Source organism: Oncorhynchus mykiss, chromosome 20 (assembly GCF_013265735.2).
Source record: "Oncorhynchus mykiss isolate Arlee chromosome 20, USDA_OmykA_1.1, whole genome shotgun sequence".
NCBI lineage: Eukaryota > Metazoa > Chordata > Actinopteri > Salmoniformes > Salmonidae > Oncorhynchus > Oncorhynchus mykiss.
In genome coordinates, this window is record NC_048584.1 from 31,685,539 (window position 1) to 31,807,434 (window position 121,896).

The following is a 121,896-nucleotide window of genomic DNA, read 5'->3' on the forward strand; positions in this document are numbered from 1 at the left end:
TCTCTGTCTCTCTGGTATTGTTCTATGGTCATTTAATTAAGCATATTCTTTGGACTGAGAAATCTTTGAGGTTCTTATCAACACTTCTCTTGCAAAACATCTCCAAAATGTAAATGAAAAATGTGTCACCTCAACAACAACAAAAAACACACCTTGAAAAAACAGTTTTCATTGACGTAGTAGAAAACTGAAATCAACAAGCCACAATGACGTACCACAGGGGTAATTTGTAATGTCCCAATCAATCCAGTCTAGTGTAGACACACAGGGACATAACAACTGTCAATCAATCACGCTAGCGACGGTAATAAACCACACAGTTGTCTTTCTCCTCTCTGTCTGTCACACACACATACAATCACGCACACACACACACCAGTCAGTCTGTCACCTGTCTATTCCTCTGGATCGGATCTGAGTAGAGTATGGATGATCTGTCAGCCTCCGTTGATTGAAAATCTATCTCATTTGCTGTTTTCCTAAACAAACCAGCCACGTCAATCAAGGGTTTTGTGCTGAAATGGGTCCTATAGTGTACTAACACAAGTTAGCTAATAGAAAACTCTGGCACTTAAGTTTGTTTTTCCTTTCACCCTTCCATAGCTATTACAAATTGAAACCCTAAAAATACATGGTACCACAAGAAGTCTTACGCTGTGGACATGAGAAACACAATTTCACAGAATAACTGGTCTATGAACTTATTCATATTTCCTCCAAACACCTCCAGGCTTCAACCACATAGCTGCTCTAACAGAATATATTTGAGGGGTGGATCGAAGAGAATAATGCCACATCACATTTTACAGCTTCAAGGAAATCTCTCTGTACAATATCATCACTTGAAGAGGGAATTTCTTTGGTTGTGCGGCCCTTATGATGTTGTCCCCCTCCTCCTCCTCCGTCTTCTTGTTCTCCTCCTCCGTCTTCTTGTTCTCCCCCTCCTTAAACTCAGATGCAGAACCTCTACACACAGTGTGTTCGTCCCAAATGGCACCCTATTCATTACTTTTGACCAGCCCCCATAGGGCTCTGGTCGAAAGTATTGCACAATAGGGGACACAGTGCCATTTGGGACTTAGACAGTTGTACATGTTAATCATTTAGAAGACGCTCTTACCCAGAGCGACTTACAAGAGCAATTAGGGTTAAGTGCCTTGCTCAAAGGGACATCAACAGATTTGTCCCCTAGTCAGCTTGGGGATTGAAACCAGTGACATTTCGGTTATTGTCCCAATGCTCTTAACCAGCTAGAGTATCTGCCGACAATGTTTAATCAACATTTTTCTGGTCCCTTAATTCAGTCACTGACTGCCAGTTATAACTGTGGTGTTATCTCTTAACCTGCATCCATACACTTTCTAAACCAACTTAATTCATGTTTGCTTACAGCTAAGGAGCACGTCCCAAATGGTACACTATTCCCTATATAGTGCACTACTTTTGGCCAGGGCCCATAGAGCACTATGAAGGAAATAGGGTGCCATTTGGGATAAAACATGGGCCTTTCAGACGGCATTCTGCACACACTCCCTTTAATGCAACTGAGTGGTCTAATTTTGGCTGCACTTTAAGTTGACAGGTACTCTGCAAACGCCTGACACCATGTTTTGGATGGGGATGGCACTTGACTAAGGAGGGGTTTGAACCAGGAGACTGCATAACTGTGTACCAAATGGTACCCAATTTCCTATATAGTGATAGTATATAGAGAAGAGGGTGCCATTTGGGACAAAGACCATGACTGCAGCCGCCTTTGGAAAATAAAATATAGGTTCTGCTTTCAAAGAAGATGGAGGGCAAGTAGTGTTATTATTGGCACTCTCTCCCACCATCTACAGTGCCTTCAGAAAGTATTCATACCCTTTGTCTTACAGCCCAAATTCAAAATTGATTAAAAAAAAAATGTAGCACCCATCTACACACAACACCCCATAATGACAAAGCGAAAACCGTTTCTTCAAAAAAAAAGCACATTAATAGAAAATTAAATACATGAATATCTAATTTGCAGAATTGAGCTAAAGTGCCTCCAATTTCCTCTGATCATCCTGGAGAATCCTGGACAACACTGCAATGGCGCCGGAGAGGATGGCTGACATTTTATTGGCTCTTAATTAAGCATTTAATTAAGCATTTCACTGTAAGCATTTCTTAAACCCTCCAGGTTTGGCCGAGGTAGGCCGTCATTGAAAATAAGAATTTGTTCTTAACTGACTTGCCTAGTTAAATAAAGATTCAATAAATACAAATAAAACAAAAGTAAGGTACAACACCTGTTGTTTTCAGCGCATGTGACAAATAAAATGTTATTTTATTTGAACTTGATTTGAGTCCGCCTGTGGCTAGGGCTGTTATGGTGACCTTGTGACCGCCGGTGGGGCGGGAATAAGTCATGATGCCAGTCGAATTCCACATGACTGTTTAGTCACAGTTCTCCAAGCTCTGATGCTCATTAGTAGCCTACCAAACTTGCTAACTGTGTCACGGCATCGTAAGAATTAGACCAAAGTGCAGCGTGGAGCGCGTACATTTTCCTTTTATTTTAGCAAATGTCGCCAACATAAACAACAAACGAAAAACAACCGGGAAGCTTACAGGGCTATAGTGCCACGAACAAAGGTAACTACCCACACTGAAGGAGGGAAAAAGGGCTACCTAAATATGATTCCCAATCATAGACAACGATAGACAGCTGTCCCTGATTGAGAACCATATCCGGCCAAAACATAGAAATAAAGAAACATAGAAAACAAAACATAGAATGCCCACCCCACATCACACCCTGACCTAACCAAATAGAGAAATAAGATGGCTCTCTAAGGTCAGGGCGTGACAAACTGCCTGGTACTCAGCACTCTATTGTCCCTCTAATAACTCTAAAATCAATGCAAATGTATTCAAATCTAATCAAACACTTCATGAGTGCCCATGGGATCATGTTGCACAGCATTTCTACAGGCTTTGCAATTTCGTGAGAAAACATAGTGATGGCCTCTATTAAAAAGAGGAGGATCCCATCAGCTTTCTATAGGCTAGGCCTACTACAGTATATTTATTTCTCAACTTCCCTAATATTAAGCACATTGCTTATCTTTACAACAGGAGTATAGCCTACCTGCCTGACATGAAAATAAACCACAGGGAAAAAGCATCCTCTATTTGCTATAAGTGCATAGATTACATTGTTTTCCCCTTTCCCTGTTTCGAGACAGGTGCATGATAATGGTCCATTCTAAATCCAAACAAATTTCACACATATATTATTTAGTATATGTAAAGACAAGATTAAATCAAGAATAGTGTGATGGTGACAATATTAGCCTATCACTTGAATGATGTGAATGAAAGCTTTTATTGATGTGAAAGCTTTTATTTTGTGCAACTTTTTCAAATTATAGTGCACACCTCATGTAGACTAACCCATAGGCCTATACTGTAGGTTTGTATCACAACTAAAGTGTACAAATAACTTAAAATTAAGCACATTAAATCAATGACAGCAGGTGTAGAGCCTAACTGGCATACATATGCATATGCAGAGTTTGAGGATGACAGTTTTCACCATAAAAATGCACCTTTATAATAAAAGCATTGCATGCATATTCACATTTGTGGTCACTTTTGAGAATGGTGTTTCCTGCTAATGGAACATAGCGCTTATAGCCTACTGCCATGTGTGCTTATAATGTGAAGAAATAGCCTAATAGTTTATTAACATTTGGACTAAACATTCTCATCTGTTGAGTCAGCTCATTGCTTAAAACAGGTTTTTTGATGCTAGTGGTTGTGTTAATTTGGGATCTATCGCATCCCACAACTGTCCCAGACTATGTTTGGACCATTCATTTCTTGCACAGAATAAAATAGATAAACTTTTGTACTATGGGGGATACTAGATTGACATAGGCTAGTGGTTTTGCTGTTCATTAGGCCTACTCATCTTGTTGGCTAATGAAATGTAAACGTGGACAGTTCTTCCAATATCGTCAATATGCGCCTCTGAATTGGATAAGGACTTCCAATTGGATAAGGACTTCGCAATTGCTTCCCTGATGTATCCATCTTCACTTGTAGTCTGTGAGAAAGACCTGATCACGTGACTGAGCGTCATGTGAGTGAGAGGTGCTTTGGCATGCAGCCGGGAGAAGGGAATTATAATTATTATATTCAGCCCAAGGGTTCAACGGCCATTGACATGAATTTTCTTAAGGGGGCATTACGGCCACACAAAAGGGATGTAGCCAGGAAATGTTATGCATTATCCTTGTGCTTGTGAAATTGTGAATGAGAGACTGATAAAGTGTGTGCAGCCTGCACAAAAAAACAAAGCAGAGCTCATGCTTTTCAAACTTTTTCAAATCATCATTAGAGTCGCATCATACAGCCTTATAATGTATTAAAATCAAAACATATAGCCCAACATTTGTATCACAACTAAAGTGACATAAAAAAACTCTAAATTAAGCATGTAGGAGTAGCTGTTTCTTTGTTAACCGCTCAACACTGAATAGCTGCATGTGCGCATGTCACGCCCTGACCTTAGAGAGCCGTTTTATGTCTCTATTTGGTTTGGTCAGGGTGTGATGTGGGGTGGGCATTCTATGTTCTCTTTTCTATGTTTTTGATTGGGAATCATACTTAGGCAGACTTTTTCCCTTCTGTCATTGTGGGAAGTTGTCTTTGTTAGGGGCACTAGAGCCCTTGTAAGCTTCACGGTCGTTTTGTTGGTGACATTTTAACTAATAAAAGAAAATGTACGCTCACCACGCTGCACCTTGGTCTCATTCCGACGACGGCCGTGACAGCGCACTCCCTCAAATCTTTTGGATAAAACATCCTTTCTATTTTATTCAGCTATGTTCAATTGTATTCTTCATACTATAAAATAATGTAAAATAATGCCATGGAATTCTAAGCACATCTTGTCTGCTAAATGAACTAGTGTAGCCCACAGCCATATGGCATATTCAGATCAGGGCCTAACATAAGGACAACTCAGAGTATGCTATTATTTTCTTCTGAAATAGACTACATTTTCTTCATATGCTTACAGTATTTAGACCTGTCTAAAATAATTCATGTATTTATTGTGATGGTGTAGGCTATATTATACTTTTTTTACATGTAGATGTTCCAAAGGTCTGCATCAGTGGCTTGTAGGCTATGCATGTAAGCCAGGAGATGATAAATGTGTTTATGTTAATTAACAGTCAATGAATTACCGTGAGACTGAGAGTTATTTACAGCCCTACCTGTGGGCAATTCAATTGTTTGGACATGATTTAGAAGGAAACACACCTGTCCATAAAAGTTCCCACAGTTGACAGTTTATGTCAGAGCAGAAACTATACCATGAAGTCCAAAGAACTGTCCGTAGATCTCCTAGATAGATTTGTGATGCGGCATATTTCTGGGGAAGGTTATAAAACATATATCTGGGGAAGAGAGTGTTGAAAGTTTCCATGACACCAGTGGTCCCCATCATTGGGAAATGAAAAAAATATGGAACTACTCAGACTCTGCCTAGAGCTGGCCGTCCGACCAAACTGAGAAACCAGACAAAAAGGACCTTGGTCTGAGAGATGACCAAAAACCCGATGACCACTCTCACAGAACTACAGCCAGGCGGAGATACAATATATATGCAAAATCATTCGCAAGGAGATTCCTTCAAAAATATTATTTGAAGATTAACCTGCTAGTAGGAACGGTCTCTATAGTACTTCACCAATCTGGGCTTTATGGGATAGTGGCCAGACCAAAGCCACTTCTGAGAAAAAGGGTGTGAATATTGTGTAAATTAGATAATTATCTATATCATTTTCAATACATTTGATGAAGGCACTGTATGGGATCTTTTTTCTAGATATTATCAATGTACCTTCTCTCCAACTCACCGGAGCCCTACAGGAGCTGGCAGACACAGCAACACTATCTGGAAGACAGGCATCAATGTTGTGATTCCACATATCAATCACAAATGAAGGAGTTTTGGCAACCATTGCCTCACCTCTCACGATAGTGCAGTGTGTTGCCAGATATCATGACAGTTGTAAATTGGCATACACAAAGCATTGTATAAAGTTATTCTCCACTACAATAAAAAGGTCATCTAAAGTTGATCATTTATGAGGGCGGCCAAAACGTTCAATATAATTTCAAGTGAAAATGTTCATTTTAAAAGAAAAGGGTAAGGATAGCAATTTACTTTAGAGTTTGGTAAGTAGGTTCTGTAGTCTTGCCAACTCCTATGGTCATTGTAACATCAAACACAAGGCTGTACAGCAAAAACAGATCTGGGACTAGGCTGGGGTAATAGATGGCAGGGGGTGGGGTTAAAGGTCCGTTCTAAAAGTATCCCGTCAGCAGGTCTTCTGTCAGGAGACAGCCAATCAGAACGGAGCCAGCTGGCGTGGTTTGGGATGCCAGAGGAAACGACAGGCAGGTTACAGGATGGTCCTCCCTCCCCTAGTGTCCGTGAGTGTGTGCATGCTTATATCAGCATATCCCACGTGTGTGTGTGTGTATGTGTTTGTGTGGATTCCCATATAGGACAATCTGGTTTATTTTGCAGTCATATCTTAAAGGAATGTTCTCCTTCTTACTAGAGAAATTAGAATTAGAACTAGAAGTCACTGTAAAACACCACACCTTCAAGGAACCAATGATTAAACTCTCAAAGTTAGCCTTTCTTTACATTTTCCAACTGTAGACCCACCATGCATCCATCCCCTGAATCATAACACTCTTATTCAGACTAAACATTATTGTATTGTACCCTAACTTCAAAAAATTGTCACAGCATTCTAAATCTGATTGATGCTGGCAGGAGGATCCGGAGGACGTAATGAGTTTGTGTGTTTTGTTGAACTTTTTGTTTGGCCACGTTGGCCATATGGCTAATAAGGCTGAACCAAGCCAAAGGGATGGTCTCTGTGTGCATTTCGGTTGAATATGAGTTTTATAAAAATGATTAACTGTGTTGAGACGTTTCAGGAGGAATGGGGGCTCAGCGGGGCTGTCTGTACGTCTGGAGAGGATGAACGGTTGTAATGTGGGGCTGGAGGGTGCAGGTAGCCTAGTGGTTAGAGCAGGTAGCCTAGTGGTTAGAGCGTTGGGCCAGTAACTGAAAGGTTGATGGTTCACATCCCTAATTGCTCCTGGAAGTTGCTCTGGATAAGAGTGTCTGCTAAATGTATCGTAATGTGATGTTGTAGTGGCTTGCTATGGGGGTGGTGGTGGTTTTAGTGTAATGAAGATGTCTGATTAAAGTAAGACAAGAAGTCAAGTCTCTCTCTCCCTTTCTCTCTGCTGTGGAGGTGAGAGTTCAGGTTGGCAACAAGCCTCCTTCTATCCCAGCTGCACTGAAATGAGGAGCCAAACGGCCCATCAGTTCAGCCACTGTGGGAGACAGAGTTAAAAACCGCGAATGCATCGTTAATTACTTGGGTTTGGTTTGTGGGTTAAGGACTTCAGAGCTCCCCTTTGTGTACCTTGTGTGTGACCTCCCTCTTCTCTCCTCCATCCTCTTTCCTCCCTGCTCCCTCCTCCATCCATCCCAACCCCATCATGAAGAGTTCTGCAGCCAGGTGGAGGTGTGTGGGTATGGGGGAAGGAGAGCAGCATGGCTTCTGTCACTCAGACCAGACCGTGTGTGTGGGTCTGGCAGGCCCCGCTAGGACTAAGTGGCAGATGGCTGCTCCAGGATAATGAACCTGTGACATCTGAAGCGCCTTAGGGCCAACCCGCCAATGGCCCGACAGGCTAACAAACTCACCTGGATCCTCCGGGGAACCAGTCCATTCTTCTCCTCTCTTCTTCCCCCTCTCCTCTCCACCTCCTCTCCTCTCCCTCCTCCCACTCCACCAGCTAAAATAACTTAAGAACTAGAAGCAGAAGTGAATTGATTCTCCTCCACACGCAGGATAAGAAGTTAAAGGTCTGGAGGATAAAAGCATAGACAGAATTTAGGTGGGTGTTTTAGTGGAAGAATAGTGCTGTCTTGGATTGAATTTTCTGTCATTCACTGGAAGAGAGACAAATCAATTCTGGCGATGTCTTTATTTGTTAAGTGCTGCTGAATTGGATTAGGTTAGGTTTTTGTTTTGCGTTGGTTCGTGCTATATTCGAAGTTCAGCTGCCTGCCGTAACCAACAGGCAGCATATAAACAAATTCAGGTTCATGTTTACAGCAAGTTATAAAACATGTTAACTGCAGGCTTTAAAGGGACATCCAGCAGTGGGCTACATTAATAATATGTACCCATTTGATTCTTGAAGAATAGAACTTGCCTCATGAGCTTAGTTTAAATGTCGCACCCCATCAGAACCCAATATATAAGCTTATTTTACTCCAATGTTGTAAACAAAGTAAATGTAAACAAACTCAAAATATGGTCTTGCTTTAATGGCCATGTACTATCTTAATTTCCACCCAGCACAGCCAGAAGAGGCCTGGCCACCCTTCGGAGCCTAGTTCCTCTCGGCTTTTCCTAGGTTCCTACCGTTCTAGAGTTTTTTCTAGCCACTCTGCTTCTACATCTACATTGCTTGCTCTTTGGGGGGGTTAGGCTGGATATCTGTAGAAGCACTTTGTGACAACTGCTGATGTAAAAAGGGCTTTATAAAATAAATGTGATTGATGGATTAAAGCCCCCATGCAGTCTTTGTAATGCTATTTTTAAATCATCACTGTATGACTGATAGGATGGTTTAGAACCCACCCCCTTACCCAGATGAACAGTCATTGGTCTATTATAATCAGATCACATTGTGACAATAATGATAATGCTCTTTTTGTGTAAGAGCTGTTTGAAAAAATGGCATTATTATTTTCACAATGTGATCTGATTATAATAGATATCATTATTTTCACAATTTCAGAGTGTAATTTCGACCTCATAGTGTGGAAATATCCTAAAAGAAATAACCTTTTTTAACCCTTTTTCTCCCCAATATTTGTGGTATCCAATTGGTAGTTACAGTCTTGTCTCATCGTTGCAACTCCCGTACTGACTCGCGAGAGGTGAAGGTCGAGAGCCGTGCGTCCTCCAAAACATAATCCAAACCAGCCACACTGCTTCTTGACACAATGCCCGCTTAACCCGAAAGCCAGCCACACCAATGTGTCGGGGGAAACACTGTACACCTGGCAACCATGTCAGCGTGTATGCGCCCGGCCCACCACAGGAGTCGCTAGAGTGCGATGGAACAAAGACATCCCTGCCGGCCAAACACTCCCCTAACCCGGACGACGCTGGGCCAATTGTGCGCTGCCCCATGGGTCTCCCGGTCGCAGCCGGCTGCGACACAGCCTGGACTCAAACCAGGATCTCTAGTGACACTTAGACCACTGCGCAACTCAGGAGGCCAGAAATCACATTTTTAACTGCACTGCCCCTTTATCAAATCAAATGTTATTGGTCACATACACACGATTAGCAGATGTTATTGCGAGTGTAGCGAAAACAGTATATCCATATGAGATGATGAGATGAAGAAATGCAAGATATGTAAGCATAATTATGTGAATGAGATACTGTACAATAGTATAGAAAACAGTATATACACATGAGATTAGTAATGAAAGATATGTAAACATTATTAGGTAACTAAGATACCATAGAATAGTATAGAATACAGTATATACATATGAGATGAGTAGTGCCAGATATGTAAACATTATTAAAAGTGACTAGTGTTCCATTCCTTAAAGTGGCCAGTGATTCCTATAAGCCCCATCCCTCAGCTTTTGACCAAAACAGTGGCAGGGACAGAACTTTGGTATTGTTTCAACTGCTGTTTGGCCCTTTAAGTAAAGCTTATCAAACTTATTTTAAAGTTTATTTCATGATTTATTAACCTTTATCATTGTTGTAGCAACTCTGAATAATCCGAGCCATAAACTGACCCATTTTAACCTTTTTTTAATGATTTTGCTCACAGCTTGGCTTTCAATGCTGAGTTGTTTGAGAAGTGAGTGAGTTTTTAGAGGTTTTAACCTAGACTGCACTACATGGGATCTATTCCAAAAAGGGCATTCTCTGACAGCATCGGGATCATTGAAAGGGCAAACTCCCTGTCTGTGCCATTTGGAAGAGAGGCAGACCGATGCCAAACTGTCAATACCCAATCAGCTTTCCTCTTTTCAAGTTGAAACTCAATAACTGCACAAATTATGTATGAATCTCATTTCATTTATTGAGAATTAAATTACAAAACATTACTAGACTAGAAGAAAACAACCGTTTACTTTTCTCTCCTATCATACATTTAACATGGTGTTAAAACATGTACACGTCAACTAACAGAGACCATAAAGACACAATCAAGGGTGCATGGTGGGATGTTTGTAGCCTAACAGACTGGAAGGGTGAGGGGAGAAGGTTCAATCATTCAATTTCCGTCAAGATGGCTTTCATTAATGTTCAATTTAAATTTGCTATGACAGGACTCCAAATTGACTGGCAAAGGTTAATTTCTATGCTCACCAGTATGAAAAGATAATGAGGCAAGCCAGCTGTAAAGGAGCATCACTGTCATTTGTTTCAATGTATTTATATTGTATTTATATATCTAGGATCCTAAAATGTCAATCTATTGTCACATCGGGTTAATTGATATTTTCCAATCAGCTCAGTCTTTACCTGTTTGTTTCAATGTTAGATTGAGTGGAATGTCCCTTTAATTGTTAGAGGGTCACTTTCAAGCATTGCTAAATTGAGCACAACTGTGGCCTACTGCCTCAAGAGCTTCAGTTTGTTTAAATGGGGGATGGTATTCAGTGTGTGAAGGTGACTGCTGGTATGTCATGCAAGTTTTAATAAGAATATTACCTATTTATTATGATATCACCGTCTCATCAATGTGAGATGGCATCGGCCAGCTACCTCACACCCGGCTAGCATTCCGTCAGCACTGATTCTGTGGGAAGTCAGTGGAAGAGAAGACAGTCCAGAGACATAAGTTAAATGGACATTTTAATCTAGAGAGGTGGAAATCTGTTGTATTAAAACAGTGAATTAGATAAGGAGGCACTGCATCTTTTACCTAACTACTCATGCCTACAGTGCATGTGGAAAGTACTCAGACCACTTGACTTTATTAGCGTTTTGTTGTTACAGCCTCATTCTAAAATGGATTAAATAGTTTTCGTCCCTCATCAATCTACACACAATACCCAATAATGACAAAGCAAAAACAGGTTTTTAGAAATTAGCAAATGTATCAAATAAAAAAACTGAAATATCACATTTAAATACTTATTCAGACCCTTTACTCAGCACTTTGATGAAGCACCTAGGGCAGCAATTACAGCCTTGAGTCTTCTTGAGTATGACGCTACAAGCTTGGCACACCTGTATTTGGATAGTTTCACCCATTCTTCTCTGTAGATCCCCTCAAGCTCTGTCAGGTTAGATTGGGAGCGTTGCTGCACAGCTATTTTCAGGTCTCTCCAGAGATGTTAGATTGGGTTCAAGTCCAGGCTCTGGATGGGCCACATTCAGAGACTTGTCCCGAAGCCACTCTTGCGTTGTCTTGGATGTGTGCTTAGGGTCATTGTCCTGTTGAAGGTGAACCTTCACCCCAATGATCTCTCTGTACATTGCTCCGTTCATCTTTCCCGTGATCCTGACGAGTCTCCCTGTCCCTGCCACTGAAAAACATCCCCACAGCATGATGCTGCCACCACCATGCTTCACCATAGGGATGGTGCCAGGTTTCCTCCAGAAGTGACGCTTGGCATTCAGGCCAAAGAGATAAATCTTGGTTTCATCAGATCAGAGAATCTTGTTTCTCATGGTCTGAGAGTCTTTAGGTGCCTTTTGGCAAACTCCAAGTAGGCAGTCATGTGCCTTTTACTGAGGAGTGTCTTCCGTCTGGCCGCTCAACCATAAAGGCCTGATTGGTGGAGTGCTGCAGAGATGGGAGAACCTTCCAGAAGGACAACCATCTCCACAGAGCAACTCTGGAGCTCTGTCAGAGTGACCATCGGGTTCATGATCACCTCCCTGACCAAGGCCCTTCTTCACCGATTGCTCAGTTTGGCCGGGCTGCCAGCTCTAGGAAGAGTCTTAGTGGTTCCAAACTTCATCCATTTAAGAATAATGGAGGTCACTGTGTTCTTGGGGATCTTCAATGCAGAATAAAAAAATGTATCCTGCCTCTGAGCTCAGCGGATATTTCCTTCGACCTCATGGCTTGGTTTTTGCTCTGACATGCACTGTCAACTGTGGGACCTTATATAGACAGGTGTGTGCCTTTCCAAATCATGTCCAATCAATTGAATTTACCACAGGTGGACTCCAATCAAGTTGAGATGTTTCTACAATAATTATCAATGGAAATGGGGGTGGCAGGTAGCCTAGTGGTTAGTGCATTGGGCCAGTAACCGAAAGTTTGCGAAAGGGTTGTCATTGTAAATAAGAATTTGTTCTTAACTGACTTGCCTAGTTAAATAAATGTTAAATAAATCAAATAAAAAAACAGGATACACCTGAGCTCAATGTTGAGTCTAATAGCAAAAGCGTCTGTATACTTATGTAAGTAAGGTATTTCTGTTTTTGTTATATATATAAATGAGCAAAAATGTCTAAAAAAAACTTTTCGCTTTGTCATTATGGGGTTTAGTGTGTAGATTCATGAGGGGAAAATAATATTCATCCATTTTGGAATAAGGCCGTAATGTAACAAAATGTGGAAAAAGTGAAGGGGTCTGATTACTTTCCAAATGCACTGTAATTGAATATAGTCTCTACAGTCTCATAATACTGTACGCTTTTAAATCATTTCCAAGATTACTGAGTGGCGTGAGGGATACTGTTAAATGTAAATAGACAAAGTGACAACAAATCGAACCATATTGATAAGGCATTGCTGCTGGTCAGTAGATAACCAGGGGCGGGCGGAGAAGAGGGAGACAATGTGAGATTACCTGGAGATGAACTGCACCTACCTGTGTAATATATGTATTGTACATATACTTCAATAAAGTTTCTTCTCTGCATTATACAGGCCTCTTCTTTGACCACTGGAGACTTGGCTGGAGGAAAGGATCTTGGGTTGTGCCCTAGGGTGGGGGTCAAATGTGAGCATTGACCACAGGGAGAGGACAAGCCTGGGAAAAGTAGAAACATAAGCCTAGACTTAATCAGCTCAAGCGTTAACCCGGAATAGCCGACACCGGCATAGCTGGTGTTTTGGTGGTGTCAGAGTTGTAACTACATTCGAGCTGTCAAATCGGTGAGAGGTTTCTTGTGAAGCCACACCGATCCCACTCACATTAGAAGTTCAGAATGAGAACATATAGGCTATACAGAAATAACGACACTTGAATTGAAATCATTAAACAAAATAATAAGGATTTATAATCAGCCTAATTGAGGTGTAAATTACAACACACATTCCAACTTGTAACAATGCAGGGATTATTACTAATGTGAGTGGGCGCATCCAATGGCCAGGTTCTTGATGGGTATAATGCTAGGAGACATTCACTGATTTCAAGGCACTAACACCTCCGACGCTGTCTAAATGAAAACAATGGAACTGCTCTGCAGTTGTCGGTTATCCCCAAAGCCGTTTGCTGATTTGACAGCTCTAACGCAGTTCAAATCAAACCAAATAAAATGTTATTTGTCACATGCGACGAATACAAGAGGTGTAGACTTTATGGTGAAATGCTTTCTTAGGAGCGCTTTCCCAACGATGCAGAGTTAAAAAAGTAATAAAAGATTAGCAAAAAAAAAAACAAATAGTAACAAGATAAAAACAATAACAAGGCTATATACAAGGAGTACCGGAACCGAGTCAATGTGCAGTAGTTGAGGTGATATGTACATGTAGATAGGGGTAAAAGTCACTAGGCAATCAGGATTAACAGAGTGTGAAAGTGTGTGTGTGTGTGTTGGAATGTCATTGTAGTATGTGTGAGAGTTTGGGTGAGTCCAATGAAAGAACGTCAGTGCAGAGAAAAGGGGGGTCAATGCAAATAGCCATTTTAATGAGCTTCTGGTTATCATATATCGTGTGTGTGTGTGTGTCAGGACCCACTGAGATAGATACTCCCAGTCATACCAGTCATACCAACTAGGGCTATATGCTAATACATTTGGTCATGACTACCATGCTCTTTGTGGGTGTATGCATAAGAGGTTTTTAGAAATATCTAATCGTTTGGGTGTTGAGTCAATTATTCTCTAATTGTACAGCGATACCAAACAGTTTTCTTCCGCTATAATATCAAACTGTTCCATTAATGGTACAATCATACTGTGATTCCATAGACACGTGGCTTAATTATAAAATAATTAGAATAAATATATATATATATACACACACAAAGGCAAATAAAATAAATCTGAGATGTCATAAATGTATTGAATCTCCTTGATGCATGTATGGTTGGAGCATGTTCACATTTTCCAGATAGCATGCGTAACCCTATGGCCCCTGGTCAAATGAAGTACACTATAGGGAACAGGGTGCCATTTGAGACACAGTCGATAAGTCCACACACACACACACACACACACACACACACACACACACACACACACACACACACACACACCAGTAGTTTTAATTAGGTGCAGCTTCTCAGTGAAGAAGTCATAAAGCTGTCTCGGCCTCAGTGGTGCAGAACAGACAGAACAGGAAAAAGATTCAGACTCCATTTCGACTCCCTTTTGTCCTCTGAAATCCCTTTTTGTAGTGTTGTTACCTCGTCCACAGGTTAATTACTACCACATATAAAGAGAGATGGTTGGTGGACAAGACTACAGCTATATTCCCTAGTTAACTTAGTTTCTCAGGGCCACTGTTTTACTATACTGAACAAAAATATAGAAAGCAACACGCTGTACAAGACTGTGTGTGTGTGTGTGAAGGCCCTCAGATGGATACTCCCAGCCACGCCAACTAGGCCTTTATCTGAACACATTTGACTATGACCATCATGCTCTGTGTGGGTGTATGCATACAGTAAGAAGTGTTTAAAAATATCTTATTGTGTGGGTGTTGAGTCAATTACTCTCTATTTGTACATCAATAAACCACTCTTTCCCCTAGAATATCAAACTGTTGCATTAATGATAAAATCATATTGTGATTCAGGTAAAACCATACACGTGGCTTAGTTAGAAAATAATTAAATAATTATACAAAAGTACAACTATACACAGGAGGCATTCTTAGGAAATCTGAGATGCAATCAAATGAATTGAATCACAGTGATGTAGCCCATGTATGGATGATTCATATGTACCAAATCACACGTTTCACCCTAGGCACGCACACACTTTTGTCTATATTTTTCTTGTCTAATTAAAAGGTATTAGTTATGCATGGTCAAAGGCAAGGAGCTCAAATCCACACGCACACACAGCAGACTCCAGTAGTTTTAATTAGGTGCAGCTTCTCAGTGAAGAAGTCATAAAGCTGTCTCGGCCTCAGTGGTGCAGAACAGACAGAACAGGAAAAAGATTCAGACTCCATTTCGACTCCCTTTTGTTCTCTGAAAACCCCTTTTTTTGTAGTGTTGCTACCTCGTCCACAGGTTAATTACTACCACATATAAAGAGAGATGGTTGGTGGACAAGAATACAGCTTTATTCCCTAGTTAACTTAGTTTCTCAGGGCCACTGTTTTACTATATCGATGTATCCATTTACTCTTTGTCTAGAGGTGTATTAGGTTTTTATCTTTCTCACTTTTGTATTTATGTACACTTTATGGAACAAATTCACTCTACTAATGAATTGCATCCATATAATTAATGAGTTAACCCCACATACTTATGAACGGCCGAGCCTGATGTCCTTTGCCTCACAAGTTCTCAACTGGCAGCTTCATTAAATAGTATCCGCAAAACACCAGTCTCAACGTCAACAGTGAAGAGGCGACTCCGGGATGTTGGCCTTCTAGGCTTTTGTTATGGGAGAACTTGCACAATTGGTGGCTGACTAAATACTTTTTTCAATGGAGGGTGGATTAGGGGGAGCGCAGAAAGTTTACATTCTGTCAGAACATGTTATTGTTAAATTTCATGGCTCCTAATGAGAGAGGCAAAGGGCAACAGTCTGGTTTCAGTCACTGATAAGGTTGGAGAGCCGTGGATTAGGCAGGAGTGAGGAATTCGGCCCGCGATCAGGTCAGATGGAGTGAGAAGGAACAGTCCTATGACATACACACACTGGTGTTGTCATGGCCCTGCCTCCTATGAGAGGAACAAATTAAGTTCCTGCCTAGCAACAGAGATGTATTGGCTGTCTGGATGTGCAAGGAGGAAACTCCGCCTAGAAGGAGGGTATAGTATATGTGCTTGTGCAAACATGACTTGACTTCTCAGCTGTTTGACCCAGTGGGTGAATAAAGTTGTTTTGAGCTTTGACTAGTTGTCCGTTAGGTTCTGACAAACAGAGTGAAAAACTAACATAATGTACCAAATAATCATCCTCCCTCATCACACAAGGCACCGACCGCCACTGTTTTAGAAATAAGTCAAATCCCAAAGGCACTTGATGTGTCTGAGTTGAATTGAGGAGAAAACTCTCTTTAGAGAGAGTGACATTTCATTTTCTAGCATATTGGATGGTCATGGCTCTGAGTTCATAACAGCATTTAAAACTTTTTGTTCTGCAATGACTTCCGTTCGCTGACATCACCACACCAATCCACACAGCACTTCTAACAATTCACTTTCTGCTCTGGAAACACTGAACGACTTTCACTCTCTCTGAAAATTCTCTCCATCCTCCCTAAGCTCTTCCAGCTTATGCACACTGCTTAGGCTGCATTTTCAAGGCGGTTAACCCACTTTCCATTCTAGTTTAAAGACAAAATGTACTTCTGGGGGTTTCAGCAATTTTTCACTCAAGTGCAGCTATTCAAGGAGTTTGTTCATAGTACCCTGAAACAGCCTATATAGCCTCAGTGGAATGCAATATATAACCTTATGTACCTAAATGGGGAACACATTCCAAGAGTGTGTTCTGTTCTTTATTTGAGTTCTAATTCTAACTAAATTTGTAAAACATAAATCCTCTAGAAATGACCTGAAATGTTAAGCGTGTGAGAGCAAGATATTTATTGATGAGTGTTTTCTGCCTAGTTCCAATTGTATTAAGTATCAAGGGAGGCAAGCCTGGAACCTCAGTAGTGCAGTCTGCCTAGAAAAAAAAATGCCTATAGGCCTAAAATGACTATAAGCTACTCAATTTAACATGAAATTGCAGACATAGCAACACTATAGCCAAAGTGTGTGTGTGTCTTGATTTTCATCAAGGGTGGCCCAAATAGACTGGATGACAAAGGCAGGTTTCTGTAGAAACACACACACGCACACACTACTCCTCCCACTCATGTAATTATAAAGACCGTAGAGGTTTACATGGTGGGGTTGACAAGACTCAATGTCCTCACGTTGCATCATCTCCTCTGTGGGTGGTGTCTGAGTCAGTCTCAGCAGTAATGGTGTTCCTACTCGGCTGACCCCCCCCCCCCCTCTACTTTTTCTGGTAGGTTACTTAGGCTCTCTGTACAGAAGCAACCACTTATCCCCTAGCCCCGACTCCCCTTCCCCTCTAGCCCCTAGTCCTTCCCCCCTAGGCCATAGTCCTTCCCCCCTAGCCCCTAGTCATTCCGCCCTAGCCCCTAGTCCTTCCCTCCTAGCCCCTTCCCCCCTAGCCCCTAATCCTTCCCCCCTAGCCACTTCCCCTCCTAGACCCTAGTCCTTCTTCCCTAGCGCCTATCCCTTCCCCCTGGTACCCTAGCACATAGCCCCCTAGCCCTTCCCCCCTGGTGCCCTAGCACATGGTGCCCTAGCACATAGCCCCCTAGCCCTTCCCCCCTGGTACCCTAGTACATAGCCCCCTAGCACATAGCCCCCTAGCCCTTCCCCCCTGGTACCCTAGTACATAGCCCCCTAGCCCTTCCCCCCTGGTGCCCTAGCACATAGCCCCCTAACCCTTCCCCCCTGGTGCCCTAGCACATAGCCCCGACACTTAGATCAGTATATCTGAAAGGATAAGCGATATGCAAAATGTCCACCTTGCCTATCAGGTGACAATATCAAACTACTAGATTGCTTATACCTAGGGGGAAGGGGCTAGAGATTGTTTCTGAATCCGTTTCAGAAACAAAAGCTTCTCTCATTACTCTCAGTAGAGGTGTGTAGAATCACTACAGTACAGTATTACACACACGCATGCACACGCGCACACACACACACACAGTAGCCTAGCTCTATCTCTGATCAGGCTGGCAAAGTTTCTCTCTGTTAAACCCTCCAGCTCTTATCGCTTTCATGTCCCACAGTTCCACTGATTGGTTTTGTTGCTTGACGTCTGATGTTGTTTGAGAATTAACTGGTTCCTTGACTTTATGTGGTTACAGACAGACTCATTTGCAATATGGTGGAGTGTGGTTAAGCTAACAGGTGCTCGAGTTACGGTAACAAATGTCTAGTTTCATAGCTGTTGTTCAAGGTGCAGTTGGAAATTACATGGTGAAGAAAGATTCAATTGCAATGCTGGAGATTCTCTTTCAGAATGTGGTGGTTAAGTGGAACAACAGGTGGTTGAGATAAAGGTGTGGTTTCATAGCATGATGAAGAAAGGGTTTGTGAAAATAGGATTTTGAGATACATGAATCGTGTAACATGACATTGTTTCTGCATCTCAGTATTCTAAGCTTGATGAAGCTATGTAAGTGTATGCAACTGATTGCTTTGAATTAAGTGCATCTTTGTTGGCATGATGCAATTTTATATTAATTGGAAGCTAGTGGAGTGCCAGACAGCCATACAATTGATCTCAATGTTTAACTTCTAATTTATTTCCGTCTTGTGCAGGAGGGATTCAATCAGCCTATCTCTCTGAGGAACAGAAAAACATTATCCCTTTCCACCCACTTTATCTGCACACGCCTACACACACACAGAGAGAGAGAGACACAGACACACACACACACACACACACACACAAATAGATACAGAGACAGACACAGAAACACACAGAGAGACTTTATCTACTCAAGAGAAAATGTGGGAACTGCCTGAGATTTCTAAACAAAATCTAATAAATGTCTGTGTTCTGAGCAGTGTGCTGGTTTCTCTTGTCTTTGAAGTAATCACATTCCCACGCACCGGAAACATGATTACTCAGATGTGCGTGTGCTTTAAAAAATTATAATTATAAACAAAATCAAGAAAATTAATTATGTGACATCTCATCACTCTGCGTGGTGGAATATGGGCACAGTTACTATGGAAACATGGAATAAGAAACATAATATAATTGCTTACTGTAAGTTCCAAAATAAAGGAAGGTACTTGAGTATAAATAGAAGACACTAAAGCAATAAAGGTACGAAAAATAAATTATCCGGTTTCTGTTGATTGGAGTTGACGTGCTTGTGTGTGAGTGTGTTTGTGTGTGTGTGTGTGTGTGTGTGAGTGTTTGCTATACGGTTCACGACTTCAAGAAATGAGGAAAAAGAACAGTGAACAATGTGAGTGAGACAGAAATAGAGAGGGAGCATCCAGGATGGGAGGAGGAGTGTGTGGGTGAGTAGCATGGAGACATGATACGTGTATGTGAGTATGTATGCAAGGGAGGAGGTGTGAGAGAGTAGGGAGGGCGGGAGGGACGGTGGGAGAAGACTCTCTCCTGTGTTCCTCTCTCTATATGTATCCTACCCTGTTCCTCCGTATCCCTTTCTCATCCTAAGCCTCACTCTTTGTCTCTAAATCTCTGCTGTAATCTCTCCTCTCCTGCCTCCTGTTCTCTCTCATTCCCTCTTCCTCCCTTTCTCCTTCAGTCCCTTTCTCAGCCATGTCAACAGCTCCACCAAGAGGTAGAGAAAGCTTCCTCACATGCATCTCTCTCTCCATCATAACCCTCAATCTACCCACTGACATCTCCCAACATAAAACACTGTTTCACTAATATACCTAATTGGGCTTTTCCCCCCATATAAATACATACACAGAATAAATCTTAAAGGCATGCAAATACTATCCAATAAGTACTTTCTTCAGGTTAAATATATAAAATTGGTTAGTAATAGACAAACAATTAAGACATACTGATGATCATGTAAGCTGTGGAAAAGTTTGTTAGACTTCCTCATCTTGTCAAATCAAATCAAATTGTATGTCACATACACATGGTTAGCAGATGTTAATGCGAGTGTAGCGAAATGCTTGTGCTTCGAGTTCCGACAATGCAGTAATAACAAGTAATCTAACTAACAATTCCAAAACTACTGTCTTGTACACAGTGTAAGGGGATAAAGAATATGTACATAAGGATATATGAATGAGTGATGGTACAGAGCAGCATAGGCAAGATACAGTAGAGTACAGTATATACATATGAGATGAGTATGTAAACAAAGTGGCATAGTTAAAGTGGCTAGTGATACATGTATTACATAAGGATACAGTCGATGATATAGAGTACAGTATATACGTATGCATATGAGATGAATGATGTAGGGTAAGTAACATTATATAAGGTAGCATTGTTTAAAGTGGCTAGTGATATATTTACATCATTTCCCATCCATTCCCATTATTAAAGTGGCTGGAGTTGAGTCAGTGTCAGTGTGTTGGCAGCAGCCACTCAATGTTAGTGGTGGCTGTTTAACAGTCTGATGGCCTTGAGATAGAAGCTGTTTTTCAGTCTCTCGGTCCCAGCTTTGATGCACCTGTATTGACCTCACCTTCTGGATGATAGCGGGGTGAACAGGCAGTGGCTCGGGTGGTTGATGATCTCTATGGCCTTCCTGTGACATCGGGTGGTGTAGGTGTCCTGGAGGGCAGGTCCCCGGTGATGCGTTGTGCAGACCTCACTACCCTCTGGAGAGCCTTACGGTTGAGGGCGGAGCAGTTGCCGTACCAGGCGGTGATACAGCCCGCCAGGATGCTCTCGATTGTGCATCTGTAGAAGTTTGTGAGTGCTTTTGGTGACAAGCCGAATTTCTTCAGCCTCCTGAGGTTGAAGAGGCGCTGCTGTATTTACAGTATGTGTTCTGTCTTCCAGTCAATGCGTCCATTTATAGTAAATACTCCCTTTCCTGTGGGGTCGTCCCAAATGGCATCACATTCCCTACATAGTGCCCTCGTTTTGACCAGAGCACTACGGCCCGGGTCAAAAGTAGTGCACTATGTAGGGAATAGGGTGCCATTTGGGACACACAGTCTGCCTCCTCCTTGGCTCATCTCTGACATTTATCTCTTGCTCTGGAAGGGCCGAGCCAGAAGATGCTGACCAAGCAGAATATGAACGACATGAATAGCTGCACAATTGAGAAAACAAGGACGGTAATAAATGCCTATAGAGACATGAAATATGATATGATCTTACAGCAGCCATGCAGATAGTCTCTCTGTCGGTGCAGTTTTTGTGTGGCTGAGATGAGATCTTCTGTTTATAAATATGTGTCTCAAATGGCACCCTATTCTCTATATAGTAGACTAATTTTGACCAGATCCCATACAGCTCTGGTCAAAAGTAGTGCACTAAATAGGAAATAAGGTGCCATTTGGGAAGTACTCTAAGTCACTGCTCTGTCTGCACAATTGATATTGTCTGCAGTGCCACTCAACGTCTCAATCTGCTGTTCTAAAAAATGTCCACTGGGGGCAGAGTTGAGGCATAGTCTGGCAAGGTATCGTGCCTGAAGGTGAGTCCAATCTCCACCAGACATAAATGATGCAGGACACGGTCAAAAAACCACCTCAAGCAGAAAGTGGACTGCACAGAATGTTTAATAAAAAAGGCAGAAGAGAAAGTATATATTTGTCTGATAAACATTCTTTCAGGGTTTTAGTAAGAAAGGTTGAATGATATATACAAAATATAATCTTGTCTGTAACACTGGTTTGCTGTATCTATTTTTAATAAGTTAAGTTCACTAAAAGTATTTATACTATAACTTAACTTGAATATGATCTTATTCTTTGAGGCCTACATTTTTTTGATAAAGCAATAGCCTAAGAGGATGGATGGCAAATCACTAAAATAGGCCTATGTCCCACATATAAATTATGCCTTTCCAACATCATTAAATACATACAATGTCAAAGCAGACCAGACCAGAAAAAGTAGTTGAACAACAGCACGATTGAGGAAGTTCAGCCATTGAGAACAGCCATTTAAATGAGCCCTCACTTACCTCTGCTCAGTCATTATTCCAGCAGGATTTTCCAATTTACAGTAAGAGCTTGTGGAGGAGACCGACCCATTCCTCTGTGGCTGTCGTAACATGAATGTGTCCCGTCCCCTAGAGACACATACACACTCAGAGAGCGAAACACACACACTGTCCCCACCCCCCAGAGACAGGACCATCAGAGTACATCGTCTGTGTGTCTGGGGAACTGAGAACCTGCCTGCCTGCCTGCTGGGGGAAGAGGAATCCTAATGAGCACAGTGCACCTGCCTGGCTGGATTTTCTCTCTCTCTCAGCATGAATGACAAAGCCACTGTTGCTAAAGGGAAGTGAGATAATGACTCTCTCTCTCTGTCTATCACTCTCTCTGTGTTTTAGAATGAAACTGACATTGCACAGATGGTTCCACCACCTTCAATTAAAATGTTGTTAATATAATGGCAGATTGTGGATGTGTGAAAAACACACACATATACAGTATACGTTCATGCTACACACACATCACAACTGCTGCTACCAGACTTGCAAAGTACTGCACAATTTAAACTCTTGCTCCCCAATCGCCCCTTCCACAACACGTGTAAATATTGGACAATAAATTGTACCTTTCTGTATTATACGTATGCTAAAAAATGTATTATATTCTACTGAGCCATTTACTTTACATTTGTATTTGTCTATTGTATTATTTCTTATTGCTGTTGCATTTTTGAGAAGGAACCTGCAAGTAAGCATTTCATTGGACGGTGTACTATGTGTATCCTGTGTATATGACTAAACAGTTTTCTGCACACCAAGTTCAAGTCAAATGCAGGTACAAAGGCATGTTATTTTTCATAAATTATTTTGGAGAAATTGTACAATTCATTACTTTTCTTCAAAGTATGCAGCTACCAAATATCAATATTTGTATTAACATTTTCCATTTTGTGAACATTAGAAAGGTTGCTAGAAAAAAAGCCAGTTTAGAGAAAACCCTGAGTTTCCAAATGTTGTCACCAGGGGGCACTCTTCTGCTTGACCTAAACTGACCAGGTGAATCCAGGTGAAACCTATGATCCCTTATTGATGTCACTTATTAAATCCTCTTCAATCAGTGTAGATGAAGGACAGGAGGCAGGTTAAGTATTGATTTTTAAGCCTTGAGACATGTGGTACATGGATTGTGTGTGTGTGCCATTCAGAGGTGAATTGGCAAGACAAAAGATTTAAGTGCCTTTGAACGGGGTATGATAGTGGGTGCCAGGCGCACCGATGTGTGTCAAGAACGGCACCGCTGCTCAACAGTTTCCCGTGTGTATTAAGAATGGTCCACCACCCAAAGGACATCCAGACAGTTTGACGAAACTGTGGGACAATACACAACTATACATTTCTGTGTCACCAGAGGATTTTAGCTCCACAAATAAATTATTACTGTATTAGTGATTTAAATACCTGGATGGCTCACAACGTCCTCCAGCTAAATCAAGTCAAGACTGAGGTACTTATTGTTGGAGCCAAAGCACAGAGAGAATCTGTCCACACATTTCAATTCACAGGCAAAGATAAAACACCGGGTAAAAAACCTAGGTATTATTTTACATTCTGAACTCTATTTCGAATCACATTAGGAATGTGACCAAAATAGCTTTTTACCACCTGAGGAACATCCCACGGTGTGTCAATTTCTCACTCAAGCTGATACAGAGAGGCTCATCCATGCTTTTAATACAAGCAGGCTTGACTTCTGTAATGCTTTCCTGTCTGGTCTACCCAAGAAAGCCATTTGCCAACTGCAAAACATACAGAATGCTGCAGCATGCGTACTGACCAAGACCAGATGGAGCGCACACATTACACCGGTTTTAAAGGTCTCTGCACAGTCTTCCTGTACGTTTAAGAATTGATTTTAAGGTTATTCTATTGGTTTTTAAATCAATCCACGATTGTGCACCCCAATACATGTCAGACATGCTTTTTAGTTATGTACCCAGTAGGTTCCTTTAGGTCCTCTGGCACTGGCCTTTTAACTATCCCAAAGCCTCGGACCAAGAGGCATGGAGAGGCAGCTTTTAGTTATTATGCCCCCAGCCTCTGGAACAGCCTGTCAGAGAACCTGAGGGAGGCTGAAACTGTGGACATATTAAAAATACTTTAAAACCAATCCTTTTAGCTTCGCTTTTCCATAGCGTGTTTTTTAGCAGTGGTGTAAAGTACTTAAGTAGAAATAGTACTACTTAAGTAGTTTTTTGTGGTATCTGTACTTTGCTTTATTATTTATATTTTGACAAATTTTACTTCACTACATCCCTAAAGAAAATAGTGTACTTTTTACTCCACACATTTTCCCTGACACCCAAAAGTACTTGTTACATTTTGAATGCTTAGCAGGACAGGAAAATTGTCCAATTCAAGCACTTATCAAGAGAACAACCCTGGTCATCCCTAATGCCTCTGATCTGGCATACTCACTAAACAGAAATTATTGTTTTGGAGTGTCCCCTGGCTATCGGTAAATAAATAAAAAACGAAATTGTGCAGTCTAGTTTGCTTACATTGAAATAGTAATTAGAAATAGTTTACTTTTGATAGTTAAGTATATTTTAGCAATTACATTTACTTTTAATACTTTTAGACAAGTATTATTTTACTGGGTGACTTTCAATAGTAATTTTCTATTAAGAGCTACTTTTACTCAAGTGTGACAATTAGGTACTTTTTCCGACAGTTTTTTAGTCGTTCAGCTGGCAGACAGAGTGAGGTTAGGCTGTGCATGAAGAGTCTATTTTTTTACATTTGATTTAACTAGGCAAGTTAGTCAAGAAAAAAATCTTATTTTCAATGACGGCCTAGGAACAGTGGGTTAACTGCCTTGTTCAGGGGCAGAACAACAGATTTGTACCTTGTCAGCTCAGGGATTCAACACTCTAGTCCACATATGTCAGAGTCAAGGCCCGCGGGCCACATCCGGCCCGCAAGAAGGTTTTTTACGGCCCCTGGGATGATCTTGATTTATTATTAGAACCGGCCCGCAGCAAGCCGGCAGCCCGCAGATCTTTTACACGCACCAATACTACATTTCCCACAATGCAAAGGTGACGCACCGAGCAGTAGGCTGCTTCATTTCAATATTTATTGGCACAGCAGTCGTCAGCATCACAGTAAAATTAACTTTCAGATACCCATCAAAAATGGCAAAACGGAAGGTGGATACTGAGAACCGGGGGTTTCAAACAAGGTGGGAGTCGGAGTATATGTTCACGAAGGTAGCTGGAAAACCTGTGTGTCTTCTGTGTGGCGAAAGTGTGGCGGTACTGAAAGAGTATAATCTGAGACGACATTATGAAACGAAACACGCGGACAAAAACAAGAATATGGACATGGAACAAAGGCTACAAAAGGCAGAGGAATTAAAACGAGGCCTCAAATCTCGACAGGCTCTGTTCAAAAAAGCCAAATCACAAGGCCAGGCTGCTGTCAAGGCCAGTTTTATTTTGGCAGAAGAGATCGCTAAATCAGCCCGGCCATTTACGGAGGGGGATTTCATCAAAAACTGCATGATTAAAGTTTGTGACGAAGTTTGCCCAGAAAAAAGGCAACTCTTTTTAAATGTGAGTCTGAGCAGAAACACCATTGCCGAGAGAGTAGACCAGTTGTCCATCAATCTAAAAGAGCAGCTTGTGAAAAAGGGAAAAGATTTTATTGCATATTCCTTGGCTGTGGATGAGAGCACCGACATTTCTGACATTGCCCAGTTGTCAATTTTCATCCGCGGAGTGGACTCCAACCTAAGCGTGACAGAGGAGTTTTTGGCTTTACGTCCTATGCATGGCACAACTACGGGGCATGATTTGTATGAAGAGGTGTCAAGATGTGTAAATGAGATGGAGCTGCCTTGGGAAAAACTCGTGGGTTTGACAACCGACGGAGCACCTGCGATGTGTGGACACAGGAGCGGACTGGTGGCGAAGATACGGGAAAAGATGCAAGAGGAAAACGCGACAGGTGAGCTGACAGCTTATCATTGTATCATACACCAGGAAGCGTTGTGCGGTAAAGCCTTGAAAATGGAGCATGTAATGAGCATCATCACGCGCACAGTTAACTTTATCAGAGCCAAAGGTTTGAATCACCGCCAGTTCAAGGCATTTCTGACGGAGTTAGAAACGGAGCATGGTGATTTGCCTTATCACACAGAGGTGCGATGGCTAAGCCAGGGAAAGGTGCTTCAAAGATGTTTCGAGCTTCGTGAGGAGATTTGTCTGTTCTTGGACAGCAAAGGGAAAGACACAACACAACTCCGAGACGAAATGTTTCTGTGTGAAATGGCTTTTCTGTGTGACATTACGAGTCATCTGAATGCAATAAACTTGCAGCTGCAGGGTCGGGATCGTGTCATCTCTGATATGTACAGTACAGTGAAGGCATTTAAAACCAAACTGACTCTGTGGGAGACGCAGATGCGGAAAGAAAATTTGAGCCACTTTCCCAGCTGCCAGACCATGAAAGAGAAGCTCTCTACCAGTGCGTTCCCGAGCACACAGTTGGCTGATAAAATAGGTATGCTTGCCGCTGACTTTCGACGCCGATTTGCTGACTTTGAAGCACAAAAAAGCAGGTTGGAACTGCTCGGTAACCCATTTGCTGTTGACGTGGAAAGCTCACCACCAAACCTCCAAATGGAGTTGATTGACCTCCAATGCAATGATGCACTGAGGGCAAAATATGCGGCAGTGGGTGCTGCGGAGTTCGCCCGTTTCCTCCCCGGCACAATGCCCCAGCTGCGCATCCAGGCTGCTCAAACGTTGTCTATGTTTGGCAGCACATACCTGTGTGAACAACTGTTTTCTTTGATGAACCTGAACAAAACATCACACAGAAGTCGACTTACTGCTGAACACCTCCACTCAATTCTGAGGATTTCTTCAGCTCAGAGCCTTACCCCGAACATTGATGAACTTGTGGAAAAGATGGGACACCACCAAGTATCACCCTCAACCTCAAACAAGTGAACATTACTGTGCAATCACATATTTAGAGTTTTTACTCAGTTCAAGTTTAAAAGTTAAAATTTAATATTTGTTTTCACTGCATGTTACTTCTCCTTAAACAAAGTGTTGTTTTTGATTAATAGATTTTTGCACTTTATTTTTTTGTATTTCAATCCAATTATATTTTAAAAATATTTCAGTTGAGTGGATGATAGAAAATTGCTATTATTGTTTTTTCTTTGAAGTAAATTTAGCCCACTTTTGCTAAAATAGAAAATATAGTCTACTGATGGTGCCTTGAATACCGGTTTCTTTCATTTAATGTTCATGTTATGGGGATATTTATATAAAGGAAATTTGTCTTTTGTGTCTGTTGAAAATTAAAGATTACTGACAGAGCCATAAGAAAATATTGCTTTATTTATCTGATCATATTGTAATATATTTGTTAGGTTTTCAGTAGGTTCAATTAGGTTCACTAGACTATATGCGTCATTTAAAAAATGTTCAATGAACATTCGAACAGTCCGGCCCTCGTCTTGTAGCTGATTTTTTTATTTGGCCCTCCGTCCATTTGACTTTGACACCCCTGCTCTAGTCCAACACTAACCACTTGGCTACCTGCCGCCCCAAAAATGAGATCATGGATAAAAACCAGAATATTTGTCAAACAGCAATCACCAGAATATGACCCTCGATGGTTATTGGAAAGGAGCATCAAATTTATAGCGTTCACTTTCAACACACTGTGAAGTCAATTCATCATAATTTACTTAATATGTATCCTAAAGAACGGCATGGTTTCCCGAGTCATCGTGGGAGGAACACATACCATATTATCGCGTGACTCCAAGTTTGCTTCGATATGATGGTTATTATATCAGTATTTGCTCATAAAGTCGTTTCCACCGCCATTTCTCGCATAATACATTTTACCCACACAATGTCGAATGAACAAATTACATGTAACATGTTTTACAATTTACCGAAACTTCCTGTTTCCGTCACAACGGTCGTGACATGTTTGTATACGGTATACACGCATGGAAACGTGGTTAGTGAAGCCGATATGTCAGATGTGCTTTAAACTGAACTATAACCAGACAACTGGGTAATACATTTGGACTTACTTTTCAGTTTCAGTAAACGCTAACACGGCTGTACCGGAAATACACGTGGCAAGCGACGAGCTATTTCCTGGTTGCTGTGTTGACAAACGAAAGAGACAGCCAGATGGATTCATAATTGTACAATTACCCGGAAACTAAACCAGTTTTATCGGTGGTTAGCTATCTTACGCATTGACAGGCACCATAGAAGGTAGTTAGCGAACCAGCCTTGCAGAGGCAATGGACCGGACTAGGCTGCTGTTCGTGTTGTTTGGGGGTTTGTCGGAGTTGTGTTGTAATGTGTCGGCTAACAGAGGGGGATCTCCTTCGTTTACTGATGAAATCCCATTCAAAATCAACTGGCCCGGAGACGAATTCACCTTGGTGAGTGTTGTGTGTGTGTGTGTGTGTGTTAAATCATGGCTTTTAAAAATAAAATGATTTATTGACAAACGTGTGTGGTTTTAAATGGTGATAAAGCATGTTAAGCCTACCTAGCTAGGTATTCCTTGTTATGGCTGTTGACATATGATTGTCAATGAAAAGCTGATAATACATAGTCTCTGTCATTGCCTGTTATGACTCCTGTAAAGGGTTGCATCTCCTCAACATTTACAATCTGAGATGGTGTAGCCAGTAAACATGCATGCTTTCAGTACAGTATTATTAACTGACCCGAAATATGTCCTTCCATAGCCAACCTCCGGTGCCCTCTACAAAGATGATGACTTTGTCATCATGACAACAACAGAGAAGGAGAAATACAAATGTCTCCTGCCTTCCTTGTCAAATGGAGACGACGTGAGTATAAAGATTAGACTAGCTAGATAAAGAATTATGTCTGGCTCCTTTTTCAATTATTGCTTCTCACTTATCCTCCTCTCCTGGTCTCCGTCTCTCTCTCTCTCTCTTGCTGTCTCGCCTCTCCATCTCTCTCTTGCTGTCTCTCCTTTCTCTCTATCTCCCCTATGTCTCTCTTCTCCCTCTATTTCTATCTCTCAGGATGATGTCAAGGAGTACGCTGGTCCCACTCCAGGTGATCTACTGGACCCACTGTTCAAACAGAGCAGCTGCTCCTACAGAGTGAGAACCGCCCAGTTTCACTTTTACTTCTGTCTAAATATAAGCTATCTTGAGTACCACTGCAATACTAGCAACACCAATGTCATGGGTTTAACCCCTTTAGGTAGTGTTGCACGGTACACCGGTACAATGGTAATATCACGGTACCAAAAGGTCATGATACTTATGATACCAACATTTTAGCGTACCGTTTCATATGATACTACCAAGTTTTTCGTCTGACTCCTGTTATAAAATGTTTATGAAATCAGTATTGTTCATACATTCAGTTGAATTTAAGCAACAGCCATTAGTATGCACTGGTCCAATGATATCCACACCATTTCATGTGCATATCACACGTGGCAGCAGTAATCAACCAGCCTCATCCTCTACCAGCCCTCACTCACCTGCTTCTCTCAGCATCTCCTACCAGCCCTCACTCACCTGCTTCTCTCAGCAGCCCCTACCAGCCCTCACTCACCTGCTTCTCTCAGCATCCCCTACCAGCCCTCACTCACCTGCTCCTCTCAGCATCCCCTACCAGCCCTCACTCACCTGCTCCTCTCAGCATCCCCTACCAGCCCTCACTCACCTGCTCCTCTCAGCATCCCCTACCAGCCCTCATTCACCTGCTTCTCTCAGCATCCCCTACCAGCCCTCACTCACCTGCTTCTCTCAGCATCCCCTACCAGCCCTCACCCACCTGCTTCTCTCAGCATCCCCTACCAGCCCTCACTCACCTGCTCCTCTCAGCATCCCCTACCAGCCCTCAATCACCTGCTCCTCTCAGCATCCCCTACCAGCCCTCATTCACCTGATTCTCTCAGCATCCCCTACCAGCCCTCACTCACCTGCTTCTCTCAGCATCCCCTACCAGCCCTCACTCACCTGCTTCTCTCAGCATCCCCTACCAGCCCTCACTCACCTGCTTCTCTCAGCATCTCCGACCAGCCCTCACTCACCTGCTTCTCTCAGCATCCCCTACCAGCCCTCACTCACCTGCTTCTCTCAGCATCCCCTACCAGCCCTCACTCACCTGCTTCTCTCAGCATCCCCTACCAGCCCTCACTCACCTGCTTCTCTCAGCATCCCCTACCAGCCCTCACTCACCTGCTTCTCTCAGCATCCCCTACCAGCCCTCACTCACCTGCTTCTCTCAGCATCCCCTACCAGCCCTCACTCACCTGCTTCTCTCAGCATCCCCTACCAGCCCTCACTCACCTGCTTCTCTCAGCATCCCCTACCAGCCCTCACTCACCTGCTTCTCTCAGCATCCCCTACCAGCCCTCACTCACCTGCTTCTCTCAGCATCCCCTACCAGCCCTCACTCACCTGCTCCTCTCAGCATCCCCTACCAGCCCTTACTCACCTGCTCCTCTCAGCATCCCCTACCAGCCCTCATTCACCTGCTTCTCTCAGCATCCCCTACCAGCCCTCACTCACCTGCTTCTCTCAGCATCCCCTACCAGCCCTCACTCACCTGCTTCTCTCAGCATCCCCTACCAGCCCTTACTCACCTGCTCCTCTCAGCATCCCCTACCAGCCCTCATTCACCTGCTTCTCTCAGCATCCCCTACCAGCCCTCACTCACCTGCTCCTCTCAGCATCCCCTACCAGCCCTCATTCACCTGCTTCTCTCAGCATCCCCTACCAGCCCTCACTCACATGCTTCTCTCTGTGTGCATCTATTCCTCCATCAGTTTTTAAAATATAATTTAGCAGTGATGGCGAGCGTGATTGCAGACCCTGATGAGTCTTCTGCAGAGCGAGCAAAGTTGATACATTGTATAATTTCATCGCCTGTTATAAACATGGGCACAGGCCAGTCTGAGGAGACTGCAAGTTCGCTGTCACACAGCCTCTGAGTGCCAGAAAGAGAAAATTGAGCAGAGCTTCACGACAGCCATGCTTGCAGCTTTACAGCAGAGAAAACGGCTTGTCTCTAGCCTAAACATTTGAAAATACAGTATATGACCCATATTACCAATATACCCTTTTACTTTCTATCGGGATTTGTGCTCATTTAATATAATTTCACAATCCATGTCGCAGGCTGTTTTGAACTAATCCCTGGTCGCTTATTGTTGGTTTGATAACAAACAACGTTCAGTCATGTTACCTTGCTAGCTAACAACCCGGTAAATTGACAGTAGGTTTAGGCAAATTCAATTGGCACAGGAACAAAGAAAACAAGTCTGCTACTCATGAGATGTGCTTCAGAGGTAGGATTCATGTAGGACTAATTGAAACCTAAACTATATCATAAATTCAATCTCTTTCTGGTGATCCTTGAAATCTTTTTGGTGCCTAACATTTTAAAAGTTGGTAGCAGTGTGTGTTTGTGGGACTGAGTGAGAGAGAGAGAGAGGTGTGTGTGTGTTATAAGAGGGAGGGAGATGGTGTGTGTGAGGAAGGGAGGGAGGTATGTGTCTGTGTTAACTGAAGTGTAAAGGTTTCATGCAGTGTTTTCCCTTACTGACACAATGACATGCAGATCATTATGCATGTATACTCCTCCCTCCCATTCCTCCAGCCAAATCACAGCTAGGCATTTGAAAATATGAGCAAATCGGCCATTCTATTATACGCTGAACCGTGTGAAGTCAGTGTGTTGTATTGAGTAGAAGTGTGAATTTCAGTGATAGGTTTTTTGCGTAGCAAATGCGCAGAACATTTAGAAAATGGGGGAAAACGTCCGGTGGACGGGGCAAAAAGGACACTAGGCCTCTGAATGGTTTCCCCCTTGGTATCGGTGATACTAGGCCTCTGAATGGTTTCCCCCTTGGTATCGGTGATACTAGGCCTCTGAATGGTTTCCCCCTTGGTATCGGTGATACTAGGCCTCTGAATGGTTTCCCCCTTGGTATCGGTGATACTAGGCCTCTGAATGGTTTCCCCCTTGGTATCGGTGATACTAGGCCTCTGAATGGTTTCCCCCTTGGTATCGGTGATACTAGGCCTCTGAATGGTTTCCCCCTTGGTATCGGTGATACTAGGCCTCTGAATGGTTTCCCCCTTGTTATCGTTGATACTAGGCCTCTGAATGGTTTCCCCCTTGGTATCGGTGATACTAGGCCACTCTGAATGGTTTCCCCCTTGGTATCGGTGATACTAGGCCTCTGAATGGTTTCCCCCTTGGTATCGGTGATACTAGGCCTCTGAATGGTTTCCCCCTTGGTATCGGTGATACTAGGCCTCTGAATGGTTTCCCCCTTGGTATCGGTGATACTAGGCCTCTGAATGGTTTCCCCATTGGTATCGGTGATACTAGGCCTCTGAATGGTTTCCCCCTAGGTATCGGTGATACTAGGCCTCTGAATGGTTTCCCCCTTGGTATCGGTGATACTAGGCCACTCTGAATGGTTTCCCCCTTGGTATTGGTGATACTAGGCCACTCTGAATGGTTTCCCCCTTGGTATCGGTGATACTAGGCCACTCTGAATGGTTTCCCCCTTGGTATCGGGACACTAGGCCACTCTGAATGGTTTCCCCCTTGGTATCGGGACACTAGGCCACTCTGAATGGTTTCCCCCTTGGTATCGGGATACTAGGCCACTCTGAATCGTTTCCCCCTTGGTATCGGTGATACTAGGCATCATATCGGTAGTAACGTTTTGGCATCGTGACAACACTACCCTTAATGTACTCACTGTGCTGTCAGTCACTTTGGATAGGCTAACCACTCTCTTCTGGCATGTGTTGTGGTGTTAATTGTAGATCGAGTCATACTGGACGTATGAGGTGTGTCATGGGAAGCATGTGAGACAATACCATGAAGAGAAGGAGACGGGACAGGTCCGTGGGAAATTATTACTTTCACCATAATTAAATTGTCTAGCATTTAAGTATGTTGCAACACATAGAAAAAAAGCAATCAATGTGAAATGTTTTTTCTCTGTTTTATCTAGCAGATCAAACTTCAGGAGTACGTCTTGGGAAGCATGACCAAGAAGACTGAATCTTCAACCACTTCAGGAACAGAGACTGCAGAGAAAGTTGAGGAGACGAAACCAGAGGAGTCAGAACCGGAGAAAGAGGTTTGTTGTTTGACAGAGACCCAGCAGTGAGGCTCATATACATTTGAAAAAACACCAGATAAGACTTCTTTGAATCTTTTGTCTTATGTTTGTTTAATTTCTCTTTCTAATCATTGGTCTTTACCTTACTTGCTGTGATCTGGTTAGTTTATCTACCTAAGTTGAATACACAGATTATCTCTGTTGAAAGACACAAATATAAATGTCTTTAGGTTCCCACTAAGAACGTGGAGGGCCAGCTCGCTCCATACTACCCGGTGTTGATGGGCCACGGGACGGCCTGCGTCCTGAAACAGAACACGCCTCGCTCCACCAACGTGCTGTATGTCTGCCACCCCGAAGCAAAGCATGAGATCCTCTCTATTGCTGAGGTCACTACCTGCGAGTACGAAGTAGTGGTGCTGACCCATCTGATCTGTGCACACCCCAAATACAGGTGTGTGTGTGTGTGTGTGTGTGTGTGTGTGTGTGTGTGTGTGTGTGTGTGTGTGTGTGTGTGTGTGTGTGTGTGTGTGTGTGTGTGTGTGTGCACACCCCAAATACAGGTAGCAGCAGATCTACCCAATCAGTTTCCCTTGTTTGATCTATTTCAGAACTAGCATAGCTGATTTAACTCATTTACAGAATGACATAGTGAATAGTCCCGTAGTTAGTGTAAGTTAAGGCAGTGGTATTCAAACTTTTGGGACCCCATGTTTTCCACCAGAATTTCTGGTGAACACATTAATGTTTGCAATAATTTCTCGAGATCCCAATATGACAACCTTAAAATCTGTATATTTATTTGCATCAACGAATAACCTCAAATGTAATGAATTTTCTCATCAAAAATTAAAATAAACCAATAAATAATTGTGCTCAATTTTTTTATTTATAATTATTTCTCAAAACGTTAGTATATTGTCCCATGTTTGAGATGTAATGGAGTCATATCTTTATCCCATGGTGTGTTAGGTTCAAGTCGTCCCCAGTGAATGCCATCTTCTGCCAGGCCCTGTCTGGTTCTCCCCTGCAGCCTCACAGTCTCTCTCAGATGAACCGAGAGCAGGAACAGCTACTGAAACCTCCCTTCAGTGCTCCTACTGCCCCAGAGATGGAGAGAGAGGTGAGGGGGGGGGGGGGGGTGAAACTGGTGGAAGATAGGAAGGGGCAGGGGTAGTGGAAGACTAGTAGGCCGCACCATGGTAAAGCGTTTTGCATTCTTCCCAACTCTACTGAACAAGACTCGGGTTTAGAAGCCAACCACCTCCCCTCCTTTTTTTCTCCAGGAAGAGAGTATGTCCCCGGTGAGAGAGGAGGCCTTCTCCTCTACCCATAAGCCCCTGGTGGTGGGCGGGCAGACTCATATTACAGTGGGAACCACCCACATCTCCCGCCTGACGGACGAGCAGCTGATCAAAGAGTTCCTGAGTGGCTCCTACTGTCTCCATGGGGTTAGTATGAGGCATGCTGATTGGCTGGCTGTTGAAGAAGACACCTACTCATTGGCTACAGTTCCATATTGGCTACTGCTCATTGGCTGCTGTTGTTTATTCAATTCAATTGAATATAACATTATTGTTCCCTGATGTATTACATGTATACATACCAAAATACTTTTATCTCCCTCACCAACTTTAAACATCTGCTATCTGAGCAGCTAACCGATCGCTGCAGCTGTACATAGTCCATCGGTAAATAGCCCACCCAATTTACCTACCTCATCCCCATACTGTTTTTATTTATTTACTTTTCTGCTCTTTTGCACACGACCATCTGATCATTTATCACTACAGTGTTATTGACTTGTTTATTGTTTACTCCATGTGTAACTCTGTGTTGTTGTCTGTTCACATTGCTTTGCTTTATCTTGGACAGGTCGCAGTTGTAAATGAGAACTTGTTCTCAACTAGCCTACCTGGTTAAATAAAGGTGAAATAAAAAAAAGGGGAACTGACAGAGGAGGTTAGAAGAGGTGCTCAAGTAACACACACCTCTTCTGTAGCTCATACTGTAGCATACTGTAGCATCTGTCTGATGTCTGGAATCTGTGTGTTCCAGGGAGTGGGATGGTGGAAGTATGAGTTCTGCTATGGGAAGCATGTGCATCAGTACCATGAGGTAAGGGTTCTTTCTCTATTGTGTATCAAACTTATGGAAACAACGTGTTTGACTCCATCCCAGCCCTTACAATGAGCCTGTACTCCTTCACATGGAGTTGATTGTGGCCTGTGGAATGTTGTCCCGCTCCTCTTTAATGGCTGTGCGAAGTTGCTGGATATTGACGGGAGCTGGAACACTGTCATACACGGTGATCCAGAGCATCCCAAACATGCTCAATGGGGGACATGTCTGGTGAGTATGCAGGCAATGGAAGAACTGGGACATTTTCAGCTTCCAGGAATTGTGTACAGATCCTTGCGACATGGGGGCCGTGCATTATCATGCTGAAACATGAGGTGATGACGGCAGATTAATGGTACGACAATGGGCCTCAGGATCTCGTCACGATATCTCTGTGCATTCAAATTGCCATCAATAAAATTCAACTGTGTTCGATGTCTGTAGCTCATAACATAACCCCACAACCACCATGGGGCACTCTGTTCACAATGTTGACATCCGCAATTTGGTCACCCACACGACGCCATCTGCCCGGTACAGTTGAAACCAGGATTCATCCATGAAGAGCACACTTCTCCAGCATGCCAGTGGCCATCAAAGGTAAACATTTCCCCACTGAAGTCAGTTATGACACTGAACTGCAGTCAGGTCAAGCCCCTGGTGAGGATGGCGAGCACGCAGATGAGCTTCCCTGAGATCGTTTCTGACAGGTTGTGCAAACCGGGTGTCTGGTCTCAGCTGATCCTGCAGGTGAAGAAGCTGGATGTTGAGGTCCTGGACTGGCGTGGTTACACGTGGTCTGTGAGGCTGGTTGGACGCACTGCCAAATTCTTTAAAAAAGTGATGTTGGGGGTGGCTTATGGTAGAGAAATTAATGTTCAATTCTCTGGCAACAGGTCTGGTGGACATTCCTGCAATCAGCATGCCAACTGCACACTTCCTCAAAACTTGACACATCTGTGGCATTTTGTTGTGTGTGACAACTGTACATTTTAGTGTGGCTTTTTACTGTCCCCAACACAAGGTGCACCTGTGTATTGATCATGCTATTTAATCAGCTTCTTGATATGCCACACCTGTCAGGTGGATGGATTATCTTGGCGAAGGAGGAATAATCACTAATAGAGATGTAAACAAATTTGTGCACATTTGAGAGAAATAAGCTTTTTGGGTTTATGGAACATTTCTGGGATCTTTTATTTCAGTTCATGAAACATGGGATTAACACTTGCGTTTTATATTTTTGTTCAGTATAATATAGGATGGTTGATTGATGTATGTGTTCTCTCCCAGGATAAGGAGCAAGGGAAGAACATGGTGGTAGTGGGCAGTTGGAACACTGAGGAACACCTGGAGTGGGCCCAGAAGAACGTGGCCCGGTCCTACCAGCTCAAAAACGATGGGGTGCAGAAAGTAAAGTATGTCAGCCAGCTCTACAATCAGTTTATTAAAAGATCACACTGATCTGCAGGATGTTGATAATGAATGTACCACTATTTTAGAAATGGGGCATTAGAGGCTGGTGTCTGGGACAAAGGTTAAGCCTACCTCTGGACTAAAAGCGTGCTCGATGGAGAATACTGATTGAAAGGGCCTTTTAATTCAGCAATAGAATTCACCTGTTTCCAGGAAACCTAAACATGTTTAATGAGGAGAACACATTTGTGATTGATAATGAGGATTTCATGGTTGTACTTTCTTCTCCCAGACTGGTGTCTCACTTCTACGGCCACGGGGATGTGTGTGACATGACGGGGAAACCCAGACAGGTCATCGTCAAGCTCAAGTAGGTCATCATTAGTGTTTCCACTCTCTTCCTGAGAGAGACCTGGTCAAGTATTGACACACTTAAAGCCGCAACGTCATTTTTGGGGGCGACCTGACCAAATTCACATAGAAATCTAAGTTCTAGATCTGTCATTCTCATTGAAAGCGGGATATTTATTCTATGTGCATATTTCTATGCTTTCCCATCAAAGTTTTTATTGCGTCTTTTTACTTTCAGCTTTGTACACCAGATTCAAACAGCTGAAAATAAAAGATGTTTGGTTATGTAAAATATATTTCACAGCGGTTTAGAATGTACAATGATTCTCTACACTATACTTGCTTGTTTAGTCACAACCTGAAATTAGAACTATTAGAATTTTAGCAAACAGGAAATGGCGAAGTGATTGCTGCATAGTGCATCTTCAATATACACTACATGTATATTGTGGACACCTGCTCATCGAACATCTCATTCAAAAGTCATGGGGATTAATATGGAGTTGGAACATTACTGCGGGGACTTGCTTCCATTCAGCCACGAGCATTAGTGAGGTCGGGCACTGATGTTGGGCAATTAGGCATGGCTCGAAGTCGACGTTCCAATTAATCCCAAAGGTGTTCGATTGGTTTGAGGTCAGGGCTCTGTGCAGGTCAGTCAAGTTCTTCCACACTGATCTCGGCAAACCATTTCTGTATAGACCTCGCTTTGTGCACGGGGGCATTGTCATACTGAAACAGGAAAGGGCCTTCCCCAAACTGTTGCCACAATGTTGGAAGCACCGAATCGTTGTATGCTGTAGTGTTAAGATTTCCTTTCACTGGAAATAAGGGGCCTAGCCCAAACCATGAAAAACAGGCCCAGACCATTATTCCCCCTCCACCAAACGTTAGTTGGCACTATGCTTTGGGCAGGTAGCGTTCTCCTGGCATCCGCCAAACCCAGATTCGTTCGTCAGACTGCCAGATGGTGAAGCGTCATTTATCACTCCAGAGAGTTTCCACTGCTCCAGAGTCCAATGGCTGCAAGCTTTACACCACTCCAGCCGACGCTTGTCATTGCGATCTTAGGCTTGTCCATGACTGCTCAGTCATGGAAACCCATTTCATGAAGCTTCCAACGAACAGTGCTTGTGCTGACGTTGCTCGGTAGTGAGTGTTTTTACCGAGGACAGACAATTTTTTTGCGTTTCAGCTGTCCTGTTCTATGAGCTAGTGTGTCCTACCACTTCTTGGATGAGCTGTTGTTGCTCCTAGACGTTTCCATTTCATAATAACAGCACTTACAGTTGACCGGGGCAGCTCTAGCAGGGTAGAAATTTGACGAACTGACTTGTTGGAAAGGTGGCAACCTATGACGGTGCCACAGTGACTCACTGAGCTCTTCAGTAAGGCCATTCTACTGCCAATGTGTGTCTATGGAGATTGCATGGCTGCTTGCTCAATTTAATATCCCGGTTAGCAACGGGTGCGGCTGAAATAGCCAAATACACTAATTTGAAGGGGTGTCCACATACTTTTATATATGACATTTAGCAGACATTTATCCAAAGCAACTTAGTCATGCATTTTACGTACGGGTGGTCGCGGGAATGAAACCCACTATCCTGGCATTGCAAGCACCATGCTCTACCAACTGAGTTACAGAGGACCACTTCCCCATTGGAGTGACATGCGGAGCTTAAAAGCTCATCAGATAGAAATGTATGGTGTAGAACAGGGAATCTTGTCAGCTCTACTGATTATATTTCTATCTGCAACGTTCAGAATGTTTCACATCACTGAATACACCGCAAGTCTCTGATTCAAGTATTTTTCCTCTCCTCTGCCTCAGGTGTAAGGAGTCTGAGTCTCCCCATGCCGTCACTGTGTACATGCTGGAGCCTCAGACCTGTCAGTACGTCCTTGGGGTAAGACTGCATACACACATCACTGTCGCATCGTCTTATGGTTCAACACTTGAACACATTGTTGCAGATTTCCGATGTATTCACTACACATGGCAAATAAACTCAACCCTGTTATTTTTTCTCAATCAGGTTGAGTCTCCAGTCATATGCCAGATCCTGGACACAGCTGATGAGAAAGGCCTTCTATCTGTCACCAGCTAACAGAACAGGAGGCCTGAGAGATGAAGAAGAGGGATGAGCAGAGGGGAATAAGAAGCGCAATAGAAAAGGACATGGATTTAGGCGGCATAAAACGGACAACTGAAGAATGGATGCACCAAGGCCCATGGCACTGCTCAGGAGGTTCAGACAGACATGGAGAAAGTGTTGATCCTGGAACGGCCCCTGGAAGCCAGGACCACAGTCCCTCGCTAATGCCCTGGCTTAGACCTCCTCTATGGACTGTACCAGACCCATTCTGCTTAAAAAGCCTTATATAAAAGCATGGAAATCCTATTCTAAATGGGACAGAGACTCACAGAATGTGACCCTGCTCACTCCACAAGGCAGTGGATCTATGGCCTGGACTTCATATCTTCCTTGTATGCTTTATCTTCGGCACATTAGTTCTAGTGTCTTTTCTGGCCATATGCCAGGACAGAGAACCACCAATCATTCAGATAACCTCATCAGCAGAACCAGTTTCCATGTTGTAGTCGGTTTTATTGTCAACATTCTAAATTATCGTAATTTATTTCAGATTGATTTGATGCTTGTCCGTGACACTTTGGTTTTGTAGATATCTTTGAGCAAGGTCAGTTTGAATTTTAAAATGTGCAGACAAACTAACTGTGGGTATAGTAAGATTGGGGTTCTGGTGTCATGGTTGGGATCAATTCCATTTCAATTCAGTCGATTCAGGAAGTAAACTGAAATTCCAAATGCCTCAGTATTTCCTCATTCAAAAGCAATAATTTAAATTGGGATTTGAATTTGCCAGTTTACTTCCTGAATTGACCCCGACCATGGTTGTTATGTTACAGGGTGAGTGAGAGTAACTTAACTTGATGTGCTGTGAATTCAAATCCAAATTTGAGTTGTGATGAACATTTGTTACGTACTGAATCAGATGTTTCCTGTGAATTTCTAAATATGGTGTGTTCTATGGTTAAAATGAGGGGGGAAAAAAATAGTTAAATAAAAATATAACAAAAATGAGTTCAAATGATTGTCTGGGAGAGCTAGCCACAATATAATAAAGCTCTTGTTTAACTAGCATTCAGTTTGAACCATTATACACTTAGTAAAAAAAGGCCAACTGAACGGAATTCTGTTTGATCACCGGTAGCTTATTTGGTACCACAGACTTAGTTAGACAACTCATCTTTGTATCTGTCCCATTATGGGCTCTTTATTTTGAAGTGGTCCAAGTAGAGCGCTCTATGGATAGACACATGCACTGTGCATAGCTGTCAAATGACAAAAGCTTGAGATGCAGGTTGATTAGCTGACCACCAGAGGGCTCTGATATAGCAACGATTCCCATAGCAACGATTAAAACATTCCCTAACCAGAAACCGTGGATTGATGGCAGCATTCGTGTGAAACTGAAAGCGCGAACCACTGCTTTTAATCAGGGCAAGGTGTCTGGTAACATGACCGAATACAAACAGTGCAGCTATTCCCTCCGCAAGGCTATCAAACAAGCTAAGCGCCAGTACAGAGACAAAGTAGAATCTCAATTCAACGGCTCAGACACAAGAGGCATGTGGCAGGGTCTACAGTCAATCACGGACTACAGGAAGAAACCCAGCCCAGTCACGGACCAGGATGTCTTGCTCCCAGGCAGACTAAATAACTTTTTTGCCCGCTTTGAGGACAATACAGTGCCACTGACACGGCCTGCAACGAAAACATGCGGTCTCTCCTTCACTGCAGCCGAGGTGAGTAAGACATTTAAACGTGTTAACCCTCGCAAGGCTGCAGGCCCAGATGGCATCCCCAGCCGCGCCCTCAGAGCATGCGCAGACCAGCTGGCCGGTGTGTTTACGGACATATTCAATCAATCCCTATACCAGTCTGCTGTTCCCACATGCTTCAAGAGGGCCACCATTGTTCCTGTTCCCAAGAAAGCTAAGGTAACTGAGCTAAATGACTACCGCCCCGTAGCACTCACATCCGTCATCATGAAGTGCTTTGAGAGACTAGTCAAGGACCATATCACCTCCACCCTACCTGACACCCTAGACCCACTCCAATTTGCTTACCGCCCAAATAGGTCCACAGACGATGCAATCTCAACCACACTGCACACTGCCCTAACCCATCTGGACAAGAGGAATACCTATGTGAGAATGCTGTTCATCGACTACAGCTCGGCATTCAACACCATAGTACCCTCCAAGCTCGTCATCAAGCTCGAGACCCTGGGTCTCGACCCCGCCCTGTGCAACTGGGTACTGGACTTCCTGACGGGCCGCCCCCAGGTGGTGAGGGTAGGCAACAACATCTCCTCCCCGCTGATCCTCAACACTGGGGCCCCACAAGGTTGCGTTCTGAGCCCTCTCCTGTACTCCCTGTTCACCCACGACTGCGTGGCCACGCACGCCTCCAACTCAATCATCAAGTTTGCGGACGACACAACAGTGGTAGGCTTGATTACCAACAACGATGAGACGGCCTACAGGGAGGAGGTGAGGGCCCTCGGAGTGTGGTGTCAGGAAAACAACCTCACACTCAACGTCAACAAAACTAAGGAGATGATTGTGGACTTCAGGAAACAGCAGAGGGAACACCCCCCTATCCACATCGATGGAACAGTAGTGGAGAGGGTAGCAAGTTTTAAGTTCCTCGGCATACACATCACAGACAAACTGAATTGGTCCACTCACACAGACAGCATCGTGAAGAAGGCGCAGCAGCGCCTCTTCAACCTCAGGAGGCTGAAGAAATTCGGCTTGTCACCAAAAGCACTCACAAACTTCTACAGATGCACAATCGAGAGCATCCTGGCGGGCTGTATCACCGCCTGGTATGGCAACTGCACCGCCCTCAACCGTAAGGCTCTCCAGAGGGTAGTGAGGTCTGCACAACGCATCACCGGGGGCAAACTACCTGCCCTCCAGGACACCTACACCACCCGATGTCACAGGAAGGCCATAAAGATCATCAAGGACATCAACCACCCGAGCCACTGCCTGTTCACCCCGCTATCATCCAGAAGGCGAGGTCAGTACAGGTGCATCAAAGCTGGGACCGAGAGACTGAAAAACAGCTTCTATCTCAAGGCCATCAGACTGTTAAACAGCCACCACTAACACTGAGTGGCTGCTGCCAACACACTGACACTGACTCAACTCCAGCCACTTTAATAATGGGAACTGATGGGAAATGATGTAAATATATCACTAGCCACTTTAAACAATGCTACCTTATATAAATGTTACTTACCCTACATTATTCATCTCATATGCATACGTATATACTGTACTCTATATCATCGACGGTATCCTTATGTAATACATGTATCACTAGCCACTTTATACTATACTATGCCACTTTGTTTACATACTCATCTCATTTGTACATACTGTACCGGATACCATCTACTGTATCTTGCCTATGCTGCTCTGTACCATCACTCATTCATATATCCTTATGTACATATTCTTTATCCCCTTACACTGTGTACAAGACAGTAGTTTTGGAATTGTTAGTTAGATTACTTGTTATTACTGCATTGTCGGAACTAGAAGCACAAGCATTTCGCTACACTCGCATTAACATCTGCTAACCATGTGTATGTGACAAATAAAATTTGATTTGATTTGATTTGATTTGATTTGATATTTTCCTTCAAAAGGTGCTGTTCACCTTTATGGATCTTCAACTTGACCTGAAAATCAGAGGAGTAATTCCAGAACTCCTGCTGCTAATTGTCTAACCTTAATCTTGAGGAATTGATATGATTATTTACGTTATACAATGTAATATAACGTCTGTACATAGAACACTATAAAATTAAGAATTTCTAATATACTGTATGTTTTTTGGCAGGAGCGCACTGGACACATTACACTTGCAAAATATTTATTGAAATCATAGAAAATGTATGAGACTCACAAATACTGTATTATTATGAAGAGACATATATCAGTGTAAAAAAAAGATTCCAGTCAGTTCAACAATGTCAATAACACTTTGGGATCAGTACCGTTACGTATCTCTCTATTCTTCACACTTTTCCCTCTGGAATAGGATACATATCTTTATATTCCTGGGTAGAGTCAATGGGGGTTATTCTATACCGTAACTTTTTTTCCACCTAAAAAAAATAACAGTTCAATACCGCATGATATTCAGAAAATGAGCATCTGTTTACTCTCTGGTGTCTTGTAGTAACAGTAATGGTGGTATAACAATATAGTGACCCCTTAGTATCACTTACCTATATGCCCAAACCCTCTCCAGGTTAGACTGAAGGTGCAGTAGCTGATCAAGCAATGAATTAACACATCAAGGTGGTAAGTTAGTCTGAAGGTATGGGTATCTGATGCACTGAGGTGCTCTCAAAATCTGGCAGAACCGCAAGACTATGTTGGACCACTGAGATAAAGCCTATTAGCACTAGCTTGGGGAGCCAAGCAAAGGTTATTCATCACATTAGACTGAAGGGATGGGTATCTGATCGATCAATCAATCATAGTGGTTAGTTAGACTGAAGGTATGGGTATCTTATGGGCAGAGGTGCTCTCAACATCCTGCAGCATCTCTGGTGGGTGTGACAGTGCATGGCAACATAGGACTTAGCTAACCCAAAGGCTGTACATGTTTAGAACAATAATTTGTTTTGTGCAATGACAGTCAGCGATTAGACCAAATGGATTTGCTCGATTCACCTGGAGGGCTAGATGGGCAGAGTTTGCAGTTTTTGGACTTTTCTATTGGTTTCCTAAGCCAGGCAAGCTCAAACAGGCAGACCACAGAACCAAATAGATCCAAAGCAAAACTGGGGACAGACAGGGCCCAGGGTCTTAGCTGAAGCAAGAGAGAAGAACGAAGCAAAGAACAGAAAGAAGTAAATACAATCTACTCACCTGAGTACAGAAAGAGCACCAACGTGAACATCAGCGCCATCACTCAGCATATACTCATATCACAGAACGATAAGGTCAGGATCATGAAGTGGAAGTTGGTGTGGAACTTGCGGAAGGCCGGGTTGAAGGGGTGGAACACCACCAGGTTGAAACCAGACAGAAGATAAAGATGAGGAGCAGGGAGTAGCTCAGTGTAGCCTTGTGGATCAGGGCCCAACCAATGGAGGAAGAGGAGAGGAACCTAAAAGGAGGCAGATGACAAGGAGGAAGAGGTGAAGGAGGAGGAGAATAAGGAGTAAGAGAAGAAGATTTTAGATATACTTTCCTTACATTCCACAGAAATTTATATTTTGCTTTTCAACCCACTCACTCACTCACTCACAGACACACACGCACGCATGCATGCACACACACACACAAGCACACACCCCTTACAGAAAAAACACATAATTTCACATGTTAAATGTTTTCCGAACACTTCACGTGATCAGGTTCTTTTTTTTTTAAGTTCTTTTTTAGTTATTTAAAGCTTTGAATGGGTCGATTGGGTTCTGGAGGTGTGTGGTTACAGCAATTGCGCAGGGTTGGTGTGGCTTGTGGTAGTGGGGCCCAATGTGATATCTTTTCATGGGGCCCAATGTGGTAGGCACCCATGCCTACCACATTTGCATGTATCCGTTTGTTCGTCTGAATGCTCTGTGATGTAAAAGCATTTCAATGTCAAGAGAGTAAATGGGTCATCATGGTCATTTAATTACGTATGATGAAAACCAATACAATAGCCTACTGAAGGTTTCCTCTCTCCATCCCTGCCTAATCCCAGCTACAGGCATTACAAAGGAAAAAGTATTCCTTCACAGGTGATGATCAGAAGCAATAAGACCATATAGGCTATCTATTCTGAATGCAACCTAATATTGCGGGCTACTTGAAAAAGCGCATCTAGAAAAATGATAGACTTGATGTGTAGGCTAGAGAAAACAAAATGCGAAAATGTACATCGTTGATATATAACCCGTACATTTTCATATTTGGAATTGGAAACTTACCGCCCGCCTCCATAACAACCACATTTTTATTCACACTATATCATAAAAAAAGTATGTTTTTTTATTTTCTTGTTAATGTGATCCCCCCAAAATATCCTGGAGAAGACGGCGGCGCGCTGTACATCGACAAGAAGTGGGAGATGAGTGTGTGAAGTCATGGGAGACGTGCGGCGCCTGATACCACCTCGGGATGTCCACCTTTAGCTCGAACGTCTCACTCTAATGGACAAATCCAAATTTACTGGGGGGTAGGGTGGTGTCCTAAAAACCACCCTGTGTTTATAAACGTGAATATGGACTTAGCCAATTAGCATGCTTTTGTGGCACAGCTGATGCCAAGCAGGGCTGACCACCACGAACAAGCGCACTCTCCCTGCCCACCCTCCCTGCTTGTTCCATTAGTCCTACACTATGATCATAGCCAGCTGCAGACAATGATCAGCTAGGGGGGAAATCAGATTGAACATTTTGATGTTATATTTTTAAGTACATCAAATATATGCAACACATTTTCCACCAACAGGTTTCTGTGCCAATGCAACACACAACCAATAAACAAACCATACCAACTTCAGGCACTTCAACATTATGGTTTGCGTTTTCAACACCACAATAAATAGACAATCTCAACAAACATAAAATACACCCCTCCCTACCTTGTAGGACTACCCAGTATGGAATCCTGGACTTGACAATCTCCACATCATTAAACTTTTTGGTGTTTTGTAACAGATGTCTCTTTATATTTATCAAATGGCCGCTGCAAAGTTTGCAATGGATTTTATTTGTCAGTTAAAAAATATATACATACAGTACAAATATTTGTTTAAGTGACTGGGATTGTACAATAAAGTCGAACATACTATATATCCATTGTTGACCCTACTTTTTACATAAATACATATACAATTGCATAGACACAGACACATTACAGAGTTAATGTGAAATGAATATGGTTGATTTTTAAGGTTAGGGAGAAGTGGTTAAGGTTAGGGAGAAGTGCAGTGAATAGTGACACTTTTTAGGACGTCAATATAAATGAATGTATTTATGGTTGTTCGTAATTTTGTCTTGTCTTTTAATCATTATATGTGTTATTGTTTTTACCATCGCGACCACTTTGGAAACAAGCGTTTTAATGAATACTTTCAAGTGATTTCCTCTGGGTCCATGTTTTACATTTTGTTGTATATGCCTGTTACCCAAAATAAATTCAATTCAATAGACCAAAATAGTTTTTACTGTTCACACACTAGCAATCTTTTGACATTCTTTTAAAAAGTGTTTATGGTTGCTATGGCTTTGAGTTGCTGTGGTAGTTTGTTCCACTCAACAGTACCAATATATGTTCTTACCAGATAAGACTCATATTTCGAACAGTGAATATTAGAGTCTCTGGCATTATGCTGGTGGACATCTAACAAATGAAAAATAGTTGGATAGATATCTGGGGGCTGAGTCCGTGATAATTCTGTGGACCAGACCTAAATTAATACTACTATTTTTCCCCCACAGATAGCCAGCCTAGCTTAAAATGTTCTACCTCCAGATTAGTATGAAGGGGGAGTTTCAGTACACTTGTTACAAGCTTGTTCTGGCTTACTCTTTAAATGTTTGTGGCTGCTGGTGAACCATAATCTACAAGCATAATCAAAGTAACACTGGACTAGGGCACTTGACAGAGTCTTTAGGGTGTCTATGGCTAGGTTCCCATCCAACTGGTAAACAAAAAAATAATCTGCATAGTGTTTCCATCAAATTGACTTGTTGAGGATAAAAGTCTTTGATCAAATACGTGGTATAGGTCAACTTAACTTTTGCGGTTAAATTCCCATGTACTGAATAAAAAAATACAAGTTAAATGGGTTTCCATTGCATTTTCAAATCTAGGCCTACTGATGGTTCCGTCACTAAAATGTTGATTAGGTATGGTGAATGTGCCCACTCTGGTATTGGCACATGCGCTCTAGCAAACAGCTCGCAGATACAGCGCAGGTATAGCCTACATGAGATTTTTATTTGTCAAACGGCAGCCAAGCAACGATCATCATGTCACCAGAATAAGACCCTCAATATTTATTGAAAGGAGCATCAAGTTCATCACTGTGCACTTTCACCACCATATGACGTTAAACATGTATTTAATCTAGCCTAATAAACTGCATGTTGTGACAATTTCATGTACAGATAAATATTTAAGCAGTTAGATTAAACAACTCCACTGTGAAATATATATTTTTTAATTAAACGTATGGAAACAGGTGAATTAACACTCAGTTAGCAGGCTCAAGCAAGCTAAAACCCACATGGTAGCAAAAACTAACTAGTAGAAATTGTTAACTAGTTAGAAATTATTTAAACACTTTGCTGTAGGCTACTATTTACTAGCTAACAAATGTGTCATATAAAATATATTCACCCCACCCAGTATTGTAATCAAAACTTAGCAGAAAGCATGTAATCCTTGGCTCAGACAGTGTAGTGGTGTGGGCTCAATAGCATCTCATTAGTATGCAAGATCTTGAGAATCAGCTGTACATGTGATGGAAGAATGCAGAAGGTTGTAATTCCCTTGAATTGGGGATAGTTTAACCAAAATATGCCACAAGACCTTGAATTGCCTTGTGTATCCCACAAAAAGGTTCCCTTGATAAGCTATCTAAATTCTCGGGCTTACTGTTATGGAAAAATTCTGGAAATGTACCGACCCTTTGCAACCCTGTCAAGCCATTTTGAGGATGCTGGAATCATATTTTGGACACACGGGCGCATGCCTACAGGAGACCTTTGAAGTAGCCTAATCAGATTATAACATTGTGACTGGTTGTGTTTATGCCACATATAAAAGTTACATTTTAAAAGTGAAATGACAAATATTTAGGCTATATTGAAGCACTAGGTTCTAGGTGCGTAAAGAATAGGCTGCTCAGATTGGAGAAGAGGCAGAGTGCACATTAAGCTTTCCTGAATAACTGGGCCAGCCAGGAGCATGTGTGGCCACACTATTATAGGACGATTTGGGAGAATGAAGATCTGCAACAGATTGCACATATCAGTTCTAGAAGTAAAAATACAGCCAGACTGGCCTGCAGTCGACTGATTCAAATGGAGTGAAAAATTCAAATCATAGGGCTTTTGAGCCATTATTTACATTAACTGCAGCTTCGAGTACAAGTTTGCCCTCACTTGAAAACAATACAACTGTTCATTGCATTGTGGTGTTAGTCTAGGTGGGATAATTGTATTGTCCCTTAAGATCAATAGGTGAGCTTTTTGAGCCACGTGTCATGTCTTCACCGTTCCTTCATGAGCAATTTTTTTGCAGATCTGACAAACGATCCACCTACCACTAATGTCACGATGAATGGTGGATAGAGGGCCTGGATGGACAGACAATTTTGACCTGTGGTATTGTAAAGGTTAGCACGTGGAAAAGCGTAGTGCATAAGGGAAGTACCACCTTGATATAGAGGTGCATTCAAGTAAATTAGGACATATGTCAAGGATGGAAGAAATTATATAGGAAAACATGCAAAATGGTGAATGTAAACCAGGGAAAAACGCACTACCCTCCCCTGTACCCAATAAAAACAAAACACTCCCCTATTTTGCCCCCCCCCCAATATACATTTCCAACTGTCCCTAATGAAATCAAAAGAATAACAAACCCATTCACATGGGAGAATAAGTCACACCATTTAGTCTAGAAATACCTTGGGAACAATGGGGTCCGACTAATTCTTGAATCCCCTCTGTAGGTTACAGTGGCTTTGTTATATAGGCTACCACCTGTACATTGAGACCCAACTCCTAGACCTTGGTGTAAGATAAAAGGACCCTCTCAACTTGGTACAGTAAAACCAGTCAAAGTGCTACTTTATATTGCACTGCATATCCAAGACATGTCTACTTGATATGAATGTATGGGCACTGTACCATATTTTCTAATGTCAATTGCTGCCCTATTGATGAGGATGCATATGGCCCCAGCTGTGACTAACTTCAATATGAGTCATCTCAAAACCAACTGGCACAGACACACACTAGAAATGTGTTACAAGCAACCCATTTATTTATTTTCTTCATTAAATATAAGCAAACAGTACATCTAAAATAAAAATAAATCAATGCAGTTTTAGCACTACACTATACATGAGTGAAGTACTAAACTGCACCGATGCTTCAATGAGACTAGCTTTTCAAGTCTTCATGGATAAACAAAACATTGAACAAAAAATAACTCTCACTAGAATTTAAAAAAAAGAATGGAGAATAATATTGTATTGTAGAGTAGAGGAAGGGGTGTGATGCTAAGGTGGTAGACAGAAGGTTTGGTTATTCCTTGGGCCTGTTTACCGGACACTGATTTAGCCTAGTCCTGGACTTTGGCTTTTTTGTCCCGGAAAAGCCTTGTTTCAATGGAGACTCTCCAATTATCTGTGTCAAGGAATTACCAGTCCCTTGGGGTTCTGAGAGGTGTTTAGACACACGCCATGACGATAAACTGTGCTCATCAGCTCCACACAGCACACACATACAGCCTTGGGGAATGAACACACACAATCACTCCATCTATACCATTGACAATGAGAGAGCAGGATGAAATCAAAAGCTCTGTCACTAAAAAGCTGAACAACCCATTTACTCACAAACCAAAACTCTAAGAATAATAACATCAGCACTTCAACAACCAATAAATAAATAAATACATGTTTGTGCATTTATGTTATATACATATGCTATATACACATTATAAAATATGCACATATCATATATAGATTAAACAATGTACACAAACGTCATGTACGTAAATGTGTGTGGCAGGTTCAAATCTAATTCCCAAAATGGCACCCTATTCCCTATATAGTGCACTACATTTGACCAGAGCCCTATGGGCCGTAGTCAAAAGTAGTGCACTAAACAAATAGGCTACCATTTGGGATACATTCTCAATCTAATCTAAACGCATACAGACTGTGGCTAAGAACACGTCACTATAGGAGAACTGGGACAGTACGGTTTCCCTCTACTGGGATAATACAGTTAGTTGGCTCAGAGTTGATAACATTGAGGGGATTTTGTGCTGAGAGCAATAGGACGGGGGGGGGGGGACAGGGAATAGCTCTGGTCCAGGGCGTAGCGTGCACTCCTCCACAAGTAGTGGTGCATTAGTGGAGGAACGCACACTACACCTTGGACCAGAGGTAGGGTATCATCAAGCATTCCACATAAACACACGCAAGCAAATAAAGAAAATAAAAATGTAAGAAAAACTGTACAGTAGTATTACAAACCGCAGGACAATCATCCCTGCTATGGTTTATCCTTAAATATTAAGTATAGTAAAAATGTAAATCAGCGCTAAATACACAACCTTTATTCCATCCATTCAATCATCACGCAATCGTGTTCCCCCTGTCCCCCCTTTTCAGGGTCCTCAGGGTCCATCATGAAAAAAAATGAAAAAAGGACCCCCCCCCCCCCTCCACCCCACACACAAAAAACAAGCGGTCCTTAATGGACAAGTCCCAGGTAGTTCCTCCCCGTTTTTCATTCTATTGTCTTCTGTTTGATGCCTAATGAATACGACCCAGATGTTGTCCGTTGGTCTGGCCAGAGTGCAGGGTCCTGGATGTGAGGGCTTGGTCTACCCTCATGCAGGCTGGTGTGTTCTGTTCTGGGCCTGTATTCACAGTGTCTCAGAGTAGAGGTACTGATCGAGAATCAGGTCGCCCTGTCCATATAATGGTATTCAATATGATCCTAGATCAGCAATCCTACTCTAAACCGCTTCTTGAATATGGGCCTGTTCTGTTCAGTCTGAGACCTTCCTAGTCTAATGCCAGAGTGAGGAATTGTCAAAAGGCTCAGAGAGGCCATCGAGGATAACGTTCCTCCATTAAGAAAACATAAACATCTCCTGAAAGTTGCACCAGGACCCTAAAGAGAGACAGAATGGATAGCGGGATTAATGCTTGGCTCTAAAGAGACAGAATGCATAGCACAACTAATGCTTGGCCATAAATAGAGACAGAATGGATAGTGAGATTATTGCTTGGGCCTCGAGACAGAATGGATAGTGGGATTAATGGTTGGCACTAAAGAGAGACAGAATGGATAGGGGGATTAATGCTTGGCCCTAACGAGAGACAGAATGGATAGCGAGAGTAATGCTTGGCCCTAACGAGAGACAGAATGGATAGCGAGAGTAATGCTTGGCCCTAACGAGAGACAGAATGGATAGCGAGAGTAATGCTTGGCCCTAAAGAGAGACAGAATGGATAGTGGGATTAATGCTTGGCCCTAAAGAGAGACAGAATGGATAGTGGGATTAATGCTTGGCCCTAACGAGAGACAGAATGGATAGCGAGAGTAATGCTTGGCCCTAACGAGAGACAGAATGGATAGCGAGAGTAATGCTTGGCCCTAAAGAGAGACAGAATGGATAGTGGGATTAATGCTTGGCCCTAAAGAGAGACAGAATGGATAGTGGGATTAATGCTTGGCCCTAAAGAGAGACAGAATGGATAGTGGGATTAATGCTTGGCCCTAAAGAGAGACAGAATGGATAGTAGGATTAATGCTTGGCCCTAAAGAGAGGCAGAATGGATAGTGGGATTAATGCTTGGTACCTTGTGTTGTTTATAATGTAATTTGTTTTGGGATTTTTCCACCCAAGCATACGTTTGAATTGTGTGTGTGTGCATATGTACCATGGATCTAGGTTTAGTATCAGGGAGAGAACAGCAGGTGTGTGGGTGCTACTGTTAGCTGCTGTGTGTGTACCAGGTATCTAGGTTTAGTATCAGGGAGAGACCAGCAGGTTTGTGGGTGTTACTGTTAGCTGCTGTGTGTGTACCAGGTATCTAGGTTTAGTATCAGGGAGAGACCAGCAGGTTAGTGGGTGTTACTGTTAGCTGCTGTGTGTGTACCAGCTATCTAGGTTTAGTATCAGGGAGAGACCAGCAGGTTTGTGGGTGCTACTGTTAGCTGCTGTGTGTGTACCAGGTATCTAGGTTTAGTATCAGGGCGAGACCAGCAGGTGTGTGGGTGCTACTGTTAGCTGCTGTGTGTGTACCGGGTATCTAGGTTTAGTATCAGGGAGAGACCAGCAGGTGTGTAGGTGCTACTGTTAGCTGCTGTGTGTGTACCGGGTATCTAGGTTTAGTATCAGGGAGAGACCAGCAGGTGTGTGGGTGCTACTGTTAGCTGCTGTGTGTGTACCAGGTATCTAGGTTTAGTATCAGGGAGAGACCAGCAGGTGTGTGGGTGCTACTGTTAGCTGCTGTGTGTGTACCGGGTATCTAGGTTTAGTATCAGGGAGAGACCATCAGGTGTGTGGGTGTTACTGTTAGCTGCTGTGTGTGTACCAGGTATCTAGGCGTAATAGCAGGGAGAGACCAGCAGGTCGGTCAGAACCAGCAGCTGGTCGTCAGTGAACTGCTGTTTATGCTCCTGCCAGTTGTCATGATGAGTCCGTCTAAAGTTCGACAGGGTCTTCTTCACCGTCATCTGCAGGAGTAGACACAAGACGTATTCAGAAACAAGATGCCCGGGAATGGGGAGAGAGAGACACTTGTGTTTGGGGTACCCCTCATCTCTATAGGCTGTGTGTCGTTGAGGTGTGTGTGTTTGTGTGAGAGAGCAGTGTGTGTGTGTGTGTGTGTGTGTGTGTGTGTGTGTGTGTGTGTGTGTGTGTGTATATGTACAGTGCCTTGGGAAAGTATTCGGCCCCCTTGAACTTTGCGACCTTATGCCACATTTCAGGCTTCAAACATAAAGATATAAAACTGTATTTTTTTTGTGAAGAATCAACAACAAGTGGGACACAATCATGAAGTGGAACAACATTTATTGGATATTTCAAACTTTTTTAACAAATCAAAAACTGAAAAATACAGTTTTATATCTTTATGTTTGAAGCCTGAAATGTGGCAAAAGGTTGCAAAGTTCAAGGGGGCCGAATACTTTCGCAAGGCACTGCATGTGTTAGTCCTCCTCACCTCAATGGGCTGTGTGTCATTGAGGTGGGCACTGAGGTCCATCAGTAGTTGGGGCATCCAGGTGGGAACATCGTAGGGGCTGGACAGGATACAGGCACTCAGACCTAACACTCCAGCATGACGCCGCACCAGATCTACACACACAGGGAGGAAAAGACTATAAATGAGCATTGAAAACTGAGGTATAACAGGTTTAGTAAGGTCAAGGAAACTACAATCTAGAAGACCATCTAACTCAACTGTGTTCCAGGTAAGGCAATGGACCGTTGCATGTTGACCAGGGCTTCCCAAACCCGGTCCTCAGGAACACAAGGGGTGCACGTTCTGGCTTTCCCCCTAGCACTACACAGCTGATTCAAATAATCAACTATTCATCAAGCTTTGATCATTTGAATCAGATGTGTAGTGTTAAGGCAAAATCAAAGACCTATACCTCCTGGGGTCCCGAGGACCCGAGTTTGGGAAACGCTGATGTAGACAGTTGTTGTTCCAATATCCACACTAGCAATAGCACTTAGAATGAAGCTTTGCATTGGCCATTCTAGTGTAGATATTGAACCGAGCCAGTATGCTTGTAGCACTACCAGGAACAGTATGCGTTCTAAGTAAAGCATTGGAAAGTTGTGTTAGTAGCTACCTCCGGAGGGGATGGTGTCCACCACGGAGCCCAGCTCCCTCTTCCGCTTCTTGGGCAGGCGAGTCTTGCAGAGGGCCTCGAAGTGGCTCTGCATGGGGCCCTCTATGGACAGGAAGTTACACTGCAGGAAACCGCTCAGCGTGGTGGCAGCCATCTCCCTCACCTGGGGGACAGAGGGAGAACAGAGGTAGAGAAGGAAAGGTGGAAAGAGTTCATTATTTACACAATTTGACAGACAGTGTGTGTGTGTTGCCATATACAGTTGAAGTCAGAAGTTTACATACACCTTAGCCAAATACATTTAAACTCTGTTTTTCACAATTCCTGACATTTAATCCTAGTAAAAATTCCCTGTCTTAGGTCAGTCAGGATCCCCACTTTATTTTAAGAACGTGAAATGTCAGAGTAATATTAGAGAGAATGATTTATTTCAGCTTTTATTTATTTCATCACATTCCCAGTGGGTCAGAAGTGGGTCAAATTAGAATTTGGTAGCATTGCCTTTAAATTGCTTAACTTGGGTCAAACATTTCAGGTAGCCTTCAACAAGCTTCCCACAATAAGTTGGGTGAATTTTGGCCCATTCCTCCTGACAGAGCTGGTGTAACTGAGTCAGGTTTGTAGGCCTCCTTGCTCGCACACACCTTTTCAGTTCTGCACACACATTTTCTATAGGATTAAGGTCAGGGCTTTGTGATGGCCACTCCAATACCTTGACTTTGTTGTCCTTAAGCCATTTTGCTTCAACTTTGGAAGTATGCTTGGGGTCATTGTCCATTTGGAAGACCCATTTACGACCAATCTTTAACTTCCTGACTGATGTCTTGAGATGTTGCTTCCATCCTCATGATGCTATCTATTTTGTGAAGTGCACCAGTCCCTCTTGCAACAAAGCACACCCACAACATGATGCTGCCACCCCCGTGCTTCACGGTTGAGATGGTGTTCTTTGGCTTGCAAGCCTACCCCTTTTTCTTCCAAACATAACGATGGTCATTATGACCAAACAGTTCCATTTTTGTTTCATCAGACCAGAGGACATTTCTCCAAAAAGTATGATCTTTGTCCCCATGTGCAGTTGCAAACCGTAGTCTGGCTTTTTAATGGCAGATTTGGAGCAGTGGCTTCTTCCTTGCTGAGCGGCCTTTCAGGTTATGTCGATATAGGACTCGTTTTACTTTGGATATAGATACTTTTGTACCTGTTTCTTCCAGTATCTTCACAAGGTAATTTGCTGTTGTTCTGGGATTGATTTGCACTTTTCGCACCAAAGTACGTTCATCTCTAGGAGACAGAACACGTCTCGTTCCTGAGCGGTATGACGGCTGCGTGGTCCGATATACTTGCATACTATTATTTGTACAGATGAACATCTGGCATTTGGTACCTTCAGGCATTTGGAAATTGCTCCCAAGGATGAACCAGACTTGTGGAGGTCAACAACAAAACAATTCGGAGGTCTTGGCTGATTTCTTTTGATTTTTCCATGATGTCAAGCAAAGAGGCACTGAGTTTGAAGGCAGGCCTTGAAATAGGTCTACAGGTACACCTCCAATTGACTCACATGATGTCAATTAGCCTATCAGAAGCTTCTAAAGCCATGGCATCATTTTCTGGAATTTTCCAAGCTGTTTACAGGCACAGTCAACTTAGTGTATGTAAACGTCTGACCCATTGTGATACAGTGAATTATAAGTGAAATAATCTGTAAAGAATTGTTGGGAAAATGACTTGTGTCATGCACAAAGTAAATGTCCTAACCTACTTGCCAAAACTATAGTTTGTTAACAAGAAATTTGTGGAGTGGTTGAAAAACGAGTTTTAAGTGTATGTAAACTTCCGACTTCAACTGTACGGAGCTGGGTGGCGCAGTCTGTACTGACTACATCGGCTCAACTAAGAAGCTCTATCCAAATTCTCCTCCTCGCTGCCGCCTCAAAATGCATTGGAGAAGGTCCAAGGTCACTCCCCCTAAGACCTTCTACAATGCATTTTGAGGCGGCAGCGAGGAGGAGAATTTGGATAGAGCTTCTTAGTTGAGCCGAGGTAGTCAGTACAGACTGCGCCACCCAGCTCCGTACAGTTGAACAACACTGTTGAAAAGGAGATGGCAAGCGAGGAATCACAGGACTCATTTAAATGGAGCTAGAGAGAGAAGAGGAGAAAACTCCAGCCTCCCTGTTCTGTTGAGTGATTCAGTCTCACCATTGAGCGCACAAAGGCTCAGGACTGTTTTGTAGCTAGGCTGGGGAAGAGGTCAGAGGCTGTGTACTGTACGGTGGGCTGGGGAAGAGGTGGTTAGAGGCTGTGTACTGTACTGTGGGCTGGGGAAGAGGTCAGAGGCTGTGTACTGTAAGGTGGGCTGGGGAAGAGGAGGTTAGAGGCTGTGTACTGTAAGGTGGGCTGGGGAAGAGGTCAGAGGCTGTGTACTGTACTGTGGGCTGGCGAAGAGGTCAGAGGCTATGTACTGTATGGTAGGCTGGGGATGAAGAGGTTAGAGGCTGTGTACTGTACTGTGGGCTGGGGAAGAAGAGGTTAGAGGCTGTGTACTGTACTGTGGGCTGGGGAAGAGGAGGTTAGAGGCTGTGTACTGTACTGTGGGCTGGGGAAGAGGAGGTTAGAGGCTGTGTACTGTACTGTGGGCTGGGGAAGAGGAGGTTAGAGGCTATGTACTGTACGGTAGGCTGGGGAAGAAGAGGTTAGAGGCTGTGTACTGTACTGTGGGCTGGGGAAGAAGAGGTTAGAGACTGTGTACTGTACTGTGGGCTGGGGAAGAGGTCAGAGGCTGTGTACTATACGGTGGGCTGGCGAAGAGGTCAGAGACTGTGTACTGTACGGTAGGCTGGGGAAGAAGAGGTTAGAGGCTGTGTACCTTACAGTGGGCTGGGGAAGAGGAGGTTAGAGGCTGTGTACTGTACTGTGGGCTGGGGAAGAGGAGGTTAGAGGCTGTGTACTGTACTGTGGGCTGGGGAAGAGGAGGTCAGAGACTGTGTACTATACTGTGGGCTGGGGAAGAGGAGGTTAGAGGTTGTGTACTGTACTGTGGGCTGGGGAAGAGGAGGTTAGAGGTTGTGTACTGTACTGTGGGCTGGGGAAGAGGAGGTTAGAGGTTGTGTACTGTACTGTGGGCTGGGGAAGAGGAGGTTAGAGGTTGTGTACTGTACGGTGGGCTGGGAAAGAGGAGGTTAGAGGTTGTGTACTGTACTGTGGGCTGGGGAAGAGGAGGTTAGAGGCTATGTACTGTACGGTGGGCTGGGGAAGAGGAGGTTAGAGGTTGTGTACTGTACTGTGGGCTGGGGAAGAGGAGGTTAGAGGTTGTGTACTGTACTGTGGGCTGGGGAAGAGGAGGTTAGAGGTTGTGTACTGTACTGTGGGCTGGGGAAGAGGAGGTTAGAGGTTGTGTACTGTACTGTGGGCTGGGGAAGAGGAGGTTAGAGGCTGTGTACTGTACTGTGGGCTGGGGAAGAGGAGGATAGAGGCTGTGTACTGTACTGTGGGCTGGGGAAGAGGAGGTTGGAGGCTGTGTACTGTACTGTAGGCTGGGGAAGAGGAGGTCAGAGACTGTGTACTGTACTGTGGGCTGGGGAAGAGGAGGTTAGAGGCTGTGTACTGTACTGTGGGCTGGGGAAGAGGAGGTTAGAGGCTGTGTACTGTACTGTGGGCTGGGGAAGAGGAGGTCAGAGACTGTGTACTGTACTGTGGGCTGGGGAAGAGGAGGTCAGAGACTGTGTACTGTACTGTGGGCTGGGGAAGAGGAGGTTAGAGGCTGTGTACTCTACTGTGGGCTGGGGTAGAGGAGGTTAGAGGCTGTGTACTATACTGTGGGCTGGGAAAGAGGAGGTTAGAGGCTGTGTACTGTACTGTGGGCTGGGGAAGAGGAGGTTAGAGGCTGTGCACTATACTGTGGGCTGGGGAAGAGGAGGTTAGAGGCTGTGCACTATACTGTGGGCTGGGGAAGAAGAATCTAGGAATCTACAGCTGCAACCAGCATCAGGTCTTTAGTGTCGTTGGACTTCTCGTTAAAACATAATTATGAATAAGTTGTATACATGTGACTTCGCAGCTCCTGATCAGTATATGTATGTTATTAAACAGACACACACACAGTCCAACGTTTACACAACTGTATTAAACCCAATCCTGTCACTGATTGAGTGAACCAATTTATGTCGCCTAGCAACGAGAGGTGTCAAGCAGCCAAGGGAAGTCAATATATTAGGCTCTAGAGTAAGGCCGGTATAATTATGGACAATAACCGTGAACTCATTTTGTTGTTGTCATAATCGTCTTAATACACTCATTTTAGGAGAAGGCTGGATTCAACTTCAAATAGATATTGTTTACCCAATAGCAGTTCTTCCATTTTGACTTCAAATGGGTAAAGTTGTTTATCATTTTACGAGCAGAACGACACGGTCGTGAGGAGAAGGTTCATTTTCAAAAGTTCCAAGGTCGGCAAAACCATTTGTTTTTTAGACGTAAAGCTGCATTAAAAACATACCATTAAAACAAACCAGAACTACAATTACCATTCCCATTTGCATGACAATGAATCGTTACCTAAAATTCCATAATCGTCACAGCCCTCCCTAGAGGACAGTTGGATAGAAAGACAGAAATGGCTAAATCCATCTGTTCACCCCCTCCCCCTTAATATCCTCCACATAGCAACAGAATACTCCTGCAGCCAGTGGTTTCCATAGCAACAAGTGAGAGAGGGACCAGAGGGGGAGAAAGAGGAGGTAGACAGAGGGAGGAAGAGTGCCTAATCCCTACATACATAGAAGTGTAAAACAGGGAGGAAAGGGCCTGTGAGCACCCCCCCCACACTCTGACAGATTGCTCAGCAATTACACAATGTGATACACAATGTGATCTGTAACCAATAGGCCTACCTCCCCACACTGCTCTGTCCCCGCCCTTTCAGCCGTGATGCTATCTGGCATTAATCATTTTACATATCCATGTCTTTGTTCCGTATAATGATCACCCACTCATGCCTGTTCAACTCCTTTTCTACATTAATTTCCTGTGTGTCTGTACAGTACATGTCTGTGTGTGTGTGTACAGTATACGTCTGTGTCTGTGTGTGTCTACAGTATACGTCTGTGTGTGTGTGTGGTGTGTGTGTGTCTCTGCCTGTGTGTGTGCATTACCTCTAGCTGCTCGTCCTCCAGCAGGCGTATGACCAGTGCTCTGACGTCGTTGACGGCTCCCTGGTCGCTCAGGAAGGTGAACAGGTTGTAGAAGACCATGATCTGTAGGTACGTCAGAACCGTGTAGCGAGCATGCCACGAACTGCTGCCCGCAATCTGGAAGATAACGTAGAATGTTAATTACAAAACAACAACTATGGGTGTAAAGGTTCACCAAACCCCTGGTTTGGTACGCATCTGACGTTTTGGGGTCACGGTTCAGTGTCGGTACAGCAGGTTACATTTTTGGGGGTAAAACATGCAAAACTAAGAAAGGAATAGATGAGGCATAGAATGTAGGGCCCTATAACATGTTCAATTTACCCCCTAATTCAGTTATTCCACGTTTCAGATTTTCAGTCTCAAAATCAAACTTGTTTAATAGAAAAACAACACAATTGGAGGTTCTAAGCCCACAACAATGCTTCAACCCCATCAGGGGACAATTGGAGGTTCTAAGCCCACAACAATGTTTCAACCCCATCAGGAGACAATTGGAGGTTCTAAGCCCACAACAATGTTTCAACCCCATCAGGAGACAATTGGAGGTTCTAAGCCCACAACAATGTTTCAACCCCATCAGGAGACAATTGGAGGTTCTAAGCCCACAACAATGTTTCAACCCCATCAGGAGACAATTGGAGGTTCTAAGCCCACAACAATGTTTCAACCCCATGAGGAGACAATTGGAGGTTCTAAGCCCACAACAATGTTTCAACCCCATCAGGAGACAATTGGAGGTTCTAAGCCCACAACAATGCGTCAACCCCATCAGGAGACCATTTTGTGGTCTGGTGAAAATAAATATTGATTTTGGGGTTTAGATACCCTTGAACTTAACTGAAAACTCTTACTGACAGTTGTGGCTGCTTCGCGTGATGTATTGTTGTCTCTACCTTCTTGCCCATTGTGCTGTTGTCTGTGCCCAATAATGTTTGTACCATGTTTTGTGCTGCTACCACGTTGTTGTCATGTGTTTCTACCATGCTGTGTTGTCATGTGTTGCTGCCTTGCTATGTTGTTGTCTCAGGTTTCTCTGTAGGTAGTTTTGTGTTGTCTCTCGTGGGGATGTGTGTTTTGTCCTATATTTATATTCATATTTAATCGCAGCCCCCGTCCCCGCAGGAGGCATTTTGCCTTTTGGTAGGCTGTCATTGTAAATAAGAATTTGTTCTTAACGGACTTGCCTAGATAAATAAAGCAATGTAGTTGCACACCAGCAAGAGCCTTGCTTGGTTAGCGTTGTTTCTGTAGCACACGGGATTGCAGAGTTTGCTGAACAAATCCCTACTGAAGTGATGTAAATAATCCTGGTATCATTCTGCCAGGTCAACATCGACTACTTTGTAGGTTTTTGGGAGCGCCTTTCCATCTACCAGAAGACCGTAGTCATTAGCATAATCACTAACGGCTACAAAGTAGCAGATGCGCACACAGACGGGGGATTTCACGCGCTGTTGCCGCTTCAGAAAGTTGAAGGAAAATTTGAATCACTTAAGCATGTCTTTTTATCTTGGACAAATTCATGAAATGGTCTAATAAATACATTTAGTTGATATCCTACAAACTTCAATACATTTTTGCTTCTATTAGAAAGCCAAAATGTTCCCAAACTGGAGATAAACAATCCTCCAAATCTGATTTATCGACCACACCACTCGCCACCGTACAGAACTTGTTTCCGGCTGCACCGGCTGCACCTCACAAAAGAAGTTTGAAATGCACCAAGTAAGATTTGGAATTTGATTACAATGTGTGCATAGGGTCTAGTTGTTTGAATGGAATAGCCTACACTGTTTTTTACTCAGGAGGCATACAACGCAGCGTAGGTACAGCCTATAGGCCTACTGGTTTAATTACAGTGCCGTCAGGTAGCATTCAGACCCCTCGTCTTTTTCCACATTTTGTTACAGCCTTATTCTAAAATTGATTAAATTAAAAAGAGATCATCAATCTACACACAACACCCCATAATGACAAAGTGAAAACAGGTTCAAACATTATTTCAAATGTATTAAAAATAAACGTTACCTTATTTACATAAGTATTTAGACCCTTCTCTATGAGACTCTAAATTGAGCTCAGGTGCATCCTGTTTCCATCGATCATCCTTGAGATGTTTCTACAACTTGTTTGGAGTGCATCAGTAGTACATTGAATTGATTTGACATGATTTGGAAAGGCACACACCTGTCTATATAAGGTCCCTCAGTTGACTGTGCATGTCAGAGCAAAAACCAAGCCATGAGGTCAAAGGAAACGTCCATAGAGCTCCGACAAAATTGTCAAGGCCCCCAAAAAAATCTAAAAACCTATTGTTTTTGCTTTGTCATTATGGGGTATTGTAGATTGCTGAGGATTCCTTTATTTATTTAATCAATTTTAGAATAAGGCTGTAATGTAACAAAATGTGGAAAAAGTGTGTGTGTGTGTGTGTCAGAAATGAAAGGCGCATGGCCCAGTGACTCACCTCCCACACTGCGTGCACGTGTGTGTGTGGTGACCTACCACCTGCAGAGCATGCGTGTCCCTACCTCTTGCAGGGCCAGTAGGACCAGTGGTATCTGCTCTGTGTAGAGCAGTCCCTGGGACATCAGAGACAGACAGGTCTTAGCGTCCCGCTTCAGCTCATCATAACTGTCATCATTTTCCACCGGAGCGATCTACAACAGGAAGAGAGTGAAGAGGGATTAGGGATAGGCCTCCCCCTTTGAGTCTGGTTCCTCTCCAGGTGTCTTCCTTCCTTGACCCACCCACCTTGAACAGCAGTGGCAGCAACTGGAGCTGCTCTGGAACAGCCGTGGAGAAGGAGCGTCCGGCACTGGCCATCAGCCACTTGAGTACTGGAAACACATAGAAAACCTTTATTACATTGTATGCTCTGACAAAGGTCATTGTAACTGAAAGGTTGACACATTAAAATGACAAATGTGCATTGATCTTAGATGTACGGAGACTGTTTTCTTTTGCTTTACAACTGGGATTATCATCATCAATATGCTCTCGCGCTCCCTATCCTCTGGTCTCTTACCCGTCTTCAGTAGTTTGATGGCCTGTGTTAAGGTTAGGGGTCGTACCCGTCTTCAGTAGTTTGATGGCCTGTGTTAAGGTTAGGGGTCGTACCTGTCTTCAGTAGTTTGATAGCCTGTGTTAAGGTTAGGGGTCGTACCCGTCTTCAGTAGTTTGATAGCCTGTGTTAAGGTTAGGGGTCGTAACTGTCTTCAGTAGTTTGATAGCCTGTGTTAAGGTTAGGGGTCGTACCTGTCTTCAGTAGTTTGATGGCCTGTGTTAAGGTTAGGGGTCGTAACTGTCTTCAGTAGTTTGATGGCCTGTGCTAGGGTTAGGGGTCGTACCCGTCTTCAGTAGTTTGATGGCCTGTGTCCTCTCGTCCTGCTCCCCCACATCGTTCTCCTCTACCACGTGGTTCTGGATCTCCTCGTCCCCCTCCGTTAGGGGTTTGAGGCGCAGCAGTACCCGCTCTGTGAACTCCTTGATGCGAGGCGAGGCTGTGGGCTGAGTGTACGGCAGGTTGACGTCTATCATGAAGATGTAGGTGAGTACACTGGAGAAGAGAGACAGAGAGAGGGGGGAGGACAGCGAGCGAGAGGGGGGACAGAGAGAGAGAGAGAGAGGGGGGAGGACAGAGAGCGAGAGGGAGGACAGAGAGAGAGAGAGAGAGAGGGGGGCGGACAGAGAGTGAGAGGGGGGACAGAGAGAGAGAGAGAGTGAGAGGGGGGACAGAGAGCGAGAGGGGGGACAGAGAGCGAGAGGGGGGACAGAGAGGGAGAGAGAGAGAGTGAGAGGGGGGACAGAGAGAGAGAGAGAGTGAGAGGGGGGACAGAGAGCGAGAGGGGGGACAGAGAGCGAGAGGGGGGACAGAGAGCGAGAGGGGGGACAGAGAGGGAGGGAGGAGAACAATAAGAGGGCATGATGGTGGGTGTGTGTAGTCCCTTACCATCATATTTTGGGCGGTTTCCATTACACCACCAGTGTGTTGCCAGTGATTATGACTACGTGGGCTCTAGTGTTGTTTTTTGGGAACTGTGTTTCCATATAGACAGAGCTGTAACTGAGGACTTGTGAAGAGCCGAATAAACAACCTCTGCATCATCAAGACAGTTCGTTGTGACTAGTTGTTAACCATGGAAGGTATTCATCCATGTTCACAGTCAACCATTGTTAAGTAAATGAAAAGTACCAGAGGCCAGGGCCTTAGCTCCCAGTGAGAACCTGGGGCCAGGCCGTGGAGGTGGAAACAAGTCAGCCTTTTGGGTAAAACACTGGGGTGTTAGTGTTAGTGGAAACACGCCATTTGAAAAGTATATCGATAGTATACTTTTAAAATACTCCATCAGTATTCGGTCAATGGATGTAAGAGAGGTCCTACCTGCCGATGCGCTCACGGACGTTCTTGTAGACCTGTGTGAGTTTGGGCTCTAGGTACTGCAGCAGTCTGTGGAGCAGCTCAGGAACTCTCCACTCCTGCTGAGCCAGGCCCCCCTGCAGCACATACAGACGACTGGAGAGAGGAGAGTTATACACACTAACACAAAAATAAAGTGTTTCCCCTACCTACCATTGTACATGTGGGGAGCTACACTGCCTAGCTTTTTGCTGCCCCCCCCACCTAAAAGAGTTTGGTTTTTATTGGTTTCAATTGACAAGAGAGCCTGAATGTTGCTTTGGGGGCCTTTGTGTGTGCATGGAACATCATCTAGGAGAAAGACAGGCAGCTCTCTGTACAGTCTATCTGACAGTTCATAATCTAGGAGAAAGACTGTACAGAGAGCTGCCTGTCTATCTGACAGTTCATAATCTAGGAGAAAGACGGTCTATCTGACAGTTCATAATCTAGGAGAACGACTGTACAGAGAGCTGCCTGTCTATCTGACAGTTCATAATCTAGGAGAACGACTGTACAGAGAGCTGCCTGTCTATCTGACAGTTCAAGCGTTGGTAAAGTTTCTCCTCACCAGGCGTCTACGAAGGATCCCCCCTCCCCGTTGACTGGAGATTCCATCAGCATCTCAAACAGCCAGTGGAGCTTCCTGGGGTCTCTGCTCTCCTGTACCACACAAAACCACAAAGGTCAAAGATGTGGATGCAGGAAAACAGAATCATGTCAGATGGGACAGTCTTTCCCCATTCCTGCATTCACTCCTCGTCTCCTTAAATGCATTGGAAGAGAAGATCCAAGGTCCTTCCTGTTCTGGCCTTCTCCTCTAATGCGTTTGGGAATGGAGGAGAGAGGATGCATTTGGGAATGGAGGAGAGAGGATGCATTTGGGAATGGAGGAACTACTGATTGAGAAAGAAGCTGAAAGAAATGGACTGCTGAATGAGATGAGGGCTCGAGGCTTACACAGGCGGTGGCGATGCAGGTGCCCCAGTCAGCGTAGGTCTCTACAGTGATGTTGTTCAGTGCTGTACGGAGCAGAGGACACAGCAGCTCCCACAGACTCTCAACCTGGGAGGGGAACACAGGTCCAGAGTCAAAGGTCAAGAACATCCAAAATATTTAACTTTTATTTATCCAGGTAAGTCAGACATACACACACACATTCTTATTTGCCTGGCAAGTGGAGAAATGTAAAGTACTGCTTGAGTCTGGTGTGTGCACGCGCATTTGACCATGGTGTATGCATCTCTCGCCTACCTTGCCGTAGCTCCAGTGTGTGTGTGTGTGTGTGTGTGTGTGTGTGTGTGTGTGTGTGTGTGTTCGTTCCTACCTTGCCGTAGCTCCAGTGTGTGTGTGTTCGTTCCTACCTTGCCGTAGCTCCAGTGTGTGTTCGTGCCTACCTTGCCGTAGCTCCAGTGTGTGTGTTCGTTCCTACCTTGCCGTAGTTCCAGTGTGTGTGTTCGTTCCTACCTTGCCGTAGCTCCAGTGTGTGTGTTCGTTCCTACCTTGCCGTAGCTCCAGTGTGTGTGTGTTCGTTCCTACCTTGCCGTAGCTCCAGTGTGTGTGTTCGTTCCTACCTTGCCGTAGCTCCAGTGTGTGTGTGTTCGTTCCTACCTTGCCGTAGCTCCAGTGTGTGTGTGTGTGTTCGCTCCTACCTTGCCGTAGTTCCAGTGTGTGTGTTCGTTCCTACCTTGCCGTAGTTCCAGTGTGTGTGTTCGTTCCTACCTTGCCGTAGTTCCAGTGTGTGTGTTCGTTCCTACCTTGCCGTAGTTCCAGTGTGTGTGTTCGTTCCTACCTTGCCGTAGTTCCAGTGTGTGTGTTCGTTCCTACCTTGCCGTAGTTCCAGTGTGTGTGTTCGTTCCTACCTTGCCGTAGTTCCAGTGTGTGTGTTCGTTCCTACCTTGCCGTAGTTCCAGTGTGTGTGTTCGTTCCTACCTTGCCGTAGCTCTAGTGTGTGTGTTCGTTCCTACCTTGCCGTAGCTCCAGTGTGCGTGTTTGTTCCTACCTTGCCGTAGCTCTAGTGTGTGTGTTCGTTCCTACCTTGCCATAGCTCCAGTGTGTGTGTGTTCGTTCCTACCTTGCCGTAGCTCCAGTGTGTGTGTGTTCGTTCCTACCTTGCCGTAGCTCCAGTGTGTGTGTTCGTTCCTACCTTGCCGTAGCTCCAGTGCTTGCTGCCTCTGATCAGTCCAGAAGTGATCTCTGCTACACAGCGCTGTTTGCTCTCGTGTGTGTCGGCCACCAGACGCTCCATGTGTGGTTTCAGCACGGGCAGGAAGGCATCGTTGAAGTTACGGAACAGACCCTGAAAGATAGAGGAGTGTCAATAAGACAGAGCTACGGAAGCCTAAAGATTTGGCTTACAAAACCACCCTCCTGGGTTTATCCTTCCCTCGTTCCTCGCAGCCCTGTTCCCTGCAGTCTCCTTTTCAAAACGTCAGACGGAAGCGAATAGAGTATGAAGAGAGAACTCACGTCCTCCGATGTTTTGAACAAGAGGCGGGATAGAGAACAAGGTATTAATGAAGGTTCAGGAAATACCTCTGAGATTGGGAGGGTCTGATCTCAGGGTCTGATCTCTCTCTCCCTCACCTTGAAAAGGCAGAACCTGCGGGGGCTGAACTTGTCCTTGCCCTTCCGGTCCTCCAGAGAGAGGAACTCAATCAGCTGGTTGATGAACACTGGGTCTGAAAAGTGGTCGTAGATGATCTGCTCTCGCTGGAATGAGAGAAGAAGAAACTGTTATTACAGTTGGCTGGAGATGTCACATTTTACAGCAGAGGATGTTATATAGCGTTTTCAAAAAGTGAGAGACTGCATTCTGATTCTCTACCCTTCAGCCAGAAGTGTGCACTTGTTCACTCCTGCTCATACATTTAAAAGCATTGTATTGAAAGCGTGCATGGCTGGAGGGAGTTTCCACCATATTCCCTACACTAATACAGTCATTTCACATCAATCAGGAGTGTCCAAGTGTACACTTCGGGACAAGGGTAGCGAATTAGACTGTGGCCATTGTGTGTGTGTGCCGTGTCATCTCCTCACCTCTGTCATCTCCTCTCTGGTCAGTCCCTGTTTGGGCTGCTCCTCAGAGGGAGAGTACATCATGAGTTTCTGTGGCCAGCTGTAGTATCCCCAGTGGGTCTTCTCTACGAATGTACAGCCCTCCCAGTCCTGCTGGGTACGAGGTAGACTGCTACTGTTATACTGGAGCCACTGGTTATCAGGCCTGTCTCCTGCTATCATACCGGCCGGCTCCTTTAGACCACCTGGTAGAGGGAGAGAGGCAGTGAGAGGACCAGACTGCTACTGTTATACTGGAGCCACTGAGAGGAGAGAGGTGTTGAGATACATGCTGTATAGCTGTTATAATCACACCTGGGGTCAAATAGTATTTGTTTACTTTCAAATACAGTACCAGTCAAAAGTTTGGACACACCTACTCATTCTACTTTATTTTTACAATTTTTCACATTGTCGGATAATAGTGAAGACATCAAAACTATGAAACACACATGAAATCATGTAGGAACCAAAAAAGTGTTAAATCAAAATATATTTTAGATTCTTCAAGGTAGCCACTCTTGGCATTCTCTTAACCAGCTTCACCTGGAATGCTTTTCCAGCAGTCTTGAAGGAGTTCCCACATATACTGAGGACTTGTTGGCTGCTTTTCTTTCACTCTGCTGTCCAACTCATCCCAAACCATCTCAATTGGGTTGAGGTCGGGGGATTGTGGAGGCCAGGTCATCTAATGCAGCAATCCGTCACTCTCCTTCTTGGTCAAATAGCCCTTACACAAGCCTGGAGGTATGTTGGGTCACTGTCCTGTTGAAAAACAAATGATAGTCCCACTAAGCGCAAACCAGATGGTCGTGTCGCTGCAGAATGCTGTGGTAGCCATGCTGGTTAAGCGTGCCTTAAATTCTAAAGAAACCAGAGCTTATCACCAGCAAAGCACCCCCACCTCCATGCTTCACGGTGGGAACCACACATTCACGGTGGGAACCACACATGGGCAGCTCATCCAAAGTAACATGTCTGTTACTTGCTTCTGTGAAGCCTTTATTTGGGCTGCAATTTCTGAGGCTGGTAATTAATGAACTTATCCTCTACAGTAGAGGTAACTCTGGGTCTTCCTTTCCTGTGGGGGTCCTCATGAGAGCCAGTTTCATCATAGCACTTGATGGTTTTTACGACTGCACTTGAAGAAATGTTATTGAAATGTTCCGGATTGACTGACCTCATGAAGCTGGTTGAGAGAATGCCAAGAGTGTGCGAAGCTGTCATCAAGGCAAAGTGTGACTCCTTTGAACAATTTCAAATATAAAATATTTTGATTTGTTTAACACCTTTTTCCATGTGTTATTTAATAGTTTTGATGTCTTCACTATTATTCTACAATGTAAAAATAAATACACTTTTGACTGGTACTGTAGGTGCTTCTACACCTGCATCGCTTGCTGTTTGGGGTTTCAGGCTGGGTTTCTGTATCAGCACTTTGTGACGTCTGCTGATGTAAAAAGGGCATTATAAATACATTTGATTGAAATACTTTTAGAGCCTACCTGAAGTGCCAGATGGAAAGGGTTTGCAATTTTGGGACTATTCCTTTGGTTCCATTGCACCAGAGCAAGCCCAATCAAGTACAGCTTGAAACGAATACTATTTGAACACAGGTAAGGGGACTAGTGAGCGAGGAGACAGGAAGTGCAACTCGAGAGTGGGTACTTACAGAGCTCGTTGGGGCTGACTGGTACTTTTTTATGCGGCCTCTTGAGTTGCTTCATGATCCCTGCCACTGCTGATATCGCCAACTAGTGGGGGAAATAAACACACAAAAAAAGTTTCTATATCTTAAAATGAAACACTATAACGACGATTATGCATACGTGGCTGATGTTTGAAGATAGATGTGAATTTATATGTGAAACTTTACTGTTTACTGCCATCTTGAAGAGTTATCATGCAAAATAGATTCTCTCAATGTAGTGAATGAAACTGAATGCATGACTGGGTCTGTCCGTTAGTGATTCTGTGTTTAGTGCGCGTGTGTGTATGGATAGTGGTGGTTGTGTGGGAGCGCCCACCTTGCGGACCAGGAGCGAGTCGTGGTTGAGGCTCTTGACAAAGAACAGGACAGCAGGGGAGGGGAGAGGGTGGTCATCTCTCAGCAACAGAGACATGAATCCAATGGCATTGTGCTCAAACTTCCAGGGCCTGCAACATGCAGAGCAGCGGGTGAAAAACGTTTTGACAGAGTGAAGGGAGGTACTACCTGGGTCATATTCATTAGCAATAAGTCTTTGTACAACATGATGTAAATGGTTTCCGTTGCACAACGTTTTGCTACAGAGTGAAGGGAGGTACTACCTGGGTCATATTCATTAGCAATAAATCTTTGTACAACATGATGTAAATGGTTTCCGTTTCACAACGTTTTGATACAGAGTGCACTGATGAATAGGAAGTTGAAAATGTTGCAGTTAGAAACGTAAGGAACAGAGCTGACATGATTCCCTTGTTCTATACAACAGACTATCATATCTGTTAAACACAATACATTTCTATGCTCGTTTCAGTCATTGAGACAAGGTGAACCTACATGTTTCTGTCGTTGAGGCAGTCCAGAAGTTCACCAACCAGACTCTCATATTTCCTGAGGGAGACAGACCAGTAATATATTATAAAGTGGCTTATACTGGGGACATTATACTGTAGACATAACTGAGAAATTAGTTTAACAACAGGAACGGCAGACCTTTGCTAGACTGCAATAAGACACCAATAGGGCTAAATTTGAAGATTTTGTGTACAGTTCATCGACAGTATTGAGTGTTTAGTCATTAGCAGTGAAAGCGCTTCCTCTGGTACTTACTGAACTGAGTCGAGGTTCTTCTCCTCCTGCTTCCTGAGGCCCTCTGCTTCTTCCTGGTCTGAGGGGACAGGGTCCCGAGGCAGGGGAACACCGGAGGTCTGGAGCTGCACCGCCGCTGCCCGACATTCTGACGGGATCTACAGCAAAGAGTTTGTTTAATCAGAAATTATTATATATGTTATACAGGATATGATATATATAGCTAATGGAGGTAAAGACAGGTCATCTCAGGCCAAGCAGACTAATATATAGATGACCTGTAGATTCCCAACTTCAGAGACATGTTTGAATCCTATTCAGTCACAAAGCTTTACTCTCAAAGGCTTATGTCACACTGTACTTCTATACGCCCAACAGGAAATACTATATACATTTTGTCATTCATTGAAAAAAAGAGTTGAGAGTAAACCCAGCGGGCAAAGTTGGAAGGCATGATATCCTTACTTTCAGTTTACAAATCAGATCAAGTTGAAATTACATCAGTACAAACCATTCACAACCAGATGGTAGCAATGACAATTTCCACCAGTGGAAAAGCAGGAAGGGTATCTTACAGCAAAGTCGATGCCAATGGTCTCGTATTGGCGGTGGACCTTGTCAGCGAGGTCGTCAAACAGGCGGACGATGGAGGGCTTCTCCAGGGACATAGCTGAGCTGAGTCCTGAGCGGACGATGGCAGGCCAGGTCAGGGTGATGCAGTCCCAGTCGTGCAGGTTGGCCAGGCACACCCCACTATGGTTCCCCAAGAGACAGTACAAGGCACCCTGAAGACAGGAGAGACAGGGGGGGAAGGAAGGATGAGGAAAATAATGAAGGATGGCGAATATGAGGACTCAAAGTTATATTCCATTTCTCTATTTACATCATCCAGTCAGTCAGTCATTTAGTCAGTCAATCAATCAATCGATTGATCAATAATCAATCTGCAATAACCAGCCTAGACCATGTGCATGTGTGTGTGTGGATGAGGTAGGGGAGTGTTTATGTGTGTGGGCAAGATAAGAGAGACACAGGACAGAGACAGGCCAGTCGTACTTTGAATTGCTGTTGTGTGACGTCGGAGCGGTCTGGCTCCAGGAACTCCAGCACACGGGGGATCAGGTCCCGGCAGCAGAAGTTATAGGTCCCCAGAGCTGTGAACAGCACACTCTGAGCCCGGCTACGCACCTGGAGGGACACACGAGGTACATACACTCAAATGTTTCTTGATACCTTGCATCCTATCTCCTCGCCGCCTCCTCAAAAAACATCAGAGGAGATGAATGTGTTGAGGTGGTGAGGAGAGAGGAATCAAGGAAAAGAAGCCAAGATTGATAAAACATCTCTCTCACCACAGTAATGTTTTGTTTACCTGCTGGGGCTACTAAAACAAACATCTGTGGTAGTAAACTGAGCTAACCTGACTGTAGGTGCTGGTAGAGAGCCGCAGCAGATCCCGCATCAGTTCCTGGTGGATACTCTTGTACTCACACCCCTCCACTGTTAGCTTACGCAGCTGGACAACACAAAACACAGAGGCTAGGTTACAACCTGGGGTAAACACACAGATTCTTCCATGACTGCAGCAGACATTCGAGGATGGACAGAACAGAGAGAGGGCAGAGAGAGAGAAACCGTACCTCGTGCTGTAGCATGACTCTGTCGATTAGCAGGGCTCGGATGTGCTGCTTCCTGCCGTGAAGCTGTAGGTGTATTAGAAGACAAATGAGTAAGTGATTACAGGTCAGCACCAGAATCAACAACAAAAAATGACAAACTCAACTCTTACAAAAGATATGTCAGATAAGTATGTGGGTGCTGTAAACAACCAGCATTCATTCACTCAAGAGAAATACAACTTCATTCGGGAGGTCCACCACAATCTCAGCCATGGCTCCAGTATGGCGTTCTAGCTATATCGCTCACCCTGTTCTCCATGGACTTCTTGACCAGGTTGAAGCTCTTCCAGCGAGAGTCAAACTCTTGTTTGTGGGAGCCTTTGAAGTGCAGCAGGTCACTGATGATCTTGATGATGGAGAACAGAGACTTGGTGTCGTCCTCTGAGTGCTCCAGAATGTGATCTGAGAAAATAAAAACAGAACAAACCATTACATGGATATGTTTTAGACATGGTTTATTCAATCTTAATATGTGAAGAGCGTCATAAGGTGGTGAACACAAAGCAATTTAAAAAAAAACATTACACTTATAGGAAGGGAAATGATCTGGATAGGTTTACACTTTCTGTGTTAGTTAGATCTGGACATGTGCAGAAAAGCCAAGTACAGCAGAAGACAAGTTCCCGTTGGACATCTGTGGACATTGGACAATAAAGTAATCTTGCCAAGACAATGATAATACCGCAGTCGATGACAGGACACAAGTATCTGGAGGGTAGAGGTGATAAGTGCCACATGGTATAACAACAGTTGTTTGGCTGGCTGTAGTTTGATGTTGGGTGTGCGGATGTGTTGTGGTTACAAAAACAGGAGGGGACAAGGGTTTGTTCTTGGGTGTGGTGTCGTTACAGAGGATGTGAATTTAATGTTAGGTGGGGTTGTGGTAACTCCGACAGAAGGGAAACGGACACTACTCACGTAGAAGCTGCCTCATCACTCTGCAGATAGCATCTCTGTAGTTCTCTCTGGACACATCTGCAGGGAGGGAGAGAGAGTTGAGGCATTACAACTCTGGCTAGCCACACTATGAGCACATCCCAGTCACAATATGACTGCCCACACAAAGAAATCAGAGCACAGCTAACTAGAAGGGTAGTTAGTAATACTCCCTACCATCGGCCATCCCTGTGAAGAGGTTAGTCTCCCCCAGATTCACCATGCTAGTCACCCTGATGGGGAAAGAGGTTTCAAAGTTAAAACACACTGTTGGTAAAACACTGACAACAAATTACTTTATAAATACATTTTATTGATTAACTTGTTTGCAAATTAAATGTGTCCTACTCACAGTTCAGGGATGGGCTCTCCTTGCAGCAGGGGCAACAGGCTACCTGCTCCCAGAAGGCAGTGCTGTACAATGGACAAACTCTGTAGGACGTCATCCCTGAAAAACAGAATTAAGACAGTTACATGAAGGGTCCACATAACACTGACTACACATTATAGAGCAGAACAGGGTTGTGTTCAGCGGGGCGAAAACGTTTTGAAATGGAGGTAGCAGCTAAACTCTTCAAGACAATAGCACACTTGTCCATTGCAAAACGTTCTTGCTACTGTGTGCATTACTGAAGTAGTGATGTAGTAGAGACCCAGGCTTGTTTTAAAAATGGTGTTCCTGCTTCTGGTTGAGAAGAGCATAAAAAGGTTAGCTTATTCTTGGATGTTCAGTATCCTATCCTTTCACTTCCATCTGTCTACTCCAGACTTAACCAGTCGCTGGCACACTGTTTAATGGGTCTTCAACCTGGTAAAGTCCTGGCAAAACGGGTTTCTCTAATTGGGAAGGTTTATGTAGTCCTTCTGTGTTTGTTTGTTTGATAACAGATGAATAGGACCATTTTCTCACTATCTTTTAGTTAGTTACTTTGTTTATCCCTCACCTGGTCATGTCCCGTTCCCCCTGGGCGTATCTCTGTAGTCGGAGCAGCTCTGGCTGTAGGATCAGGTCTAGAACGTAGAACACAAAGCTGGTCTCCTCCACTCTGGGGACGTGCCACTGGATGTTCAGGTTCCACAGGTCCCCCGGACGACCCCAATCCTGGAGACACAGAGAGAAAAATGGTTTTATTCTGGATCAAAAAGGGGTTTAGGTGGTGGGCGTGAGTAGAGCCCAACCCATATATCAGACAATATTGTCCTTTTACTGATACATCGGTCAATAATTCCACCGATAACCAATAAATATGATGAAACAAACTAATCTCAATCCAATCTGAACACTTGCGGCCATTCTCATTATGTGTTATTGTAACCATGTATTAGACATTTTCTCTGTTGGATGGAAATTTGTGAGAATTCAGTGTGGAAAAATTATACTTTTTAATTTATTTTCAGTAAAACAGTATGTCCCCCCAAAAAACACATTGGTTGGGCTGTAGGCATGGGGTGTGGCCAGTGGCGTAGCTTTAGCCGGTGTAGACGCACCATACATGGGCCCAGTGACGGGCCCAGATCTGTGGGGCCATGGGCCCAGATCTGTGGGGCCAGGGGCAAATATTGTCATTTGAATACCGCCCCACCATGCCCAAGTATTAATTGTTGACGCAGGTCCATCTCCCATACGATTTGACGAGAAGATCTTTCTTTAAAGTAGGCTATATGATAAATAATCCCACTGATGGTTTCAACAACAAAATGTATTTTTGCCATTACATAGGTCAGCATGATATTTTTGCCATTACATAGGTCAGCATGATATTTTTGCCATTACATAGGTCAGCATGATATTTTTGCCATTACATAGGTCAGCATGATATTTTTGCCATTACATAGGTCAGCATGATATTTTTGCCATTACATAGGTCAGCATGATATTTTTGCCATTACATAGGTCAGCATGATATTTTTGCCATTACATAGGTCAGCATGATATTTTTGCCATTACATAGGTCAGCATGATATTTTTGCCATTACATAGGTCAGCATGATATTTTTGCCATTACATAGGTCAGCATGATATTTTTGCCATTACATAGGTCAGCATGATATTTTTGCCATTACATAGGTCAGCATGATATTTTTGCCATTACATAGGTCAGCATGATATTTTTGCCATTACATAGGTCAGCATGATATTTTTGCCATTACATAGGTCAGCATGATATTTTTGCCATTACATAGGTCAGCATGATATTTTTGCCATTACATAGGTCAGCATGATATTTTTGCCATTACATAGGTCAGCATGATATTTTTGCCATTACATAGGTCAGCATGATATTTTTGCCATTACATAGGTCAGCATGATATTTTTGCCATTACATAGGTCAGCATGATATTTTTGCCATTACATAGGTCAGCATGATATTTTTGCCATTACATAGGTCAGCATGATATTTTTGCCATTACATAGGTCAGCATGATATTTTTGCCATTACATAGGTCAGCATGATATTTTTGCCATTACATAGGTCAGCATGATATTTTTGCCATTACATAGGTCAGCATGATATTTTTGCCATTACATAGGTCAGCATGATATTTTTGCCATTACATAGGTCAGCATGATATTTTTGCCATTACATAGGTCAGCATGATATTTTTGCCATTACATAGGTCAGCATGATATTTTTGCCATTACATAGGTCAGCATGATATTTTTGCCATTACATAGGTCAGCATGATATTTTTGCCATTACATAGGTCAGCATGATATTTTTGCCATTACATAGGTCAGCATGATATTTTTGCCATTACATAGGTCAGCATGATATTTTTGCCATTACATAGGTCAGCATGATATTTTTGCCATTACATAGGTCAGCATGATATTTTTGCCATTACATAGGTCAGCATGATATTTTTGCCATTACATAGGTCAGCATGATATTTTTGCCATTACATAGGTCAGCATGATATTTTTGCCATTACATAGGTCAGCATGATATTTTTGCCATTACATAGGTCAGCATGATATTTTTGCCATTACATAGGTCAGCATGATATTTTTGCCATTACATAGGTCAGCATGATATTTTTGCCATTACATAGGTCAGCATGATATTTTTGCCATTACATAGGTCAGCATGATATTTTTGCCATTACATAGGTCAGCATGATATTTTTGCCATTACATAGGTCAGCATGATATTTTTGCCATTACATAGGTCAGCATGATATTTTTGCCATTACATAGGTCAGCATGATATTTTTGCCATTACATAGGTCAGCATGATATTTTGGCCATTACATAGGTCAGCATGATATTTTTGCCATTACATAGGTCAGCATGATATTTTTGCCATTACATAGGTCAGCATGATATTTTTGCCATTACATAGGTCAGCATGATATTTTTGCCATTACATAGGTCAGCATGATATTTTTGCCATTACATAGGTCAGCATGATATTTTTGCCATTACATAGGTCAGCATGATATTTTTGCCATTACATAGGTCAGCATGATATTTTTGCCATTACATAGGTCAGCATGATATTTTTGCCATTACATAGGTCAGCATGATATTTTTGCCATTACATAGGTCAGCATGATATTTTTGCCATTACATAGGTCAGCATGATATTTTTGCCATTACATAGGTCAGCATGATATTTTTGCCATTACATAGGTCAGCATGATATTTTTGCCATTACATAGGTCAGCATGATATTTTTGCCATTACATAGGTCAGCATGATATTTTTGCCATTACATAGGTCAGCATGATATTTTTGCCATTACATAGGTCAGCATGATATTTTTGCCATTACATAGGTCAGCATGATATTTTTGCCATTACATAGGTCAGCATGATATTTTTGCCATTACATAGGTCAGCATGATATTTTTGCCATTACATAGGTCAGCATGATATTTTTGCCATTACATAGGTCAGCATGATATTTTTGCCATTACATAGGTCAGCATGATATTTTTGCCATTACATAGGTCAGCATGATATTTTTGCCATTACATAGGTCAGCATGATATTTTTGCCATTACATAGGTCAGCATGATATTTTTGCCATTACATAGGTCAGCATGATATTTTTGCCATTACATAGGTCAGCATGATATTTTTGCCATTACATAGGTCAGCATGATATTTTTGTGTATTGATGACAATAAATCAAATTAAATTAGCTAAATAAATCATATTATTCAAAACCATGTTAAGATAATGAAATGCATTATGGGATTCATTGTGCAAATACTCTCTAAAGCATTGTTGTTTGTGTCATCGTTTTAAGCAATAGTTGAGCTAGCTATCAAGAAACAACGGCCTGAAAAAAAGAGAAAGTTGAGTAACGTGAGTAAACGCAGCAAATTTCTGGCGACAGGTGTTGGAGCGCATAGTTAATGTAACTCTCATACTTACGCCATGTAATTCGGCGTTCAGATGGCACCGTGAAAAGCTGGGGCAGGCCAACAGTGGGAATTGTCTCAGTATAATCGAACTGCTGTCATTTTTACGACCCAGTTCTGAAAGAACTTTTAGAACGCCCCGCAGGATCCGTTAACTATCTCAGTCCTCAAATCCAAAATGAGCTGATTTATATCTTAGCTGCGTGAGTGAAGTGTGACATTCAGGGAGAGATGCAGGAAGCCCCATTTTTATCCTACTATTATGGACACCACACCAGATGTATCCAAAGTAGACCAGTTAAGTCAAGTTTATCTCTATGTGAGCGTGATAAGGGATGCAAATAATGTGGCCACAGATCTGACCATCACATCACATGTTTTGGGGATTTCTGGAGACTGCTTACACATCAGTAGCTGAAATTCAACATAAAATCCTGGCAGCATAGAGGATGGCAGGGGTATGATGGAGCTGCTACCATGAGCAGGGTCTATTCGGGTGTGCAGGCCAGAATATCCATGTGCATTGTGCGCGGCGCAGTCTTAACCTGGCTCTCAACAACTGTCAAAAATGTGCCAGCGATTAAACAGTTTTATGATACTGTTGAACTGTTATACACCTTCTCCGGGCATAGCATAAAGAGATGGTCAATGATGAGTGGTATTTTTGATTTTGCATCAGAAACAGAAAACGCTGGTCATCTAGATAGGAGTCCCTTGCCACCCTGAGATACAGGTATGGGGACGTAATGAATGACCTCACCAAGATGGTGCTTTTAAGTGACAAGAAGGACGAGAGGGATGATGCAGCAGCACGGAAAAAGAAAATAAAAAAATGAACTTTTAGTCGTTCTGCAGACTAAGGTTTTAGAAAATGTGAAGGTCAGTCTACTAAGGACATAGAGGTCCTGTCCGGATTCCCACAGGATTTTGAGAAAGCCGAAGTCACTGCAAAGACCCTTGCTGTCAAATGGGGAGCTCAGAACACATTTGAAGACACTCGGAGAAGGAAGGCGAGGCGTCATTTTGATGAGCTATGTGAGGACGAGCGACTGTCTGATGGGGAGAGTCAATTTAGAGCCAACGTCTTTAACGCAAACCTTGACATCGTTATCCACCAGCTGTCAAACAGATTTAAAAGTCTGCGGGCAACAACGAGTCTGTTTGACTCCATCCATCCCACTACCCTGGCCAACGCAGATGGTGATGCGCTCTACGAGACAGACAGCCGGCTGACTGAACATTACAGCAAAGATATATCAGCAAGTTTCCCTGGCCAATTACTCTGTTTCAGGGCCTGTTTTAAGAAGGAAATAGCAAAGCACACTACAGTGAGAGACCTGGCCAAGATGCTAATTTTGAATTACAATTCAGTCACTGCTACATTTGGGGAAGTAGTTACAGCGATGCTCCTTTTTGTGACTGCCTGTAATGGTAGCCAGTGCCGAGCGCTCCTTTTCCAAACTGAAAATAATTCAATCATGGGAGCAGCTGAGAAGCAGCATGGGACAGGAGAGACTGAGTGGGTTGGCCATTCTGTCCATTGAAAACACCAGGGCCATGGATTTGAATGCCATAGTCCCGTCGAATGCCAATCAAATGAGTGAGTAAGCTTATATTTTTAAAGGGCAGGCTGCCCAGACAGCCTATATAATTAATTTACATTGCTTGTCAATCTACGACTATGATCGATCTGTCTTTGGAAACCATGTTCTGGTGCACGGCCACTGAGCCATTTCATTGTCATCATAGCCTATACGTTTAACTAGGCTATAAAAATAATAGTAAGCACATACACATCATATACTGTTAAAAGGAATGCTGCCATTTCAGACATCTGTTTGAATGCTCCACTTGGTTGATTTTCTGGTGTTTTTGCAATAGGCCTCTGCAGGAGGCAGATCTGACATCCACCAGTATGTCAGTTTTGACCCCCTGCGTAACTTCAGCGAACATGTACTGGGTCATCAGCTGTGTTTCAGTGTCTGTCAAGAGATTGATCTATATATTTATGTTTTATAATATAGGCTGTTACCTATTATTTGCAGATAAAATAGGGTGGTTTCTGACCGCTTTGTGTTTCTGTGGTGCTGATCGACTTGTATGGGTTCATTTGTGACCACCGTCCATGGTGCTGATCGACTTGTATGGGTTCATTTGTGACCACCGTCCATGGTGCTGATCGACTTGTATGGGTTCATTTGTGACCACCGTCCATGGTGCTGATCGACTTGTATGGGTTCATTTCTGACCACCGTCCATGGTGCTGATCGACTTGTATGGGTTCATTTCTGACCACCGTCCATGGTGCTGATCGACTTGTATGGGTTCATTTCTGACCACCGTCCATGGTGCTGATCGACTTGTATGGGTTCATTTGTGACCACCGTCCATGGTGCTGATCGACTTGTATGGGTTCATTTCTGACCACCGTCCATGGTGCTGATCGACTTGTATGGGTTCATTTCTGACCACCGTCCATGGTGCTGATCGACTTGTATGGGTTCATTTCTGACCACCGTCCATGGTGCTGATCGACTTGTATGGGTTCATTTCTGACCACCGTCCATGGTGCTGAATGTATTGGCTATATTGCGGCTTCTCTGGTAACAGCTTCAAATGTGCCCTTAGATTAGGTTCTGCTCTGCTGTTACAATGCTTAGTAATATTAACGCACAGCCTTACCAACAAAATGATTTACATTTTACGGGAAATATTGGTGGTGACAGGGGACTGTAATGTTTTTGGGCACCTGGGCCCGTCATGATTAAGCTTCGCTACTTGGCATGGCAGTGGCCATGGTCGGTCTGTCAGCACAGCTGAAATTTGTCTGACCACTAGGAAAGAACATTTTATTTTTATTTTTTATTTTACCTTTATTTAACCAGGCAAGTCAGTTAAGAACAAATTCTTATTTTCAATGACGGCCTGGGAACAGTGGGTTAACTGCCTGTTCAGGGGCAGAACGACAGATTTGTACCTTGTCAGCTCGTGGGTTTGAACTCACAACCTTCCGGTTACTAGTCCAACGCTCTAACCACTAGGCTACCCTGAGGCTCCCATCTTGGCGGTGGAGAGGATGTTGGTGTTTTAAAGCCAATTTCCTGCATTCTACACATTTCTTCAGTAGCTTAGAGACATTTTTCAATTTAAAGCAAATTTCATGCAATTCTACACATTTTGCCTTGGAGCTGAAATACAGGAAATTTGCTTAAAAGCGGAAAAATGTAACTTAATGCACTTTGCCATGGCTAATGCTGTGTTCTTATGCTCAAAAGTTGTTAGTTCTCAAATATTTAAAATGAAAAAAATATATAGGTCTATTATCTTTTCTACACTGAAAGTGTTTTTACATTGCAAAAATGTATTAAAACATTTAAAATGGGTCCACACTGCGGCCCACCCAAGACGTTTCTATGCAGAAAGAAAACCGGAAAGTTTGGCTTAATATGTTAATAATACACCTGATTTTTAAAAGACAAACTAAAATATTACATTTACATAAGTATTTTACTCAGTACTTTGTTGAAGCACCTTTGGCAGCGATTACAGCCTCAAATCTTCCCTTGACCCTGACTAGTCTCCCAGTCCCTGCCACTGAAAAACATCCCCACAGCATGATGCTGCCACCACCATGCTTCACCGTAGGGATGGTGCAAGGTTTCCTCCTGTCATGAGGCTTGGCATTCAGGCCAAAGAGTTCAATCTTGGTTTCATCAGACCAGAGAATCTTGTTTCTCGTGGTCCGAGAGTCCTTTAGGTGCCCTTTGGCAAACTCCAAGCAGGCCGTCATGTGACTTTTACTGTGGAGTGGCTTCCATCTGTCCAATCTACCATAAAGGCATGCTTGGTGGAGTGCTGCAGAGATCATTGTCCTTCTGGAAGGTTCTCCCATCTCGACAGAGGAGGTCTGGAGCTCTGTCGAGTGATCATTGGGTTCTTGGCCACCTCCCTGACCAAGTCCCTTCTCCCCTGATTGTTCAGTTTGGCCAGCTCTAGGAAAAGTCTTGGTGGTTCCAAACTTCTTCCATTTAAAAATGGAGGCCACTGTGTTCCTGGGGACCGTCAGTGTTGCAGAAATGTTTTGATACCCTTCCCCAGATCTGTGCCTTGACAATCCTGTCTCGGAGCACTACGGACAATTCCGTCGACCTGATGGCTTGATTTTTGCTCTGACATGCCCTGTCAACTGTGGGATCTTATATAGGCAGGTGTGTGCCTTTCCAAATTATGTCTAATCAATTGAAGTTACCACAGGTGGACTCCAATCAAGTTGTAGAAACATCTCAAGGATGATCAATGGAAACAGGATGCACCTAAACTCAAGCAAAGGGTCTGAATACTTATGTAAATAAGGTATCTCTGTTTTCTATATTTTATAAATGTGCAACCATTTCTAAAAACTGTTTTCGCTTTGTCATTAATTGAATAAAAAAATGTCCAATGATAGAATAAGGCTGTAACGTAACAAAATGTGGAAAAAGTCAAGGGGTCTGAATACTTTTCCGAATGCACTGTATGTACACAATCAAAGAGGTTAACTATGGTCATGTGGATTGTGGACTGTATAGACAACATGTCTATTCAAACCACATAGTATAATCTCAGTGGTACCTGGTCCACTAAATCATGGCTATCAATGTATTATAATCATGTCTTGACCTATGCAGCCTCATGCCATATGTTTATAAAGGACCTAAGCCATATGTTTATAAAAGGACCTACGTGACCTTCCCACAGCATTACTTAAAAAGGTACGATAATTGAGTTGCTAATGGCAGCAGGCAGTACACCGGTCAGCTTTCAATTGGAGTTAAGGCATCCGCATGCTTCCCAGCCGAAACAGTTTGAGCATGTATTATGACGACACTAAAGTTCTTGTTCGTTTTTTTCACCAGTTGTTCGGCCACACATTTTTTCTTGAGGCAAGCCCAAATCGGTGATTGGTCAACAGTTGGAATTCTTCAGTAAGGTCTTTGTTGTCGTTCAACGAGAGAAGACTAGTTTTCATGCACATTTTGTCATTTAGAAATACTGCACCAAACATCTTAGTTAGATGTACGACAATTCTCCTCAGCAAAAACGTTGAAATCAATGACAGATTTCTTGAGTCATCTTAGATTAATTAAAACTATTTTGAGGAAGTGTATACTGGACAAACAGTACTATTGACGCTTTTTTCTCGTTTTTCAAGCGAATGTCTTTTAAGGGAGTGTTCGAGTCACCTAGCCGACTTTGGCTAGCGAAACTGAAGCATGCTGACACATTTACTCAATGAAAGGGCGCAGCACTGAGCGAGCCTGCAACACCACTTCCTGTAGTAGCTCAAACGGCGCATGTTAAGATGTCATCTTAACCAACTTTGTTTGGCCTAAATGCACTATTGAGAGTCTTCACATAGGAATCAATGGTTTAGTCCATTCATATATAGTCAATGACATGCACGCAAATAACACACACACACAGACATACAAAACACACACACGTGCTTGTCTTGTAGTCCTGACATCAATTCTAAGAACAGCAGGCAAGACACCTTATTTGGCATCTAGTGCCATTCAGGCTTTAATCCATTGAGCTAGCCAACAATCTGCCCTGGGGTGCGTCCCAACAATCTCTCCTTCCTCCTGAAGTGAACATTCATTCACTACTCCACACACATTTTAAAGCATCGAATTGTTAAAAGGTATGGCCTGGAGGGAGTTTCCATATACCAGGTATTACCTTTAAAATCCATGAAAGTGCACACTTCGGGGAGAAAGGTTATGTCTCTACCTCTACTGGGGGTGACATAGTGAAGACATAATAGGATCACATGCCAGGCCATAGAGATGGATAGAGGGTGCACTTGCCACAAAAGCCTTTTAGTGTGGGCTGGGATTTCACCATTGTACTTCCTATGGGCAAAGATAGGTGTCCTCTATCCATCTCTATGGACCCTTCTCACTGACTAAGTGGACAGGGGGAGGGCTGAAGAGAGTAAATGAGGAAGGGAGGGGGGAGAAAGAGAGAGTTAACAGGGCAGAGGCATGTTATGCACTGGACCACTACTAGTCTGGTCTGGTTTCTTTGACACACTTTCTTACCGAAGGTCCAGAGTGACTGATAAATGATAAGACCAATCAAGAAGATAATGTAAAAAGGTATAAAATAACACCATTTGTGATAGAAATGGAAAGAAGAATAAGTGCTCGATAATCACAATTTTTCAGGGTCTTCTGGGTTATAAAAATATATTCCTAACAAAGAATATGTAGCAGAAATTTGGCAGGCAGGAATCTGAAAAAATATCAAACTAAAGTTTTGAACTTGATACCTTGATGGTTAGGTAGTCCTATATGGGCTGTTGAAAGTCACCTGGTACACTGCAGTACTCTGTGGGGTAGATAGATGTGTTACCCCTAACACCAGCCCTGCATGTACCACTAACCCTAACCCCCTAGCCCTGTACTTAACCCTATACTGTACATACCTTGATGGGCAGGTAGTCCTGTGTGGGCTGCTGAAAGCCTCCAGGTACACTGCAGTACTCTGTGGGGTAGATGAGGGCTGTAGACCTCAGGATATGATGCAGCAGGTTACAGGCCAGGGTGTAGCCCTGTTTACACTTCAGGTGGAGGGTCAGCTGCAGGATCTGAACCAGCTGGGTGCTGTAGGGGAGGATCTTGTCCCCGTCCACACGAGTCACCTGGGGAGGACAAGGTTAGGAGAGAAAATACAGACTGCACCTGTGTTCTGTTCATTAGGGCACAATTATTTTCATTTATTTTGCTACGGAAAACATTAGGTTAGTAACTCTCGCATTTCAAAAATGTTTTCCTGTTTGGTGTCTACTGACAGGTGAAGGGAACAAGAGAGTCTCTCAGTCCAGTCGGTATGAACACAGGATGATGACCTCACCTCTGACAGTAGCTGAAGGTTCCATAGTAACTCCTTATCCAGTTCCTCCTCACTCAACACCTCTTCATCTGGAAATCATCACCAAGAACAACACGACAGAGATAGTGAGATACTCTGAGCCAAACTCAGAACAAGGACCCAATGATTCCCACTTCTCCCCAACTCTAAGCCCTCCATAAATCAGCACACAACATAGTCTTGATCAAATCATGGCTTGATTAAATCAAGATTTGAATTTATAGCCCTGCACATAAACAGAACACACTTCCTACTTAGTGAATACTTACTGACAGCGATCTGGTTTATGGCATTGCAGCAGTGGGGCACAAAAAGCTTCAGAGACTGTGCCGGGTGACACTTGGAAGCTGCTCTGCACATGTCAGCCACCATCCTGCCAGCCACACGAGTCTCAAAGATGTTGGTGGTGGCAAAGTTGAAGACCTTCTCCAGAGCCACCTGAGTACAGCCAGGAGAAACAAACGGTTGCGTGTGAGTGAGTGAGTGAGTGAGTGAGTGAGTGAGTGAGTGAGTGAGTGAGTGAGTGAGTGACTGGGTCTACCTTGAAGATGTCTATGGAGCACTGTGTGAGGATGGTGCTGAAGGTAGAAGATAGTCCCAGCTCCACCAGGCTCTCCAGATGGGTCATCTTCTCTGTCTCTGTCTCCTCTCTGGTCTGCTCTAGAGTACTGCTGTCTATCAGGGCAAAACACCTGGACAGAGATAAACACATGCACAGACACAGGTTAGAACTGCTATGCTGTTCCACTGATGCCATGTATGCATACAGTGCCTTGCGAAAGTATTCGGCCCCCTTGAACTTTGCGACCTTTTGCCACATTTCAGGCTTCAAACATAAAGATATAAAACTGTATTTTTTTGTGAAGAATCAACAACAAGTGGGACACAATCATGAAGTGGAAAGACATTTATTGGATATTTCAAACTTTTTTAACAAATCAAAAACTGAAAAATTGGGCGTGCAAAATTATTCAGCCCCTTTACTTTCAGTGCAGCAAACTCTCTCCAGAAGTTCAGTGAGGATCTCTGAATGATCCAATGTTGACCTAAATGACTAATGATGATAAATACAATCCACCTGTGTGTAATCAAGTCTCCGTATAAATGCACCTGCACTGTGATAGTCTCAGAGGTCCGTTAAAAGCGCAGAGAGCATCATGAAGAACAAGGAACACACCAGGCAGGTCCGAGATACTGTTGTGAAGAAGTTTAAAGCCGGATTTGGATACAAAAAGATTTCCCAAGCTTTAAACATCCCAAGGAGCACTGTGCAAGCGATAATATTGAAATGGAAGGAGTATCAGACCACTGCAAATCTACCAAGACCTGGCCGTCCCTCTAAACTTTCAGCTCATACAAGGAGAAGACTGATCAGAGATGCAGCCAAGAGACCCATGATCACTCTGGATGAACTGCAGAGATCTACAGCTGAGGTGGGAGACTCTGTCCATAGGACAACAATCAGTCGTATATTGCACAAATCTGGCCTTTATGGAAGAGTGGCAAGAAGAAAGCCATTTCTTAAAGATATCCATAAAAAGTGTTGTTTAAAGTTTGCCACAAGCCACCTGGGAGATACACCAAACATGTGGAAGAAGGTGCTCTGGTCAGATGAAACCAAAATTGAACTTTTTGGCAACAATGCAAAACGTTATGTTTGGCGTAAAAGCAACACAGCTGAACACACCATCCCCACTGTCAAACATGGTGGTGGCAGCATCATGGTTTGGGCCTGCTTTTCTTCAGCAGGGACAGGGAAGATGGTCAAAATTGATGGGAAGATGGATGGAGCCAAATACAGGACCATTCTGGAAGAAAACCTGATGGAGTCTGTAAAAGACCTGAGACAGTGACGGAGATTTGTCTTCCAACAAGACAACAAGAATCTACAATGGAATGGTTCAAAAATAAACATATCCAGGTGTTAGAATGGCCAAGTCAAAGTCCAGACCTGAATCCAATCGAGAATCTGTGGAAAGAACTGAAAACTGCTGTTCACAAATGCTCTCCATCCAACCTCACTGAGCTCGAGCTGTTTTGCAAGGAGGAATGGGAAAACATTTCAGTCTCTCGATGTGCAAAACTGATAGAGACATACCCCAAGCGACTTACAGCTGTAATCGCAGCAAAAGGTGGCGCTACAAAGTATTAACTTAAGGGGGCTGAATAATTTTGCACGTTTTTGATTTGTTAAAAAAGTTTGAAATATCCAATAAATGTCGTTCCACTTCATGATTGTGTTCCACTTGTTGTTGATTCTTCACAAAAAAATACAGTTTTATATCTTTATGTTTGAAGCCTGAAATGTGGCAAAAGGTCGCAAAGTTCAAGGGGGCCGAATACTTTCGCAAGGCACTGTACATAGGCTACATACATCACCAAAAGTATGTAGACACCTGCTCATCGAACATCTCATTCCAAAAATCATGGGCATTACTATGGAGTTAATATAATAAAACACAGAAATACGAGCCTTTGGTCATTAATATGGTCAAATCCGGAAACTATCATCTAGAAAACAAAACGTTTATTCTTTCAGTGAAATACAGAACCGATACGCATTTCATCAAATGGGTGGCATCCCTAAGTCTAAATATTGTTGTTACATTGTACAACCTTCAATGTTATGTCATAATTATGTTAAATTCGGACAAATTAATTACGGTCTTTGTTAGGAAGAAATGGTCTTCACACAGTTTGCAACGAGCCAGGCGGCCCAAACTGCTGCATATACCCTGACTCCCTAGTTTCCCTAGTTAATATTGCCTGCTAACATGAATTTCTTTTAACTAAATATGCAGGTTTAAACAAATATAAGGCAGGCAGGCATTGATGTTTATGGTTAGGTACATTGGTGCAAAGACAGTGCTTTTTTCACAAATGCACTTGTTAAATCACCCGTTTGGCGAAGTAGGCTGTGATTCGATGATAAATGAACAGGCACCGCATTGATTACATGTTAGATAAACTAGTAATGTCAACAACCATGTGTAGTTAACTAGTGATTATGTTAAGATTGATGTTTTTTTATAAGATAAGTTTAATGCTAGCTAGCAACTCACCTTGGCTCCTTGCTGTACTCGCGTAACAGGTAGTCAGCCAGCCACGCAGTCTCCTCGTGGAGTGCAATCTAATCGGCTATAATCGGTGACCAAAAATGCCAATTACCGATTGTTATGAAAACTTGAAATCGGCCGTAATTAATCTGCCATGCCGATTAATCGGTCGACCTTTAGTCAGGACTCTGTGTAGGCCAGTCAAGTTCTTCTACACCGATCCCGACAAACCATTTCTGCACGGACCTCGCTTTGTGCACAGGGGTCTTGTCATGCTGAAACAAAAAATGGCATTCTCCAAACTGTTGCCACAAAGTTGGAAGCACAAATTCGTCTAGAATGTCATTGTATTCTGTAGCGTTAAGATTTCCCTTCACTGGAAGGGGCCAAGCCCGAACCATGAAAAACAGCCCCAGACCATTATTCCTTCTCCACCAAACTTTACAGTAAGCACTATGCATTGGGGTAGGAAGCCCTCTCCTGGCTTCCGCCAAACCCAGATTTGTCCGTCGGACTGCCAAGAGGTGAAGCATAATTCATCACTGCAGAGAACGCATTTCCACTGCTCCAGAGTCTAATGGCGGTGAACTTTACACCACTCTAGCCGACTCTTGGCATTGCGCATGGTGATCTTAGACTTGTGTGCGGCTGCACGGCAATGGAAACCCATTGAAGCTGACGTTGCTTCCAGAGGCAGTTTGGAACTTGGTAGTGAGGGTTGCAACAGAGGACAGAAGATTTGTACATGCTTCAACACTCGCGGTCCCGTTCTGTGAGCTTGTGAAATAACCAAATCCACTCATTTGAAGGGGTGTCCACAATACTTTTGTATATATAGTGTACATTGACATACTCATACCTGTCCATGAACTGAAGAACAAAGTCCTCAAACTCTGCAGAGGCTGAGCACATCTCTCTCTCCACCTCTGTCAGGTCGCTCCTTTCATGAACAGCAGATGAACAGTCCACCAAAGGCACAAGAGTCGCAAACGTAGCAATGAATTGGAATGTTATCTGCAGAAAGGAGGGAGAGCAAAAGTTAGACTTGCAACACACACACACACACACACAAACTTCCAAATTGATGACAATCTAGGCCTGCGAGAGCTTCTTCTTTCCCCTGAACTCCATTACCTACCATGCACTTGCTGAAGTCGTTGGGGTCGACCCCGGGAAGGGCCCGCATGAGGAGGGGCAGCATGTGTGTGGGGCCCTCGGGGAAGCGCTGGCCCCCAGACACCAGGCTGCGAGCCACACCGATCATACAGCTCAGGGTGGCAGTCAGTTGGTGGGGCTCTGTCAGTGTCTCCATAGCAGGGTAGGTTCTATAAAGAGAGCACAAGACAGAATTGAGAAACAATGTCAAATACTGCCAAAAATATTGTGATATGATATTTTGGCTATATTGCCCAGCCCTAAGACAAATAGCTTTGTTTACTGTTTTTGTGGTATTTGCCTTAGAACTTTAGTTAATCTGCCTCTTGAAATACAGAACCCCATTCCAATTCTTCCCTCTGTATCCTCTACCCAGTGTTTCCCATAGATTAGCCTATTTTCCAGGCAGAGCACACAAGTCCCGATTTAACATTCAGGGAGTCTAAAGTTAAATAGAAATCAACTAAAGGGTTGAAGGCTTTAGGCATTGAGGGACAACAGATGTTGTGGGGCCCGCCCCATCTATACAATGAAAGAAGAAACACTGCCCATCCACTAATCAGACAGACAGTTTGATTTGACTCACTTCTCCAGCACTGGTGGTATGACAAGTTCGGGCCTCATGAGGGCCAGGTTCTGCAAGGCCTGAGCAGCGTCCAGACTGCCTGTCTTACTGAACATGGCCAGCAGCACCGGCTGCATCATACTCTCCACGAACGCCGTAATGTCCGCCTCTGTCATCTTGTGGCTGTCCGGTACCGGCGTGAGCCACGTGGGTTTCCGGTAGCGCTCCCGGTGGAGCCGCCGCACCACACTGGCCGGGAGGCGCTGCAACAGCTTCATCAACTTCATCTGGGGATAAAGAGACAGACAGGTGTGAGGACATGAAAACAGAGACATGTGTGAGGACATGAAAACAGAGACAGGTGTGAGGACATAAAGACAGTGACAGACAGGGTTAGAGAGACACTGGCTGAGAGACCGGTGGGAGGACATAAAGACAGAGACCGGTGGGAGGACATAAAGACAGAGACCGATGGGAGGACATAAAGACAGAGACCGGTGGGAGGACATAAAGACAGAGACCGGTGGGAGGACATAAAGACAGAGACCGGTGGGAAGACATAAAGACAGTGACCGGTGGGAGGACATAAAGACAGAGACCGGTGGGAGGACATAAAGACAGAGACCGGTGGGAGGACATAAAGACAGAGACCGGTGGGAGGACATAAAGACAGAGACCGGTGGGAGGACATAAAGACAGAGACCGGTGGGAGGACATAAAGACAGAGACCGGTGGGAGGACATAAAGACAGAGACAGGTGTGAGGACATAAAGACAGTGACAGACAGGGTTAGAGACACTGGCTGAGAGACCGGTGGGAGGACATAAAGACAGAGACCGGTGGGAGGACACTAGCGACACTAGTTCATTTAGCAGACAAGATCTGCTTAGAATTCCGTGGCATTATTTTATAGTAGAAGAATAGAATTGAACAAAGCTGAATAAAATAGAAAGGATATTTTCTCAAGTGTGCACATGTGGCTATTCTGTGCTGAGCAGTTAACATAGGAATACCTATTTCTTTATGCTCAATTTGACAAGTACTTGATAATGCCTATAATTTTACGGCGGCATCCCGTGTGGACGTAATGCACCCTAAACAAATCCATGCCTTTTGCGGCCAGTGGCCGTTATGCCCTTCTCCCATTGTGCAGTGCGCTCCATCACGTGATCGGGTCCTTCTCACAGGCTACAAGTGAAGACCGACACATCAGGGAAGCAACTGCGCGCGTCCTTATCCAATTCAGAGGTGCATATTGAAGATATTTGAAGAACTGACCACATTTACTTTTCATCAGCCAACAAGATGAGTAGGCCTAACGAACAGCAAAAGCACTAACCTATGTCAATCTACTATCCCCCATAGTACAAAAGGTTTACCTATTATATTTTGTCCGAGACATAAATATTCCAAACATAGCCTGGGACAGTTGTGGGATGAGATACATCCCAAATTAATACAACCACCAGCATCAAAAAACTTTTTTACGCAACAGACCAGAACGTTTAGCTTAAAATGTTGATAAACCATTAGGCTATTTCTTCACATTATAAGCGCAGCAATGCGCAGACAGCAGTAGGCTATAAGCGCGAATGTTCCATTAGCGGGAAAACACAAAAAATGACCACGAATGCGATTATGCACGCAATGTAAAATGTGCATTTTTATGGTGAAAATGGTCTTCCCCAAACTTGAAACTCACAAACTGCTTATAGTTAAATAAAGGTAAAAAGTAAAGCAGCTTAATATGCTTAATTTTAAGTTATTTGGCCACTTTAGTTGTGATGCAAACCTTATTAAATCATATAGGCTACATGAGGTGTGTGATTATGATTAGAAAAAGTTGCAAAAAAAAGGCAATGTTTCTTATGCTGGGCATCATTCACAAGTGATAATATACACTGCTCAAAAAAATAAAGGGAAGACTAAAATAACACATCCTGAATGAATAAAATATTCTTATTAAATACTTTTTTCTTTACATAGTTGAATGTGCTGATAACAAAATCACACACAAATTATCAATGGAAATCAAATTTATCAACCCATGGAGGTCTGGATTTGGAGTCACACTCAAAATTTAAGTGGAAAACCACACTACAGGCTGATCCAACTTTGATGTAATGTCCTTAAAACAAGTCAAAATGAGGCTCAGTAGTGTGTGTGGCCTCCACGTGCCTGTATGACCTCCCTACAACGCCTGGGCATGCTCCTGATGAGGTGGCGGATGGTCTCCTGAGGGATCTCCTCCCAGACCTGGACTAAAGCATCCGCCAACTCCTGGACAGTCTGTGGTGCAACGTGGCGTTGGTAGATGGAGCGAGACACCAGCGAGATGTCCCAGATGTGCTCAATTGGATTCAGGTCTGGGGAATGGGCAGTCCATAGCATCAACGCCTTCCTCTTGCAGGAACTGCTGACACACTCCAGCCACATGAGGTCTAGCATTGTCTTGCATTAGGAGGAACCCAGGGCCAACCGCACCAGCATATGGTCTCACAAGGGGTCTGAGGATCTCATCTCGGTACCTATTGGCAGTCAGGCTACCTCTGGCGAGCACATGGAGGGCTGTGCGGTCCCCCAAAGAAATGCCACCCCACACCATGACTGATCCACCGCCAAACCGGTCATGCTGGAGGATGTTGCAGGCAGCAGAATGTTCTCCACGGCGTCTCCAGACTCTGTCACATGTGCTCAGTGTGAACCTGCTTTCATCTGTGAAGAGCACAGGGCGCCAGTGGCGAATTTGCCAATCTTGGTGTTCTCTGGCAAATGCCAAACGTCCTGCACGGTGTTGGGCTGTAAGCACAACCCCCACCTGTGGACGTCGGGCCCTCATACCACCCTCATGGAGTCTGTTTCTGACCGTTTGAGCAGACACATGCACATTTGTGGCCTGCTGGAGGTCATTTTGCAGGGCTCTGGCAGTGCTCCTCCTGCTTCTCCTTGCACAAAGGCGGAGGTAGCGGTCCTGCTGCTGGGTTGTTGCCCTCCTACGGCCTCCTCCATGTCTCCTGGTAGCGCCTCCATGCTCTGGACACTACGCTGACAGACACAGCAAACCTTCTTGCCACAGCTCGCATTGATGTGCCATCCTGGATGAGCTGCACTACCTGAGCCACTTGTGTGGGTTGTAGACTTCGTCTCATGCTACCACTAGAGTGAAAGCACCGCCAGCATTCAAAATTGACCAAAACATCAGCCAGGAAGCATAGGAACTGAGAAGTGGTCTGGTCACCACTTGCAGAACCACTCCTTTATTGGGGGTGTCTTGCTAAATGCTTATAATTTCCACCTGTTGTCTATTCCATTTGCACAACAGCATGTGAAATGTATTGTCAATCAGTGATGCTTCCTAAGTGGACAGTTTGATTTCACAGAAGTGTGATTGACTTGGAGTTACATTGTGTTGTTTAAGTGTTCCTTTTATTTTTTTGAGCAGTGTATAATTCACAAGTGATAATATTGTCACCCATCAACCTATTCCTGATTTAATTTTGTCTTTACGTATACTAAATAATATATGTGTGACATTTGGTTTGATTTAGGATGGACCATTATCATGCACCTGTCTCGAAACCGGGGCAACGGGAAAAAAATACATGTTATTGATGCACTTAAATAGTGAATGAAGGACACTTTTCCCTGTGGTTTATTTTCATGCCAGTCAGGTTGGCTATACTCCCGTTGTAAAGATAAACAATGTGCTTAATATTAGGAAAGTTGAGAAATAAATATAGTAGGCCTAGCCTATACAAAGCTGATCCCCCTCTTTTTAATAAAGGCCATCATTCTGTTTTTTCATGCAATTGCATAGCCTATAGAAATGTTGGCAACATGAGCTCATGGGCTCTCATGAAGTGTTTGATTAGATTATTGAATACATTTGCATTGATGTCAGAGTGATTAGAGGGACAATAGAGTGCTGAGTACCAGGCAGTTAAAGTTTTGAAGGCTACTAATGACCATCAGCAGCATCAGAGCTTGGAGAAGCCTAATTACCCAGACAAAACGGTCATGTGGAATTTGACTACCTTCATGACACATGACCACCGGTGTGGCGGTAATACAGTCACCGCAACAGCCCTAGTCAGGACAGCATGTCCTTAGAACCAATAACCCATCAGGACAGCATGGCCTTAGAACCAATAACCCGTCAGGACAGCATGGCCTTAGAACCAATAACCCGTCAGGACAGCATGGCCTTAGAACCAATAACCCGTCAGGACAGCATGGCCTTAGAACCAATAACCCGTCAGGACAGCATGGCCTTAGATTGTGCACAGTTTCATCTCTATATAAAGACCGACGGACTAAGATCTGAAATGTCTGTCACAGATCCAGCTCCCTAAGTGGCTGATGGAATGTCAAATGTCAGGCCAAAGTCATTTTTATTAATCCTAAACAAACCCTGTGTCTTTCTATGTCACTTCAGTGATGACCATTACATTACACAATACAACTTTTGTCAAGCCAGGACACATAGTGCCCTCAAATTGGACACAGGTCCCAAGAACGTCAGGTTGTCTGTACACATTCACCTACTTGCAATAAAACTTCAACATCTGAGGGGTCAGGAGAGAATCTCACGAGTTGCTGGGCAACAAAACGGGGTCACAAACAACTCTCCCTCCAGACCTGGGTACAAGAACTAAATCTTTCAAATACTTTTAAAGTTCACTTTAGCTGGAGTGCCAAATGAGCAGGGTGTGCACTTTTATGAGCAGTCTATTGCGTCAGAAAGGCTCAATCGAGCCCAGGTTTAGTATTTGTAATGGTATCTGAACCCAGGTCTATGTCCCTGACCCATAAATAAAGATTTGTGTATGACTGAAGACACTGCCTGTAGCCAGAGGCTCTGGTCTGATGACGGAGGGGGGGGATGTTCCTAGAACAGAATGGCGTGTGCCCCCGATATCAGGTTAACCTTTAATAGCACGGCTGGTTGCTGCTTCTCTCTCATATGTCATTAGGGTGTTATTTCTGAACTAACAGTACTAGCAGATCCTGTGCCTTCCAAAGAAGGCATCCACAGGAAGTGAGAGTTCCAGTGACTCACCAGCCAGCGTCCATGGTTGGATGGGTGGAAGAAAGATGTGATGCTGTTGAAAAGGCCACTGAGCTGAGCCTGGGCTTGCTTACTGGGGCCTCCCTGCAATCACAGAAACAGATGGTTAATATTAAAATAAATAAATATATATATATAAACACACACACACACACATACACATATATATATAAAACTCAGCAAAAAAGGACAAGTCCCCTTTTCAAGACCCTGTCTTTAAAAATCTAAATAACTTCACAGATCTTCATTGTAAAGAGTTTAAACACATGTCCGTACTGTGAGACGCCTAAGCCAGCCCTAAAGGGAGACAGGATGGACAGCTGATCGTCCTCGCAGTGGCAGACCACGTGTAACAACACCTGCACAGGATCGGTACATCCGAACATCATACTTGCGGGACAGGTACAGGATGGCAACAACTGCCCGAGTTACACCAGGAACGCACAACCCCTCCATCAGTGCTCAGACTGTCCGCAATAGGCTGAGAGAGGCTGGACTGAGGGCTTGTAGGCCTGTGTAAGGCAGGTTCTCCACAGACATCACCGGCAACAACATCGCCTATGAGCACAAACCCACCGTCGTTGGACCAGACAGGACTGGCAAAAAGTGCTCTTCACTGACGAGTTGTGGTTTTGTCTCACCAGGGGTGATGGTCGGATTCGTATTTATTGTCGAAGGAATGAGCGTTACACCGAGGCCTGTACTCTGGAGCGGGTTCAATTTGGAGGTGGAGGGTCCGTCATGGTCTAGGGCAGTGTGTCACAGCAACATCGGACTGAGCTTGTTGTCATTGCAGGCAATCTCAACGCTGTGCGTTATGGGGAAGACAACCTCTTCCCTCACGTGGTACCCTTCCTGCAGGCTCATCCTGACATGACCCTCCAGCATGACAATGCCACCAGCCATACTGGTCATTCTGTGCATGATTTCCTGCAAGACAGGAATGTCAGTGTTCTGCCATGGCCAGCGAAGAGCTCGGTTCTCAATCCCATTGAGCATGTCTGGGACCTGTTGGATCGGAAGGTGAGGGCTAGGGCCATTCCCCCAGAAATGTCCAGGAACTTGCAGGTGCCTTGGTGGAAGAGTGGGGTAACATCTCACAGGAAGAACGGGCAAATCTGGTGCAGTCCATAAGGAGGAGATGCATTGCAGTACTTAATGCAGCTGGTGGCCACACTGTTACTTCTTATGTCAACCCCCCCATTTGTTCAGGGACACATTATACAATTTCTGTTAGTCACATGTCTGTGGAACTTGTTCAGTTTATGTCTCAGTTGTTGAATCTTGTTAAGTTTTCTGAAAATAAACGCAGTTGACAGTGAGAAGACGTTTATTTTTTTGCTGAGTTTAAATATAATTCCATTGTTCTTTTCCTTAACCTTATTTAGGGGTACTATTGCATCTTGTTAAAGTATTTTTATGGCACGTGAACAAGTACAGTGAAATGCCTTTCTTCAAGCTCTAAACCCTATAATGCATGAATCAATAACAATGTAAAACTAAAAATAACTTAAGGTAGAACAAAAACACATGAGGAAGTAAGTAACCATACTACATACAGGGTCAGTTCCAGTACCATATTTGCAGTGTGCAGGGATACTGGAGTGAGAGGGGTAGATATGTACATTATAGGGTTAAGGTGACTAGACATCAGGATATGATGATGATTGTATATGAGTTGGTGTTGCTGTGTCCATATAAATGTACGTGTATATTATGTGTGTGTGTGAGCTAATGATGGAGTGTGTGTTTGTGTGTGTGCGCGCGAAAAGTATACAATGCAAGGGTCAATTCAGATAGTCCATGTAGCCTTTTTGTTAGACATCTTATGGCTTGGGGACAGAAGCTGTTCAGGAGCCTGTTGGTGTCAGAGTTGATGCACCGGTACCGCTTGCTGTGCGGAAGCACAGCCTTACCAAGCAGTGATGCAGCCAGTCTATATGCTCTCAACGGTTCAGCTGTAGAACCTTTTGAGGATTTGACGGCCCATGCAAAACCTTTTCAACCTCCTGAGGGGGAATAGGCGCTGACGCCCCTTCTTCACGACTGTGTGCGGACCATTTTAAGTGCTCGCCTCTCGTTTCCTGACATTGAGGGAGAGGTTGTCCAGGATCCAGTTGCAGAGGGAGGTGTTCAGTCCCAGGGTCCTAAGCTTGGTGACGACCCTGGAGGGGACAATGGCGTTGAATGCTGAGTTGTAGACAATGAACAGCATTCCCACATAGGTATTTCTCTTATCTAGGTGGGTGAGGGCAGCGTGGAGTGCAATTGACATTGTACCGTCTATGGATCTGTTGAGCCGGAGTGGGTCTAGGGTGTCTGGGATGCTGGAGATAATGTGTGCCATAACCAGCCCCTCAAAGCACTTTGTCCATATAAATGTATCCCACAAGTTGCTACAGGCCAATAGTCATTGTGGCATGAAGCCTTAAGAGTTCTTGGGATCAGGGATGACGGTGGTCATCTTAAAACATGTGGAGATTACAGACTGGGACAAGGAGAGATAAAAAAAATTACTGTGAAAATGCCTGCCAGCTACTCTGCGCATGCTCGGAGAACGTGTTCTTGAAGACTGTTGGGCCCCACGGCTTTGCAGGTGTTGGCCTGATTAAAAGACCTTACTCACGTCGGCTTCAGAGAGCGAGATCACACAGTCCTATGGGTCGGTGGTGGCCCTCACACCCGGCACGATGTTATCATTGTCAAAGTGTGCATACAAATGAATTGAGTTCATCTGGTAGCGGCATCGTTGGGCAGATCACGGCTGGTTCTTCCTTTGTAATCCGTAATGGACTGTAGCCCCTGCCACATGCGGCAGGTGTGAGAGCCTCTGTAGTATGATTCCACCTTATTCCTAAGGATGACTCTGGAGGTCACAGCGGGACTTCTTGTACTCGTTCCTGTCCTCAGCCGTAGCTTCAGGGTTGTCTACAATATCCCTTTAGTTTAGCACCAACCTCTCTGATAAACTAGGGCTTAATGGTATTGCATTGTATGATTACAGTATCCCCCCCCCCCTCTAAAATACATTTACTTCATTTCTATAAGCCAATTATACATGAAAATAATGTCAATGAACTTAGAGAAATAAAAAGGATTGATTGGGCAACACAGTTTGTGTACAGTGACTGACCAGTAAAGCTGAGACCCAGAGGACCACGTGGCCGACGTCATAGGCGTTTGTCAGGTATCTGGGAACCAGCATCTGACTGGTCCCCACCGGGAGGTTCAGACTACGTAGGATCCTGGTGAAGATCTGGAATTATAAAGGAGCAAAAAGTGTTCTTTCATTGAATGTGTTGTCCAATGCAGTGGTTCCTAACTTCAGTCCTCAAGTACCCCCAAAAGCATATATTTTTGTTGTATTCCCGGACAAAAAAAAACCAAACACCTGATTCAACTCATTGAGGTCCTGATGATTAGTTGACAAGAATCAGGTGTGCTTGTCTGGGGCTACAATAAAATGTGAACTGATGGTGGTACACAAGGACAGGAATTGGCAACCACTGGCAAATTACATTCTGATCACAGGATACAGTGCATTCGGAAAGTATTCAGACCCCTTGACTTTTCCCACATTTTGTTACGTTACAGCCTTGTTCTAAAAATGATTCAATAATTTTTCCCCCACATCAATCTACACAATACCTCATATTGACAAAGCAAAATCATGGTCAGATTCTTTAGGTGCCTTTTGGCAAACTCCAAGCGGGCTGTCATGTGCCTTTTACTGAGGAGTGGCTTCTGTCTGGCCACTACCTTTAAGGCCTGATTGGTAGAGTGCTGCAGAGATTGTTGTCATTATGGAAGGTTCTCCCATCTCCACAGAGCTCTGGAGCTCTATCAGAGTGACCATCAGGTTCTTCGTCACTTCCCTGACCAAGACCCTTTTCCCCCGATTGCTCAGTTTGGCCGGGAGGCCAGCTCTAGGAAGAGTCTTGGTGGTTCCAAACTTCTTCCATTTGAGAAATATGTTGGCCACTGTGTTCTTGGGGACCTTCAATGCAGCAAATATTTTTTGGGTAGCCTTCCCCAGATCAGTGCAGAGACACATTCCTGTCTCAGAGCTCTACGGACATTTCCTTCGACCTCATGGCTTGGTTTTTACTCTGACATGTACTGTCAACTGTGGGACCTTATATAGACAGGTGTGTGCCTTTCCAAATCATGTCTAAGTCAATTGAATTTACCACAGGTGGACTCCAATTAAGTTGTAGAAACATCTCAAGGATGATCAATGAAAACAGGATGCACCTGAGCTCAATTTTGAGTCTCATAGCAAAGGGTCTGAATACTTATGTAAATAAGTTTTTTTTAATATAAATTTGCATTTCTAAAAACCTGTTTTCGCTTTGTCATTATGGACTATTGTGTGTAGATTGATGAGGATTTATTTGTTTTTTAATCCATTTTAGAATATGGCTGTAATGCAACAAAATGTGGAAAAGGTCAAGGGGTCTGAATACGTTCCGAATGCACTGTATATTGTTTTTCATTCATATTTTTTGGGCTACTCGAAATTATAAACAAAAATATTTTTTCATTCCATTACATCAGATTTGAGATCAGGGCCTGTTGGCATAATTAAGTCAGATAACTGTGACGCATCTGTAACAAAACACACTAAAAGACAAGCCAGGAGGATCAACAGAGAAATGTGATACCTGTTAGTGGCATTAACTGCTGTATCACTTTCAATGGCTGTCTGGTCATGTCTAGTCTGCTATAACATGCACACCAACAACCAATGGTCACAGGTCAAATGATCAGGGATAAGATCTTTGCAGCCACTACCCTTTCCCCTTCAATGTTTTGTAGATCTGAAGGGTCTGGAAAGGTTTGAGCAGTACAGCGCTGGAGCTTACACCTTATAGATCTGCAAACATGAGTGTTAAAGAACGACTGCCCCTAAAAACCAACTAAGCCCTTTGAAAACAGCTTATGTGGCATCGATATGAGTCAGAAATATTGATTCTAGTGTCACAAATGACTACAAAGTGTAAATAGGATAATTTTGGTAATAAAGTCAGTGTTGTCTAAAACAGAGTTTGGAACCCTGGTGCATCACAATAGGGAATTGAAGGTTGGGTTTGGATTACAATTATGTCAACAATTCATGCCCCCTTTTGCCCATTAACACGTGGAGGCACCGTGTTTTCTGGGAAAAGACTGGGCGAGTTCACTTTGCATGGCCCAGCTGGGCGGTCAACCTGAGACTGGTGTGTTGTTGGTAAGTAGCTATATTTTGTTTAACATGTCATTATTTGATAGGCTATGCAACTATGGTACTAGGCTATAATAATGTGATGTAACTAGCTATATATATAGCCTCTCCCTCCCTGCTAGCTAACGTAAGCTAGCTAGCTCATAATCACGCAAACGTGACATGTTTGATGCAGGTTGCCAGCTTTCTTTCAATAACTCAACTGGCTAGCAACTGTCCTTGTTTGTTGTGATTGAAAGGCAAAGACACACCGAAGAAACACCCACAAACCACACCCCCAAGACAACTCATGTTATTATTCTGTCACTGCCAATAGCATTTCTTAATGAGCATTGATGAAAAACGAGGCCAAATCAGGAAGTAAAGTTGACTAAGGCCAAAGGGAAGGGAGTGAATTGGGACCTGCTGGAAGAGACGAATGGTGTGATGGGGTAGGGTGGAATTGATGGGGTAGTGTTATAGGCACAGCTAGACAAATGTGTCCTTACCTTGGGTATATAAGGGTCCCAGTCAATGTAGCCAATGTTGTCGTTGGCCAACCGGGCAAACAGGTTGACAAGATGCTGAGGAAAACATTCATTGAGGAATAAGCTAGCGAATCGCTCAAAGTCTCTGTTTCTATCAAAAGTAATGATGGAAACTGTACTACAATAGCCTGGTGCAAGATCTGTTTGTGCCGTCTTGCCAAGACAGCACAATCAGATTGGGCATCAGACTAATACTACCCCCACACACACACACACCGGGCAACAGGCTAATACAACCACTCACACACTCACACACCGGGCATCAGGCTAATACTACCCCCCCCCCCCCCCTCCCCCACACACTGGGCATCAGGCTAATACTACCACTCACACACCGGGCATCAGGCTAATACTACCATACACACACACCAGGCTAATACTATCCCACACACACACACACACACACACCAGGCTAATACTACCATACACACACCAGGCTAATACTACCACACACACCAGGCTAATACTACCACACACACACACACACGTCTAATACTACCACACACACACACACACCGGGCATCAGGCTAATACTACCACACACACACACACCGGGCATCAGGCTAATACTACCACTCACACACACACACACACACACACACACACACCAGGCTAATACTACCACTCACACACACCAGGCTAATATCACCACACACACACCGGGTATCAGGAAAATACTATCACACACACACACCAGGCACCAGGCTAATACTACCACACACACACAGTGTGTCAATCAAGTGAGCGATGTCTAACTTACCACCTCCCAACCTGGAAGGTTCTGTACTGCCACCCACAAGCTGAGGAGTTCATCAAACCATAACCTGGTGAACATCAAACAGTCTGTCAAACACCATACTAACGCTTACTGTGCTACACACACACACAACCAATGTCATACGTGTGGCAGTTACAGCATGCTCAAGATATTATCTTGCCTTTCATTAGAGAATAACAATTGTGATCATGTTTTGGGGGCAACATTGAAATGGTATTTAAAAAAATGATCAAGTTTTGGGATGTCGTAGAGATGAACAATTCTGGAAACCTTCCTGTAATCATGATAGAATAAGCAGTAACGGAATCCACCATATGGGATTTATGAAAAACCTGGGAACTTTTCAAAATGTTCCATTATCTTTGCGACCCTATGACATGGTGGAGATGTGTGTGTGTGTGCGTACGTGTGCGTGTTCTCACTTAAAGCCCTTGTGGTGCAGCTCTGGGGGTAGGGTGGTGGGGAGGAAGAGCTCAAAGTATCCTATAGCTCTCTGCATGGTCACATCAAATGGACAGAGCAGTGGACGCCACTCCTCCAACATCTCCTGGGTGGCCGACTCCGGGAAGTACCTGAAGAATAAAACAATTTGATTATTTATTGGACTACCGTGTTGGTGTAATGTGTATGAGCCATATGCCTACAACCTAAAGACAATATCTACATACATTCATTTTCACTCGCCAAGGACTAACAATATGTGATAAGCATTTGGCAATAGTTATTTTTAAACGCCTGCAGAATAATCACAGCTAATGAATTTATTTCATAACTGACCCCACAGCAAAAGGTTAAATAAATTTTAAAAAACACACCAAGACATGCAAAGAGCAACGTTGCACGTAGAAAATTGTCAAAAATCAAGGGCTGGTAGACAGAAATATATTCCTTATAATATAATTAATATTTTCGCTGCTATGGCTTAGCATTCCATTTGTACACGGTATATTAAACAATGGTAGTTAAGCTGGTGTTTAGTTTAGTTAATGGAATCAGATCATGAGAAGACGTGTGAACACAATGTCGACAGCACTTCAACCTCAGAAGAGCTGTTATGCAGCGTTATAGCCCCCACACCCCACCTCACTCCACCTCTATTCAATTCAAAGAGCTTTATTGGCATAGGAAACATGTGTACATTGCCAAAGCAAGTGAAATGGATAAACAAAAGTAAATATTACACAAACTACAAAAGAACAAAGACATTTCAAATGTCATGTTTAAATACAGTGATGTAACAATGAGCAAACAGTAAAAAAAAAAAATAAAAAAAAAAAAAAAGGAACATAAATGTGTGTTGTATTTAGTGGTATTTGTTCACTGGTTGCCCTTTTCTTGTGACAACAGGTCACACATCTTGCTGCTGTGATGGCACACGGGTGTTTCACCCAATAGATATGTTTATCAAATTATTTTATTTTTTATTCTTTGTGGGTATGTGTAATGAGGGAAATGTGTCTCTCTAACATGGTCATACATTTGTCAGGAGGTTAGGAAGTGCAGCTCAGTTTCCACCTCATTTTGTGGCCGGTGTGCACATACCCGGTCTTCTCGAGAGCCATGTCTGCCTACGGTAGCCTTTCTAAATAGCAAGGCTATGCTCACTTGAGTCTGTACATAGTGAAATATTTCCTTAAGTTTGGGTCAGTCACAGTGGTCAGGTATTCTGCCACTGTGTACACTCTGTTAAAGGCCAAATAGCATTCTAGTTTGCTCAGTATTTTTGTTAATTCTTTCCAATGTGTCAAGTAATTGTATTTTTGTTTTCTCATGATGTGGTGGTGTCTAATTGTGTTGCTCTCCTGGGTCTCTGTGGGGTCTACTTGTGTTTGTGAACAGAGCCCCAGGACCCGCTTGCTTAGGGGACTCTTCTCCAGGTGATGGCTTTGTTATGGAATGTTTGGGAATCGCTTCTTTTTAGGTGGTTGTAAAATGCAAGTTATTTTCTGTATTTTGATCATTAGCAGGTAATCGTCCGAATTCTGCTCGGCGTGCATTATTTGGTGTTTTACGTTGTACACAGAGTCTCAATTTGGTGAATTATTAGTTGGTGAGCGGACCCCAGACCTCACAACCAAAGGGCAATGGGTTCTAAACTCAGCAAAAAAAGAAACGTACTCACTGTCAACTGCGTTTATTTTCAGCAAACTTAACATGTGTAAATATTCGTATGAACATAACAAGATTCAACAACAGACAAACTGAACAAGTTCTACAGACATGTGACTAACAGAAATGGAATAATGTGTCCCTGAACAAAGGGAGGGTTCAAAATCAAAAGTAACAGTCAGTATCTGGTGTGGCCACCAGCTGCATTAAGTACTGCAGTGCATCTCCTCATCATGGACTGCACCAAATTTGCCAGTTCTTGCTGTGAGATGTTACCCCACTCTTCCACCAAGGCACCTGCAAGTTCCTGGACATTTCTGGGGGGGGGAATGGCCCTAGCCCTCACCCTCCGATCCAACAGGTCCCAGAAGTACTCAATGGGATTGAGATCCGGGCTCTTCGCTGGCCATGGCAGAACACTGACATTCCTGTCTTGCAGGAAACCACGCACAGAACTGGTTGGTTGGTGGCATTGTCATGCTGGAGGGTCATGTCAGGATGAGCCTGCAGGAAGGGTATCAGATGAGGGAGGAGGATGTCTTCCCTGTAATGCACAGCGTTGAGATTGCCTGCAATGACAACAAGCTCAGTCCGATGTTGCTGTGACACACTGCCCTAGACCACCTTCAAATCGATCCCACTCCAGAGGACAGGCGTCGGTGTAACACTCATTCCTTCGACAATAAACGCGATTACCCCTGGTGAGACAAAACCGCGACTTGTAAGTGAAGAGCACTTTTTGCCAGTCCTGTCTGGTCCAACGACGGTGGGTTAGTGCCCATAGGCGATGTTGTTGCCGGTGATGTCTGGGGAGGACCTGCCTTACAACAGGCCTACAAGCCCTCAGTCCAGCCTCTCTCAGCCTATTGCGGACAGTCTGAGCACTGATGGTGGCATTGTGCGTTCCTGGTGTAACTCGGGCAGTTGTTGTTGCCATCCTGTACCTGTCCCGCAGGTGTAATGTTTGAATGTACCGATCCTGTGCAGGTGTTGTTACACGTGGTCTGCCACTGCGAGGACGATCAGCTGTCCGTCCTGTAGCGCTGTCTTAGGCATCTCACAGTACAGACATTGCAATTTATTGCCCTGGCCACATCTGCAGTCCTCATGCCTACTTGCAGCATGCCGAATGCACGTTCACGCAGATGAGCAGGGACCCTGGGCATCTTTCTTTTTATGTTTTTCAGAGTCAGTAGAAAGGCCTCTTTAGTGTACTAAGTTTTCATAACTGTGACCTTAATTGCCTACCGTCTGTAAGCTGTTATTGTCTTAACGACCCTTCCACAGGTGCATGTTCATTAATTGTTTATGGTTCATTGAACAAGCATGGGAAACTGTGTTTAAACCCTTTACAGTGAAGGTCTGTGAAGTTATTTGGATTTTTACGAATGATCGCTCACAGCTTTGTTGAAATTACCTGTGGCGCTGATGTTTAGGCCGAGGCATGTATAGATGTGTGTGTGCTTTGGGCAACAGTGTTTAGATGGAATTTGTATTTGTGGTCCTGACAACTGGACCTTTTTTGGAACACCATTATTTTTGTCTGCTTTAGGCCCTCCATGGTTGGGGACAGAAGTCCAGATCATCAGCAAACAGTATACATTTTACTTCAGAAAGGGTGGGGCTTAAGCTGCAGTCCTGTCTCACCCCACAGCCCTGTGGAAAGAAATGTGTTTTTGCCCATTTTAACCGCACACTTGTTTGTGTACATGGATTTTGTATGTTTTCCCCCCAACACCACTTTCCATCAATTTGTATAGCAGACCCTCATGCCAAATTGAGTCAAAGGCTTTTTTTGAACAAAGCATGAGAAGACTGCCTTTATGTTTCTTTGTCAGTTAGGGTGTGCAGGGGAGTACGTGGTCTGTCATATGGTCATTTGGTAAAAAGCCAGTTTGACATGTGCCCAGCAGAAAATGTTTGAGTCTGCTGTTAATGATAACGCAGAGGATTTTCCGAAGGTTGCTGTTGACGCATATCCCACGGTAGTTATTGGGGTCAAATGTTTCTCCACTTTTGTGGATTGGCGTTATCGGTCCTTGGTTCCAAATATTGGGGAAGATGTCAGAGCTAAGGATGATAACGCTTAAGGATTGGACTCAAATTTTTTGGCCTGAAATGACATTCCCAAATCTAACTGCCTGTAGCTCAGGACCTAGCTCAGGATATGCATATTCTTGATACCATTTGAAAGGAAACACTTTTGACTTTTGTGGAAATGTGAAATGAAAATAGGAGACTATAACACAGATCTGGTAAAAGATTATACAAATAAAAAAACATGCGTTCTTTTTGTACCATCATCTTTGAAATGCAAGAGAAAGGCCATAATGTATTATTCCAGCCCAAATCTACCGATCCTGTAGAGGTTAAAGAGTTGAAGTATAGCCAATTGGAATTTGTGGTCTGTAAATGTTAACATTTCTATTAAGGATACCATCAACACCACAGGCCTTTTTGGGTTGGAGGGTTTGTATTTTGTCCTGTAGTTCATTCAACGTAATTGGAGAATCCAGTGTGTTCTGGAAGTCTTTAATAGTTGATTCTAAGATTAGTATTTTATCATGTATATGTTTTTGCTGTTTGTTCTTTGTTATAAGGCCAAAAATATTGGATCAGTAGTTTATCGGTACATCTCCGTTTTGGATAGATAACTCTGTGTTGTTTGTTTAGCGTTTTCCAATTTTCCCAAAAGTGGTTAGATTCTATGGATTCTTCAGTTACATTGAGTTGGTTTCAAATGTGCTGTTCCTTCTTTTTTCATGGTGTATTTCTGTATTGTTTAATGATTCACCATAGTGAAGGCATAGACTCAGGCTTTCTGGGTCTCTATGTATTTGTTTCAATTTCTTTTAGGTTTTTGCATTCTCCATCAAACCATTTGGGGTTCGCGAGTGGCACAGCAGTCTAAGGCACTACATCTCAGTGCAAGAGGCATCACTGCAGTCCCTGGTTCGACTCCAGGCTGCACCACATCCGGCTGTAATTGGGAGTCCCATAGGACGGTGCACAATCGGCCCAGCGTTTGGCTGGGATAGGCCGTCATTGTAATTAAGAATTTGTTCCGAATTGCCTAGTTAAATAAATAAAAAAATTGATAGGGAAGCCGAGAGGTCAAATATACTGTTTAGGCATTCTACTGCCAAGTTCACACCTTCACGATTACAGTGAAATGTTTTGTTGAGGGAAGTTGTCTAAAAGGGATTGACTGTTGTTGCCTAATTGTTCTTTGGTAGGTTTCGACACTACTTTCCTTCCTTGCATTTCTTAATATTATTCAGTTCCTTTGGCTTTGATGTCTCATGATCGAGTATTGCTCTGTTCAGGCTCTGATCTGATAGGGGTGTCAGTGGGCTGACTGAACACAGAGACTCTGGGTTGAGGTCAATAATAAAGTAGTCTACTACTTTGAGTTATAGGTGTACCTACCGTAGGAGTCCCCTGAAGCCTACCACTGACTATGTACATGCCCAGTGTGCAACAGAGTGGCGCAGTGGTCTAAGACACTGCATCTCAATGCAAGAGGAGTCGCCTGGTTCAAATCCAGGCTGCATCACATCTGGCCGTGATTGGGAGTTCCATAGGGCGGCACACAATCGGCCCAGCGTCGCGCGGGTTTGGCCGTCTTGTGCTTAACTGACTTGCCTAGTTAAATACATTTTTAAAAAGATCTGCAGGAGTTGTGACCTATTTTATTTGGTTATGTCCTAGTTGAGCCTAGGGGAGGGAACGCTGTAACCTCCAGGTAGGTGTTTGTCCCAGTCTGTGCTGAGAGTGTCAGGTTCCTGTTCAGTTCTGGTATTTAGGTCACCAAAGACTAGTACATGTCCCTGGGCCTGGAAATGGTTGATCTCCCCTTCTAGGATGAATTCACACCTGGTAGTTTGGTGGATGGGACTATGAGCTATCTGTAACCTAGAGGGCAACCAGTGGGTCCACCTCCTCTATACCATGTTTCTAGTAGGATGACAATGTCTGTATTCCACCTCTCGCTCCCTCTCTTCTCTGCTCACAGTAACAGGAAACTCTCCCCAGGACAGAATTAGATTTAATAGGATTATTAACCAACTAGTAGGTACACTAGCAACTCAGGGACTCAGTGACTAAGCTTCGACACATGCTCACACAAACCTAGTTTTGCTTTGTATCCAGGGATGGAACTAGCCATTATGACATTCGCAAATTGTCAGTCAATATGCCTAAGTCCCTAATATGCCTGTCCCTAAGAGAGAATTGTTCCTGACAGTTCAGTTTCACAGAATGTGTCTTATTTAATCCAGAGTAGACACGTGCCTGTCTGCAGCTCTACTCTAGGTCTATCATTCAATTGCAGGAGTGCTGAAGTAAGCACAATAGGTTAACATGCCATGTGAAAGAATCAGGTATTTTGGAACAGAAGAGACTGATTTGTTGCCGTACTTCCGAGAGCACACACACTTGTTATTTTCTAGCGAGGGATGGAAAAGGACGGGAGCGGCACAGTATAGGCAGGTCGGCCACCTGGCAGGCAGACAGAGAGGCCTAGTGCATGGTTCTATCTGCAATCAAAAGCTGTATCTCGCAATGGCATGCTGTATCTCACAATTTCCTGGCTTGCAATGTCTCACAACTTCAGTAAAGCAGGGCCTGTCATCAATGAAGGCTAGGATATTCTACACGCAACAGACCGAAGACTGAACACACAAATCGCATCATTAGTGAAGAGAAAGAGCAGGCGAGCCATCGCGAGGCTCTATCACATTAGTGGAAACCAAGATTGTTCTGGGCAGGTCTTCTGGTTTTGACAAGCAGAAGTGACTTTTCGTAGCAAGATTGTAGAATTTATGCAGCAGTTTAGGAGAATTAACACAGCAGGTTAGAAGAATTAGGTTAAGGTTAGGAAAGGGTTAGCAATTGTCCCAGATGACACGACTTGAACATATCTATCTATAACCAGGCCTGCCCTGAAACGGTCTTGATTTCCACTAATGCGATGCTGCCAGGGCAAGGGAGAATGGGAGGAGGCAAGCAGAATGAACCGTGGTGCGCATATGTCTTGGTAATCTGTGTCTCGCCTTGCAATATGTTTTGTGATAATTGCACAAGTGCTGTCACGTTACCAGAGTTTGGACTTCGACACCAGGTTTAGTATCCCGATACTCTATACCAAAACGATACCACGGCAACAAAACAGAGTGTATTAGCTAAAGTCACAGAATAAACACGGGTCTTTATTTTTTTTCAACATTGAACAATATGTTGATAACTGGTAGAACTAAAATAAATAGAATATCCTCTATTCTACACTGAATAAAAATATAAATGCAACATGTAAAGTCTTGGTCCCAAGTTTCATGAGCTGAAATAAAAGATCCCAGAAATGTTTAAACACACAAAAAGCTTATGCCTCTAAAATGTTGTGCACAAATTTGTTTGCATCCCTGTTAGTGAGCATTTCTATTTTGCCTAGATGACCCATCCACCTGACAGCTGTGGCATATCAAGAAGCTAATTAAACAGCATGATCATTTCACAGGTGCACCTTGTGCTGGAGTCAATAAAAGGCCACTAAAATGTGCAGTTGTCACAATGCCACAGATGTCAAGCTTTGAGGGAGAGTAATTGGCATGCAGGAATATCCACCAGAGTGGTTGTCAGAGAATTGAATGTTCAATTCTCTACAATAAGCCGCCAACGTCGCTTTAGAGAATTTGGCTGTACGTCCAACTGGCCTCAGTTTGCTGATGTCAACATTGTGAACACAGTGCCCCATGTTGTGGTGGGGTTATGGTATGGGCAAGCATAAGCTATGAACAACAAACAATTGCAATTTATTGATGGCAATTTGAAAGCACAGAGATACTGTGACGAGATTCTAAGGTCCATTGTCATGCCATTCATCCGCCGCCATCACCTCATGTGTCAGCATGATAATGCACAGCCCATGTCACAAGGATCTGTGCACAACTCCTGGAAGCTGAAAATGTCCCAGTTCTTCCATGGCCTGCATACTCACCAGACATGTCACCCATTGATCAAGTTTGGATGCTATGGATCAACGCATATGACACATGTTCCAGTTACGCCCAATATCCAGCAACTTCGCACAGCCATTAAAGAAGAGTGGGAGAACCTTCCATAGGCCACAATCAACAGCCTGATCAACTCTGTGCGAAGGAGATGTGTAGTGGCGCATGAGGAAAATGGTGGTCACACTGCACAGTGATTTTATTTAGTGTGGGGGATTGTTTTAGGTTAGGGATCTTTAATGTTAAGATCTCAATTTCATTTAAACATTATAACGTTCACACCCCTAGACAAAATAACTCTTAAGATGGTCCTCCAACTGTGTGAGTGTTGACCACAAGTGTCCCAAGAGTAGGCCTAAATGCAACCATGAGCTCAGCAACTGAATTCATTAACAAATATATAGATCATAGGGGTTTAAAAATATACTTACGGTCTGCAGCTTCTCACAAGTGTTTTCAAAACGTTTTCCACCGAGCTAGAAACAGAGAGGGAGGAGAGAGAAAAGGAAAGAAAGGTGAGGCATCAGAACAGAGACAGATGTGTCTAAGGTGACTTAAATCAAACAATGAACACACTGAACACACCAACGCAACTAGGACAAGGATGAGTGACTGACTACAGGTACAGCCAAACCACGCATATCAAGTGTAGTGGGAAAAGTCCTGGCTCGCTACTCCTTTAGGGTGTGGTCACTACCAGTATGTTCATATGTTATGGTGCCTGTAATGAAGCAGTAGAGATTAGTGTATGTACCGGATCAACTCAAAACACAGATGAAAAGTAAGGGATGTGTTGGGCAGGTGTGTACATCCACACAGCAAGGGAATCGAGGACACACAAACTGGCATAGCATGACAAAAGGGACTACAGAAACACCCGCCCCCACACAATGTGACTATTCCAGGGCCATTCAACCTTTGTCCTGGATGGCCATGTGCCAGCAGTGTAACAGCAGCACATGAATGGTACCTAATTAACAGATTTACTCTGTTCATTCACAATCATCAGAATGAAGTCTTTTATCGGGCTTGGGAAAATGTCTTGGAGGGAAAATGACTAGGTCTGAGGCTTTATGTAAACAGTAGGACTAGCCGTTATTACTTGTAATGAATGCTGACCTTGACAGTGGAGATAGTTGCCCAAAAGGCAGATGCCCTCAGCCATTGTCTGAGGCTTTTTATCACCTAGCCTGACTAAACAGTAAACATATCTGGGGAATGTAACGGAAAAGGTTTACCAACAGAAAGTGGTTTGGACAAGTTCAAGTAGTCCCTTGAAATGAGCACAACTTACTGCCATTGTCCATTTTCTTCTGTTTGGTGCCTAAATAATAAAACCAATACTAGGCCTCCATTACAGGACTTCTGACTGCTGTGGTTTTGGTTTGGTTACTTTTATTTTTTTGGCACAGTTACAATAGGGCCTCTGTATATAATGGCTTGTAAAGGTTAGACTCGTGTGACTAAACTCAGTGTCACATAAGTGTCAAAAGATTTAGCTGAGGACCAATATAATCCCAGCCGTTAGGCTCAAACACCCTCAATCCCCTGCCTTGCCCTCCACTCGTACATGCACGCTGAGCTCAAGACATGCGTTCTAAACTGCCCCTCTGTCCCATTCAACCGCCCTCTAAGCTCTGTTTCATTTAGGTATTTTTCAAATCTACCTGATTGCATTGCTTTAATTCAATAGACTAATGGGAACTACAACGAGCGATTTCTGCCAAGGGCTCTTGGCTTTGCATCTCAGGGCTTGAGTGAGGAGAGCCTAATCTCTCCTTTCTCCTGAAATGTGCACTTGTTCACTTCCCTTTATGGAGTTCAAAGGAAATGATTGCTAGGCCTATATTGAAACTCCCTCTAGCCCATTCCAACACAAATAATTATTTTAAATTTGTGGGAAGTAGTGAAAGAATGCACACTTTAGGAGGAAGGAGAAATTTGTGGGGGGGGGGGGGGGGGGGTGACTTCAGAATGGGCTAGGCTACTCTAGTGGGTCCTGCTGCAAAACCTACGTGGTCAATCCACCAAATCATATGGGACTTGACAAAGGGGGAGGGGGATACATAGTCCAGTTAGATGCAGTGCGACAGTGTCCAATATGAGAGAAATGTTAACATTGCTTTTTGGTTCATTTGTAGTTGATTTTATGTCAAACAAGCTGAGTGGGGGTGTCCAGTGTGCTTTTTGGTTCATTTGTAGTTGATTTTATGTCAAACAAGCTGAGTGGGGGTGTCCAGTGTGCTTTTTGGTTCATTTGTAGTTGATTTTATGTCAAACAAGCTGAGTGGGGGTGTCCAGTGTGCTTTTTGGTTCATTTGTAGTTGATTTTATGTCAAACAAGCTGAGTGGGGGTGTCCAGTGTGCTTTTTGGTTCATTTGTAGTTGATTTTATGTCAAACAAGCTGAGTGGGGGTGTCCAGTGTGCTTTTTGGTTCATTTGTAGTTGATTTTATGTCAAACAAGCTGAGTGGGGGTGTCCAGTGTGCTTTTTGGTTCATTTGTAGTTGATTTTATGTCAAACAAGCTGAGTGGGGGTGTCCAGTGTGCTTTTTGGTTCATTTGTAGTTGATTTTATGTCAAACAAGCTGAGTGGGGGTGTCCAGTGTGCTTTTTGGTTCATTTGTAGTTGATTTTATGTCAAACAAGCTGAGTGGGGGTGTCCAGTGTGCTTTTTGGTTCATTTGTAGTTGATTTTATGTCAAACAAGCTGAGTGGGGGTGTCCAGTGTGCTTTTTGGTTTTCAACATGCAACATAGACAAATTCAAACCAAAAAGAGTGCCTCAATAAAAAAACACAAAAGAGAAGCGTTGTCCTTACCACCTCTGAAACAATTTTATCATTACGTGTTTAGAGGAAGCACGAGGCCGTAGGGAACTGAATGTGAGAGGAGACAAAGGCATAAAAACACATTCAGATTCACACTATGAAAAGCCAATCCATTTCAATTAAATACATCCCAAAAAAATGACACCTTTTTTGTACTGCAGCAGCACAGCGCACATTTGATTTTAGATTTTTTTCACTGCTCGTTTTCTTTAAAAACAAAGAAGGGCCAAGCATCAGTAAACAAACAGTAGCAGCTTGCTTCCCTTGGTGAGAGAGCTGATGACTGTTATGTGCTAGCAAGGCTTTGTAGTGACACACAATGTTCCCATAGACCCATACAAGAGCACCTCGCACTGCTTGCTGGGAGAAAAGGTGGGGGGGGGGGGGTTCCACTAGATTCCACAGCCAAAACTTGCTATATCGTAAAAAGCCATTAAAACAAACATTTGCTTTTAAGACTTAATTTAAGGTTAGGGTTAAGCACAAGGTTAGCAGTGTGGTTAAGTTGGGGATATGTTTAAAATAAAAACAAATCTACAAGATAAAAATTTTAGAAATAGGCGGGGTTTACAACTTTGTGGCTGTGGAAGCTAGTGATGACCAGGGAAGGCAGCTCTAGGGCTATATGCCACCTGGGGGTAGGTACAGATTTTTCCACATTCAGAAATTAGCCCAGGCAACAACTGGGGGCAGGGACAACAGAACATATGTGCATGTAAGAGAGGATGCATCGGGGGAGGGGGGGGGGGCTGAACTGTATTAGGCAGTACCATAGCAATAGGCAGTACCTATACAGCACCAACAGATACCAACATATTATAGCAATGTTTTTCACAATAAACCAATTTGTAACACCACTAGAGATTGAGGGGTGAGGTCCATTTCAAAATAAAAGGTAATATCGATGAGTCTACATCATCGTGCGAAGCGGGGCACCGCCACCTTCCTGCTTTTAGTATCTTCCAAGCATCCCTCAAGGAAGGGCTCAAAATGGGAAGAACCAATAGTGGCAGTCTTGGATGACTTTTGGATGTCATTGTGTTGGCGACTCTAATCGGGAAGTGTATGATGATGTCATAACACAGACTTTACCTTGAAGGTTTTACAGCTAAGTAGGTTGGTTTCAATGTGTCAATATGCAGAGTTATTTTTTATTTTCAAAGACTGTTTTAACCGTGCTGGTAAAAGAGAAGAGGGGCGTACTTGGGGAACCAGTTTAGTCCCAGGTGTTCAGTCTTTGAGTAGAGGATCCTGTCTTGCAGCTCATACAGGGGTCTCCAAGGCAACTCAAGATCCTCCCGCGACAGCAGCTCTCTTTTCCTGTCAGAAATAAGAGTAGGAGGGGTTAAAACATGTAAAAGTAATTCATTTAAACTGTCTCTGTTGCCTCAGAGCTTCACACAATTAGGTGAGGGCAGGCCTCAATTTACAGAGAGTATTTCAACTCTTAAATGTGAGCGACACTTGAACTTCTCACACAATTATGAGGAAAACAGTAGACCCGCCAGTCACTGACAAACAAATAAATAAAGTCAGTTTAGAGTCCTATAATGTGACATTGATTGATGAGGATGGTAAAGACCTTGCATCATACTGGTCTCAAGCTTGTTGATGGGGTTTTGTGTGTTGTTTACTTTAGGAGGTTGAGTGTGCGAGGCCCTCCATGAGCGAGCGAAGCCCATCACTGTGTGTGTAGCAGTAGCCCATGCTAACGTGAAGTTGATGAGGCGGGCCAGACCTCGCATCATGCCGATCTCCAGCATGTCAATGTGTGTGTTTGCATGCGTGACCGTGTGTTTAGCCCATGGGTCTTACTTAAGGAGGTTGATGAGCAGCCGGGCTAGTCCTTGCATCATACTGATCTCCAGCTTGTCGATGGTGATCAGCTCGTACAGCAGCTGGATAAACAGCACATGGTCCTCCTTGCTGAACTTCCTGCCGTACAGCCGCATGTACCTACAAGAGAAGAAAAGCTTTAGGCCACAGCCACAAAGACGCAAGAACGCGGATTAAATCATATTCATTCAACAACTGTCGCTTTTTACCAGTCAAAAGTTCAATTCAACTATTCTCGGACGAATTGAATATCCAAAAAGGACTAAAGCATAGTGTGTTTGACAGACTATCAACTCCGTTTACCAACATCTGTCAAAGGAGGACTCCCACTGGAAAAATAAGGAATTTTCAGACACAAAATGTGTGGCCGCAGCCATGGGGCTAGGCCTATAGCTAGCCTGAAAATCCACGGTTCAAAGTGAGCTGGCCAGGGAATAATAAAATGCTTGACTTCTTGTATTGCGCAGAATGGACAGAAAGAGCGTTGGGCTATCCCTATGTATAAAGTTAAATATAATATAAAGTTGCTGCTGCACAATAAATATGTGCAAACGCCACAGAGACTCATGCTCCTGAACAACAAAAACAGCTTCATGGGTATAGCCTAGAATAGAGCAGGTGAATAAGAAATGTAGTACGAGGGTTTTTCTTTATTTTTACTCTTTTCTACATTGTAGAATAATGGTGAATACATCAAAACTATGAAACAACACATATGGAATCAGGTAGTAACCAAAAAAGTATTAAACAAATAAAACTATATTTTAGATTCTTCAAAGTAGCCACCCTTTGCATTGATGACACCATTGCACACTCTTGGCACTCTCTCAACCATGTTCATGAGGGATGATTTTCCAACAGACTTGGAGTTCCCAAATATGGGAACTGCTTTTCCTTCACTCTGCGGTCCAACTCATCCTAAACCATCTCAACTGGGTTAAGGTCGGGTGATTGTGGAGGCCAGGTCATCTGATGCAGCACTCCATCACTCGCCCTTACAAAGCCTGGAGGTGTGTATTGGGTCATTGTCCTGTTGAAAAACAAATTATAGTCCCATTAAGCGCAAACCAGATGGGATGGCGTATCGCTGCAGAATGCGGTTGTAGTCATGCTGGTTAAATGTGCCATGAATTCTAAATAAATCACAGACATCGTCACCAGCAAAGCACCCCCAGACCATCTCCTCCATGCTTCACGGTGGGAATCACACATGCAGAGATCATTCGTTCACCTACTCTGTCTCACAAAGAAGATGGCGGTTGGAACCAAAAATCTCAAATTTGGACTCATCAACCCAAAGGACAGATTTCCACAGGTCTAATGTCCATTGCTCGTGTTTCTAAGCCCAAGCAAGTCTTCTTATTGGTGTCCTTTAGTAGTGATTTCTTTGCAGCAATTTGACCACGAAGGCCTGATTCACGCAGTCTCCTCTGAACAGTTGAAGTTGAGATGTGTCTGTTACTTGAGCTCTGTGAAACATATATTTGGGCTGCAATTGAGGCTGGTAACTCTAATTAACTTATCCTCTGCAGCAGAGGTAACTCTGGGGTCTGGCGGTCCTCATGAGAGCCAGTTTCATCATAGCGCTTGATGGGTTTTGCAAAGTTCTTGAAATTTTCCAGATTAAGACATGAATGTCAGTCAAAGTAATGATGTACTGTCGTTTCTTTTTGCTTTTTGAGCTGTTCTTGCCATAATATGGACTTCGTCTTTTACCAAACAGCCCTATCTTCTGTATACCACCCCTACCTTGTCAAAAAACAACTGATTGGCTCAAACACATTGGGGAAAGAAATACCACAAATTAACTTAAGGCACACCTGTTAATTGATGCTAGGCCTTTAGCTAGATTCCGTTTCAAGGAAAGCAACTCCCACACACAAAGCTTGCAAAGTAACAATATTGTATTAAACCTAGGCCTAAATTGCCTAGGTCCCAGTGACTCAGTCATAGCCTGGTTGGACATATGCATTGACATGTAGGCTTAGTCCCAAATGGCACCATATTCTCTACACAACACAGACAGAGTAACCTGATGTAAATGCTACAACATTAACAAGGTGTGAAGACACTGTCTAAGTGCAGCTATTTCCATAAACCAGGATGGAGCCTATACATTTGGAACAGGTCTCTTCTGATTTGGGGAGCTCTGACGAATGCCTTACATTCAGAAGTTCTGAAATGGTTCACACAAAACTGTGCATCGATCTTTGTCAATTGTATAGGCTATTCAATACTGAAGGTATAGGTCTGGGGCACGTTCAGCAATAGGAAAGGGGGATAACTAGTCAGTTGCACAACAATACATTCAACTGAAATGTGTCCTCCGCATTTAACCCAACCCCTCTGAATCAGAGAGGTGCGGAGGGCTGGCTTTATCGACATCCACGTCTTTGGCGTCCAGGGAACAGTGGGTTAACAGCCTTGCTCAGGGGCAGAACGACAGATTTTTACCTGGTCAGCTCTGGGATTTGATCTAGCAACCTTCCGGTGACTGGCCCAACACTAACCACTAGGCTACCTGCCGCCATACCCAACGTTCATATAGAAATATAGTACGCAGAACAAACATGCATATCTGACATGCAGAATAAGGAATCAAATCAAATGCATTTGTCACATGCACCAAATACACCGTAGACCTGTGAAATGCTTACTTACAAGCCCCTAGCCAACAATGCAGTTCAAGAAATAGAGTTAAGAAAATGTTTACTAAATAATTTAAAAAGTAACAAAGAAAATTACAACAATAATGAGGCTATACACAGAGGGTACCAATACCGAATCAATGTGCAGGGATACAGGTTAGTCGTGGTAATTTGTACATGTACACTACTGTTCAAAAGTTTGGGGTCACTTTGAAATGTCCTTGTTTTTGAAAGGAAAGAAAATATCAAATTGATCAGAAACACAGTATAGACATTGTTAATGTTGTAAATGACTATTGTAGTTGGAAACGGCAGATTTTGAAAGGAATATCTACATAGGCATACAGAGGTCCATTATCAGCAACCATCCCTCCTGTGTTCCAATTAGAAAAGCCTTTTGCAATTATGTTATAACAGCTGAAAACTGGCCCTCTTTAGACTAGTAGAATATATGGAGAATCAGCATTTGTGGGTTAGAGTAGACTCAGAATGGTCAGAAAGTACTTTCTTCTGAAACAGTCTATTCTTGTTCTGAGAAATTAAGGCTATTCCATGCGAGAAATTGCCAAGAAACAAAGTGAATATGCATAGATAATAAACAGCGAATAGCAGCAGTGTAAAAACAAAGGGAGAGGGGGGGGGGGGGGGGCAATGTAAATAGTTAGGGGCACAATTTGATATATATTTTTATGGCTCAAGGGTGTAGAAGCTGTCAAGGAGCCTTCTGGACCTAGACTTGGCGCTCCAGTACAGCTTGCCGTGCGGTAGCAGATAGAAAGGTCTATGACTTGGGTGGCTGGAGGTTGACAATTTGTTGGGCCTTCCTCTGACACCGCCTAGTATAAAGGTCCTGGATGGCAGGAAACTTGGCCCCAGTGATGTACTGGGTCGTACGCACTACCCTCTGTGGACCCATGCCAAATCGTTTCAGTCTCCTGAGGGGGAAAAGGTCTCATCATGCCCTCTTCACAACTGTCTTGTTGTGTTTGGACCATGATAGTTTGTTGGTAATGTGGACACCAAGGAATTTGAAAAACTCTCAACCCGCTCCACTAAAGCCCCGTCGATGTTAATGGGGGCCTGTTCGGCCCTCCTTTTCCTGTAGTCCACGATCAGCTTCTTTGTCTTGCTCACATTGAGGGAGAGGTTGTTGTCTAAGACATCATCCCTATAGGCTGTCTCATCGTTGTCGGGATCAGGCCTACCACTGTTGTGTCATCAGCGAACTTAATGGTGGTGTTGGAGTTGTGCCTGGCCGTGCAATCATGAGTGAACAGGGAGTACAGGATGGGACTAAGCACACACCTGAGGGGCCCCAGTGTTGAGGATGAGGGGCCCCAGTGTTGAGGATCAGCGTGACAGATGTGGTTGCATACCCTTGCCACCTTATGAACACTGTGGTGTTGAACGCTGAGCTGTAGTCAATGAACAGCATTCTCACGCAGGTGTTCCTTTTGACCAGATGGGAAAAGGCAGTGTGGAGTGTGATTGCGTCATCTGTGGATCTGTTGGGGCAGGGTGGAGTGGGTCTGGGGTGTCCGGGAGGATGCTGTTGATGTGAGCCATGACCAGCCTTTCAAAGCACTTCATGGATACCGACCTGAATGCTACGGGGCGGTAATTATTTAGGCAGGTTACCTCCGCTTTCTTGGACACAGGGACAATGGTGGTCAGCTTGAAACATGTTGGTATTACAGACTCGGTCAGGGAGAAGTTGAAAGTGTCAGTGAAGTCACTTACCAGTTGGTCAGCGCATGTTTTGAGTACACGTCCTGGTAATCCGTCTGGCCCTGTTGCTTTGTGAATGTTGACCTGTTTATAAAGGTCTTGCTTACATCAGCTACGGAGAGCGTGATCACACAGTCATCTGGAACAGCTAGTACTCCCATGCATGCTTCAGTGTTAGAGAGAGTGCATTTCTTGTTTTCCTTTTATATTGACGACGGTATTGTCCGGTTGAAATATTATAGATAATTTAGGCTAAAAACAACCTAAGGATTGAATATGAACATCGTTTGACATGTTTCTATTAACTTTACAGAAACAATTTGGATTTGTCTGCCTGTTTTGACTGCGTTTGAGCCTGTGGATTACTGAAGAACAGTTAGTTAACACACACACACGGAAGCAGCGGTCTAAGGCACTGCATCTCAGTGCAAGAGGCGTCACTACAGTCCCTGGTTCGAATCCAGGCTGTATCCCATCCAGCCATAGGGCGGCGCACAATTGGCCCAGCATTGTCCGGGTTTGGCCGGGGTAACCCGGAATAATTTTGCACGCCCAATTTTTCAGTTTTTGATTTGTTAAAAAAGTTTGAAATATCCAATAAATGTCGTTCCACTTCATGATTGTGTCCCACTTGTTGTTGATTCTTCGCAAAAAAATACAGTTTTATATCTTTATGTTTGAAGCCTGAAATGTGGCAAAAGGTCGCAAAGTTCAACGGGGCCGAATACTTTCGCAAGGCACTGTATGTATATATTTTTAAAACTGCTCAGTTTGGCCGGCTCTAGAGTGTCTTGGTGGTTCCAGACTTCTTATATTTAAGAATGATGGAGGCCACTGTGTTCCTGGGGACCGTCAGTGCTGCAGAAATGTTTTGGTACACTTCCTCAGATCTGTGCCGACACAATCCTGTCTCGGAGCTCAAGGACAATTCATTTGACCTCATGGTTTTTGCTCCGACATGCACTCTCATCTATGGGACCTTATATAGACAGGTGTGTGCCTTTCCAAATCATGTACAATCATTTGAATTTACCACAGGTGGACTCCAATCAAGTTGTGGAAACAGGATGCACCCGAGCTCAATTTCAAGCGTCTTGGGCTCCGGTCCAAACACTTAAGACACATCCTGTCCTCTTAACCCTCAAATTAAGTGGACACTTCTGATGACGTATCATGACGTCTGACAAGTATACACTTGCAGGGCAAGGGAAGGAGAAATGATTTTTAAATTAACCACCCTTGGCTGGAAATTCATTACTTGTTCATCCCGCGATGATCGTGTTTTCAGCCACAGGTAGCTTGTGGCTACTTTATATGCGCTTCAGTCAATTATGAATGCATGTCTGCTTATATTAAATATATTATTAATATGCCTACTCTATGATAGCTAGAAAATGTATTAGCTAACTAACGTTAGCCTGCCTAGCTTGAACTTCTTGAAGGAAAATGTTATTTCCACAATTTCCTAAAGATAAAAAGTAAAATGTTTTTGTTTGGTTAAGAGACGCGTTTGTGCCGTCATGTGCATTAGTAGCACAATTTCTAACTTATTGCATTTGTTTTTACTTACACTTGAATGTTCATTTCTCCATTGATGTTGTTAAGTTTTCACTGACTTTTCTTAGCGGATGTACAATTGTCGCAAAATGGATTATGGGAAGTTTCAGGCCCGAGTGAACACAATTGTACACTCGCAACGCCGACCAAAAACGAGGGCTGAGGGGCTTACGTTGTAAACTTCCTTAGCTTGGCTAATAATTTGGACCGCCTTGCAAGATGGCGACGGGGATTCCCCCAAGGGCATAAAGCGAGGGTAAGTGAACGACGAGGGTGTGTCTTTTATGCGTTTGGACCGCAACCATAGCACAGGGTCTGAACACTTATGTAAATAAGGTATTATTTTTTTATTTTGTATAAACTTGCAAAAAAAAACTAAACTTGTTTTCGCTTTGTCATTAGGAGGTATCGGGTGTAGATTAGCAAGATATTATATATGTATATATTTTTAATCAATTTTAGAATAAGGCCGTAAACTCAAATGCACTGTATGTGTGTCACCAAATACCTCAGAAAACCACAGAATTTAAGTGTGACTGCATGTCATTAAAGGACTGGCAGTGATAAGGCTATATGTGAACAGTGAGTGTGAAAGCAAACATTGAACAATTAGTGAGCCCTGAGCTAGGGACTACGGTAATTTGGGAAGCCTACTTGTGTTGTGTAGTTATGACCAGTAGCTGAATGCCACGTGACAGCAAACCTGAACTCCCAACTGGAAAATAATATTGATTATATTTAGGAATGTTGGGGTAAATTAAGAAAAGCTTGTTTCACTTTCTGAGAATGTTTGGTTTTGTAGTCTCTAATCAATACAGCTAGCTAAATCATGGGACTCTGATGTAAAACCATCAACACATATATACAATCTAATGGGACGACCCAAGAAACCTATTTATTTATTTAAACCAAGGCTGTTGTGATCACTTGCTAAGACTTCACGTGCTTCTGATACAGTCAGTGACTATGCAATGCCTGGCCAATTTAGCCAGCCTAAGTGAAGGCATGGTTTGTTAAAAGGGATTTGGGCAATAGGGTCATGTCAGTGACATTGGGCAAAATCGTTTTGCTTAGCCCGGTGTCCCGGGTGAGTGGACATTTCACTTTGGACCAATGAAATGGTCTCAATTGAGTAAACCCCGCCTAGCCGAGCAATGTAAAACAAACTCGCTCAGTGTCTCAAGTAGCTAACTAGCTGGGCCATTAGGGAACATGGCAACTGATGTTAGAAATATAGAGTAATGACTCTGTGGCAAGTTACCGGTAGTACAACCAACGAGTTAAGACCACAAGTATGTTTACAAACAAGATGCTTAGGGAGTATTAGCCAAGTTAGTTAGCGTCATATTCTAATGACACAGCAATTGGTAGCATGGCGTTGCTTATGGCCACTGCTAACGTGAATCATATCGTGATTTATGACATGGTATTAGTTATGTTGCTTGCTATCTCGGACTTAACATTTTAATGTTTACTCTCTGCTGCATGGCTATGTTAGCATTCTTACACGTTTGAGCACAAAACACATCTAGCTAGCTACCTCACGTAAGAGCTTGTTTCTTGGCCTGGCTAATCCTGCTAGCTAGCTAAATCCACAACCGCCGCCCAGTCAGTGATGCCAACACCGATCAAATAGTTAGCTAGCTACCGGTGGGCAGCCCACTCGCTCCAACGTAAAACGAGCCTTAGCTAGCTATTGGCAGCTTCTAAACACCATTTGGCAAAAGAAAATGTATTATGTAGCTAGCGACTCAAATTAACTTAGAGTAGATGAATGATTAACTTCGTGCTTCTACATCTGCATTGCTTTCTGTTTGGGGTTTTAGGCTGGTTTATGTATAAGCACTGACATCTGCTGATGCAAAATTGACTTTATAAATACATTTGATTGATTAACTAGTTATCTACAGTAGCTATCTAGAAAGCCAGACAACTGAACTGGGTTAGCTAACGTTAGCACTTACGTGGAAAGTTTCCTTGTCCAAAACAAGACACCCGGCCATATCTCTCGAAGCTGGACAGCCCGGCCCAAGTTTCCTTTGATTTTACCCAAAAGGTCATTGGATTCCTCGTCTAATATATCCGCGTATGGAAGAAGTTTGTTGTAGACGATGTCTTTTTGAGGGACAAATCCTAATTTCTCCGACACGTCTTCTTTCATATTACAATTTCCCAAATGTTGGTTGTGTTCTCTTCGTTGCTTGACAAGATAATGTAGTTCACTAACGTTGGCTCGTAGTATATCAGCTAGCTTTGGATGATCAGTTTGTATCCTTCTGTGTAACTTCGTGATAACGTTAGCTTGCTAGCTACAACATCTTAATGTTTCCTTTGTAACACCATGCTAGCTAAATATCACACTTGGGCATTGATATGGCTACACAAAAATGTAAATATCCAATTCAGTCGAATATGCTTTCTTGAAAGAGTGCGTTAGCACTTAAAATGGGTTCCTTCTAATTTAGCTAGCTACTTATATCCATCTGATTACTTTCAACGTTTCTTTACCAGACACCCATCCCACGCAATCGGCTCCTCCCCTACAGTCATTTTCGCAAGATACAATAATTAGATGTTTCTTCTTCTTCTTCTTTGGGATTGGGTTGGCGGATCGTAAAGTGCATACACCGCCACTTACTGTACTGGAATGTGAGTCCATTCACGGTCAACCTACATTCAATTATTTGTGATACGTCGCCATTTAAAAAAACAATCTCAAGCAAAGTCGATGAAAATGTTTTTTTCTTATTTTATGGGTTTAATGGCGAACTACACATTGACAAAAAACGAAAACTTCCTTAATTTCCATATCTCCCTTCTCAGGTTCTATGACCAAGGTCCTAGGCTAGGAATGGTACGACTTGTGACAAAACTATGCAACTCCTCCACCGAGCAGTGGCGGTTCTAGACCATTTCAAACTGGGGCCAGTTGTACTGTTAAGAGGGGCCAGTTACATTAGACGTATTGTTGTCATATCGTTTTCTTCACTGCATTGCAGGCATTAGACGCCAAAATACCATGTTCATAATCATTCAACAATTTATTTGCATTTTCTGTCTAATAACGGATGTAAAAAAAGAACGATAGCAAAATTGAGTTATGTAAAAATGATTTCATACTCCACATTTAGGGGGGCCACAAGGGGGTCCAAAATTGTTGTCACAGGGGCACTGCCGCCTTTTTTTAAATGTAGTTTATTTAGTAAATATTTTATTAACTATATTTTCATAAAACTGCATTGTTGGTTGAGGGCTTGTAAAGTAAGCATTTCATGGTAAGGTTGTACCTGTTGTATTAGGCGCGTGTGACAAATACAATTTGATTGGATGACTTGAAATGTCACGTCAACTGCTTGTATTCAAGGGAGAGAGATGCATAGCCATCTCGAGACAACTCCGATATAAACTCATTTTTTCTCAAAGTTCCCGGGATGTCACGTGTCTTACTTATATCAGTACACTAATAACACCTTAAACATTACAAAACTTACAAAAATTCGATCAAATAAACCTCCCGTAGCAAAAAAACAACAATTTGTTTGTTGACCAGAT

The 121,896-nt window shown here is 43.4% G+C and overlaps 2 protein-coding genes across 4 annotated transcripts; one reads left to right on the top strand and one right to left on the bottom strand.

The window, feature by feature from the left end:
• Positions 1–28,167: 28,167 nt before the first annotated feature.
• erlec1 (endoplasmic reticulum lectin 1) lies at positions 28,168–40,340 on the top strand. Of its 2 annotated transcripts, none has more exons than XM_036956183.1 (13): positions 28,168–28,645; positions 28,958–29,062; positions 29,264–29,344; positions 33,044–33,121; positions 33,235–33,363; positions 33,576–33,799; positions 34,318–34,468; positions 34,632–34,796; positions 35,404–35,463; positions 36,760–36,884; positions 37,175–37,252; positions 39,068–39,143; positions 39,273–40,340. In XM_036956183.1, exons 1-13 carry the CDS (start codon positions 28,502–28,504, stop codon positions 39,342–39,344), a joined length of 1,488 nt encoding a protein of 495 aa, XP_036812078.1. In that variant the 5' UTR covers positions 28,168–28,501; the 3' UTR covers positions 39,345–40,340. The 2 variants fall into 2 exon arrangements, with proteins under 2 accessions (XP_036812078.1, XP_036812079.1); XM_036956184.1 differs by having other exon boundaries at positions 33,238–33,363.
• Positions 40,341–49,317: 8,977 nt separating this feature from the next.
• LOC110499326 (proteasome activator complex subunit 4B) lies at positions 49,318–121,120 on the bottom strand. Of its 2 annotated transcripts, XM_036956185.1 has the most exons (44): positions 120,309–121,120; positions 112,391–112,531; positions 111,779–111,895; positions 110,567–110,623; positions 108,177–108,221; positions 100,051–100,200; positions 99,611–99,674; positions 98,812–98,886; positions 96,233–96,355; positions 93,091–93,183; positions 88,053–88,318; positions 87,450–87,636; positions 87,171–87,325; positions 83,797–83,947; positions 83,525–83,693; positions 83,238–83,305; positions 82,810–83,025; positions 72,915–73,072; positions 72,323–72,418; positions 72,148–72,203; positions 71,953–72,009; positions 71,282–71,436; positions 70,996–71,058; positions 70,776–70,871; positions 70,412–70,543; positions 69,931–70,140; positions 69,377–69,513; positions 69,104–69,157; positions 68,589–68,718; positions 68,234–68,315; positions 66,544–66,767; positions 66,091–66,216; positions 65,651–65,803; positions 64,465–64,569; positions 64,076–64,167; positions 63,490–63,621; positions 62,456–62,664; positions 61,860–61,945; positions 61,637–61,765; positions 59,064–59,219; positions 53,908–54,070; positions 53,271–53,404; positions 52,638–52,779; positions 49,318–51,207 (listed from the first exon to the last, which is right to left on the bottom strand). In XM_036956185.1, exons 1-43 carry the CDS (start codon positions 120,503–120,505, stop codon positions 52,645–52,647), a joined length of 5,544 nt encoding a protein of 1,847 aa, XP_036812080.1. In that variant the 5' UTR covers positions 120,506–121,120; the 3' UTR covers positions 49,318–51,207; positions 52,638–52,644. The 2 variants fall into 2 exon arrangements, with proteins under 2 accessions (XP_036812080.1, XP_036812081.1); XM_036956186.1 differs by lacking the exon at positions 110,567–110,623.
• Between the last annotated feature and the right edge of the window lie 776 nt (positions 121,121–121,896).

What these genes read in the sequence shown, in the direction of transcription:
- erlec1 (XM_036956183.1), top strand. Translation starts at nt 28,502, where the DNA reads ATGGACCGGACTAGGCTGCTGTTCGTGTTGTTTGGGGGTTTGTCGGAG. An exon ending in CCTTGTCAAATGGAGACGAC is followed by an intron (nt 29,063 to 29,263) that starts GTGAGTATAAAG and finishes TCTATCTCTCAG; the next exon opens with GATGATGTCAAGGAGTACGC. An exon ending in ATGTGCATCAGTACCATGAG is followed by an intron (nt 35,464 to 36,759) that starts GTAAGGGTTCTT and finishes GTTCTCTCCCAG; the next exon opens with GATAAGGAGCAAGGGAAGAA.
- LOC110499326 (XM_036956185.1), bottom strand. Translation starts at nt 120,505, where the DNA reads ATGAAAGAAGACGTGTCGGAGAAATTAGGATTTGTCCCTCAAAAAGAC. An exon ending in CCAACCATGGACGCTGGCTG is followed by an intron (nt 88,319 to 93,090) that starts GTGAGTCACTGG and finishes CTTTATCCCCAG; the next exon opens with ATGAAGTTGATGAAGCTGTT. An exon ending in GGATCCTTCGTAGACGCCTG is followed by an intron (nt 63,622 to 64,075) that starts GTGAGGAGAAAC and finishes TCCTCTCTCCAG; the next exon opens with TCGTCTGTATGTGCTGCAGG.